The sequence below is a fragment of the Prunus avium genome, chromosome 7, assembly GCF_965620075.1.
Source record: "Prunus avium chromosome 7, drPruAviu1.hap1.1, whole genome shotgun sequence".
NCBI classification, from domain to species: domain Eukaryota; kingdom Viridiplantae; phylum Streptophyta; class Magnoliopsida; order Rosales; family Rosaceae; genus Prunus; species Prunus avium.
Window position 1 is genome coordinate 27,955,819 of NC_142290.1, and position 103,108 is coordinate 28,058,926.

At 37.3% G+C, this 103,108-nt stretch overlaps 8 protein-coding genes and 1 pseudogene across 14 annotated transcripts; 5 read left to right on the plus strand and 4 right to left on the minus strand.

Moving 5' to 3' along the window:
- Positions 1–3,388: 3,388 nt before the first annotated feature.
- LOC110754987 (downstream neighbor of Son) lies at positions 3,389–9,827 on the plus strand. Of its 2 annotated transcripts, XM_088256047.1 has the most exons (16): positions 3,389–3,631; positions 3,766–3,814; positions 3,915–4,067; positions 4,394–4,461; positions 4,571–4,700; positions 4,799–4,887; positions 4,974–5,124; positions 5,203–5,393; positions 6,099–6,313; positions 6,418–6,516; positions 6,927–7,048; positions 7,311–7,412; positions 7,870–7,979; positions 8,123–8,210; positions 8,626–8,825; positions 9,389–9,827. In XM_088256047.1, the coding sequence occupies exons 3-16, from the start codon at positions 3,957–3,959 to the stop codon at positions 9,615–9,617; spliced, it is 1,905 nt and encodes a 634-aa protein (XP_088112173.1). In that variant the 5' UTR covers positions 3,389–3,631; positions 3,766–3,814; positions 3,915–3,956; the 3' UTR covers positions 9,618–9,827. The 2 variants fall into 2 exon arrangements, with proteins under 2 accessions (XP_088112173.1, XP_088112171.1); XM_088256045.1 differs by lacking the exon at positions 3,766–3,814.
- Positions 9,828–10,554: 727 nt separating this feature from the next.
- Positions 10,555–13,168, minus strand: LOC110754973 (transferring glycosyl group transferase). Its single transcript, XM_021956107.2, has 2 exons — positions 11,757–13,168; positions 10,555–10,951 (listed from the first exon to the last, which is right to left on the minus strand). The coding sequence occupies exons 1-2, from the start codon at positions 13,073–13,075 to the stop codon at positions 10,711–10,713; spliced, it is 1,560 nt and encodes a 519-aa protein (XP_021811799.2). The 5' UTR covers positions 13,076–13,168; the 3' UTR covers positions 10,555–10,710.
- Positions 13,169–15,132: 1,964 nt separating this feature from the next.
- On the minus strand, positions 15,133–18,615 carry LOC110754986 (myosin-binding protein (Protein of unknown function, DUF593)). 2 transcript variants are annotated; one of them, XM_088244449.1, is made up of 4 exons: positions 18,135–18,615; positions 16,186–17,721; positions 15,967–16,013; positions 15,133–15,565 (listed from the first exon to the last, which is right to left on the minus strand). In XM_088244449.1, the coding sequence occupies exons 2-4, from the start codon at positions 17,575–17,577 to the stop codon at positions 15,466–15,468; spliced, it is 1,539 nt and encodes a 512-aa protein (XP_088100575.1). In that variant the 5' UTR covers positions 17,578–17,721; positions 18,135–18,615; the 3' UTR covers positions 15,133–15,465. The 2 variants fall into 2 exon arrangements, with proteins under 2 accessions (XP_088100575.1, XP_088100574.1); XM_088244448.1 differs by having other exon boundaries at positions 16,186–17,779.
- A 6,699-nt stretch (positions 18,616–25,314) lies between these two features.
- On the minus strand, positions 25,315–27,232 carry LOC148293278 (uncharacterized; annotated as a pseudogene).
- Positions 27,233–42,980: 15,748 nt separating this feature from the next.
- Positions 42,981–44,621, plus strand: LOC110754976 (uncharacterized). 2 transcript variants are annotated; one of them, XM_021956112.2, is made up of 3 exons: positions 42,981–43,311; positions 43,436–43,601; positions 44,283–44,621. In XM_021956112.2, exons 1-3 carry the CDS (start codon positions 43,149–43,151, stop codon positions 44,296–44,298), a joined length of 345 nt encoding a protein of 114 aa, XP_021811804.2. In that variant the 5' UTR covers positions 42,981–43,148; the 3' UTR covers positions 44,299–44,621. The 2 variants fall into 2 exon arrangements, with proteins under 2 accessions (XP_021811804.2, XP_021811803.2); XM_021956111.2 differs by lacking the exon at positions 44,283–44,621 and having other exon boundaries at positions 42,984–43,311; positions 43,436–44,223.
- An 11,678-nt stretch (positions 44,622–56,299) lies between these two features.
- Positions 56,300–57,977, plus strand: LOC110754989 (uncharacterized). Its single transcript, XM_021956128.2, has one exon. The coding sequence runs from the start codon at positions 56,987–56,989 to the stop codon at positions 57,497–57,499; it is 513 nt and encodes a 170-aa protein (XP_021811820.1). The 5' UTR covers positions 56,300–56,986; the 3' UTR covers positions 57,500–57,977.
- A 9,992-nt stretch (positions 57,978–67,969) lies between these two features.
- Positions 67,970–70,425, minus strand: LOC148293279 (uncharacterized). The gene is made up of 2 exons (XM_088256146.1): positions 68,342–70,425; positions 67,970–68,245 (listed from the first exon to the last, which is right to left on the minus strand). The coding sequence occupies exons 1-2, from the start codon at positions 68,657–68,659 to the stop codon at positions 67,970–67,972; spliced, it is 594 nt and encodes a 197-aa protein (XP_088112272.1). The 5' UTR covers positions 68,660–70,425.
- A 10,943-nt stretch (positions 70,426–81,368) lies between these two features.
- LOC110754982 (E3 ubiquitin-protein ligase RHF2A-like) lies at positions 81,369–87,975 on the plus strand. Of its 4 annotated transcripts, XM_088244268.1 has the most exons (10): positions 82,476–82,968; positions 83,356–83,446; positions 85,077–85,214; positions 85,345–85,391; positions 86,011–86,073; positions 86,151–86,256; positions 86,448–86,830; positions 86,937–87,044; positions 87,161–87,530; positions 87,681–87,975. In XM_088244268.1, the coding sequence occupies exons 2-9, from the start codon at positions 83,432–83,434 to the stop codon at positions 87,474–87,476; spliced, it is 1,176 nt and encodes a 391-aa protein (XP_088100394.1). In that variant the 5' UTR covers positions 82,476–82,968; positions 83,356–83,431; the 3' UTR covers positions 87,477–87,530; positions 87,681–87,975. The 4 variants fall into 4 exon arrangements, with proteins under 4 accessions (XP_088100396.1, XP_088100394.1, XP_088100395.1 ...); XM_088244270.1 differs by lacking the exons at positions 82,476–82,968; positions 83,356–83,446 and adding an exon at positions 81,369–81,472; XM_088244269.1 differs by lacking the exon at positions 83,356–83,446 and having other exon boundaries at positions 82,478–82,968.
- A 3,218-nt stretch (positions 87,976–91,193) lies between these two features.
- Positions 91,194–94,712, plus strand: LOC110754977 (fasciclin-like arabinogalactan protein 17). Its single transcript, XM_021956113.2, has 2 exons — positions 91,194–92,719; positions 94,239–94,712. Exons 1-2 carry the CDS (start codon positions 91,354–91,356, stop codon positions 94,310–94,312), a joined length of 1,440 nt encoding a protein of 479 aa, XP_021811805.2. The 5' UTR covers positions 91,194–91,353; the 3' UTR covers positions 94,313–94,712.
- Positions 94,713–103,108: the final 8,396 nt, after the last annotated feature.

Sequence of the window (103,108 nt, forward strand, 5' to 3'; positions counted from 1 at the left end):
CTTTTTTTTGGAAAATGTAAAGACTAAAATACCCTTAAAATGGATGGAAAATTAGATGGTGTTAAAGTCAGATGACAAATCATGGATTTTGGAAAACAAAGGTGACATTTCTCTTCAATTTTTCTTTAAGGTGACAAATTGAAACTAATGTATAAGTTCAGGTAACATTTCTACAAAAATCCCTTATAATTTGAAAATTTTCTTCTAGGGTCCGTTTGATGATGGATATAGATAACATTGTAGGTGTTTATATATATATATATATATATATATATATATATATATATATTTTACTACTACAATATATGTATGCAAGATTTGAATAAAAAAGAAAAACAAGTGCTTTCCAATTACTTATTTCATTTAGTCATTTCAAATCGATTCTAAATGTACTACATCAATAGTAAACAAAAGATCAATGGGTCAATATACTACTTTAGTATATTAAGACTAAAATGTAACTTGCTTCTATATATATCATGTTTGTTTCTTTTCTCATATATTCTAGAATATGATTTGTGTTGTATCATTCCTCCCTCACTCGGTCACTCCCCTGGTCCCTCTCTTCGTTCTTTCCAGAAGACGTCTCTGATTTAGTAAACCCTGATGATTTATTTATACCAGAAAACTAAGATGAGACACCATAAGAAGATCAAAATTCTGAAGGCCAAAGAAATAAATATATATAAAAAACTGCACGCCAAGGAGAAAAGTACACCAATAAATGACTTTGACGACCTTGACTGAGTTTGTCACACCTGACCCTACTTTTGAATATTTGTTCAAAATATAAAAATATATTAAAGAAGCAAAATTCTTGGTTTCTCTCGTCCCTGGAGAGACAGCCGGCAAACGATACTGAATAAATAATCACCAAATATTTTATCACAAGAAAGACCAATTCAAATTCTAATGGAAAAAAACAGCTGAAAAGTCAACAAATAATTGGCCTTTTCACAACCAACATCACTATATAAATGTCTGCAACTCTTTTCAGGTTTTCACTACTCACTAACTCAATAATATTTCAGAAATATCATAAATAATTAAGGAAATAGAGATGATGAGTTGTAGCAACATGATGAGAAGGCATTTGGAGTTGCAGGGTCCAAGGCCTAATCCTCTTGTGGTGAGCAAGAATTCAAAGCAGGAGATGAAGAAGAAGAAGAAGCAGCAGCCGATTTCGTCAAATCCAGTTATAGTTTATCTGATTTCACCAAAGGTTATTCATGTGCAGCCTCAAGAGTTTATGGATCTCGTGCAACGGCTTACCGGAAATAATAATAATAATAATAATAATCAAGGTTAAATTAGTTGGCCATGGATGCTAGGTTAAGAAATTTGCTTTGCTTTCTGAGTTCTAGGTCTTGCTCTTTCTTCCAAGTGTGCTTATTGTTTGATCAGCCATGAAGAAGATCACTTCAGTGAGAACCGACAGAAGCTCAACATAGATTACTTCTTGCATATAGATATTTTACACTACAGCTTTTGACTTTGATGAATATATATACCATCTTTTTTATATTATTTATATGTTTTCGTATTGTGAATTTGCAGTATAAATTGATGAGGTTGATTCTTGTTTGAATGTTATTCGAGCTCGGCGGATTTTGAAAACCGTTTCTTCCTTCCAATCCAGCCCAGAATATTTGGAATGCCATACGCTTGAAAAAAGACCATATTCTATTATAGAAAACTGATAAATTTCTTATATATGGTAGCTAATACAGCATGCAATGCAAGTCATCCCACCATGCATCTTTAAATTAGGCTAGATTGAGCAAAAATTTGAGTAAATAACAGACTAACACATGGTGTTATGTATTTAGCATTACTCAACTACTCCCCAAATAATTACAAAACCCTATTTGCTACTGAAAATAACTTACAACACAAAAGCCCAAAGGCAACCAACACCTCATCTATCAGAATTAAAAGCATACGAATAGGGAGAGTTTGGCCCCAAATATGACAATTCTAAATGAAATGACTCAAATATGTTAAAAGCATCAGCAATAAAGTTAGACCATTTGAAATATGTCAAAACGACGACAAATGAACTTGATATCTAGAATAATTATCCGTATTCGCTGAGCAATGGAACAAACCCCAATAAACAATTGATTTGAGTTTGGAATCCCCTTCCACCAAAAGTTGTTCAATGCCTTTAGCATTACACAGTGAACCATCCCGTATAGCAAAAGTTTCAACACCTATGACATGTGTACTAATTCATTATCCGGTGAGGATGAATTGAATTAAAAAGGAGTTGGATTGAAGAGGAGTCAAAATCTGGATTCTATTGAAGTTGTTTACTAAACTATTTTGAATCAGGGTATATGAGGATACAATAAGTAGAAAACTATGAATTCCTGATGGGTTGGTTCTCTATGAGTCGAAATAGGAAATACCACATCCCACCCAAGAGTCAAATTCCTTCAAAATCAGGAGTTGAATTCTTGATTTTGTGTGGACTCCACTTATATCTTCATTCCTTGATGTAAAATAAATACATGAGTAATCCGTAATCAGAGTCCAATTCCTTATTTTGATTATAACACACCACTAAAACATTAAAATATCCTAAATTGAAAGCATGCGCCACATTAGAATTTGACAATTAATCTCTAATACATAACCCGAAGCAGACAATGAAGAATCTTTAACATGGTCATTAAAACTCATATTGACAAACGGATGCTTTGGGAGGAAGCCACCTGATTGGAATTAGGCCCGCCATTAGAGCTCCCCAAAACTGACGTTGATGTACAAGAATTAGGACATTAAAACTCAGCACACATTTGTTGATGCAGTAATTGTCAAAAAATTTGTTAAGCAAAAATTGCTTGTTTCAATTTATTTGGTCCAAACAAAAAAAGAAGAAGCTCATTTTCATAAACTAATTAAAAGATTTAGGATTTGCCTTGAGAGGGAAGTTATTGTTTAAGAATGTAAAGTTTCACCTTAGAAATTTGAGTGAATAAATTACAATTTATAATAAGTGGTTTCACTCTTAATAATACCAAAGCCTATAAAACACCACACCTACTAGTCTTTGTAGATGGTTAAGTTGGAGACAATATCGGTGTTGCTAGTAGTAAACCACTGACCCGTCTCTTTAAAATTTAACATTTATTTTCATACTCTATATAATATACCCAGTTTAGGACTCTAGAGAGTAAAGGCAGTAACATTTTCCAAGGAAATTTTAAAAGAAAGAGACTTTGGAAGTTTGAGATTCTATTCATTTGGATTGTGACTTCTGACCGTTACAGCACGAGGGAGATAAACGGTCATTAACGTCCGTGAGTTGACGGCGTCACCTTCAGGAGGGAAATTCCAAATTGTTCAAACAAAATTTGTCAAATCTCTTAACTTTGCCGCATTTTCCCACCCTTTTCTCTCTCTCTCTCTCTCTCTCTCTCTCTCTCTCTCTCTCTCTCTCTCTTCTCTTCTCTTCTCTTCTCTTCTCTTCTCTTCTCTCTGCCCCTTTGGTTTGCCCTAGTATCTGGGATTTGATTTTTGGGACAAATCGATCGAAACAATAGAGATTGATCTCGTTCGAGGCTACGCTGCACTGAGAGCTCTTCTTCGTCAATGCTTTTGCTCTGGAGATCTCTTCTTCACTGAGGTTAGACGCTCTGGTTCTAAAATTGCAAGATTTTGACGCAATATATGCTAATTAGTCGATTAGGGTTCATTTCGTATATGATGGTAATCAATTTGGGCTATCTGGAATTTGAATCGGATTGCTTACATATACAGATTAACTGCTGAATTGGTGAACGAATCGTAAAAGTCGTTTCTTTTTTTGGTAAATTTCTGTTAGTTTAATCTTTGTTGTAATAGCTAGGTGGGACTTTGAAGGGTTTTGTTGCCTTTGCTTATTGAATCGATGCTCTAACCATATGTAGGACCTGAAACGACCTTTTGTCAATCGTGTTTGAGACCAAGATATGGCGAAGGTTGCTCCACCTGGTTCTCTACCTTCCACTTCTATGAAGATTGGTGGTGGGACTTTGAAGGCTGGTGCAACAGTGAAAAGAAAGACACCATCTGAACTGAGAGTAAGTTGTTGAACTATTGGGCTTATTTTTCTCCATGTCTTGTTGTGTTATTTTGCTTGCCAAAATCTCCCCTCCCAGGGCTTCACATTAAGTGGGATTCGCTACCGCACTGGGTTATGGACAGGCGATTCAGTTTACGATACATTCTGTTAAAGACTTAGTGCTATATGTAGTTATTGTACGGCGATATATCTGCTTATTACAAAGAAAAGATTATGTATAGATTAGTACTCATTTTTATTGATGTGTACTTTCAAGAAGCTTTGCGTATAATTCTACAGGCGATGTAGTTAAGAAGGTTTTCATTTATAATGTGTGCATGACAGGGAGAGCAGCGGATGAACGCAATGGAGATTAGTGATGAATCTCCAGCTCCTTTGCTTGGTTCCACAAGGTTAATTTCTCTACTTCTTTTTTAGTTTAGTTTTGTAAATCACCAACATGTGTTCCTTTTGTTTTTTTCTTGGTCTCATTACTGACGTGTCTTCTTATTGTAACACTAGTGAGGTGGAAAATGGGCTTAAGAAACCAGAACTGTTCAGGAATCCTAGATACACTGACATTCGTATGGATGAAGTGTATGCTGCAAAAAAATCTAGGTTCAGGACTCTTTCTGGAAAAGAGAATGCTAAGGTTTGCACATAATCATAAATACCTTTTCCCCTCTTATTTTACTATTAAAATTTAACTGTTGTTGGGCTTATGCAAAACTACCCTATCATTGTGCTTAGGGAAGTATTTCAGTGGAGCAACCTAGCAGCCTGAAGAATGTTTCTGTGGTCTCAAGTTTGGTTTCCAAGAGAAAACACCAAAATTTCAGGTATGTCTTTCAGTACTATGCTACATAATTAACGACAAACAGGCCATCCTTATTTCTTATCAATTCTATCTTGTTTCTCCAAACAGTCCAGAGAATGTAGCTTCTGATAAAAACACTGAAAATGGTATGGCGCAAGCTTTTCAAACAATTGGAAAGTGTAGTCAAAGTACTTTCCGTAGTGTTACTGAGCTTTCATCAGGCGGTGACAGATTGTCTGGTTTTGCAGCTGTCGATGTGGTAAACTTAGTAGAATTTCCTTTTAACTACATAATCTCAAAGAATTTTTTGTTAACGATTCTGCACTTATTTTACCAGGATAAAGCGTTAAAAGGAATGGCTGCCCATGAATCCTCAGTCACCACTGGTTTACCTGCTTATTCTTTTGAAAGATGCCGGGATCTTACATCAACTGGTTCAGGCAACTTTTGCTTACCTGGTGCAAAGGTTCCTCTGGATTTTACTTTAAAAACAAGTATGCGGGTGGTGTCCTCTTCCCCAGTGAATTGGTTAGTATACAGCTAAAGCTGCTATAACAATTTCTTTAGATTCCACAAACAAATTGCCGATATAGTTGGAAATTGACTTGTTTCATTCCTGATGGTTATCTTGAGTTTGTATCTCTGTGTTCTAAATTTTTTTATTTATATATAGTTGCTAAGAAAAAAGGTCCTTAAAAAAACAGTTTGTTTAGTTTCAAGTACTTAAAGACAGGATTGCTACTTTTGCATTCTTTTGGTTTGTTAATCCATCCCAATGCCTAGTTAATTACTTGTGCGCATGCATAAAACCGTCAACCAAGATAATCTGTTATGCAGGTTCAATAAACTTGAAGACTGGATCAAAATAAGTGACGAAAAATATGAATTATTAGCAGATATTGGCTAGGTGTTGATGTCTTAGTCAAATCATCAGTTTATGCTTGTGAATGGATTATATGAAAATACTATAATTTTAAACCTGTGCCCAGATGCAAGTACCATATTATTTCTATCCATACATTAGTTTTTCATTAGTAAAGTAGTAATATATATATATGGACAGTGCAGACATGAGAAAACTAGTCATTTCATTTTGTTTAGAGGGTGTCTCTTGCACATTCTATTCACCTGCTACACCCATTTTGTGCTAATGCATTGCTTATTTCCATTAGTTTTTCATTGGTCATAGTTGGCAGGATGTTTGTAATTAGTTCATTCATTTTGCATTTTCAGGATTCATAGGTCAGTAACGTGTGGAGCCTACACTACTATGCCTTATCTCAAGTTCCAGTCTAATTCTTATGAGGATCAAAATAGGAGCCACAGCTCAGGGCTCACATCAACTTCCCAAGTCATTAGTTCTAAACTTCTACATTCATGGGTTTACCCTCAATCTACCCTACCACCTTCTCTTATACAAGTGTTGACCTCATCAACAGCTGAGGGAGGTGCGCCAAATAATATTTTTTTTTGCAAACTGTTTTGATTTTTCCCCTTTCTTTATTTTCCTGAAATTGTCTTATTATCAGTAGTTTTACTTTTACTTTTGCAGCGGAAATGGAATTCTTAAGAAAACGACAGGTAGCGTGGGAGGACTCATTTCAAAGTCTTTACTACATGCTTCGCAATGGGATCTGTAATATCTTTTACGGTAATTACCTATGCCCATATATTGTGTTTTTTCAAGCCACTTTTATGTGTGTTTATATATGTATTACTCTTTGAACTCTCTTAATTTATTATTTATTGATGTACAATTGTTCCTCTATTGCAAGGCTCCTAGCCTTCTTCTAAGAGTGGGGATACAATTAATGAATCATGCCTTATGTAACATACAAGGATTAATTTCTCCCCATTTTTCAGTCTGTGCTAAATCTTTTTTTATGTTAGCTTTTGCATATAAGTATAAATCATCATACACAAAACAAGAATGTCTTATTTCATTGATTTAGCTTCGAGAAGGCATAAACTTTACTTTGTGGAGTCTTATGCCCTAAACCCTCTTTATTTTTTCCATATGAACTCCACACTGATTTCTGTTTTCGTTTACAAATCTTATAGTGTGTACTCCATATTTTGTGGTGATGTTCACTGGTTCTGATGTCGCTGGTGGCTCAAAACGCTTCAACAATGCTTATATCTCACAGTCAACAGGAGCCTTGAGATCATTGTTAAGAGAGCATGTAAGTTGCAAGTATTATTATTATTTTTTTAGAAGTGTACTCATCTTAATTGTATAAATGTTCGCAGTTCTCTTGTTATTTTTGCCTTTTTGTTCTTTAAATGTTATGTTTCAGGCTGATGATGGTCCTTGTACTGTTGTGTGTAACCTTGTCTTTGTTGTCTGTTTTTTGTGTATCAGCTGAGTATGGACCTTGTACTGCTTTCTTTGTCCATTTTTTTCTATGTGTCTTACGTTTTTTCACTGTACAATATTGGCATCAGGATGTTTGTTTCTCTATGCCTCTTTGCCGTTCTAAGGTAGAGCAAGTCGCTCAAGAAGTTCTTATTGAGCTCTCAGAGATGGAGAAGCAGAATTTCAGCCAGGTTAATATCTGTTTTTTCTTTCCCACATATCACTCTTTGTTCTTGTTTTGGTTATTTTATTTCAGGCCTGGTGAGGTCATGAAATACCTTTCTCTACTTTTTGTGGGATATGGTGAAGATTAGTTGCTTGATTGTTCTACTGAGTCACCTATACTGGGCAGCAGTTGGCTGTTCTTATCCACCACTTGATAATATAAAAACTTTCGATAGTTTCAGAGAACAATAAAAGAGTAGTCTGAGAGTCTTACACTATTTTTTTGGACAAACAGTCTTACACTTGATAATGAGGTTTGTATCATTCCACTATTATCTTTTTAAAGATATTGGTTGGAAAGGATGATCACGCATGCCAAACCATATGCATTTGTCACGTCTACTTGTGCCATTTCCAGGTTAACATGTTTTAAAGATCCTTTATCTGCTTAACTTATTTGTGCCTCCATTGCAAATTTTGCAGACTCGGCGCTCAAGTTCCTTGTCTGATATAGATAATACTCCGGAATCATTGCTTGTTTTCAGTGGCAATACGAATGTACATGGTCTGTTCGATATTTTGTTAAATTATAGGTATGTAATTGTAAAAAGATAACTCTGTTGTAACCTCAGCCACTTGGTTTTCAAATTCCATGTATCTGGCTAAACTGATTAAACACTTATTTGGTATGTATTATCTTCTCATTTGATCTTGCTTTCTTCTGTTTACAATTCAGATCTTTCTTGACTGTCTTGATGGGAATAGATGTTCCTGTATTATATTCACCTGTGCCATTTCAGAATGCTGCAATTTCTTCTCCAGAGGTAGGTGTGAAAATGTTTGTGGTTCCTTAATAACATTAATTGTTATGCCACGGAGACTGTAGCATACTAAGTCAGCATGTCTTGTTGCCGTAAAACAGCATACTAAGTCGGCATGTCTTGTTGCCATAAAACTGAATTCTATATCTGTTTGAGTATGTGCTTTTGGGTGGAGCTTCATGCTTGCCACTGCCAATGCTATTAGTAACTATTAGAGTCAAGGCATGATTTATAGCCTTCACCGTATCATAGATAATGACTTACTGGGCCTATGTTTTTACCTAATAGAGATCCCAGACCTGTGCAGAGAACAATTCCCCCCGTTTTGTCATGAATATGCTAACTTGCCTTTTCATTATGTTGAATTTTCTCTGAAATATATATAAATGGAATTTTTTATTCTAACCTTGTTTTGCAGGTTAAATGCATGGAATTGAAAAGACCGGACCATATTGTTGCTCCCAATAAAGGATCCATCATTAATGATGATGGATCCATTAAAAGCTCATCAGCTGGTCTCTGCTCAAGTGTTGAAATTAAGGACGCATATCTTCCACCATGGATCATTTGCAGCCTATGTGCCATAATGGGCTCTGAAGGGAAAAGCTTTGAGGCGAGGTAAACATTAGCATAATTTTCGTTTCATATGAACCCTTGCATTCATGCTGAAAAGTCTTCAGGTTTTTCTATGATTTAGCGTACCAAGTCATGAATACCCAAAATCTAAGGCCAAGTGAAATAATGAATTTTGGTATTATCTTTAGATGATCTGTTGTGTTGAGCGGCTTGAGCCTATCCTCCAATCTGGAGTGTAGTTATTCATTTGCTATGAATGTACTAATGGACATCAAGTTACTTGAATAATTACAGTACAATTCAAATTGGTATGCTACGATTTGAACTGCACTAGTCTGCATTTTTCATAAAGAGACAATAAAATTACAAAGAGGTAAGATAGTGGACAAGAAGACCAATGCAGATAGCAAAATGAAAGAAATGAAAGACAGATAAAAGCATGCCACTCCTCAAAATAAAGCTAATTCACTGCGCCTTGCCAAGCTAATACACCAGTCTGCATTCGTTCACATTATTTACCAGTCTGAATTTAGAGATTTTCTTTGTTTTAAGTAGTCTGAATTTGGAGCTTACCCGTGGCTTTACTTGATTTTGGTTGTTTCCAGTTTTATGAATGAACCTACCTCAATCGGTTTGAATGTTGCTATAGAAGCAGTTCCTGAGAAATCTGATTGTCAAGATGCGGCAGCTGAAGACTTGCAAGAAAGCACCTATGCATTTGGTATTCCAGAAGCCACTGTTACTCCTTACTTGCGCATGGGATTATTAGAAACTTTGAAGTTCTCAAATGGTTCTTATTCAGGTTCTCTTTCTCCGGCTTTAGAAGCTGACTAGAAATACAATAATTTGTTTTCACAATGTTTCTGGCTGATTTCATTATTTAATCCTAACTAATTGTATCTGCTTTGATTTGGTCTATTCTAATTTTGGATGGCCTTGTTTTGCTTCTGTAAGATTTGTTTTACCAATTAAATTGTGCTACATGAATCCTAGAAATATGGCAATACATGCTGCATGATTAATGGTTTTATTGACAAAGAATTATCAGAAAATGTACTATAATCTACGCTCTTGGTATGCAGCTGCAACTTCATATGCATTGACAAACTTACAACCATATCGTAATTGTGCTGAAAAAGTTTCAACTCAAGACGATTGTCCAAAAAAAGTTTCAAAAGTTTTTGGTTGTTGCAGTGGATGCTAAGTACATTACAAGATTTTATGACCTTGAAGAGAAATTCTTCTTGTACTAGAAAGTTGGTCACGTGACCAGCATTAAGGGGCTGTATACAACTTTTGCATGCAAGAATTTGCGAACAAGGTTATGTTGTTAAGGTTTCCATTTGAAACTACGTAAGAGAGGGAAGGGGTTCAAAGCTGAGGGGCAACTCCTTTTGTGTAGCCTGTTACTCAAAGTTAGACAACAAAAAAAGCCTGTTACACAAAAACACCTGTTGAAACTTTCAACATGAGTAACCCTGAGAGTGCCAATATGTAAATGCTCCTGAAAAGGCCGGGCAAGAATCGATCTTTATGATTCATGGTTCGATGGTGAGTAATCTTGTGTTCCAGCTTAGGATAGAGGTATTAGGCTTTCGTTATGTTGAGCTGAGTTTGTTCAAGTTTATGAGTTTCCTACTCTAGTCAGGGCCAGGCAAGTGCCTAGTGAACCTAATACTCGAAAAATGGGAACAAAAAATTGGTAGAAGCTCATTACCTACGAGTTTGAACTCAATTTTCCCCCATTCCTATGAGATGCACTAAAACAGGAGAAAGAAAAACACTTAATGCCATTATATGGTAAAAAATGATAGAAATACAACAATGTCTAATGAATCAAATTAGTGTCAAAATTGTTGTTCTTTTCCTCTCATTTTGCTGGAGGCAAGATTAGTTCCAGTTTGCTCAGTCTTGTGGTCCCTTTCCTCTAGAAAGAGAACTTGAAAGCACCGGCCTTCGAATCTGTAACTGAATCCCAGAAGGAGGGTTTTTTCTGTTGGGCCTTCTTCTCTTCTGCCTTCTGCGTAAGATGACCAATAGTACCAGGAAAAGAAGCCTCAATAGCACTTTTAAACTTATCATACAAATTCACCCGATCTCTCGTTCCAGATACAAGAGTGCTGGCATTTGGTCTCTTAAGAAAATCCAAGACATTCAACAAATTTCTCCTGCAAAACATAAAAACCAGGTAAGTTTAACCGTAAACCTTTCTTTGTTCCAAAACAGTGGATTTTATGAATGGGGAATGCACTGCACATCCTCATCCTGCCATATGAAGTTGAAGAAATATAACATTAATTTTTTTTGCATGCTATGCTATTTGGGTTCTTTTTGGAGTTTCATTTTAATCTAGAGCTGTAAACATCTTACTACGTGTTTTGATTTTTTGATAAAAAAAATTCTACTTTCTCCCATATCCTTGAATTCAAATACCTACACCACACAATACATCTGTTATCTAACATCCAACTTCCTCACTGAGCGAATATTTTACAAAATAACAAAAATGCTAAAGTAGCTGAACTTCTTAATTTCTTAGAAATGTCAGTTCAAGGATATACACAACCCTTACAATCCACTGGCTTTCCTTCAGGCCTATTAAAAAGATACATCTCTCAATTTGGAAATCCAATCTTTACTTGACCAAAGATGCCTCTTCTTCAAGCATCTTTTTATAAACTATCTGTTTTGATTTTTCAAATATCACTAGTGGATGCTTGAGATTACACCTAAACTTCGGCTAAATTCGCCCATATTTTCCTATGGCTTTTTGAAAACAGTGTTATTTCCAATTTGCTCTTTTAATACGTAGTAGCACTAATCATCAAAATAGGGCTCAGAAGGCCATATTAACATTATTTGACCAACTTATAGGATTAGTTATATACTACCAGTTTACGATTCTTACAAGAAATGCAACAGAAAATATGAGAATTTTCAGATTAAAAAGCATAACTTACAGAAAATCCATACCTGCTAACATAATTCTGTGTAATGGCAACTGATTCCTCCAAGTTGATCACCAAATGCCACCATCCCTGAGGTACAAAAATCACCTCCCCCGCCTTACAAATGCACTCGATAGGCTTCCTTTTCCAAGTCTTTGTTGCACCATAAAAGTTCATGAACCATTCAATTATTGAAACAGGACATGCCACCTCAGCACCATCTGGACTGGGATGCACCCCTGGAGGAACCACATCAGGAGGAAACAATACCCACTTCTTTGACCCCTTGATCACCGCATTCCAAGCTGAAGTCGAATTAGGATCAATGTGGAACGAGGAACCTGATCCAGCTGGTCCAATTATAATCCATCTGTAATCTGGCCTCTCACTTCCCAGCACACCAAATAAGTCCTCCCTAAAATAGACTGGAACTTCATACTCTGAACCCAATATTGCAACCTTTTCTCCAAATTTTGGGTCAAATAGATACAGTGGCCTCTCTTCCCTGGCCTGATCAGCATACCTAAAATACTCCCCAAGTTTCATCTCCACTGGCCCAACCGAAAATTCTACATCACCACACACCTGAACCAAATAATCTCTATCCCACTTCTCCAATGCAACCCAATTATCCATACACCCTTCCAACAGCACCGGCTTATTTGGTTCCTCAAAATCAGAAATGAATTCCTCAACCGAAATGCCCCTTCTTCGGATTATATTATCTCTTTGAAGCCATTCAGGTTTCATTTCGAGATTGGCACAGAGCCAACTCTGAAAGAGATAGTCAGAATAAAAGTCTCTCACTCTCAAACCCGAAACACAGATATTAGACACATCAAATGAAGGGTAATGAGCAGCAATGTAAGTAGATTTCCAAGAGCCATTATACAAAAGTCTACCCTTTAGATTATCCAACACAAGATTCCTCCAAAGGGGCTCATGGTTTGCAAAGACATAGAAAGATTTGCTCACAGAGGCCAAAACCCCCAAATGGGCCCCACCCAAAAACCCCAAAACCTCAAGAACAAGCTCATCTGTTAGGGTTTGGAGATTACCTAAGCCAGTGTTCCTTGAGTTGACAGAGCCTGGGCTGAGGTAGAGATTGCCCAGTGGTTGAACCCCATGTGATTGTGATGGGGCCGAGGCTTTGAGATTAAAACCTTCCTCAACATCATCACCATCTTCTTCTTCCTCTATATCTTCTTCTTGCTGGTATTTTTCTGAAATGGGGTTTTGTTTTGTAGAAAAACTGTTGCTTCTTTTGCTGTTTTTGCTTTTCTTATTCTTATTTTTCCTTATGGTTTTGGTCCTTCTGGACAACAAGGTTTTGCAGCTAAGCATTGGAGAGGGTTTTGCGGCGCTGCTGAAACAGAAGAATGCCTGAGCGATGGGGCAGGGTTTAGAGTGGCGCAGTTAGAAACACGCTTCTTTAGGATTCGTCTCGGAGTGCTTCTAGAAGGGCTAAAAGCGTTTTCTAACAACAAAAAACACTCAACGTTTGGCAGAAAATTTTAGAAACACTTTTGGGCCATAGAAGCGCTTTTTGGAGAAGCATCTGCCATGTGCTTCTTTAGGAAGCACTCCCACGTGCTTTTCCATGAAGCACTTCAATTTTTTATGAAAATTTCAACGACTTTATAATAAAAGCACTTATAAGCAGAAGTACTTCCTAAATAAGCAGTTCCAAACGAGCACTTAGTGTCCGCACAAACGATTTTCATGACATGAAAACCTTTTTTATTTATTTTAAAGCTGATTTTCTCTCCTCTTTTATCTCTATTTTGCTTTTTAATATTTTTTAATTAATTTTATATTCTTTTATTCTTTTATTTTTTTTTCTTTTCTATTTTACCCTTATCCTACATTAATGTTTTGATAACTAAAATTAAGAAAAATTAACATTAAATAAAATTAAATCAGAGCGTCTTCTACTCCTTCTTCGTGTCTTTCCATCACCTCCGACGACAGAACTCAGCCACCATCTCCGACAAACTTGTGTTGTCTCCAGGGAATACCCAAATTCCAGCATATGAATCTATATGAATTATTTTCTGTCTTTTATGGATCATGCTTTCCCAATTTCTGTAAGAACCCATTAATCATGCCTCCTAATTGGAAAAAAGCAAAGTCTTTGCATACTCTTCTTTGCAGCAAAACATGCAATCCACAAAACCACTTTTGACAGAATGAAGGAAACCTTCAGGAATTAATCCCCAAACTCAAGCTAGACGATCAATTTGGAAATGTCGTCCACATATAAATTTATATTTTCCTGGAAAATATTTACAAAAAAAAAAAAAGGAGCTCTTATGATACGTGTTCACTAAAGGAGTAGAAGACGCTCTCACTTTTGTTTTTGTTTTTGTTTTTTTTCAATGTTAATTTTTCTTAATTTTAGTTATCAAAACATTAATGTAGGGTAAGGGTAGAATAGGAAAGATAAATAATAAAAAAGAACAAAATTAATTAAAAAGTATTAAAAATAAAATAAAATGGAGTGTAAATAGAGAAAAAGGAAGTAGAAAATCATATCTCTCTTTTTTTTTTGGCAAGTTATTTACACGGACTGGATTTTTTACCAAACAACAAGTGGTCAAGAAAAATATGGATAAAAATGAATGAATTTACCCAACACCACACACAGACAGAGGCCTGGAATGTTTAATTAATTTGGGAGTTGGTATTAGGCTCTTTCGTAGTTTAGCCATTTAGGCAGGAGACAACAAAGTACAGTCAGTTATGAGTAATTTCTGAGCATTCCAAACTATCATACATCTGAAAATTAAATTTAGAGCTCTGATGGCCCGGAATATATTGATGATGTAAATTTACGTCTCGCCCGAAAAGTGTAAAAAAATTCATAAAAATGGGTTTACGTCTTGACATCACCAGAAGTAATATACAAGGTAATGTGCCACCCACGGCCATGCGATCCTCAAAAGAATATTAGTACCAGGATTGGCAGGCACATCAGTTCCTCTGTCCCACAACCTTTTTCAATATGGGTTTTATTTTATATTTTGTGCAATATAAAACCCAGGTAAATAATGGGAAGAATAATGGGAAAATAAAAAATAAAAAAAGAATTTGCAAACTACAATTCACCTTTGTTTTTTTGGCCAACTAGAATTAACAGTTGAGAAAGACAATATAAATGGACCTATCAAACCAGCATTATTAGTTCTTATCCTCAAAAACAAAAAACCAGCATTATTAGAAAGTAAAGGAATTTGTGAAAGCCCCTGTGTGGTGGACCAAAAGCATCCACCAATGCTTTAACCAACAACTTTGCTTTCAGAGAGGAGAAAAAAGAAAGAGGGATAGAGAGGGCCACAATACAGTCCAAGAGAAACAAGATTTAAAATCCCCTTTTGGGGTAAACCTGCATAAGCTAGGGCTGAAAGAATAGGCCTTGCATATTTGAATTGGAAATCAATCATACAAGCATCTGCAATGTACAGGAGAGGACAGTCAAATGACACATAGCTTGAGCTGAAGAATTCCTAAGACTCGTATGAGCAAGCATGCCCAAACTGTATCCAGAAACCGGTCACTCAAACCCCCGAAAAAAAAAAATTGAATCAAAAGAACACTCTGCACAAATACCCAAATTCAGCAACAACCAAACCAGGAAAAGAATACAAAATCTACTCGCACAAGTGTGATTAAATGCTCTTGGCGTATCATGAGCGCATATCCTTCATATGGATACTGATGTTTGCTAACTGGTTTCACACTTGTGTGCTTGTAAGACATCTCCACTGCCTTGCATGGGGACCGTTGTCTAGAAGCATAAGCAAACCCACGTTGGCTGATAGCCCAAACATATACCTGAAATTAGATTCAAACCAATGCAAGACATTATAACAGGATTAATTGCACTTGATCAATCAACAAAGCAAAAAAGTTCCAGAGTGCTTTGGGAGGCAGAGTTTTTGCTCTCAAGGCTAAAAGATCTATTGCTAGATACTACAACACTATTCTCACCAAAAAAAATAAATTGCTCCAAAGATGTCATCATAGTTAAGAGCACTGCAATTTTTAAATTTCAAATATATTTCTATATAGGTTCAATTTCCAGAGTGCTGTAACGGGTGCTTGATGCTTAGATGGTTAACAAATCCATTGTTTTTCATTTGATCTTTAAAACAAATATATAAATTAGATTGTGTCAGTTATAAGACAAGATAAACTACTGATTTATATCTATTATGATGTTGTGAACTACTTACTTGCTTCGACGCGCTCTTCTTCTCCAGAAAACAAAGGACTTGATCCACTGAACACAGAGATGAAACAAAAACAAGTGTTAATTAAGCATAATGGTCCATGAAAATGATAATTTTGATAGCACTCTCTGGCTTAAAAAAATAAAAAATAAAGAATAATCAACCATGTAGCACTATTGGAAAAATTATATCTCATTTGCCAACAAAAGAATCCAAAATTACCTTAAAAACTGACATGAAGGAGGAACTCCCAACAACAGATGGCTTCTTTACAGTCATTTGTTTCTCCGCTGACATGTCTTTACACAAATGTTGAGCTATTTCTTTAAGTAATACCAGTTGAGCTTTGTCAGTCCGCATCGAAAGCATTGCCTGCCTCATCGACTCCCTGTCAGCCTCAAGTGCCTGAAGCCTCATATAGAGCTTCATGATATCAGGATCCTCAAAATCAGGCTGATTAAGTGATCCCCTTGGAGCAGTTACGTAATCTCCAACTCCAGCTTTGGCTTCTGTAAAACCATTGTAAGGTGCTCCATTATGGATAGAGTCAATGGTATAAACTCTGTCACTCATGTCATCTCCAACTTCTGATGCGTTATCTAGCTTTCTCGTATTTGGGTAGTCCTCTGACTGTGAGACATAATCCACCTTCTTCAAGCTGCTGTTATACCTAGGAGATTCAGCACCAAAATCTGAACCAGCTTCTCTAACCGTATACATGGGTGAATCACTTGAAAGTCTCCCGGAATGTCTTGACCGCCTAGGAGAATAACCAACCACCACCTTTTCAAAAATGTTCTTGGAACCCGAAAAATCCCCATCCAGCTGATTGCTGCTCGGACACCTCTCCATCTGAGAGAGCCTGTTTTCCAGATTTCTCAAATGATCTCTCCCACGAGGGGTCTCACCAAATGCATATTTCTCAATATCTGTAACATCATCATCCTCCTCCAATGGACCTTGAGTCTCATTTAGCTTGCATTTCAAAGGTGGATACTCATATGTGGGCGTGGTGGGGAGTTCATACTGCGCTTCAAAATCACCCACACTCTGGATACGGCTAAACCCACCCTTCTCACCCTCTGCCTCAGACTCTGTGAGCCCATAACTCATCATTCTATGCTTATAGGCCTGCACTTCACATGTGAGTGCCTGAATTGCTTGCTCTCTCTTATACAACAAATCTTCCAGTGCCAAAAGCTCTTGCTGGTCATGTGCCATCTTCTCCTCAACAAAACACTTGAATTGCCGGGCCTCCATCTGTATTTCCGCCTTCTCCCTCTGCAACCTCAATATCATTGACATAGCCTCATTCGCAGCCGATGATGAAGCATTCCTCTCCTCGTCCAGTTCAGTATACAAATCTTGTATCGTATTCTGCTGGCTACTAAGAGTCTCACGTAGTGCAACACATTCGTTCTCCATTTGGACTCGTGCATTATAATAAATTTCAAGCCCAGGTATAAAGAAACGGTTACCATCTTCATACTCGCTATACTTTCTCTTTACCGAACGGAGCCAAGTCCCTGAAGAAACGCTCATAACCGAAGAACTGCACTCGCAATTAGAACACTTCAACACCTGCCTCGAAGATGGAAATCCTTCCGAATCCATGAAGCAATATGCATTCAAAATTCAACCAATTCAAGATCAAGCGACGATAATTCGACTATTCACACAAATCAACCATCTAACGCTCACATTCGCTCCCAAATCCTCTCTTTGAATCCAAGACCTTTAATGCATTTCCCTCCTTCCCTGCACTCCGACCATCAGCTATTGTTCCTCTCAGATCAACAATTCACACGTAAAACTCCTAAAACAGCAAATTTATAACAAATTAAACCTAAAAGTGCAAAATAAAATTTAAAAAAAATTAAGAAATTCTCTGCTCTGATTCAAAACGATAAATATTACCAAAAATGAATAACTACAAAACAAGCATGTATACAAAATTACAGTTTCCCTTAAAATTGCGGAAACATGGTAGGGTAAAGTTACCTATTGGAGTATTGAGGAAATTGAAGATTTTGAATAAACAAACTTTCCCGGAAAATAATCCAGGAAACGAAATTCCATTGAAAAAAACAGAAACACCGATAGACGGGGAGGGAGAGAGAGAGAGAGAGAGAGAGAGAGAGAGAGAGAGAGAGGGAGAGGGGGAGATTTACCTCGAAAGAGCTTGAAGAACAAAAAACCGTAGAAAGTCGTGGAGAGCAGGAGTTGCAGGCCAAATTTTCCCGGAAAAAAGCTTTTCCCGGAGAAAATATAGGATCTGAAGAGAAAACAAAAGAAAAGAAAAAAAAAACCCAAAGAAGAAAAAAGACGACGACCAAACCGGGCCGAGCTGGAAAAAAATGATTCCGCCCCGCGTTCTCGTGAAAAAGTTTAGAAATCGCGGGGCCGTTTGGAGGGAAAGAAAATCGAAGAGAAAGAGAGAGAAAATTATGCAAACCCTAGATTTTTTGTTTATTAAAATTCTTCGGCCCCTTTTTTCTTTTGTTTTTTTTTTTTTCTCGTCTCAAATTTCGTGATTTCGTTGGGAAAGAGAAAGAGACGGACGGTTGAATTTGGATTTTTGGGTGTCTCGCGTTTTTCAGTGGAGAGAGGGACCTTCTTGTTGGGAGGGAGCTTTGTCCAAAACCTCTCCAACTAATTACCGTGGCTTTTGAAACTATATATAATTACTAAATAAATATACTGTTTTTTTAATATATAAAAAATCTCGATTTACTATTCTTTGCCAAATGCACGTAAACACACGAAGATAACACGTTTAAAACTCAATAATTAGTACTAATAACTGCTAATGAGTGATTATGAGTTGTTTTTCTTGTGGATTTTCGAGGGCTTATACTTTATCCAATTCACAGAAAAGCTCTCTGATCATATCATTTTGAGTAATTATTTTAAGATATTACACTTGGTTTTACTAAATATGTGTGTGAATTGTGATAATACCTTTTGTCTAAACCCTACAAAACTCGATAATTAGTAACAACGAGATCTAACTTAGTAGAAAAAAGCTAATTACTTGTTATAAGGCATTTGATTACGACTTTAACCCTATCTAATGTACAGAAAAATATCCTATTAAGTTGATGCGAACTTGTGATTCATTATTTGAGAGATACATACTTAATTTCGAAATTCAAAATAACTTGCATATGCGGTTATATACATAAATAATCACAAAAAATATGATCTTTCTTGGGTTAGGATTATGAGACAAATATATTTATAAATAGTTACTTTCAATCAATGGCTTAAAAACCCAATTTCATTATGCTACATAATTATTTCCCAATGATGTTGGAAAGTAAACGAACTGGGATTAGTTATTTTTAGAAAGATGATTTGAGCCCCCGAAAAAGAAAAAAAAAAAAGAAAAAAAAGAAGAGAAAGGCAAAAGACTACACCTAAGATTTTCTGGAAAAGGCAAAAGACTCATTAGACATAAGAAAACCCACCCATGAATACAATCATGGGTGCCTTTATTTTGAACCCAAAACCCAACCCGTGTTTTTGTGTCAACGAACGAACTTCCCATTATACCCTTATCTTCAACAAATCCATTACATCTCCCCTCTTTCCTTCTCTCCCCCTTTCTTCTTTTGTCTTTTCCTCAGTTTTGCTAAACCTTTTTTTTTATATGTTTTATAAATGTTTTAATTATTATTTTTATATAAAAAACTGAAAGTTGAAGATAAGGGTAAAATGGGAAGTCCAATGACAAAAAAATTGGGTTGGCTGCTGTACTTGCGAACTTTTTGGGTCCAAATTCAAATAAAGACCCCCATTACACATCAATCAAGTTTAGGTCCACTAGAACATCCCCGGGCCCATGCCTTTCTATTTGGTAAGATTTTTAATTTATTTTATTTTGATAATTATTATGCCATTGGCGCCAAATCATTAAATTTCATAATGAAAGTCACTTCAGCTTCTTTTTTTCCTTGGAACTAAATCTAATTACAGCTCCATAGTCAAAATGACAACAAATTTTATCACCCATAATAAGATTAGTCAAAATGACAATAAATTGGTGAAAGATCTATAGCTTCTTGCAACTACTCCGAACTTAATATTTTATCACTTGCAGACTCATAATCACTTATCTTGCACTCGAAATTTAAATATTTTATCACTTTAAAATACGTGTAAAGGGTGTATGATGATCATTTAGAGTATCTCCAAGGAAGATGTTAAATTAAACTTGGTATTTTTAACATGTAGAAAAAGAAGCTGAGACTCACTCCAACCGAAATGTTAAATCATACGTGGAATAACATTTCTTTCTCTTGCTGTTATTTTTGGTTGTTTGACCTTGTGATATTATTTCATTATTTTATTATTATTATTTAATTAATGTGCCTAGATCGTTGTAAATCAATAAACAATATGTAATAAAATAATATTTTAATTTGACATATCGGGTGGAATGTAAAACTATATGTCAAATTGCCACATAAGATATCAAATTCAAATTTAATGTTTGATATTTGACCTCAAATTCAAATTGCCTTAGAGAATCTCCAAGGGAGATGTCAAATGCAAAATGTTAAATTTGAATTTGATGGCTTATGTGGCAATTTGACACTTTGGAAAAAATTTAACTCCACCCGAAATGCCAAATATCATATTATTTTATTATATTTTTGAAAACAAATGGGGCCTATATGATGCATAAAGTTTTAAAAGAAAGTAAATGATGGTGGGGTTCATGACTTAAAAAATATTAAAATAATATTTGACGTTGTTAATGCCCAAAAAAATCCGGAGTTGGGCTCAAATAAATTCTCGGCCTAGTGCGACACCTTATTAAGAAGAGACCTAGTTTAGAGCATGCAAAATTCGTCATGCACGCTTGCACGAACTACGATCCACGTGCCATGTCAAATAAATATGCAATCCATCATGCTAAGAATTGAAATGAGCCTATAAAAGGCACTGGCTCTACAAGCCCAGGCTAATTATCCCGTCAAACATTATATCCATTTTCAAAGATGATAAATTCAAGCACGCCAATCGACATGCCATGCCAAGCGGAAAATCATTATTTTACACCTAGCCACGCTACAAACTTAAGTGGGCCTAAGCCACGCAAATGCCCGGGGCTTGCTGAGTGGGTTGTGGCATGAATGGTAACACGCTTTCATGAGGCCAATTGATGAGCCGAGAAATGGAAGTTTGGGCTGCTTGGGAGCCCCAAAACTCGAGCCCATTTCCTGAGCCCAAATATGTGGGTAAGCATAAATGAGAGAAATAGGTAGCCCACTACTTCAGAAAATTGGCCCATCATCTTAATAAAAAATAGCCCTTGGCCCATTCCCTTAGTAGGCTTATCCATCACCTTAGGAAGGCCCATGCAATCAAGAAAAATATCTATAAGTCTCCAACACATGGCTGGAGACAAATACAATGACAAAAGCCAAAGTTGCCCATATATGTGGACTGCTAGGAGACTCTAGCACGTGAGCAAAGCAAACCTCAAGGTAGATCGTTCAAAAAACCAAAGGATATTAGCGCGTGCAGGAGAAGAGGCATCCTTCAGACCAACGCTGCTATCTATTTCCTTCCCTTACCAGCTCTTGCCATAAAATAGGGGAGGAAAGAATGAGAAGTGATAACCAGAGATGGGAGATTACTGCTGGAATGGATGTGGGAAGATTTTGAGCTCCCAAAAACCTTGTCTCTGTGTCTTTGGACAGAGGAGGATTTCACAAAATAGGATGAGTCAAAGGGGGAGAAGAGAAATGAAAGGGAAGACTTGGCAAAATTAGAGAGAACCCATTAGGGTTTCTTGGGAAGAAAGAGCTTCTAGCGGCTATAAAAGGGGGGTATCCTCTACCCATTATCTCAACCCACATCAAAAGAGCAAGCATTATCTCTCATCCCTGAAGCCCTGCAATTTCGTGCTCCATTCCTCCATCTCCTCCCATTTTATCTTCTGGCAAGCTATTTCAAAGTCTGACACAGCTTTCGTCAGACTGCTGGAAAATCACTCAACACACCCATTGTCTTTCCCTTCTCTCTCTCCCCTCAACTAATTCTCTCGAAATTCCTTCTCCCCTTACCTTAAACCCTTGTTTCTCATAGGAAATCACATTCCTCTCTCTCTTTAATGCTAACTCATGACTGCTTTGCTTCCATGCCACAAGCCCCTCATGAAAAGCTAAGTATTTATCTGTAAGTGACTGTAGTTTTGTTGGTGAAGGTAACCAATGTACTTCTTAAGGCTCAACTACCCTTCCGAATCATTCTTGGGGTCTGATTCTTGAACTCAGACTCAGGGGCAATTTCACACATTTGGCTTTTTACAGCAGCCCAAGCCCGTCAATAGCTGCTGGAACGAAAAAGCCCATACATACATTAATATTTTTGATATGTTATTTTTGACATATCTCTTTCAGCCTTTAAATCCATTTAGGATTTAACTACTCGGTTGGAGCAACTTTAACCTTCAATTTTTGTCATTTTATGTCCATGTGGCAATTTGACATATCGGTTAGAGATGCTCTTAGAGCATCCACAATGGTTGTTTAATAGTTCAATTTATTGAACTATTTTGGCATCTATTGAATTGAACTATAGTTTAACTTACAATGGTACAGTTTAATAGATTTAGATCAATAGTTATATCTTCTTACATGTCTTTTTTACATACTCAAATAAAATTGATAAATTTAATAACACTAAAAATTGTAACATTTAAATATTCTAAAAAAGATCTTTAAAAAGATACCAATTTTGAATATATTTAAAATATATATTAATTGATGTATTTTTTCTATTGCATTGAACTACCATAGCAGATGCTCTTAAGAGCATCTCTAGTGGGGGGGGTTGTATAATGAGTTATATGTTAAATATACACCATTTGTGATCGGAATCACCTGCAATAGGAAAATGTAAATGATTGTAAATTTGCATCCTACTGTTCACAACAGTAAGACGGAAATTTAGATGCACATGTGCATTCTTTTTTACATCTTGTAGGGGCTTTTTTCGTTCCAGCAGCTTGACGAATGGGCTTGGGCTGCTGTAAAGAGCAAATGGCTGGAATCGCCCCTTGTGTCTGAGTTCGAGAATCAAACCCCAAGTGTGCTTGGAAAGGGTAGCAGAGCCTTAGGAAACACCCTGGTTATCTTCACCAACAAAAAAGACAATTGCTTGCAGATAAATATTTAGGCTTGGCATGAGAAGCTTGTGGCATGGGAGTTGAGCATTCGTGAGTTTAGCATGAGAGAGAGAAGGCTTGGGTTTCCTATGAGAAACATAGGCTCGAAGTAAGGGGGGGAGAGAGTTTTTGGGAGGATTTGTTGAGGAGAGAGAGGAAGAGGAACGGGTGGCTTGAGCAAGTTTCCGGCAGCTTGACGAAAGTTCTGTCAAGTACTGGAACAGTTCTGCCAAGAGGGAAAATGGGGAAGAAGGATGAATACTGCACGAAATTGCTAGGTTTTGAAGATGAGAGGGAAGCTTGCTCTCTAGATATGTGTTATGAGAGAGAGAGAGAGAGAGAGAGAGAGAGAGAGAGAGAGAGAGCGAGGAAGAAGATGAAAGCATGGGTGGTTTTAGCATATTTCCAGCAGCTTGACGAAAGCTTCGTCAAGCTCCTGGGCGATTTGACAGAAGAGAAAATGGGAAGCAATGGAAGAACAAGGCTTGAAATCGGAGGGTTCCAGAGATGAGAGATGATGCTTGCTCTCTCTGGATGTGGGTTTTGAGAGAGAGAAAGGAGGAAGATGGAAGAATAAAGCATGAAATTGAAGGATTCCAGAGGGGATGCTTGCCTTCGATCGGTTTGTTGTTGTGTTTTGTTGGGAAGAAAGTGGCTCCTTTTATAGGCGTTGAAAACCTTAATTTTGTCAAGCCACCCTTTCCCCTTTTCCTCATTTTCTTCCATTTACTCTTGTTTGGTGAAATTTCCCTAGCCTGAACCCATATGCACGCAGCTTTTTGGAGTTCCAAGGTCCTCAGGCAGCTGGACTTCTCCATGTGGGTGAGGAGCCGCCCACTTATGTTTCTTGTTTTCTCACCAAAGCTTGAAGAGGAAAGAATGGGTAAAGATGCTGGCCAAAAGGTGATTCCATCAGCACATGGTTTTGCTTGGTTTTAGTGGTTTGGCTTTGATATGGTTTTAAGAAAGATGCTGGATATTTCCACGATGTTGGATATAAGACGTTGGGCTGTTTTGTTTCCAGCAGCTTGTGAGTTTGCTCAAGCAGCTGGAAGTTTTAGCTGATGTGAGATTTCTTCAAGTGTTGTGGGCCTTTTCTTAAGGTGATGGGCTATTGGGTTTTTCTCTCATGCTTACCCATATGTTTGGGCTCAAGGAATGGGCTTGAGTTTTGGTGCTCCCAAGTAGCCCAAAACTTCCACTCCTTGGACCATCAATGGGCCTCGTGAATACTCGTAACCATCCATACCACAACCCGCTCAGCAAGCCCCATGCGTTCGCATGGCTTGAGCCCACTTAAGCTTGTAGCGTGGCGTGTTGCTTATTTGCTTGGCGTGGCATGTGTGCAAGCACATATGACGAACTTTCGCGTGCCCAAATCGGGTTTCTTCTCGATAAGGTATAGCATTGGGCCGAGATTATATTTGGGCCCAGCCTTGGATTTTTTGGGCCTCAACACATCTCTTGCAGGTGGGGCCTACATGAGAAAATGTGAGAAAAGGTGGACAAAAGTGAGCAAAAAGGCTTAATGTAAACCCACTTGCCTAAGATGCGCAACTAGAGTAGTTGCTAGAAAAAAAACTTCATACTTAATTTGCAGCCACATAAAATAAAATAATTCATTGTTACTAATTACGCTTCTACAGTGAAACTCATAATTAATCAATTAATTAATAGGTAATATATATTTTTTAGTAGCTTGTTCTTCTGATAAATTTTCTGTGGATGAAATTATATCTTCTCCGAATTTAAATATTTTTAGGTATATTTGTTTCATAAAATAAAATAAACCTAACACACACAAAATTAATTTTTTAAAGTTAACAAAAAAAAATTTAACACAAAAACAAATTAAGACAAAAATAAAATAAAATTATGCATCTTCTCCATTGGAGCAAAAATCACATTTACAACCCCCGGAGGTGTAAAGGAGATGTAAAAGTGGCTTTACACCCCCCTCCACCCAACTGTGAATGCTATAAGAGCATCTCCAGTGAGGGGTTGTATAATGAGGTGTATGCTAAATATAGGGCTGTGCGGTCAGTGGCGGACGCAGGATTATGTCGCCATGGGGTCATAGTGTTAAGTTTCGAAATTTTGTAAAAAAGAAAATAACACTAAAAAACATAAAGATAGTACTTTCATTCATAATTTTTGGCAAAACAAACAAGCTACAATTGTCCACGACGAGTTTTCATGTTTTGAAAACGTTGCATTATAGCTTCGTTATCAATACAAGCAAAAATATCTCTTTCAATGTAAACAACCAAGCTATCGTTCAACCATTGATCTCCCATTCTGTTGCGAAGTGGATTTTTGATAATATTCATGGCCGAAAATGCTCTCTCAACTGAAGCAGTTGCAACTGGTAAAACCAAAGCTAATGTAATAAGCAAATACACATAAGGAAATATTTCATTCATCCCTTTCTCCACCATTTTTTCCGCAAGCATGCCAATCCCTTGCAATTCTGAAAAATCACTACTCGAACGCATATGAAGAACATAAACCCCAAGTTGATCTTCAAGCATCAATAAAGCTCCATCCGAAAAATCTTGAGGATAAAATTGAGCAAGACGAAGCTTTCGTTTGTTAAAAGCTACAAATGAATTGTTCGGACTCAAGCAAGCCAAACAAGTAAGCAACTCAGTATTTATCTCATTGAAACGATCATTTAATTCCACAAGTTGTCCATCAATGACATGAAGAACGAGCTCCACACGATAATGATGATTGTTTGTCTTGATTGGAGCATTACGCCGTGACCTCCTAGGAATTACATATTCCTCATCCATGTTAGGAACCATAGTATGATGTTTGTAACAAAACGAAGATGCTTAATCAACCAATTCATCAAACTCATTATTCCTCATAAATTGTAGATTTTCCTTGCATGTTTGAACTAAACACATTGCATTCACAATGTCTTGATCTTTCTTTTGCAATGCTTGAGACAAAGTATTTGTTATTCCCAATATAGCCTTCATAAAAAACAAGTGGAACACAAACTTAAAAGATTGTATTTCCCTCCATAACTTAAAGGCTTCACCCGAACTATCATTGGAGTTATCATCAACAATCATTTGAAGCACATTCACCACAGATGGAAACATACAAATGATACTAATCAATGTAGCATAATGTGAGTTCCATTGTGTATCACCTGCACGTTTGAGAGTAGTATCTTGATTCAACCCTCGCCCTGTTATAAGACAACCTTCAACAAAAGCTTTTACAAGCTCTTCTTGGTATTGTGCTCTAAGTGCATCACGACGCTTGCAAGATGCTCCAACAACATTAACCAAGCTATTAGCCGTTGTGAAAAAAGAAGCAACATCAATATTTTTCTTTGCCATGGAAACAAGAGCTAGTTGAAGTTGATGAGCAAAGCAATGAACATAAAATGCACAAGGTTGTTCTCTCAAAATCTTTGTTTTAAGGCCATTGAATTCACCTCTCATATTACTAGCTCCATCATAACCTTGTCCTCGTAGCTTAGAAAAGCTCAATCCCTCAAAAGAAAAGAATTCACCAATGGCTTTCTTCAATGCACTTGAAGTGGTGTCGGTAACATGTTGGACCCCCAAAAACCTTTCTATTATTTGTCCATTGTTGTTCACATAACGAACCACTATCGCCATTTGCTTCTTTATTGAAATATCACGTGCTTCATCCACCATTATTGAAAAATACCTATCTTTAATATCACTCATGATAAGACTAGTGCATTCTTTTGCACATGCATTGACAAGATCTTTTTGAATTGACGGAGCTATTAACTTGAGATTGCCCGGAGCATTTTCCAACACAACTGCCTTAACTTTTTCATCATGATCCACAAGGAATTGCAAGAGCTCCAAATAATTCCTTTTATTACTTGAAGTGGCACTTTCATCATGACCACGAAAAGAAAGGCCTTGTCGCAACAAATACCTTGTACACTTGAGTGATGCATTCAAGCAAGTGCGATAAGCCATACGAGCATCATCTGTTTGCTTGATCACAATTGTTTCAATGTGAGCTTGTTGATGCATCAGATTGTAAGCAGCTTCTCTAGCTTGGTTGTGAACACTGCGAACCGGTCCAACATGAATGCTAAACCTTTCTCTCCCCTTCTTCCAATTATTGAAGCCTACCCCAGAGAAGGCATCACCACCCACTTGATCAAAATTAGTTTTAAAGAGATAGCAATGGAGGCAAAATGCAGCATCTTTAGCTATGTTATACTCCAACCAATCAAACTCATCAAACCATTGAGCAATGAAACGTCTATTAATTCCTTACTGATTAGTTTGTGGGAATCTATGACCTTTAGGTTGACAAGGTCCCTTTTGAAGATATGCTCTTCGAATCTCATCTCGATGATTAGGACTATAATCTGTCATCGGTGTTCTTAGTCCAGGGTCTGCCTGAAGATTAGCCAATATCTCATCTAATTCAATAGGTCTTGCTCTTGCCCTTGAACTACCCGGATTAAACTCACTATCCATATGCACTTTTCTCTTAAAGTATCGTTCCATGATAATTTTTTCTACACATAAATTAATTAAATCCATCAATTATAAAGACTAACCTAATCCAAATAATAATATCAATCAATATAAACTCTACTAAAATATCCAAATAATAAAATCAATCAATATCAAAATATCAAACAAATTCTAATTCATAAAGAAAATCAATCAATTAATATAAATTCTAATCCAAATAAGAAAATAAATCAATATCATAACATACCACACCAATAAATTATAATTCATGAAAGATATATCAATTTCCTTAAAATTATCCAAAGCCCAAAATAATATATGTAAAATTATAACTTACTTGATTTGATGAGAAGCGATGGCAGCGGCGGCAAGAGGTGGTTGGCGACGGTGGCGGCGTGTAGTGGTTGGTGGTGGAGGTTGGGGGGATTAGTTAGGTTTTTAGAGGAGAGGGAATTTTGAAAAAAAAAATTAGGTTTTGGGATGAACTGAAATGCTGCTGCTGGGAATTAGAATCGGGTAGATAGGGGCTGCTGATGGCCCTTCTTTTTTTTATTTTTTTATTTTTTATTTTTTTAAACCTGGCTTCAAAACGATGTCATTTTGAACCAGGTTTTAAAAAAAAATTTAACACGCCTGGACCAAAACGGCGTCGTTTTGGCCAGGCGGTTTTTTAAAAAAAAGAACTCGCGCGCGTGCAAGGTATTTCGTCCTCTGCTGGGTATTTCGTCGAACACTTGGTGTGCGCCATGGGGTCGCACACCAGCCAGCCATGGGGTAGCACTAGGGCTGCAATTCGGCCGGATCGGATCGGAAACAGCCATTCCAATTTCCGTCCAAAATCTTTCGGAATACCTTAAACATTTCCGATTCCGATTCCGAAAAATTCCTGAATTTTTCGGAACTTTCCGATTCCGAAGTTTCAAATTCTTCAAAACAAATTCGTATAATATTGTTCCGATTCCGAAAAATTCCGAATTTTTTTGAAACTTTCCGATTCCGAAGTTTCAAATTCTTTAGAACAAATTCATATCAATATTATACGTAACTAACAAAAAAAAAAATATTAAGATCCCAATTAGGCTTTCTATCAAGAAGCCCAACTAGGCATTAATTAAGAAACCCAACTAGAGACTTCATAAATACTACTAAATAATGACCTGTCGAGCCCACTTAAGATTGTAGGCTGAACTTGAAGTCTATTCAAGTACTGAATTGGGGTAAAGATATTTATAAAGAAGAAAACATCTGAAGTCTATGTTTTCAATCGATGTGGGATTCCAACAACTCTCAGAAATGGGACTCCAACAACTCCAATAACTTTCATAGAAAAAGAACACCTATGCATCCAAAACCTATGGATGGTATATCAAAACCAACTATCCTTATTTTATGCGTTTTTGGTTTCAGTCTATGATCAAAGCCCTTCTCCGTCAAATGATCAAACAATCCAATCAAATTATATCCAAAACAATCAAATCTTCTCCTTCAAACATCATCATGCTCTGATCATATGAATGAAAATTTATTGATTCAAATGCTAAAGATGGATTCACATTCATCAATCAATTGATGCTCAAGTTATAGTCAAGTGACCATCACGTTGGTTTTAGATTCTTGTGGGCATGAACATGTGTAAAGAGTGTTATTGCTCTAGGCAATTGGAATACTACAATTATTAAGATTCACTTAACATACTTATCTTATGTGTTGTATTTCATGTATATATAAAATAATTTTATAATTAAAATTTTAAATGAAGATAGTTTACAATTTTAAAAATACATACATACATAGAATATAAAATATAATAGTATGATATGATACTCCCTACATTTACCATATTTGTAGTACGTTTGGATATAACAAGCACACATTATGCATATTTGCCAAATATATATTACTATGTTTAGTATATTACTATATATTACCCATAGTCTTAAAGTTATATACTACTATGTTTAGTATATTTTTTTGCCAAGCCTATGTTTAGTATGTATGAATATTTGTATGTGGGTACTAAAATATAACAAATAAGAAATGAAACATATATAAGACCTATAAACTAAAAATAATACAATTTTAATTAGAAACTCGGAATTTTTTGGAATCAAGTTGGAAAAATCGGATCGGAATGGGTTCGGAGAACTTTGGAATTTTTCGGATCGGAATTGCGGAATTTTCGGCATTTATCGGAAATATCGGATTCGGCATTTTCGGATATCGGATTTATCGGAGTCGGATTTTTTTGGAAATATTCGGATCGGAATCGGTCGGATTCGGATTTTCCAATCCAACTTACACCCCTAGGTAGCACCAGTCCTTCTTCACTACATTTCCCAGCTTCCATGGGGTCGCCTGACCCCATTTGTCCCTCTGTGCGTCCGCCCTTGTGTGCGGTTGGACCGAAAGTACCGCAAACCGTTGGTTACCGTCCGACTTTTACAACCGGTAAACCGAGATTGAACAAAAAGTCAACGCGGTTGCAATTAACCAACCGGACCGATCAGTACCAGTCACAGTTGCGGTGTCCCGAAATCAATTCCGTCGAATACCGCAATCGACCAAGTATATTAAAAATGAAAAAAAAAAAATTTGAAACTTCCTCTGCAACTTCCCACCCGCAACCCACCGTCTTTTTTTTTTTCTCTCCCACTCTCCCCCTGTTTTCTCCCCCAAGACCCAACCACCCTCATCCCCATAATAAGAGAGCGAGACAGAGGCAGAGCCTAGAGAGGGAGGCAAAGAGAGACGGAGACGGAGGAGAGAGAGCGAGAGTCAGAGACGGAGTCGAGAAAGAGAGAGAGAACGGCGATTGGATTAGATTTGATAAAGAAGAAGACGAAGAAGAAGAGGAATCATGGTTAGGTTCGAGGTTTGGAGTTCAAACCCTACGCTCTCCAACTTTTGCCAATTTTAGTTTCAGGCTTTAAAAAAAAAAGTTTTGGGCCGATATTCCTTCTTTTTTCAACTAAAAAAAGCCCCCTCTTGTAAACATAAAAAAGCCCCCCACCCATACTATTTTAGGCCCAAATCCATCACCTTACATAAACCCTAAATCACCCTAACCCTCTCTTTTGCTCCATCATCATCTTCTTCTTCTCTCTGGTTTCTTTGAGTTTTTTTTTCTTCATCAAATTCTTCTTCTCCTTTCTCCTCTGTCTTCCTCTCTCTCTCTCTCTCTCTCTCTCTCTCTCTCTCTCTCTCTCTCTCTCTCTCTCTCTCTCTCTCTCTCTCTCTGTGTTTGTGTTTGTGGTGGATGAATTGTGCGGTTCATCGCCGACATCGATTGCTGACGACGACACCGACCGATGCCAATACCCCCGCTAACCGGCCTTGTGCGGGTCGGCGGTGGTTCTGATTTTGGATATACCGTATGGTTTCGACCGGTATGCGGTTGCTTGACTTCAGTGCGGTTACCGCACCGAAAACGCCCGTAGTTAAATATACACCATTTGTGATTGAAATCACCTTCAATGGGCAGGTGTAAATGATTGTACATTTGCATCACAACTGTGAGATGCAAATTTAGATGCATATGTGCATCCTTTTTTACATCCCTTGCATATGGGATGTTCATGAGAAAAAGGTGAACAAAAGTGAGTAAAAAGGATGAATGTAAACCCACTTGCCTATGACGCGCAGCTAAAGTAGTTGCTAGACAAAACTTCATATATGGGGCTTGCGCTTATAGGATGTCATCTCCAACAGCTACATTGCAAAATGAAATGATGCAATTCTTTTCTCTCTTTTTTTTTTTTCAAAAATAGCTTGAATTCTTTTAGCCAACAACTTTAATTTAAAAAACAGCTTGAATTTTTCAAAAATGGATGATTTTGATGAAGTGATGGTAGAGAGAGGTTTGATATTTATAAGAAATCAATGATATATGATATGAGAATCAAAGGGTTGAGATGAAGGTAGGAGAATCCGATCCAACAATTGAAGATGAGATCAAATTCTATCATGTCGTATCTTGAATTGTGTGCAAATTAGAAACAATAATGGATGTTAATTGTTTGCAAAATCTTGATAAGATACCAACGGTTCAGATTAAATGTACTTTACAATCCAACGATTCTTTTTGAATGAAATCATATCTTCTATGAATTTAAATATTTTTAAGTCTATTTGTTTGAAAAAATAAAATAAACATAGCACACACAAAATTAATTTTATAAAGTTAACACAAAAATCAATTAAGATTTAAAAAAAATCAATTATACATCTTCTTTATTGGAACAAAAACCACATTTACAACTCCTGGAGGTGTAAAGGGGATGTAAAAGTGGCTTTACACCCCCCGAAAATACACCCCCTCACTGTGGTGGTCTAATGGCATAATATTAATGCATTTGCTGTATTTTTTCTATTTTTAATTAGCATGTGGATATCATGGTTAGCCTATTACAATTGCAATAGAGTTTCATCAAATAGCACCCTCGATTGTAATGAACCAAATTACACCATTACAAGTGAGATTTTACTGTTTTAGTACAATTTCATGCAATAAAATTACATTGATTCTAATAATTGTAGATACTCTTAGGATTGAGAGTATTGTAAGTCTGAATAGGATTATCCGAACCAAACACACACACACACACACACACACACACACACACACACACCTTGATCAGACATGACGGGCACAGGAAGTTTGCTGATCTGCATCTAGTTTTGTTTGGCAGTTGTTTGACAGACTTTCGACAGGCATTTGGTAGATGCTCGGCAGGTGTTCGACAGAATTACTTAGCGAGGAAATCTTCTCTGCTACTCGGCACCTTAACTCTCTCTAGATGGGGTGAGTTTTATTGAGTATTTGCCGATAGCACAGGGACTTCCTTTTATAGGCTAAGCTTAAGAATCCTCCTCAACAAAGACTTCTTAAGCTCTCCTTAAGCCATCATGATTTAGCCGTTCCAATCCACATGTAATTAGGAAACCTTTAGCACTTAGTATTGAACTAAAATAATCACTTATACTTAGTTTAAAAGTCTGATCATATATGTACTCCTAATTGGCATAAAACTAGTTAACCGTATATGATTAGAAGACCATCTTAGTGTTTGCTTTAGAATGCAAACCTTACATTCTCCCACTTGGTCAATTAATCACTAAAGAACTATGTCAATTACTGGAAGGCCTTGTGAAGCACATTTTGATCTTGTTTCCTTACCAAGCCACTGTCAACAACGAATTATGATAATGAGCCATCAAGACTGACCAAAGAAACTCTATGAAGTCTTTATAGCCACAATCAACATTCTCCATTGTCAAGATTGAAACTACAGAATAGTCATAGTTAATTGAAAGTGAAATGATCACTATGCTATTCTTTACAGTCCAACTTATAGGATTACTCAAGATCCTTTCTTTTGCTCTAGGCAAAATATCATTGTCATGAATGCATTACTTTAGCAGTTATCCTTAAGCTAGCAACAACTTTATTTACTGCTTACTGCATTCAAGTAACATATATATATATACTTAAACAAAATATATATTGTATTAAACCATACCAACATCCATCGAAATCAAACTTTAACTAATCAAGGAAATAACCACACTTGTCTTTAAACAGAAAACTTTTAAAATAACTAAAAGGAAACTGCTCCCACCGTTTTTAAGCATCGAAACTAGCCAATAGTCCCATACTAGTCACATGCCTTTTGAAAACACCATTTGGAAGCCCCTTGTTGAATGGATCTGCTATCATCAAATTTGTACCAAGGTGATCTAATGCAATGCTTCCATCACTGACCTTTTCTTTTATAGACAAGAACTTTAATGACAATGGCTTGCCCCCAATCGATTTCTTATTTCCTTTTGCAAACAAAACAGATGAGCTGTTGTCATTCCATATTTGAATAGGTCTTTCCAAAGTTCCTAAAATAGTCAAACTTATTAGAAAGTTCTTTAACCAAATTGCTTGACATGTAGCTTCATAACAAGCAATGAACTCAGCCTGCATAGTTGAAGTAGTTACAACAGACTACTTGACACTTTTCCAAGACACTACAGCTCCTCCAAACAGAAAAACAAAACCTGAAGTGGATTTCAAGTCATCTGCACATCCTGCAAAGTCAGCATCTGCATAACCCACCAATTCCAAACTGTCACTCCTTTTATAAATCAATTTAAAGTCTTTGGTTCTCTACAAGTATCTCGTTACTTTCTTCCCTACAACCCAATGAGCTTGTCCTGGATTCGACTGAAACCTTCCTAGAACACTTATAGGAAATGCTATATAAGGTCTTGTGCAGACTTGAGCATACATGAGACTGCGAACTAGAGAAGCATAGGGTTTATCTGACATCTCCAATTTCTCATGATCTATTTTAGGTGCTTGTTCTCGATTGAGTTTGTCCCCTTTTTTAATGGACACATCTCCTCCAGTACAGTCCATCATATTAAACCTTTTGAGTATTTTCTCAATGTACCCTTTTTGTGAGAGTCCTAGATAACCCATTTTCCTATCTCGACTGATTTCTATTCCAAGAACATATGATGCCTCTCCCAAGTCAGTCATTTCAAAATGTTTGGACAAAAAAACTTTAACATCATGCAACAATGTGAGATTACTACTTGCTAGAAGTATGTCATCCACATAGAGGATTAGTATCATGAAATGCCTCCCACTGACCTTGACATATATACATGAGTCTAGAATGTTTTCTTTAAAACCATAAGTCTTGATAACCTCATCAAATCTCATGTACCACTGTCTAGAGGCTTGTTTTAAGCCATATATCGATTTGTTCAGTTTGCAGACCATGTTTTCTTGTCCTTCTTGAACAAAACCCTCAGGTTGTTGCATATAAATCTCTTCTTTTAGATATCCATTTAAAAATGCAGTTTTGACATCCATTTGGCGAAGATGCAGGTCAAAATGTGCAACTAATGCCATGATCACTCTAAAAGAATCTTTAGTGGACAGTGGCGACAAAGTTTTAGTGTAGTCAATGCCTTCTTGTTGTGTGTACCCTTTAGCAACCAACCTAGCCTTATATCTGTCTATTGCACTCTTTGAGTCTCTTTTGGTCTTATAAACCCACTTGCAGCCTATTGGTTTACTTCCTTGAGGCAAAAACTTTAATTCCCAAACACCATTCTTTCTCATTGACTCTAATTCAGATTTCATTGCAACCAACCACCTTTCATTGTCTTCACTCATTATGGCTTGCTTAAAACTCTCAGGATCATCCTTTCCAAGTATGTCATTCTCAGATCCTTGCAAATATACATAGTAATCCAGCAATGCAGATCTCCTTGCTCTTTTTGACCTTCTCAACTCCATATCCTGCATATTTTGGTCTGTGCCTTGTATGTCATTGCTGTTTTGTGCAGGTGGATTTGTGTTTTGTGCCTGATTCGTGTCTTCTTCCATATTGTCAGGGTTTTTATAATTTGTGTCAACTGCGGGTATTATAACAATGCCTTTACTTGCCTTAGATCCAGCATTATTATCTATCTCCATTGATTCTTCATCAAAATCCAAAACTCTATCTTCTATTTTATCAGATTCATTTTCCATGAAAACTGCTCTTTGAGTCTCAACAAATCTTGAAGTGTTCTTTGGACAATAGAACCTATACCCTTTTGATCCTTTAGGATAGCCAATAAAATAGCAGCTCACAGTTCTTGAGTCTAGCTTCTTTTCCACAGGGTTGTAGAGTTTTGCCTCTGCTTTACAACCCCAAACCTTTAAGTGGTTTAAGCTTGGTTTCCTTTTATTCCAAATTTTGAAAGGGGTTTTGTTAACACTTTTTGTTGGAACTCTATTCAAGATATAGTTTGTAGTCTTCAAGGCTTCGCCCCACGGGAAAATAGATTGGTACAACACATCATGCTTCTTACCATGTCTTTTGAAGTCCTATTCCTTCTCTCAGAAACTCCATTTTGCTGAGGTGTACCTGGATTGGTATACTGAGCTATTATTCCTTCTTCTTGGAGATATCTTGCAAAAGGGCCTGGATTTCTTCCAGCTTCATCAAATCTGCCATGGTATTCTCCACCTCTATCTGATCGTACCACCTTTATTTTCAATTCCAGTTGCCTTTCTACTTCTGTTTTATAAACTTCAAACATATCTAATGCTTCAGACTTTTCTTTTATTAAGTAGACATGTCCAAATCTCAAGTGATCTTCTGTGAAAGTGATGAAGTACTTATAACCTTCATGTGTTGGATTTGGAAAAGGACCACAGATATATGTGTGAATGAATTCCAACAGATTTTCACTTCTTACTGCTCCTTTCTTTCTCAAGTTTGTCAATTTTCCTTTTATGCATTCAACACAGTTTTCATCCATGTCATTAAAGTCAATTGGTGGCAGCACTGATTCTTTACACAGGGAGTTCATTCTTTCTTTTGAAATATGGCCAAGTCTTTCATGCCAAAGTTTAAATGATATGGGATTCTTTTGTTTCGTATTTGCAACATTCATAACCACTTGAGGTGTTTTGCAGTTCAATTGAAACATATTTCCAACAAGAAAACCATTCCCAACTACTTCTTTATTATTGAAAATCGATAATCTAAATTCATCAAAACTTAAAGTAAGTTTTGATTTAACAAGTCTAGCAATTGAAATAAGGTTCCTTGTCATAGAAGGAACATAGACTACATCTACCAAATCTAAAACAAAACCAGAATCTAGTTGAATCCTAACTGCTCCAATGAACTCCACTTTGAACTTTGACTCCATTGCCTACGAAAACCTTCACCTCATCCTTGTTTGGCGGTCTCTTGGTTATGAGCCCCTGCAAAGAATTAGCAACATGTATTGAAGCACCATTATCTAACCACCAAGTGTCAGTTGAAACTTCAATCACATTTGATTCAAAACAAACCAAAATATTTTCATCCTTACCTTCATTCTTGCCTTTGGTTTTCTGTTTCTCAAACCACCTCTTGTACCTCTTGCAGTCCCTCTTCATATGTCCAAACTTTCTACAGAAAAAGCACTTTAGTCCAGTTGGTTTTCCCTCTTTTGCATTGGTACCTTCCTTGTCTTTCTTTTCTCCAAAACTTGCCTTTTTATCTTTGTTCTGTTTGCCAAGATAATCCTGCACCATGTTCACAGCTTTCTGACCCCTTTCCATGATTATATTGTTCTCTTCTTGAACACTTATTGTTATGAGATCATCTAGTGTCTAGCTTTCCTTTTGAGCCACATAAGAACTCTTGAGAGTTTCGAATTCCTTTGGCAGTGAATTCAAAGCAAAATGCACCATCATATCCTCATCTATAGTCATATTTAGTTCCTTTAGCTTGTGTGCAATGTCTGCCATATTCATTATGTGAGCTCTTACACAACCTCGCCCATCATACTTCATCTCAGTCAATTTGTTCAGCAAAGCATCTTTCTCTCCTATCTCAGATTCCTTAAACTTCTGACCAATGGCAGCAAGATAATCCTTGGCACTTTCTGATCTTGGAATGCTTCCTCTCAAAGAAGGTGTCATGGTTTTCAGCATAATCAGTGTAGCCATCCTGTTGGCTGATCGGTTCATAATTGTATATTATTTCTTACCCTTCTAGCTTATGATTTGGTTATGTTTTTGAGTTAAACTTGTGCTTTTAATCCTTTTTGTGTTTATCTTTCAGTTAATTGAGCTTTAGGTAACAATGATGGCTTTGGAGAACATAATTCATGCAATTCAAGCATGTTAAGGCCTAATTTGGATGAATTGATGAAGAGCTTAAAGACAAATTCATTATGGCTACAGCCCCCTGCCAGTCCAGTTCCGTAGGTCATATTGCAAGCTTTGTTTCAGCAACCTACATAGCTCGTATGAGGCCACATTCTTCATGAAGGTTGCTCCAATTGGTGTGTACTATAACATATCCAAAATTCAGCCCCATTGGATAAATCTGGAGTCCGTTACCTAGCAAACACAGAACCATGCTCAGGATGGATCTTATCAGCGCGGAAAATGAGTTAGCAATTTGTTTCGGCCTTAACTTCTTCCTCCGACCTTGGATTGGCCCAAATAACATATGGCTGGAAAGAAGACATTCTGAACTTCAATTTAGAGTGCTTAAAGTCCTAATTTGATTAAGAGAAGCCCAAGTTGTAAGCCCTTGAAGTTTCTGGTCATGCTGACCTCAGCATGTGCTGGTTGGATGCTTGGTCATGGTGAGCTAGGTATGAGCTATCATTTCTGGTTGGAAGCTTGGTCATGGTGACATGAAGATGAGCTAGGGCTGCTGGTGGGATTTATTGGTGAAGTGCATCAACCAATTCAAGATTTTCTAATACAAGTGCATCACCCATTTCAGATTTTCTAATACAAGTGCATCAACCATTTCAGATTTTATAATTCAAGTGTTGTATGCATTAGTCTTATTGAATTCTGATTTTCACTTCCCCTAGGCCTATAAATAGGGATGTTCTCTAAGCTTGTAAACACACCCCAAGGGGGGGAGCTCTCAAACACTTCTCTAGAGCTCCCTTCCCTTCTCTCCCTCAAATTCTCTTAGTTTCTCTTTCTAGTTTTCAATTGTTATAATGAGATCTTTGTGCTGAAATTTTCCTTTAAGTCTTTCCAAGTTCTACTTTAATTTTCATTGTTATGTAAATTCTTTTCTTTAGTTTCAAGTTTGATTAGTTTCCAAGTTTCAATTATGATTTTTGTTCTTATTCATTATGCTTATAAGTTAATATGCTAGTTTGAATGATTGATCACCATTTAGGCTTGCATGTTAGCTATCTTGGTTTGAATTAAGAGTAGACACCATACTTTAATTCGAATTGAACTATGAATAGGAAGAGTATGTATGGACATTCGACAACAGGGATTAGATACATGCTTGGTTGTTTAAATTGTTCTTCTATGCTTAATGGGTTCCTAATGCTTAATTTTAGGTTAGACAACAAATGATCAAATTAGGGAATTAGGAACACAAGGTTATGACCACACACCATGGCTTAATCATACATTAGCTAGAATCAATCCGTTAATCTAATTGAACTTGGGAACTTATCTGCTTGAGTTAGTTATTTTCTTTCTTCCTTGTTTTATTTATTTCCCTTCTTTTTCATTTCTGTTTTGTGTAGGGAAAATGAATTGAATCATTCAATCACCAATCCTCGTGGGATCGACCTCGCACTTACATACGCTATACTACCGAACGGCTCGTGCACTTGCGAGTATCACAAGTTGAGGATGCAGCTGAATCCATTTTGGTGCAGCTGAAATCCACACAACATTGGCCTTTTCCCACCTTTCATATTTCCTTTTGACATATGTAGTTGCATCTGCAGCAGGTTCCTTGATTACATCCCACTTTAGAGCTATGTCATAGTCCATCAATCCTAATGAAATTTCCAGTTCTTGTTTCCACTTTAGGTAGTTTGATCCAGTCAAGATTTCGATGGAGTTGTAACTTGAAGCACTCACTGTAATTTAAAGAAAACTTAAATAAAACCATCCCCAGAATCTTTAACTAAACATTATTGTCTTGCACCTGTAGGTCACAAGTCAAACATGTTCCAAAGTACTTAGAAAAACAGGTTTTGTATGAGCAGTCTTGAAACAAGAGACAACACCACATCTATAGATAGAAGAGTGTTCCTTGTTTGCTTACACAACCTGTTTTCTAAACTGTTCCATTACATTCATTCTCCTATGCACGATTCACGTCTGTGGACAGAGAATTGTACATGAGAGTTTGAGTGTAATGCAATTTTGATCAAAACTTTGAATGAGAATTCTCCTATACCAATTGAGTTGCTGTGGATCACTCAATTGATCCAAGATCCTCCCCAAACCTTGACCATCAGTCTTTCAAGCATGATTTAAGCAGAAAACTTTATGCTTATCTCATACCTTATCAAATAAGATATGCAATGTGTATCAATTGAAACATACATGCTATAATGACTAGTGTTTTCTCTAAACTGTGTCATGCTTCATAAAAAACCATATTTTAATCCTTTTATGTAAGTCGTGTCTTGTTTTATTTGTGATTAGGTTAAGAACATATAACCTAAAGCTTTGATACCACATGTAAGTCTGAATAGGATTATATGAACCAAACACACACATACACACACACCTTGATCAGACATGACGGGCACAGGAAGTTTGCTAATCTGCGTCTGGTTTTGTTTGGCAGTTGTTTGACAGGCTTTCGATAGGCGTTTGGCAGATGCTCGGCAAGTGTTCGATAGAATTACTCAGCGAGGAAATCTTCTCTGCTACTCGGCACCTTAACTCTCTCTAGATGGGGTGAGTATTTTATTGAGTATTTGCCGATAGCACAGGGACTTCCTTTTATAGGCTAAGCTTAAGAATCCTCCTTATCAAAGACTTCTTAAGCTCTCCTTAAGCCATCATGATTTAGCCGTTCCAATCCACATGTAATTAGGAAACCTTTAGCACTTAGTATTGAACTAAAATAATCACTTATACTTAGTCTAAAAATCTGATCATATATGTACTCCTAATTGGTATAGAACTAGTTAACCGTATATGATTAGAAGACCATCTTAGTGTTTGCTTTAGAATGCAAACCTTACAAGTATATCATTTCACTTTTTTAATCGATAGGAACTATCCACCGAATGGGTCGGTGCTCCTGCCCCAAAGACATACATGCTAACTTGAATTCACCTAAATCATAACCCGTAAAAAGTTGTGAACAATCATGATCACATAAAACATTAAAATCTTAAACTCAACAGGTATCATATGATTTGAATTCCACATAACACATGCAACACATGGGGATGAGTAACCACAGACAAACATTGCAATTTCCAAAGTCCCTAAATTCCCAAACCACACATTACCCAATCAATTTATGGAACGAAAACGATAATAAAACCCTAAAATGATCCAAAATAAGTGCATATCGTATCATATTTTGAATTGCACTGGTGCTTTGCTTGCTTGGTCACATTTTAAGCTTACGTGTGCAAACATACAGGTGCACTAAACCAAAGCACTACACGTAACACTCCTCCATCCAATTTCCCACGTGGCAAGTCAAAGGTGCCCATCACGACACGTATGAGATAAAAACCATACTCAAAAGTTCAAATCATATATTCAAAACCCTATCCACTTTCCCAGCTTCAAATATCTCTCTCTCTTTCCCTCCCTGCCTCTATAAATATGCCCATTTTTGTGGATCTCAAATGAGAGAGAGAGAGAGAGAGATAGGTTTAGAACACAGAAATGGGACTTAGAATTGTGTATGGGGTGCTGTTTCTGTCTTTCTCTTGCGCCTGCATCAAGCTCATCCACCTTATGCTTCACCCAGTATTCTACTACACCACCTGAGGATTGATGGGAAGCTAAGGCTCCACAAGGTCAAATGTTGACCAAAAACAAGAAGAAAAAAATGGGTTAGCTAGCCACAGAATCGGTATTTTGGTTTATTTTTATTCTTATATGTATAATTCAATAGGGTTTGTATTGTTTGTGGGTTACGAACGTTGTTGATGTGTGTGGTATTGATATTTGTATAAGTGAGGATTTAGTTTGATGTATTTTGGTGCCGACACGGTTTGATTGAAGTTCATTGTTTGTTTTATAGTCATGGGAACTGTTTGTTTTATGGACTTGTAATCGTAAATTTTCAATAATGTATTTATGATGTGGTGGCTTTCCTGGAATTTTTTCGATGGTGGTGGGTGGGTCATGAAGCTTTTCTTTGTTGGGCTAGAAATAGCATTCACGAGTCATGATGAGCCATGACGTTGGTGTTGCTTGGAGGATTGGACTCAGAAAAAGGAAAATAAATATCAAGCTCAAAAGAATGGGCTATAAGCATCTGTGGGGACACTTGAGTCTATAAAATCACTTTCCAAAAATTAGTGTTATAATGTAGGATAAGACTTTTTTATAATTCGGGTACGGGGATTCCCTGAAAGTTCTTATCGGGACGGAGATGGTATTATCATACCCTAAACTCTAAGAATAAATTTTATTCTTATATCATGTGAAATTGCAAAACAAACTAATTCTTGTATTTTGGTTGCTTGGTGAGAGTTTATTATGTCCACGTGTCAAACTGTGATATGAATATAAGTATTTTGACTATTTTCAAAACAATTAGAAAATGTTTACACTCAATTATTCATGGAATTGATATATAAAAAAGAATGTAATAAGTGTGAATAGAATAATAGGTGTATGGAAACATGTTACCGTAAACCAAAGTGTCAAACACATTCGATTGTCAATTAGATTTAGATTCCTGAACTGAATTTTTTCAAAGTTGAATAAAAGTTGTTTGGTTGAATTTAAAATTTGTATATTAACTTATTCTTGATCAAATCCATTGTTTATATCACTGGTTTTGACTATAATCATCGAGAACCACCTCAGAGTTCCTTGTATTATTTGGAAACCAGCTTCACTGGTGTGTTAAAATCCAAAATAATAATCATTGGCTTTGTTTAATCAAAATCGTTAGAGTAATATAATGGTTAAACATGTTGTCACATCAGCTACCTTAATATTAATATTTACATTACACATATTGTAAAATTAAGTTAAATTAACCGATGCGACAAACTAAATGAATGTAAATATAGAAACTCGGAATCCTATTTATTAAATTTCTGACTTCACCACCGTCAATTCTTAGAAAAGATCTTAAGATACGTGTTTCCTTCAAACATAATTCAAAAACAATCTAATTAGAATTTGTTTTTTTTGTTCTAATTCGATAGTTGACAACCAATAACCTACTTTATTTATTCGTTTCTTTTTGCTAAAAATAAAAAACTAAAGTATGTACAAGGCACAAGTACAACCATGTTGCATAATTCATACTTTCCCTCCATATACAATGAAACCCTTTGGCTCCCTTTTTGTTTTTTGTTTGCTCAAGCTAAAACAGAAGTTTGGTGAGAAAATAAGTTTTCTATTTCTAATATTTTTTTTTAAAGGAAAAAGAAACCAAAATAAACAAGACATCATCCTATTTTATTTTTATCGCGGATTTATTTTAAGATTTCGTACTTAATAAAGAAGTGAATCGTAGGATTTTCCTCGTCACCAAATTTATAAAAAGGAAAGAGAAATTGACCCGTAAGGCAACTCATTAAGTTAAAATGGGGCAGATTAGCGGTTAAACACCAAGAATCTAGATAAAGACAGCAGGTTTGTTACTTGTTTCCAATTAAAATTAGAGGCAGAGGATAATACAGGCAGAAATTAACACAATTAACAAAGAAAAAATTAATTAATTTAGTTTAGCCGTCTTTTTTTAACTGGGTTCAGATTTTTTTTTTAGTCACATTCCTTAACATGGTCAATGTCATGCTTTCTTGGAAACTTCGTCAATCTTAAACCCCCTTTTCACACTATATATTCATCTCACAACCACTTCATTCAACGCCAGTTTCTTTTTTTAATCTTTTGTTAGGATGCGTTTCTTGGGTTTTTTCCATGTTCTTATTGGTACAAAATGTTCTTGATAGTGTTTGATCCAAATTGAAACTTTTTTTTATTCTGAGAGAGAGAGAGAGAGAGAGAGAGAGAGAGAGAGAGAGAGATGGATAACTCTATTGGAGTTGGGTTCATGGCTGTTTTTGCTGTATCTGGAAGCGTGGTTCTTCTTGCCCATCAAGTCCACAAGCGCCTTCTCTCAGATTTCATGAAGAACATTGAATGTGAAATGGGAGGTTTGCTTGACCACCACAAAAAAATGGCTTCTGGTAAGTCTTTTCGTTTCATTTTTGCAGGAATAATTTAGCAATAGTCCTTGAACTTTGACCCGTCTTTTCTCGAAACTTCTAAAATTCGACAGTCTTTTTTTGTTTCAATTTTTCGGGGGATTAGGATCTGAGAAAATCCAAGGCAAGAAGTGTGTTAGATTTGCAGCAGATGTTGCGGAGCCATCATCAAACAACAAAGAGTACCGCAAGAGGCGCTTTGCACCAACAACGAAGAAGACCAAAGAGGGAAATGGAAATTATAAAATGGAGGACACCATGCCACTCAATAGGCAAGCTCTTTACAAAGGGATCATTGAATTTAAGTCCCTCAAGGGGGCGCATGTATATTGAGCTTAATTTTGTTTTTTTGTTTTTTGTTTTTCGTGTTCGTGTCGTGTTTGCATATTTTCTATTTGTGTATATTTAGGTGTTTGTTTCTTTTTTCTTTTCTTTTTTTAATTTTAACTTTTCCCCTTCCTAAAAGAAATAATGAGAGGTTTAAGAAAACTCCTACGGTTTTGCGCCTATATATTATTCATTTCATAACGACTCGTCACGTGTTATTTAAGCGACGAAAAGATTATGAGATGGAAGTATATATGCGGCACTGTAGTGAAGACTTCCTCAGAGGTTTAGCCGTCCATAGACTTAGCTCCATGGATTTGAAAAGTCTTGTAGGAAATTTGGGCATAGAAAGTAGTTTATTGTGAATAAAAGGGAATTTGGGTGTTCATTACCATTAGTTGACCAAAACCTTGGAATTATCAAAGGATAATTCCATCAAAGATTGACATGCACTGCATGACTCAGTCTTTGGTTGTATTTTTACTGTGTGTAATGTTTCTGTATCTTGTATAAAAAAAAATATATGGACATAAATAAAACAGTGCTCTGCCTGCAGGTTATTGTAAATTCTTTGTGCAGTGGTTTTGCAGCTTTTATATTTATATTTTTCTAATTTTGGTTAATAGGTTTTACAAACGATGAAGGGGAAACTCAAAGAAAATACATATTTGGAATGGGAAATTACATCAAAGGATCACATGCATTCACCTTACCAAAAGTTACATTTCTTGTAAGCTAAGAAGAAGAAAAAGAAGTTACCTTTCTGGAGAGGGGGGGAGGATAAATGTCTAGAGAATATGAATCTTTGTTATCTATCTTGAAATTTACTTATTTAGGTAGATCATTTTTCAATGAATCAATGTAGTAGAGGGGGTGAATATGCTATGACTATTTGTAATTTTTTTATTTTTTGGACAAAGCGATATTCTAAACTATTTTAATGTATGGTAAGGCGAATTGAACCCGGTGTAAGGAGGAGGGAGGCACACTGCCTTAGCTAATTGGCTAAACCTATGTTTGCAAATGTGACTAGTCTTCTTCTGCAGGTATTGTAAATTTTAATAAAAAAATATAAGTGTATTATTGAAAAAAAAGAAGAAGAATAAACCTTGATTTCTAATACTGATAATCCCTCTAGAAGTTAAACATGGGTTTCCCAATAAGTGCATCTTTTGCGGCTCTTAACAGGATCAAAAGTCCATACAGAGAAATACTATTTTCATTTGGGTTTGGATCCATGATCTTTGATCACATGTTTATGGGCCTTGTGAATATTACCCAACACTGCTTTTAGACTGCATACAACTTTGACATTTAGATGAGGATAAGTCTTGCCTTCTTTGTCATAGTTTCGTTTTTGGGGAGATTCTACAGTGAGGGGGATTTGGGTGAGGGGGTTGAAGGAGCGGTTCAATCCAACTATCCAATCATAAAATAAAGTTTAAGTCCAATATTTTTACCCTCGTCGGGATTGAACTCCTCACACAACCCTCTCATTATAGTATTTTTGTTGTTCTATGTGTAATTGTGTTTTTGGGCTTTGCCCCTAATTTTACCAACAACAAAAAAATTAACAATTAGTAAAATTATATAAATGTTGTATATGTAGTGAATGCCTTAAATTAACAATCACGTTTTCCTTTTAATAAAAGCGATAGTCTAAATTAGTCTTAAACTACTATAATCTAGAAGAAATGAGAAATGAACTTTTAGTTGTAAAAAAGTGGGCACACTTCCCTGTCCAAGTAGCATAATCCACATCCAATCGAAATAGAAGTAAAGCCAATTCCACTCATTTTTGGATTATCAGAAAAGTAGTAGAGCGACACAAACGAAGGTTAGGGTGGTCATATTGGGAGCTTATGGTGATTTGTTCCGAATAGAATTTAATTTATAAGTGATATTTTTTTTCAGACCTTCGCATTATCAACATGGCCGTGGGGTTGTCCAACAAATTAGGAAAAATGATATGAGTTAGTTAGGTTCGTTAGCTAACTTAAGCATCATCAGGTGTTGATTGATACTAACTCCAATTAGCCAGTATTCATTAACAAAGATTTTAACACAACATATGTGGTTATTAAGTAGTATATGGCCACTTGTTGTGACCCATGAATTTTTTAGCGAATGTGTAATTTTGAAAGGCTAAAAGCTTTATTAAAAGAAAAATTAACAACCAAATATCCTTCTAATTTAAACAATATCAATGTCATTCATAAGTCATAAAAAAAAAATAGCATTACAGATACGCTTTGAGAAAAAAAAAAACGCAGAATACTTCGGATTATTTTAATTCTTGTAATATGGAAAAAAAAAAACGCAGCCTTTATAAAGACTAGCCTCTCCGCACGCGCTTTCGCGCTTGCGAGAGACTTTTTTTAAAAAAATTTAAATTTTATTTTAGAATTAAAAAAGATAATGGGTAGTTGTTTTCCATAAAAATAGGATCCATTATCCGATTTTTCTTTTATTTTTAATTTTTTTTAAATAAGAAAAAGTGTGAATTTACCATATTATCCTCATTTAATTAATAATTCCAATTCTTAATGTTTGCATTAACCAAGGACATTTTCTGGTATTTTGAATGTTTCACCATTCTCTGCCTTTTGCTTTATATATATAGATAAATAATTCTCCAAGTCAAATTTAAATAAGGAGTTGTGCAATCAATGCAAGAGTTTCCTTCTTTTTTTTCTTTTTTTCTTAAAAAAAATCGTTGTTTAAAATGAAAAGAAAAATAAAGCTTGTCAAAAGCCCAAGAATTTAAAGCCATTGTTCTAAAGCCTTTTATCATTTATTAAGCAAGCCCTAGAATATACCCACGAAAGTCCTTGTTGAAGCCTACAAAACGAAAGTCCAGGTTTCGTTTTCTTTTCTTTTTTTCGTTTTTTTAAAGATTGGTTCAAAATGGTGTCGTTTTGGCCAGGATGTTTTAGAAAAAAATATGCGCGAAATGCGCTACGCTACTTTGAGGCAATTCGTTGAACACCTGGAGTGCATTACCCATCCTCAACAAAAGGGCAATATGTAGCACTTACAAAGGCTTTTCCGGCGAAGGGAGTAGCTGCACCTCCTTGTGCCTTAATAGTTCCGCCACTGTATATGGCTATCTTCACAATCACTTTTTTTTTCCTATCTACAATTGTAATTAATTAAATATTTATTAGTTATTTTATGAGATTGTTAAATTTTAGAGGGATAGACCCATAGCCCACTACTAGCAACATCAATATTGTACCCAACTCAACCATCTGTTTAGCACGTGTGAGATTTTATACAATAGGTCTCGATGATATTAGTAGTGAAATCATTCATTATATATTGTATTTTATTTAGTCACATTTCCGATGTGGGATTTATATTCTTCAACACATCTCTTCATGTGAGACCACTACATAGTGGGCCACACGTAGAGCAAAGTCCACATCGAATTCAAACATTCAAGCCCAACAAGTGAACACCACGTCTTGGGTAAAGGTAAACATTCAAGCCCAACATGTGAGCACCACGTACTGGGTAAGGGGTAAGAATAAAGGTCCAATAATTCAGGCTCAGTCAATAAACCCGCTCTGATACCATGTCAAATTTCAGAGAGATAGTTTAGTGGCCCATTACTAGCAACACAGATGTTGTCCCTAACTTAACCACCTATAGAGCCCAATATGTGTGGGGTTGTTATCACAAAAGGCCTCATGCAACCAATTCGCAACTCCACCTCTTTCAACAAGGATTTTCTGAAGCATTTCTAGGAGTCCTTGCCCCACTTATATCTAGGATTTTCTTGAGCCTTTGCTCCACTAGCCCACTCCATCTTTATCCATCGCTCTAGGAGTTTTTACTTGAGTCGCCTACACCTCGAACAAAGTGCATTTTAGCTGAACTTGACTCAAAGTTAAATTTCAAAAGGACATACCCTTGGCCCACTACTAGCAATATCGATATTGTCCCCAACTTAACCACATGTTTAGCATGTGTGAGATTTTACACAAAAGGCCTCGATGATATTAGTACTGGAACCATTCATTATATGTTGTATTTTATTTAGTCAAGTTCCGATGTGGGACTTATTTTCTTCAACAAAGATAACTAATTCTTTTCTGGATACATTCAACTAAGATAGATCCAAATCACCCGTTTTCTTTTTAAAAGGAAAAGCAATATAAATTTATTGAAAAAATTGTTTACCAAAATAAGAATTAGTTAGCTTAGCTTCTAGAAATGGTTAGCTATCTGTTATTAGCTAAGTCACATGGGTTTATCACATGTAGCCCACAGCTGTAATATTCATGTGAGTTAGTTACAAAGCTTACTTAGAGATTAAGCAAAACTCTACTGTATAAAAAGCATGAGTAGCTTCATATAATCTTTAATCTATGAGATTTCTCTTAATAACAATTCCGAGTTTACTCCTCTGGTTTTCTCTCAAGCATTCATATGTTCTTCTCTCTAATTTCTATAATGTTAGCATTCTGATCTTCTTTTTCATCCTCTCAACTTCTACTCTATGCAAAACCTAATTTCTAATCTTCTTCTTCATTTTTTCCCCAATTCTACTCTCTGCAAAACCTAATTTCTTCAATTGCAAATATGCAAAACCTATTTTCTTATCTTGTACCTCTACACAACCTTGTTTCTTCTTAAAGCTTTCAGCTATGGCATCTTCTCTAAAGGTTGATGGTCTCTTTGGTTTGATTAAAATTCGCCTGAAAGATGACAACTTCATGAAATGGCGGTATCAGATTGAATCAGTTCTTGAAGGACATGAGATCTTTGGTCACTTCGATGGCTCCGTTGTTCCTTCTCCCAAATTTGGCTTTGTGGACGAAGAAGCAGTAACTTCTGAGGTTACAGATGCCTACAAGAACTGGCTTAAGCTTGACAAAGCACTTCTTAGCCTTCTAATTGCGACTTTGTCTGATGATGCGATCGAGTATGTTATCGGCAGTAAAACCGCTTGCGATGCTTGGCTTAGTCTTACCGATTGATATGCTATTGTTTCTCGGGCTCGTCTCAATTTTCTCAAAACAGAGCTTAAGATTGCACAGAAAGGGGCGGATTCCGTTGAGAAGTTTCTGCTTCACCTTAAGCATGTGCGTGATTAGCTTGCGCTTGCTGGTGTGTCCATTTCTTATGATGATCTTATGATCTCAGTCTTGAACGGTTTACCTTCCGATTATGATATGATCAGAATCGTGCTTGTTGCTCGTGAGACACCTATTTCTCTCAAGGATTTTCGTACGCAGCTTTTTACTGCTGAACAGGCTGCTGAGTCGCGCCCTTCCTCTCTTCTTTCTCCTATGACTGCAATGCTTGGCCATAGTTCATCGGTGTCTCCAAATCTAAGGGCTGGTATTCTTCCTCCACCGTCTTCAGTTTCTGCTCCCTCTGGTTTTCAGGCTACCTCTTCTGTAGCCTATGATTCTTCTTCTTCGAATTTTGTTCGTGGGAGGTTTTCTAGTAATCGTCCTACCAATCGTGGTGGTTATTATGCTCCGAGGCCATCTAGTGGTTTTCCTAGGTCTGGTATCACACATGAATGTCAAATATGCTCTAAGCGTGGTCATATTGTTGTGAATTGCTTTTATCGCAACCCTTCTTCTACATCATCTCCTTCATCCTTTGTGGTGGATTGCCAGATTTGTGGCAAACGTAGCCATGGTGCTCTTGAGTGTTATCATCGCTCGAATTATGTCTATCAAGGCTCTTCTCCACCATCTACTCTCAATGCTATAACTGCTTAAGTCTCCTACGCTCCTGATACTATGTGGATTGCAGACAGTGGTGGTAGTCATCATATGGTGTCCAATGTCAATACTTTGGAGTCTACTCAGCCTTGTGCTTTTGAGAATCGAGTAACAGTTGGCAATGGGGAAGGTTTGCCTGTTACTCATATTGGTCATGCCTCCGTTTCTAGTTCCTCTACTATTTTACACATGTCTAATGTGTTTCATGTCCCTAAACTCACTGCTAATTTGATGCCTATGCATTAGCTTTGTAAGGAGAACAATTTCTCTATGATATTTGATCAGTTTGGGTTTGCTATATAGGACAAGGTCACCAAACAGGTGCTGCTCACAAGGAGGAGTCATAATGGCCTTTATCCGATTCCTGGTGTGGCTGCTTCCTCCTCACCTACTAATAAAGCTGCTACTAATTCAGTGGCTTATCTAGGACAAGAAGTCAAGTTCTCCTTATGGCACAGTAGGTTAGGTCATCCTACTAATAAAGTGGTTCATAGTATGCTTAAGTCTGCTAGCTTACCTCTCCTAGTATATTCTCACCCTCACATTTGTCAATATTGTTTGAGTGGTAAAATGCATAGTTCACCGTTTCCTACTCATCATAATAAAGTTGTAACTCCCTTTCATCGGATTCATAGTGATGTGTGGGGACCATCCCCTTGTAAATCTTTTCAAGGATATCGATATATTGTTACTTTCATTGATGAGTTTACTAGTTTCTCTTGGATCTATCCAATGTTTGCAAAATCATAGGTGTTCTCTCATTTCATGAAGTTTTATGCTTTTGTGGTGAATCAATTCTCGGCAGTTATTAAGTACTTTCAGAGTGATGAGGGAGGTGAATATGTTAGCAATCAGTTTCATGAGTTTTTTTTAGCTCAAGAGGCATCGTGCATCAATTTTCTTGTCCTTACAAACCTCAACAAAATGGTTTAGCCGAGAGGAAGAATAGACATCTAGTTGAGACTACAATTACTTTATTGTCAGAGGCTTATCTTCCTCAGCATTTTTGGTTTCATGCTATGTCTCACTCTATATATCTGATCAATCGCATGCCTAGCAAAGTTCTTGATCACAAGTCTCCTAATTTTCGGTTATTTCATCAACATCCTGATATTCAGCATTTAAGGATTTTTGGTATTGCTGTGTATCCATGTCTTAGATCCACCAATCAGAACAAGCTTCAAGCTCGAACTACATTATGTGTTTTCTTAGGCTATCTCATGGGATATAAAGGCATTCTTTGTTTCAACATGTCTACTGCCAAGTTGCTTGTGTCTCGGGATGTTGTTCATGATGAGAGCAAGGCGTCCCTGTTTTAGGCTCATCTTCATCTTCAATTGCATCAACCTCTAGTGCACCCATCTCTGTGGTTTTACCTATACTATCTCATGCAGATGATCCTCCTCCTTTGTTTGATTCTCCAGCTCCTCATTATGTTCCTATTGCCTCTGTGTCTTCTTCCTCAGGGCCAAGCACATCACCTTCTGTATCTGCTGTTCAGGATCAAGAGCCAATTCCCAATGTTCTGCCAGTTCTTACTAATCAACAATTGGACGTGTTGTTTCCTAGTCTTGATTCCTTTAGTGCTTCAGGTATCTCTCCTATTAATCACCATTCTATGCAAACCAAATCAAAATATGGTGTCATTCAAAGAAAAGATTTTACAGATTATGAATGTTATCACACTAGTTTACTTGCTCTGCCTGAACTGGATGAACCATCTAGTTACAAAGTTGCTCGGTATTCTCCTGAGTGGGTCACTGCTATGCAAGAGGAACTCTCAGCTTTGAATATCCAGGGTACTTGGACATTGGTTCCTCCTCCACCTGGTGTGAATATAGTCAGTAGCAAGTGGATTTACAAGGTGAAAAGAAATTCGGATATGAGTGTGTCTCGGTACAAAGCTCGACTAGTGGCACAAGGTTTTAGTCAAACTCAGGAATTCAATTATTCAAAAACCTTTAACCCTGCTGTTAGACACACAACTGTACAACTTATTCTTAGCTTAGCTGCTATGCATGGTTGGCAGTTACAACAATTGGATGTAAAGAACGCATTTTTACATGGAGATCTTGAGGAAGAAGTCTATATGAAGCAGCCTCAAGGTTTCAAAGATTCCACTCATCCTTAATATGTTTGCAAGTTCACAAATCTCTTTATGGATTAAAGCAATCCCCTAGGGCATGGAATGCCAAATTCATAGGATACCTACATGCCATTGGTTTCAAAGCTTCTCAATCTGATCCCAGCCTATTTGTTAAGATAGAAGGTTTCGAAATAGTTATTCTTTTGTTATACGTCGACAATATTATCCTTCTGGGTTCTAGTACAAGCCTTGTTCAAACTACAATTGAGGAGTTAAGTTTTGTATTTGACATGAAAGACATGAAGCAGTTAACATATTTCTTGGGCTTACAGATCTCTTATTTGAGTACAGGTTCAATTTTTTTTAGTCAACAAGGCCAGACTTAGCACATTCTGTGAATATCGTTTGCCAGTATATGACAAATCCTTCTCAGACTCATTTCTTATTGGTTAAGCGCATCCTGAGGTATATACAAGGTACTATGGATTATGGTATTACCTTCTCTCCTGGTGATATGCAACTTCATGCTTACAGTGATGCAGACTGGGCAGGAGATCCATCTACACGCAGATCTACAATTGGCTTTGTGGTTTTCATTGGTTCAAATCCAATGTCTTGGTAATCTAAGAAGCAATGGTCGATTTCCCGAAGCTCTACAGAAGTCGAGTATAGGGTTCTTGCCAATACAGCTACCGATATTGCTTGGTTTCAACATGTCTTGGCTGATTTACATGAGTATCTTCCTGAGCCTCCTTTGTTGTTCTGTGACAATCTTTCTGCCTTAGCTCTCAGTTCAAATCCTATGCAACATTCTCGGATAAAACATTTAGATATTGACTTTCATTTTATTAGAGAACGTATTCAACGCAGGGATATCATGGTGCAGTACATTCCTACTGAAGAGCAAATTGCGGATGTCTTTACCAAGGGTTTACATGGCCATGTGTTTGTTAAACATTGTATCAATCTCAGACTGGGTATCCCAGTTGAGATCGAGGGGGGATGTTTACCAAAATAAGATTAGTTAGCTTAGCTTCTAGAATTGGTTAGCTATCTGTTATTAGCTAAGTCACATAGGTCTATCACGTGTAGCCCACAGCTGTAATATTCATGTGAGTTAGTTACAGAGCTTACTTAGAGATTAAGCAAAACTGTACTGGAGAGCAAATTGCGGACGTCTTTACCAAGAGTTTACATGGCCATGTGTTTGTTAAACATTATATCAATCTCAAACTGGGTATCCCAGCTGAGATTGAGGGGGGATGTTTACCAAAATAAGAATTAGTTAGCTATTTGTTATTAGGTAAGTCACATGGGTCTGTCACATGTAGCCCACAGCTGTAACAGCTGTAATATTCATGTGAGTTAGTTACATAGCTTACTTAGAGATTAAGCAAAACTCTACTGTATAAAAAGTATGAGCAGCTTCATATAATCTTTAATCTATGAGATTTCTCTTAATAACAATTCTGAGTTTACTCCTCTGGTTTTCTCTCAAGCATTCATTTGTTCTTCTCTCTAATTTCTATAATGTTAGCAAAAATAAAGAACATGGTACAAAGCGACTAAAATAAAAAAAACGAAGAGGATTAGGCGATCATTTCTATATATAAGGAAGTGGTCATTAGACTAACGAGGTAGCCTAGTAGCGATTAAAGGGAACCCCAGTTGATGATAGAGAACTCTTTATCCCTTTCAAAGCCAATGCTCAAAACAGCTTAACTATTACAATCCTCAAAAAGTATATTAGAAAATAGAATCTAGAGATTCCTCATACCAGGATAAAAAAGTTTCGATGTGTAAAATTAAGTGTGCAACACGATGAGCCACTCCATTAGCATAACGACGAATATGAATCACCCCTTTTGGTGGGTCGATGTCAGCCTAATGAGACTTTGGTTATCTGGGTTATTTTTGTGTGTTTCTTCAATTTTTCCAAAAAAAAAAAAACCAAGGGATTATTTATTAGTTGATTATAAGTCAAAACTCTAGAATGATCTAATATCATGCCTCATCAACTCAATCAATCTTCCCGTTCTCTCTAAAAACAAATTAAAGAACACTTAGTTCACGGAACTCATATGACTCACCATCTGCACTGAAAATATATAATTAGTAAGCAAGTTACAGGGAGTGACACGATGTTGAGGCGGCTACAAGTTGTTTTATTTAAGTGGACACGTGGCCATTAAAATTTTTATTCAGACATGTGGCAGTAAATTGTTTGATCCTTGGAATTTAATATTTCTAATTGAAAAAATAATCCAGGTGCTGATTTGTGCATATATATACTCCGGTAATTTCACATAAGGTGGTATGAGAATATAGTATACAAATGTGGTTAGATATTTCCCGAATTGTATTTCACAATTAAATAAATAATTAATCAAGTTGGAAGGATAATAATGAAACTCTGGATGTTGTTATGTGACGCAATTGAATGATTAATTGCAAATTGAGTACAAATTTGGTTCATGTCAACCAAGAGACATACTTCTCGTGCAAGCTTTCAACCTTCTTAGCCTTCGTTTTGGATATGGATTTTTATTTGTATATTGATTGCTTCTAAACTTTTATATATTTTGCCTAATTTTTGGTCATGTATATAGATACGTGTATATATTCCAAATGCCACATAATTCTTCTTTCTTTCTTTTTTTTAGTCAGAAACCATTTTATTGAAAGTCATATGAGAAAAACTATGGGACAAAAGTATCGAATTTGAAACGAAAAAACCATCTCTAATTTATTTACTTATACTAGAAATTACTACCACAACCAAATAAAATTTACTTAAATCTCTTCCTCTTGAAGCAAAGATTATTATGCATACTCGACGAGTTGTGCCGAACATTCATAATAAGTTATATGACTCATTTTTGTGCATTGAACTCAATGTGTTCCTACGCGATAGGTCAAACTCAAGTGATAAATACTTTTAACTACTTGAGTTATTCTAAATTAATATAACCTACGAGAAAGGGAATTCGAACTTGTAATACGAGGAGACATACTTATTGCCTTAATCGACCGACTTAATCCAGATGATCTTAAATTCTTAATAAGGTTGATAGGACACCAACATGCCTAATTTCCACTCCTAAATTTCCTAATTATTTAGTGGATGGTGAATGGGATTTGAGTTGTTGTGTGACCAAACTTTGGGTCAAAGCTGTAAAAAAAGTTAAAAGAAAAGGAAAATTGGGCTACAGTGAAAACCAAAGCAGGTCACATCAGTACAGATAGACGAAAACGTGAGGGTCCTATTTCCCATCATAAACGGTTGAATTTCCACGTCCGAAAACAGCCCCGCAATTTCTCAGCTTGCTTTGTTTATTTCATTATTAAATAAAATAAATAATTAAATAAATGCCACGTGTTCGAATGAATGAGTCGTGACGGCAGATCATGGTGCGTTTTGGAGGACCCTTTCGTTGTTGGAGGATTGGGTTTTTAGAAGATCAATCAAAATCATACCAACAAAGCAACCTCATTACGAGATGTGTTTGGAACACGGAATCAAATGAAAATTTGAGAATTACCAAATTATGTGAATCATCATTCCTATTTTCACTTAAAATTTGAGTGGTTTCGCAGTTTCTAGTAGATTCCAGAGCTTACAAGAGTGACCTCTTGAGATCCCTTTTTATTTTGGTAGCTTTCATTGCGCCATCATGCATGCGTGTATTATAAAAAATTATAAAGTATCAAATTCACGATATACTAACATAACTTGATCCATGCATGTGCTATAGAACCTATAAAAAGTAATTTTATAGATACAACTTTTACTTTGGTATTAAAATTACCTTAATGTAGGCTACTAAAGAGTAATACTACTCATGCTATAAAATAAGGAAAATGTTAGGAAGATCAACTTTAGATACCAACTTGTGTACCATCTCTCTAATAGATCGTGAGACCCGTTGTATTGGTGGGCTCCACTTCTATTAGAGAGATTGTACACAAGTTGGTATCTAAAGTTGATCTCCCTATCATGACCCATAAAATAATATTACTCATTACGAGTAATACTACTTTTTACCATATTTGTAAATTGTATACCACATTCTCATACCACCTTATGTGGTAAATGAGGTGGACATCCAAATCAATTAAAATTAATTTAATATTTTCTTTTCTTTTATGATTTATTGACACTTTTTAATTAATGCGGCTGTCCACTTTATCTGCAATATAAAGTGGTATGAGAATGTGATATACAAATATAGTAAGAGTAGCATTACTCATTACATAAAAGGATGTCGGCTTTAAAAGATTGGACTCCCTACTTACGTACGTATGAAACCTATACTCTATTAAAACTAAGTTCTCTACCAATTGACGACTATCAAAAAGTTGTTGCCATCTTTCGAATTTCGTACAAAAATCACTATATTTCTCTAAAAATATTAAAATCAGGGACCATCACAACACTAGTACGTTTCAATCGATTGCTTATCATATCATATAAATCTTGTCAAAAAAATAAAACATTATATTAAGTTAAGATAAGAGAAATGATAAAAATTTATCATCCTACTCTAACATATTGTTTCTTTGCAAAAAAAGACAAAAACTATATTATAATTTATCTCTTTATTTGATTGCTATTTGACTCATATTTCTCTCCCCGAGTTGCCTCACTCTTTGTTTTGTCTTCTTAATCATTCCACTAATTAAATTAAATTAAATACCCAACTCTAATCTAATCTCTCTAAAAACTCTCTCTCTCTCTCTCTCTCTCTCTCTCTCTCTCTCATCCAACCTCTCATCCAACCTTTTTTTAATTTGTTGCAATTTTATAGGAGGTCAAAAAAAGCAAAGACACCATTTCCCACAAAATCAAATAAAGCAAGAGCCACTCCAAGAAAAGGCAATCAAAATAAAAATACCAAAACACCGAAGAAACTTCCACCACCGCAATACTCGTTTCCCCCAACTCCCTCACTCCATTCATTTTCGGCCTCCTTCCTATATCCAACCTCTGCCAACTCCATTGATAAGCTGCCTTTTGCCCTGTCACTCTCCTCCCAAGGCCAACCCATTTTCCCAAACACACACCCCACCCTCCTTCCTCCTTCGTCTTCATCATTTCTCTTTGATGGAGACTCCACTTTTTTTAATATTATTTTCCACTCTCTGACCTTCTGTATGGTAAAAGGGTCCCAGGTGATCCTAGAGCAAGGAATTTGAATTCCCTTTCAGATTCATCTTCTTCCTTGTTCAGGATCCGAGACCCTCTTAATTTCTTTTTAATTTTCATTTTGTTGGCAAAACCAAACACCAAAGATCAATCCTTTTTCCCTCTTTTTCATTTCATCTTAGAGATTCTGATTTTCTGCAAAGTTCTTTAGATTCCCAGTAATAAAAAAGCTCTGAAATCCCAGAAAATCGCCCAATCTCTAAGACCCAGATCAGAACCATTTTCTCCGTTTTCCCGATTTTGCATCGAGGCTAACACAACCCACCTCCCATTTTTTCCTCAAACTTTTCAACCATGTCACAATCCATAACCTCATCCCGGCAACTCTTTCTCCGGCAGGCCTCCTCCAACCGCCGGCAGCCGCTGCTCCGGACCCAAGTCTCCCACAGCACTGCTCGATTGGCGGAAGTCGCCGGCGGCACCGCCGCCGAGTGTGCCGCCGTGTGCTGCTGCTGCCCGTGTGGGCTCGTCAACCTCCTCGTCCTGGTGATCTACAAGGTGCCGGCGGGGATCTGCCGGCGCGTCCTGAAGAAGAAGCGGCGCAAGAGGCACGCCAAGAAGGGGCTTTTGCAGCCCAGGCATTGCAAGTGCACGTGCGGCTTCGACGGGTCGGAGCTCCAGTTCCACCAAGTGGGTTTCGATTGCGGGTTGGAGATCAACGACATGACGCATAAGGTCGCGGACGGCGAGTCGGTTGATGAGGATGTGCTGCAGCTCGAGAAGGAGATGTGGGACCGGTTTTACAGCACTGGTTTTTGGAGAAGCCCATCCCAGAGAGAACCCTCCAAGGTTCTCCCTGGTATATAATTTTAATATTTAATTATTTATCAACCACCGGAAATGACCAAAATACCCCCAAGTTTTAAACAACAACCAAAAAAAAAAAACTGAAGATTTGTTTTGTTTGGTTCAATTTTCACCTGGGAATTGAATTTCCCTTTCTTCCATATCTTTGATTTGATTGGCTGCAGGGTGGTGCATGTGTGTTTGTGTGTGTTCTTTGGTTTTGGTCTTGCCAAAGGTCAGGGATTTAATTTAATTTTAAAACTATTTAAAACTATTTGTAATTTCTGGTTAATCATGTAAATATTGGGGATGTGGAAATGGGTTTATTTTGATTTTCTGGGTGATGGAGAATTGGTCGTGTGGACATGCAAATCTCTCTGTATATTTTGTAAGAGTTGTTTTGACTTTGGGGGTTTTAAGTGGATCTTGTGGGCATTTAAAAAAGTAAAGAGTGTTGAAGGTTTCAAAGATTAATGGAATCAAATTCTTTGCCGGCCTCTTTCTGCAGTATTTATTCAACATATTTTCTAGATTATGTTTCTAATTTGTCTCTGCAAAAAGAAGGGAAAAAATGAATGGCTATGTGCATGAAACTCTGCCTTTAATTTTTTGCTGACTTTTCTGGTGGTTATGTGGCAAGGTGATGCATTTGAGGAACTAGTGTCTATAGTCTCAATATCAAATTAAATTTGATGTTTGACCATTAGTTTGGACACAGCCTAAATCCAGAGCTTTCCGGAATTTGTTTACGGTGAGTTGTTATTGACATTTCAAAATAATTATTTTGTTTATGCGCGATGATGACTATTTTGGAGTGTTAATAACAGCTTTTATCCGGAAAACTATGTAACGATTTGATTGCTTCTATGTAATGGGTTTGAATGTGAAGTTTTGATATTTCTTCATATCATGGTAGGTAAATATGATAGTAACCCTAAAATGCAGGATCAAGGAAAGGTCCTAGGTTTTGCCATATCTTTAGTGGCTTTCATCTAGAGTAGTCTAGAGTTGGTTGGATAATTCAAATGAAAAAACATGAGGATCCTGGTGGGGCCAATACGTATCTGGCTTTCTCTTGGATATGCAGATGGCTTTCTTTGCTATATCATGTTTCAAAATAACATTTTTCTTCTGATTTGTTGCTTCACCTTTTGACACAATTTGACTACATTTTTTAGGGTCAAATTCACACTCACCACAATAATAAAGAAATGTCTCGTATCACACTTCCCCTTGAATATTTTCTTCAATTTTACTAAAGTCAGTTGCCTACGTATATGTGAACAATTTTTCATCGTAGATGAATGTGAGTCTTATTTAGAGGTGTCAAACGGGACGGGCCGGCCCAGCACGGCACGAGCCCAGCCCGTTTAAATGAGGCACGGCACGGCACGAGCACGAATATTAGTGGGCCGTGCTCGGCACGGTACGAAAGCTTGGACCGGGCTGGGATTTAAAAAAAGGTCCAATGGATCGGGCCGGCCCGTGGCCCGAAATTAAATGGACTTGGCCCGAGCCCGCTTCAAGCACGGCACGAGCCCGAGCCCGCTTCAAGCACGGCCCGAGCCCGAGCCCGCTTCAATCCTCTATTGCATTTTTTTAAGACAAAAAAAAAAGTTGGGATAACAAATAAAAAATTGAGTAATGAAAATAAAATATAAAATAATAAAAACAAACTTGGAAGTTGGACTCGTTGAAAGTTGAAACTTGAAACACTCCAGCATTAATAATAACTTAACAAACAGAACCAACTTTGTTGGACTCTGGAGTCAGTTGAGGGTTGGAACTTGGAGAGGCGTGAGGCCATGCGTGAGGCCATGCGTGAATTTTCAGTAAACAAACCATCTGCAAATACTCTTCCTCTTGATTTCTGCATATTCTCATATCATAAATCTTTAGGAAATATCCCTAACTATATAAACCCCAAATCAGTGTTGGAAGATCCATATAGCATCATAAACCAAAACCTGTGTTGGAGGCATCTAAATAGCTTGCGAACCATCAGCACGAACCAATTCTCTAATTCTACAGAGTTGGATTTGCAAGGTAAGAGCTTTAACATATAGTTTCTATGTTTGGTTGCTCAAAATTTGTGAGAAACATTGATTGTAGGGTTTGATCTTGTTTTTATTTTTATTTTTAATTATTTAGGTGTTTGATTGATTAATGTTTTTAAATAGTTCATCATTCCTTGCTTCTAATTATATTTTTTATGTTTATAATATGAATTATGTAGTGGAAAAAAATTCAAGGGAAAAAAAAATTCAAATTAAATGGGTTGGTTCTTGGGCCCGAGTATGGCACGAGCACGGGCACGGCACGAGCACGAGCACGGGCACGGCACAAGCACGAGCACGGGCACGGCACGAGCCCGGCCCGGCCCGTTTCAATTTGGACATGGGCTTTGGGCCGGGCTGGGATTTATGATTTTACTAAATGGGCTGGCACGGCACGGCCCGCTAAGTTAACTGGGCCGGCCCGGCACGGCACGAAAATATTAAAAGCACGAGTTTAAATGGGACGGGCCGGCCCGGCACGGCCCGTTTGACACCTCTAGTCTTATTACGCATCAGCGGCCTAAATAGATAACTGTAAAATATGTCGAATTTGCGTCCGACTCACTCTTTTACCACAAATTTATTGTAATTCAAGTGATTAAGAGGATTTAACTCTACATTTGATGTCATAAGTTCGATACTTCTGAGGCGGTAGTGAGGGTTGTAAATGTTGAATTTTATGGTGGTGTGGGTAGCTAGGCATCAACTTCTGGTAAAAACTCTAGTCATCTTAGTGAGTGACTCGTGAACCAATTTTTACCCTTTTTCTCATCTTGTGGCCTGAGCAGAACCAAACCATAATAATAAAAACGAAAAAGAAATTTGAAGTCACTTTCCAGACTCTACACACATGATGTTGTGAAGTCAGGTGGTTCAGATCTGAATTTTGAATCAGTGTGCTAGTTGTGTGGGCGTGTAAACTGTCCCTTTTGTTCCCTATAAATTAGTGGCATTGGGACCCTACTTTTTGTCCCTGTTCTATAAAATAAAGGGTACCCTTCAAATTTAATGCCTGTCTCTCTCTCTCTCTCTCTCTCTGCCCTCCCTCCCAGTCATTTATTTATTTCATCCTATTTACCAATGTAAAAAAGGTAAAATCCCAGTTCCTATTTGTGCAGAAACTTTTGTTTTTGGTTCTCTCACACCGGACCAAAATTGCAGATGTACTTGGGGAAAAAGTACCAATAATCACACATGTGGACAAGTATAATTATCTATGTCCTTGTTCTTCATCCAACTAGAAAATTCCAAACCCAATTGAAGTGATATGGGATGGGTGTTCAAAGTACAGTATATAAATTTGTACAAAAAAAAAGAGTACAGTGTATAAATCATGATTTCAGTGTTACTTATTAGGTCTTCTTTTGCCTAAAATCCCAGAATTTGCATGTCTTTCTTCCTTTTTCATATTCAAACTACACTTTAGCATTTCTCGAAGTTAACATAAATTCCCAAATTGATACCTTTCATTTTCTACATTATATTCCAAAATGATTTTGATTTGGAAATTCCCCGGATGAAGCATTCTACAACTGACTTTTTTTTGTTGTTGTTCTTTTTCCCTACACAACTTTCTGTTTTCCAATAGCTTTAATCAGTTCTAAACTAGAGGTCATAAACAAGCTCAATTATGGCATTAGGGCGATGTCTGAGGAGTTTTTTCAATTTATATGAAGCGTTTTGCTCATCAACTATTTTGTCAGAAAAAAAGTTTTTCTAGGACGTCCAAAGGCGGACCTAAGCCTAGGCTGGAGTGCCTAGGGGAACATTTATAAAATATTAAACATGGTCTTATTATTATAGGTTTATTACTACTCAAATAAATATTAGCCCATTGCACCAAATAAATATAGCCCACACATGCATTGTTTTTCTTTTTTTTAATAAATTAATAATAGCCCAATCTGTAAATAATAGCTCAGTCCTCTATTTAAAATAAGCCCACTCCTGAAGCATATAGGAAATAATAAACGTCAATCCAATCCAAACCTATATAAATTTGATTAAAAGCATATGTCACGCTAAGGCTCTACCAACTTGAGCTATTCTAATCATACTGATATTGGGCTACACCCACATAGAGCAAACATCAAAAAATTTATTCTAGCCACCCAAAACGCCATATTTGAACCTTGAGAGTCTAGAGGAAATAGCTCTCCTCCTCTAAAAAATTGTACCAACCTATCTTGAGTGGGTTCTTCAATTTTGGTAAGTTTTCCTATTTTTTATTTACTTATAAATATATTCAATTTCCAATTTTAATTGATGTTGTTAAGTTTTTATGATTTAGGGTTTGAGTGAAAACTTTTGGAGATTGTTGATATATGTTTTACTTTTGCAACTTGAAGTATTAATTAGCATATATGATATTTGGTGTCTAGTATTTTTGGGGAATCAACTTATTGTATTATTGTTGATGAAGCAAAAGATGCATCTAATAGAGAGCAAATGGCCATTGTTTTAAGATTTGTTGAGGAGGATGGTTTTGTACAAGAATCTTTTTTTGAGATTGTTTGGTATTTATTTATATTTTGTACTTCTTTGTGTTATATTTGCTCGTAATGTGGCTTTGTTTGATTTATAAAATTTTATTTACATTTTTGTTTCAAGAGAAAAAAGGCTTATAATATATCTCCTCTATACAAAATAAAAAAAAATTAGCCTACCCCTATAAAAATTCCTGGATCCGCCATTGAGGACGTCCTAAGTTCGACTATCCTCTCCTTTCAATATCGCTTGTATTAATGTTCTCTTCAAAGCATCTAGAAAACACTAAAAACGTTTTTTCTAATCCTAAAGACCGGTTACACCTATTCAACCGAACTTTATGGAAAATCATACTTTCCCTTTTGGCATGCCAAGTTTATCCCATTATATATATGGTCATTGATAGACTAGTACAAGAACGGTCAAGCTACCATAAACAAACTCATTAATTTGGTGGGGTTCTCTTAGAGGATTTGGTTCCCTTGACTGTATAGTACTTGGCTTTTCTATTATTGATAACAAATTGTAACTAACATCATGATAGTTGCCTTTTTCTTCTAAATTTTTACTATTGCTAACTAATAATAGGCAGAGGTTACAAGAGGAGTAGCATCTCCCTCCTAAGCTTTGTCCTTATGTTAGTAAAATTTTCTGATATGTAAAAAGAAGGGAAATATTTCCGGATTGTAACATAGTCACATATATTTTTTGGTTGAATTAATGAACATGTCATTACGTACAAAACATAGATTACAAGAAGTCCAATATAAAGTAAGAAAAAGAAAAACAAAGGCTCAACAAAAAGATAAAATAAAATAAAATAAAAACCCAACTCCAAGTACAAAATACAAGCCCAAAACAACAAACAACCCAACAAATACATAAATCCTAGAATCATATCCTACAAACAATAAGTCGCCACTGCCGCCATCAGAAGAAGAAGGTCTAAAGGAACCAACAAATGAGATTTGCATTCAGTAGAGCATGGGTTTGGGGGAGCAACCCACCAATAGTCATCTTACTCAAGCGATTAAAGCAGGGGTCAAAATTGACCCATAAGTTACAAAGCCCACATCTCCATAGCAAAAGCTCAAATATGAGGAGTTGTAGGGGATAAGCATCTGCAACGAGTCATTAGACGATCAAGAAAATCACAGGGAAAGAGGAGGATTTTAGGGTTTCAGATCTCATGGGAGGGGGAGAGGAAGGAACTGATGTGTGGGTGAGGGGAGGAGAGGAGAAGGAGGTGAGAGAGGTGTGATGAATGAAGTGAAGTGGGAGAGGATATGCAGATGTAATAAGGAAGGATATATGGGCCAAAATCTGGAAAATCAAATAGTTATGAACAAACAAGAACAACAAAATAGAATCTCACATAAGAGAGAGATACGTACTTTTAACATAATCACATATTGTTATCGATCTATTATGTTATAACTCATATACATCTTTTTAATATTATATTAAACTCGTCATCTACTCATATTTTAACATATATAACATTAAATAACAATAGTGTTTATAACACAATCATCTTACAATAATTTCTCCACAAATATATGCCAAAAGATCATTAGGGTTTGGCCTATTTTGATTATCTAGAAGAGTCTTTGTTCTTGATCAATAAAGTTTCTTAGGTCGTCTTTGTGCTTAGGCATAAGTGTAGCATAAGGGGTCAAGGAGAGACAAGGACCCTTGGGCAGCATAAGTGTACTTAGAAAAGATGTAAGATGCTCAAAAATAGAAAGCTACACAAGAAAAATGTTAGAAACATTTATTTTGGTTGTTGGGTTTGATGTACAACTGGTTTTAAAATTTAATATCATTCTTTTTATTTATTTATTTATCATATTGGATAAATATTATTTTAGTTACCTGCAGAATCACTTTGCCCGCATAAAAAAAAAAAAAAGAATCACTTTTGCTTGCTAGTTTATCTATCTATATATATAAAGCAAAAAGTAGAGAATGGTGAAACATTCAAAATACCAGAAACTGCTCTTGGTTAATTCAAACATTAAGAATTGAAATTATTAATTAAATGAGCATAATATGGTAAATTTACATTGTTTCATATTAAAAAAAAAATATATCAGATAATAGGTCATACTTTTATGGAACATAACTACCCATGTTATTTTTTCTTAATTCTAAAAATAAAATAGAAAAAAAAAAAAAAAAAAACCAATTGGCACATGTGTATGGGCTAGTCCAATATAACCTTGGATAATCATGTTGGATAATCACTATAATTAGAAATTTATCCAATATGACATGATCTTCCTGACATGTTACAGTAATTGCTTAGAACACTGTTGTGTCGATACAGCTGCACCAAAATGGATTCAGCTGCATCCTCAACTTGTGATACTCGCAAGTGCACGAGCCGTTTGGTAGTATAGCATATGTAAGTGCGAGGTCGATCCCACGAGGATTGGTGATTGAATGATCCAATTCATTTTCCCTACACAAAACAGAAATGAAAAAGAAAGGAAATAAATAAAACAAGGAAGACAGAAAATAACTAACTCAAGTAGATAAGTTCCCAAGTTCAATTAGATTAATGGATTGATTCTAGCTAATGTATGATTAAGCCATGGTGTGTGGTCATAACCTTGTGTTCCTAATTCCCTAATTTGATCATTTGTTGTCTAACCTAAAATTAAGCATTAGGAACCTATTAAGCATAGAAGAACAATTTAAACAACCAAGCATGTATCTAATCCCTGTTGTCGAATGTCCATACATACTCTTCCTATTCATAGTTTAATTCGAATTAAAGCATGGTGTATACTCTTAATTCAAACCAAGATAGCTAACATGCAAGCCTAAATGGTGATCAATCATTCAAACTAGCATATTAACTTATAAGCATAATGAATAAGAACAAAAATCATAATTGAAACTTGAAAACTAATCAAACTTGAAACTAAAGAAAAGAATTTACATAACAATGAAAATTAAGTAGAACTTGGAAAAACTTAAGGAGAATTTCAGCACAAATATTTCATTACTACAATTGAAAACTAGAAAATGAAACTAAGAGAATTTGAGGGAGAGAAGGGAAGGGAGCTCTAGAGAAGTGTTTGAGAGCTCCCCCCCTTGGGGTGTGTTTACAAGCTTGGGAAACCTCACTATATATAGGCCTAAGGAAGCTGAAAATCTGAATTAAGTATGGCTAATGCATACAACACTTGTTTTATAAAATCTGAAATGGTTGATGCACTTCACTAATGCATACAACACTTCCATTATAAAATCTGAAATGGTTGATGCACTTCACTAATAAATCCCACCAGCAGCCCTAGCTCATCTTCATGTCACCATGACCAAGCTTCCAACCAGAAATAATAGCTCATCCTGAGGTCAGCATGACCAGCAACTTCAAGGGCTTACGAATTGGGCTTCCCTTAAGCAAATTAAGACTTTAAGCACTCAAACTTGAAGTTCAGAATGTCTTCTTTCCAGCCATATATCATTTGGGCCAATCCAAGGTCGGAGGAGGAAGTTAAGGCCAAAACAAATTGCTAACTCATTTTGCGCGCTGATAAAATCCATCCTGAGCATGGCTCTGTGTTTGCTAGGTAACAGACTCCATATTTATCCAATGGGGCTGAATTTTGGATATGTTATATTACACACCCATTGGAACAACTTTCATGAAGAATGTGGCCTCATCCGAGCTATGTAGGTTGCTGAAACAAAGCTTGCAATATGACCTACGAAACTGAGCTGGCAGGGGACTGTAGCCAAAATTGAGTTTGTCTTTAAGCTCTTCATCCATTCATCCAAATTAGGCCCTAACATGCATGGATTGCATGAATTATGCTCTCTAAAGCCATCATTATTACCTAAAGCTCAATGAACTGAAAGATAAACACAAAAAAGATTAAAAGCACAAGTTTAACTCAAAAACATAACCAAATCATAAGCTAGAAGGGTACAAAATGATATACAATTATGAACCGATCAAACACCATAAAAGGCCAAACAAAATCTTTATGTTTTTTGTTCATCTAAATAATTATCATAATTCAAAGTTCAAATTTTAAAAAGCTCTACAAATCAACTAACTTTTTTTATTTTTATAATTCATAGTTCAAAGTTGGAATTCATTCAAACTTAACCTTAACTTTCTTATATATATATATATATGAGACCTTTTCAGTTTACCTATATATATGAGACCTTTTCAGTTTATTGGATACCAATGAAATGCCTCATTATCTTACTGAGCACCATTGTCGTAGGAAATTCTTGGAAGGGGATTTAGTTTTTAATTAAATATTAATTTTTAAATATTATTTATTTTCAAGAATGTTATATTTTCAAAAAAAAAATTATTATTATTATTATTGTTTTAAGTCAAATATTATATTAATTGAATTGAAGAGATTGATGGGGCATAAAAATATTAAAAATAGCAAATAAGGTTTTTCAAATTCCACATGAGTTAACAAATATCAATTTCAAAAATTTTAGGGCTAATGACAAAAGACACCCTACTGGTTTATGGTCATTCTCAAATTGGGCCACAGGGTATCAATTTTATCAATTTACACCCTTATATTTTCAATTTGGTCCAATTTCATCCTTCCATTAATTTGACCAGACGGTCAATCGTTAAATGCTGATGTGGCACTCGTGGGACCCACCCCACCTGCGGATTGACCATTCCGCGCATGCCAATTGAACGGTACTTTTGGGTTTCGACAATTCAAAAAAAAAGAAAAAAAAGAAAGAAAATCGCTCCCAAATTGGGCACGCGTTGCAAAGCAAGAGATCGAAGACAAAGCCCCAAAGATGTCGTTCGTCCTCAACCTATGTTTAACCTAAATCCAAAATCTCCATAGCTCAGAGCTCATATCTACGATTTCGAAGAAGTGAGCCGCCCAAAAGGTTTATTGAAGTGTACTGGCTCCTTAACCTAGAAACGAAGGAGAAATGGAGCATAAGGCGATGGTGTGTTGTTGTGGTAAGAATGCGAGAATCCTAACGTCGTGGACAATTTCGAATCCTGGGAGGCGATTCGCTGTGTGTGCAAAGGTAAAAAGCTGGATTTGATGCAAAATATTATAATTTGAATTGTAGCATGTGCAAATATGAATTTACAGAGTGGGTTTTGTGCAGGGTAGAGGAGGTTGTGATTTGTGGGTTTGGTATGATATGGAAATGTGTGAAAGGTCTAAAGTTGTGATTCCGGGGTTGCTAAAATCGGGGGATAAGTTGGAGAATTCACTAGCAAAGGCAAGACGCAGAGAGAAGGTTCTTTGGGCAGCATTGGTGGTGTCGTGGATGCTTATTGCAATGTTGTTTGTTGGAGGGAATGGTGGATCAGATGGATTGAAGCTGAAGACTTAGAAATTGGCATGAAATGGGGTGTTTTAGGGATGCACTGTGCTTTTGGTATGGGAAGTATTGTGCTTGTGGTGTAATGTAGTGTGCTTTTGGTTAGGGTCTGCACTGTGCCTTTGGTCTGGAAAGCACTGTGCATTTGGTATGGAAAGCACTGTGCTTTTGGTTATGTAATGGGAATGAACATTTTGGCTATGTAATGGGAATGAGCATGATGACTATTTAATCTGCATACAATGTGACATTTTGGTAATGCAATAATATGTACAAAATGGACCTGTTCTTTCCAACAACACGTTTCTACAAAATATGAACAAATTCATTTCCACTTGCAGCATAACAACAAAATAGGCCACAGAATAACATTTACAACCTTCCAAAAAAACAGAACCTATCTTACAAAATATCTCCCATGGACAATCTTCCCAAAATAAGGCAACTTATCTTCCAAAATAACATTATAACTTAACCCAACCAGCTAATAAAGGTAAAACTGTCTTCTGATAACAAAATAACCTAACCTAACCAAACCAGCTAATAGAAGTCTGTGATTTCCCACCATTAAAAGAAAGACAAGTGTGCAAGACCATCATCATTCCTTGCTCAAGTCTGATGCTACCACAACCATAGGTCGTTTCCTCAATAAATAAGAATTGGCAGTTGAAGCTTCAGTTGATGCAGGAGGGGCATATCCACTTGCAAGAGGGACAGATGTTGAGGATGGAGCAGTTGAATCAGTTGGTGGTACATTTGAACTTCCAGCTGCAGTGGTGGCCTTTCTCTTCCATTTTCCTTTATGCACAAATCTTGCAGGCTTAGCTCGCCTTGTTGTTGCATTGGGACCAGCTTCACTTGTTTGAGTAGTTTGCTAGGATGAGGCAAAAAATAATAAACTGTTAGTTGCATCATATTCCAAACACATAAAAATTTATAAAATTAACAAATGTTCAGCCTTAATGTTTACCTCAGTCTTCCTCTTTTTTATTTTTGTTTTGGGGGGGAGATTCCTATGACAAGTCCTTTTGTTGTGGCCCTTTCTTCCACATTGGCCACACCTCAGTGAATCTTGAACTTTTGTAACAACAGTGGCCTTCTTGCTTGACTCACCTACTTCCTTCCTTCTAGCCTTTCTTGGCCTTCCAGGTTGTTTGGAGTATGAAGGAGGCACACATGGTGGCATATTAGTTCTATCCCACAACTCCATCCCATTCATAGGTAGTATGAGGTTTTCATATGCCTTGAAATATGTCTCAGTGTGATAACATGCATCCACAAAATCCATTACGTTCAGGCCCCCATTGTAATTTATAGCTGCCACTCCATGAACACAAGGCCAACCAGTCAAATCCCATTCTCTGCAAGAACATGTCCTCAAATCCAAGTCCACAATATACTATGAAATCCCACCACTGCCAACTTGAAATTTTCCTCCACCTGACCACATAGTGACACAACCACCTACTTTTGCCTTATTTATCTCTACCTTCTTAAAAATCTTGGGGCAAATTGTCTTTGTCCAATTCTTCATTTTGTCCCTTTTGCCTTGTATCCTCCTCATCAACTTACACCTAACTATCTCAAGCATGGTCAATATTGGCTTATCTCTGCATGCCAATATGAATGAGTTGAAGGACTCACACATATTGTTTAAAAGCATATCACACTTCACATGAGTGCTGAAGTGTGATCGAGACTAATGTCTGGGAGGTTTTCCTGGTTTTGTCAGCCAATCATAAGCATCCTTATCAAGGTTTTTCAGCTCTTCCATCTGTCTTGCAAAGTGTGGAATAGTTGTTGCTTTTGCAACGCCCCAGAATTTGTCAGACAAAGCTTTCTCTTTGAATTGTAATCTGAAGTTGGTGAACAAATGTCTTGCACAGAACCTGTGGTCACTGTTAGGAACTACTTGCTCAAAAGCTGGTAATAATCCTTTTTGCTAACTGATATGAAAGTGTATCCAAACTAGTTAACAATCCCTACATCCTTTACCAGCAATTCTAGAAACCAAACCCATGAGTCCTTGCACTCAGACTCAACCACTTCATACGCAATCACCCATGTTTCATTATTAGCATCTATACCAACTACTGCTAAAAATTGCCCTCCATATGCACCCTTCAAGAAGCAGCCATCCAATCCAATAATGGGTTTGCATCCAGCAATAAACCCTGCTTTACATGCCCCTAGACACACATATAACCTTTGAAACACTGGATGACCCAATTGTTCATTGAAATCACATTGAACTTTGGTTGTTGTTCCTGGATTGGTCTTCCTTAACTCTTCACAATAATCCCAAATTCTGGAGTATTGTTCTATGTATATTCCCTTAATCTGCCTCAATGCCCTCTCTTTTGCCCTATAAACTTATTGCCTAGAAACTCTAGTGTTATAATCCTTCTCCACAGTCTCCATGAATGAGCTAACTGGCCAACTTGGATTGGTCTTCAATGTTTCCATATATTTGGCACTGAGCCAACTAGACTTGACACTGGGGTTCTCCCAAACAATACCACAACTGTGTTCACCCTCATATTTCTTAACCTGCAGGGTCTTCTCATGTTGCATTTTGGAAGCATATATCTCCCACGGACAATCTGGATCTGCACAAATTGCCTTTAGCTTGAAAGCCTCACTTCGCACAAATACAACATCCCTATTCATCTTTATAAAATGTTCTCTGACAGCCGATCTAAAAACTTTACAATCATTGAATTTCAACCCAACCTCAAACTGTGGATCTCCCATGTCAGTTGCCAGATTGAACTCTGGCCATCTATCCGTCATTGGAGTCTCATCATCAGAGTCATATATAGGTTGCACATTATCAGAATCATACTCCTCTGAATCCAGTTCAACATCTGCACCCCAATCCCAAGATTCAACCCCAGCATTTGTTGACTCTGGCTGTTTTCCTTTTGCCCCATCTCCAACCTACTCAGTTTGTTTGTCAACCCATTCATCAAAATCGACATCATCATCATCATCATTATCATCACAACTGAAGTTAGGGTCTACAAAATCAGAGTCAATACTGTCTGCTGACTCCTCTTCATCACAGACTGTGGTCCTTTTCCTTGCTTTTCTTGTCTTCATTGGATGACATCTTGATAACTTGCTCTTTTCTACAGTTGCTTCAACAACCTCATTCTCAACTAGTCCCTCAGTTACTGTATTGGACCTTTGGTCTTCTTTATCACGTGTCATCTTTACATTTTTTCACCTCCTTTTTCCAAAATCTCTTACCCTCCTTTTCCCAAAAATAGAACTGATTTTACTTTTCCCTTTGTCTACAGGGGCAGAAGAGTCCCTCTCAACAGCTTTTTCTTTGTCTGTTTGCACTGCAGAAGATTCCCTCTCTACTGCTTTTTCTTTGCCTTTTTCAGAAACAATATGTCTTGCAGAAGATTCCCTTGCATTTTGCGTACCCCTACCACTTTGTTCCCCATTTGGTTCTTCATTGAGCTCTTCTATCACAACACTTGTTTTTTTTTTTTCCCTGTTGTTTCCATTGTCTGCATTTCCCACCAACAGGAACAATAGCCACATAATTGTCATCAAGCTCCTCAATCACAACTCCTCTGTTAGGCACAATTTCAGCTTCTAAATCAACAAACAGATTTGATCCTGATTGACTATAAAACCAACCCTCATTACTATCAACCCCATGATGTAGGAAGATGTCTATTAGCCTAGTCTCTGGTACAAATACAAGCATGTCTATGACATCTTGATCATCATTAAGCTTTGTTAGGCCACCATTACTATAGGTAGGGATACTATTATCACGACCCGACTCCCCTAGTACGATATTGTCTGCTTTGGGCCCCCCTCTTTGCCCTCACGGTTTTGTTTCTGGGAGCTCACGAACAACTTCCCAGTGGGTTACCCATCCTTAGATTGCTCTGGGGTCACCCATCCTGGGATTGCTATAGCCCCCAACTCGCTTAACTTTGGAGTTCCTATGACTCTGAAGCCAGTGAGCTCCCAAAAGGCCTCGTGCTAGATGGAGGCGGGCATGTACATATAAGGCACATCACCCCCTCTCCGTTGGTTGATGTGGGATCTTACAACTATACCAGTAACTAATCACCCCATCATAGCCTAACTCCCTTACCATATTGTCTATCTCAATCATTGACATTCTATCCTTGTCACAATAATCAAACCAAGCTACACTGCCAGAAGCATAACAGTTACCACAGATTTGACCACCATGGTACGTTCGAATAGAAAACAATTCAGGATCACCTACATATTACATGTCCCAAACATGGGTTATTTTCAATTAAAACACAACACAAAACACAATATTCAAACATTACACAAAAACCAAAACACAGTTTTCAATTATTTTCACCCTAAACCCATTGTAGAAAAGGCTAAGTTTTTATTAAACAACCCTTTTCACACCCTTCCACCTAACACTTTTGCCTTATTAAAGGCAAACACTTTGACCTTATTAAAGGCAGACATTGCCAGCACATGCTTAGCTTGAAGGACCACCTATATTCGAAATCTGCAAAAGGACCACCTATTTTCGACAAAATCTTTCATACTTCTCCCACTATTCTTGGAAGCATATAAAACACAACATTCAAACCACAATATCCCTATACGACCTCTAACCCATTCACCACAGATATCCCAAATCGCAAAAATTTAAACCAACTTACCGTACGAGGGATGCAGAGCGCCTGGAGCCCTAAAATCCCAACTCATTTCTTCTCACTTCTTCGAAATCGTAGATCTGAGCTCTGAGTTATGGAGATTTTGGATTTAGGTTAAACAGAGGTTGAGGACGAATGACGTCTTTGGGGCTTTGTCTTCGATCTCTTGCTTTGCAACGTGTGCCTAATTTGGCCTCGATATTTTATTTTTTTTTGAATTGTCGAAAACCAAAAGTACCTTTCAACTGGCATGCGCGGAATGGTCAATCCGCATGTGGGGTGGGTCCCACAGGTGCCACATCAGCATTTAACGATTGACTGTCTGGTCAAATTAATGGAATGATGAAATTGGACCAAATTGAAAACATAAGGGTGTAAATTGATAAAATTGATACCTTGGGGCCCAATTTGAGAATGACCATAAACCAGCAGGGTGTCTTTTGTTATTAGCCCAAAATTTTATTAACTACTATTGTCGGGGATTCTCTTAGTGGAAAATGTGCATGTCTTTCTTTATTGAGTAATGCTATTTGGACACACAACGTTGACACACTTAGTGACACCCACTGATGTGTCAATGTATCATTTGCTCTTCTTTTCTCCTCGTTTTCTGTTCAGCGAATAATACATTGACACATCAGCGAGTGTCAACTAAGTGTGTCAATATTGTGTGTCCAAATAGCATTACTCTTCTTTATTATTATTATTTTTCTTTTCATTTTCAAACTACACTTTAGCATTTTCCAAAGTTAACATCAATTCCCAAATTTGACACCTTTCATTTTCTTTCGTTTTCTACATTATATTCCCAAAATGATTTTTTCTTCATCTAGTGGACCAGAAAACGTTATTTTGTACCCAAAGTGGCCCATTGAAAACAATAGGCTTCTTGTGTGATCATTCGGCCTCATCCACACAAATCCAGAACACCAAAATTGATTGGTTTTCTCTGTCAGTCTGTGAGCTTAAAAACTCTGTTAAAATTATGCATGTTTTTCAAAATTAAATTATGGGTTAACTATAGGAAAAGCAATAAGCAATGTGCTTTAAAAAAAAAAGGATTTTGATTTGGAAATTCTCCAGATGAAGCATTCTACCACTGACTTTTTTTGTTGTTCTTCTTTTTCCCTATACAGCTTTCTGTTTTCCCTGCTCTATTAACTAACAGTAATAACAACTCGAACGTCTTGTTCACCAAAACAAAAACAAAATAAAATTCCAAGAGCTTTAACTAGTTCTAAACTAGAGGTCATAAACAAGCTCAATTATGGCATTAGGGCAATGTTTGAGAGTTCTTCTATATGAAGCGCTTTGCTCATCAACTATTTTGTCAGAAAAAAAGTTTTACTAGGTCCTAAGTTCAATTATCCCCTTCTTCAATATCGCTTGTATTAATATTCTTTGGAAAGCATCTAGGTACTTCACTAGAAAACGTTTTTTTTTATAATCCTAAAAACCGCTTTCACCTATTCAACCGAATTTTATGGAAAATTATACTTTCAACTATGAGAAATCCTTTTTGGCATGCCAAGTTTATCCCATTATATGGTCATTGATAGCCTAGTACAAGAATGGTAAAGCTGCCATAAACAAACTCATTAATTTGGTGGGGTTCTCTTAGAGGATTTGGTTCCCTTGACTGTATAGTACGTGGCTTTTCTATTATTGATAACAAATTGTAACCAACATCATGATAGTTGCCTTTCTCTTCTAAATTTTTACTATTACTAACTAATATTAGGTAGAGGTTACAGGAGGCCTCCTAAGTTTTGTCCTCATGTTAGTAAAATGTTCTAATATGTAAAAAGAAGGGAAATATTTCCGGATCGTAACATAGTCATGTATTTTTTTTTATCGAAAGAATGAACATGTCATTATCAAACAGAGATTACAAAAAGCCTAATACAAAGTCATAAAAAGAAAAATAAGGGCTAAAAAAATAATTAAAAAAATAAAAGCACAAGTCCAAGTACAAAATACAAGCCCAAAACAACAAACAAACTAAAAAAATACATAAACCCTAGAATCATATTCTACAAACAATAAGTCGCCACTGTCGCCATAGAAGAAGGTCCAGAGGAACCAACAAATGGGATTTGCATTATGTAGGGCATGTTAGACGTGTAGAGATGTCTAACCCATTAAAGTGTGGTCTTATAATCATCAAAGGATTCTAAGACTTGATATCAATTAGGAGTTCAAATACAACTAAACCTGCAGCTCTATTAAAGTTAGTGTTCTAAGGCTAATATAAGAGCTAGAAGGATTCCTATCTTAATTGTGGATTAGAAGTTATAAACCTAATGCAATAAGGACTTCTTAAGAGTTTCTTGATGGGCAAGACTCTTAGGAAGATGCATATAAATACAAGTGCCCCTGCTCAACCGATCAAGCCAACCCACACAAAAGAATTCACCCCATCTAGAATGAGTGTATGAAGGGATCGGATTGAGGAGAAGAGCTCTTGTGTATATTCTTGATATTTCAACAGTCTCTACGACATACAAAAGATATGTGTTCTACTTATGTGCAGTCAATAAAGTTTACATGTGGTATCAGAGCCTAGGCTGCATGTCTTAGAACCAAAAGTTATCTCCCATCTTTTCTACCAAAGCCGTTGGATATTTTTGATTAATTCAAAAAGCTAATGGTGTACAACCTTCCCTCTAGTCTTAGATTATAAGGACCCGTCTCCACCACCTCCCTCTGAAACCCCAGCTTCTGATTCTCAAACCTCTCCCAAAATCACTAGACATCTATCGATAATGGTAATTCAAACGACGGCATCAAGATGCTTGCTCTCAGACCCGATATCCAAAAGCCGCAGGCCTAGGAAGAGGAAGTCGCGTTCGGCGGACGTTGAGCAGAAACCATTGATTCAGTTATCAGTTTTCATGGGAGGTGTTGAGTTTGATCCAGAAATTCAAGTTCTGAATAATAGGCAACAGAGCATGAAGCTTAACACTGCTTTCAGACCCTTGAAAAGGTAAAGTCGCCTATATTGTTTATTTTCGTTCAGCTCTAAAGATTATTAGATCCTAAACTTTTGGCCAAATATCCCTAGAAATTAGGAAACGAAACATAATGGGACAAATTAGCATAAAGGCTGCTTGCACCTTGCTTTGGGAGAGTCAATCAATCATGGATATAGTTGGCATGCATATTTTCATATATGGCATATCAGATCTTATTAAAAGAATTGGCACTTTGGATGCATGCTTATTTTCTTATGAATTAATATAAGTAATTTTATTCCAGCACTAAGCTAAATGCATTAGATCTCATTCAAGTTGACATGTTTTCACTAAGGCTGATGTCGGAAAACATGGAATCATAATCAAGAGCACTTGTGCCTGGCTTGCAATCTGGCTAGAGAGAGATAGAATAATTGCATGTTTTAGAACCTAAAAGCAATTTAACCAAGCATGTTAACAAAGTCTTAATTTTTGAAACGACACATAATTTTTTTTTTCAATAATCTGAGTTCAAAGTTTACTAGTATGTGTCTATTTTCACTCTTCTATTAATATAGATCTGTTAAGCATATGTTTCAGATATAAGGCTTTTATCATCCATGCTTGAAAGCTTCACGATCAAGAATCCAAGAAATCTTGGATCAACCAAGCAAGCTACAGCGGTTTGGTTGATTAAAGAATCTCGGATTCAAGAAAGATGATCGAGAAATCTTGCACAATGGACCATCGTAATCTTGATTGCCTTCTGTCCACAGATGTTGGTTAATCGTGGTTATGGTGATTCATTGTGGTGTGGTGCAAAATATGGGATATATGAATTAAACAGTGATTGCTTTCAATCCACAGATGTGAGAAATCATCCTGTGAAAGAAATTCATATATCAAATATTTTGGTGATCACTATAACATGTTCAATTTTCAGCCCACAGGCGTAAATTGATAATGTACAGATTATTTGGGGACAGTTTATCCATGCATATTCATGGTGGAGTGATGCAAAAGACAACATTTGTGAATTAATAGGAATTTCTCTCTATCCACAGATGTGAGGATTTAACCTATGAAAGGAATTCATATATGAACTCTTTTGGTGATCACTAAAAACATGTTTGATTCTCAACCCACAGGTGTGAATCAATAATGTACAGATATTTAAGCACTATGGGACAGCTTATTCAGATATGTTTGTGTTTTAAAAACTTTTCGGAATGTCACAATGAACCTTAACTCCATTAGGCGCATATACGGTTTTGTTTTGTTATATGGATTGTAACATGATACGTGTCCTATTTATCGGTTTTTGATAAATCTCACGTTGCTTGAGTTGCTGATAATAATTTATTAATAGTGATCTTAAATAGTCATAAAAGTTGTTTTCATGACTCAAGGAAAGATAATTTTGGTTGATCACATAAAGGGAAACGTGAGCTATTTTGGAATTTTCTTGCTTGGCTATATTGTTTGTTTATGTATGAACATATTTGAGACTTGGTTGCCTTTTGTATGCATTTAAGTGAATGTTTTGTAGCATCAATGCAACTTCACATGTAAAAGGATTGATCCGTAGGTGATTTGGATTAAACCATGTATAGTTGGACTAATCCACATGTCTAAAAGTATTAATTCGTATTTGATGGATTGAATCATGTAAATTTGGATTAATCCATAAGGTTGTGTTCATCATAAAATAAATTGGCTGTTTTGTGAGGTCATGCAATATGAAGTTTAGATCATGTTTAAGGATATTGTATTACTGTTATTTCTTAATTGAATGAGTTGCGTGGATCAAATTGCACTTCTAATTAAGGCTCACTAATTTTGTGTTAAATAAAAAGTGGCACATTGCAATATATAAGATACTCAAGGTACATACGAACGATCTTTTGATTGCTCAAAGTGTTTAAACTTGATAAAGTGATATTTTATATTTTACCTTTGTGATATGTATTAATTGTTTTGCACCTACATGGAACTTAATGTTGAATGTTTAGAATGCATAAGGATAACTAAATTCTGAGGTGTATACGGTATATTGTTAGCATTCATAATTCTATAGTTAACTAATTTTTCAGTTTTGAACTATGCTGCTATGATGTCTATTTACATAATGTTGTAGTACGAATTAATTTGTGATAAAATTAGGCGATAAGGATCATTTTCTAAGCTTTCTTTAGACGCTGAATTCATGAAAATATATTGAGAATTGATTTTTTGGTGAATTTATAAAGTTGAAACAGATCCACAGGAATTTTCCTGACAGTTTCTGCATTATGTATAAAGATTGTTGAATATGACTCACCTAAAGATCTTGAAATAACCTGAATTTTTGATATGTTAAGCATATACGTGTCCTCATGAATTCTGCAAAGTTTCGTGATTATTGGATGTATATTTTATTTGTGATAATTTTATTAGTGATCTGTGTTCAGGAAAAGTATGTGCTGACAGATTTTCTGAGTAACTTTGTAGATCAATTCTAGTCCTTCTAATTAGCTATAAATGACTCTATATTTTTTAAGTATGAAGATTAATGTCTCTAGTTTGTTTCCATGAAATTTGATGCTAATCCGACTTATAAATTAATTGTGGTAAATTCTCAAGTAATCACATGTCATTGCTGGAAATTTCTTGACAGTTTGTGCATTTAGGCTTATACTGTGAAGTACATTAGGAGCACGCCTTGAAAGTTCTTTTACACCATTTTGTCACAGTTTTTCTAATCATAAGGTTATTGTTGCACTATATATTGAAGTAGCAAAGTAGTGAGTGTTTTGCCCAAGTGGGAGAAGTGATGTAAAGTTTTGGGCTTCACACTCAAGACCTTATATCTTGTATTTTGATAAAGCTCATAAAGTTTTTGGGACATACTTGGAACTGTTTTCTGGTTGTTACACATTGAAGTTTTACATCTTAAGTGTTGGTTTTATGCATCTAAATATTTTCATTACCAATTTTTTGGATACCTGGCTGTTTCGTTTTTGGCTACTAAAAGTTCTTACCTTGCTTACACTTTTTATTATGCATTGGTTAAAGAAAATTTAATTGATATTTAAAGTACAAAGTGAATAAAGTTTAATGCATTCATTACAGTTTGGTTATTTCTCAAACTAAGTCCAATATGCATGACATGTTATATGTTTTTCAAGAAATGTGTTAGTAAAGTGCTATTTTGAGAAATAAATTGAAGGAATTAAAGTTGAGGCCTAATCCTGAGGAAACAATTTCAGTGAAAATACTATGATTTGTTCTATGCTCTTTTCTTGATACATTTTTGGTGCAAAATGTTTGATGAGGGGGAGCATTCAATGATCCTCTTTATTGCATACATTTAGCTTTGACTGTTTATGATTAATCACTTAATGTTCCAGTTTTTCATTAAGGGTTTTAAGGCTAATACGAACAAAGATTGTTTGGATGTGTTAATTGTTATTGTTAATTCATATTTTCAGTTAACAGTGGTTAATCAATGACTTTTACCTTTCATTGAATTTATGATTACTAATAAGCATTAAGGTTTTTGTTTCAAGCTTTTAAGGTGGAAGGTAAATGAAAGGAAATTGCATTGGTTGATTGATTTTCTGTATGAGGTTATTCCCAAAAGTATTAATGGGAAATTTGATTCAATTATGGTTATGCCGTCAAGTTTTGATATTTAGAATTAGTGGGAGCTGAGTTTTATTCCACTTAATTTCGTTATTTTCTTGGAGACAATTCAGTTATTTTGTTTACTACTGTTTGGTTCAATTCTTTTAATAAATTATGTGACTTCAGTTTTATATTTATTATTCTTGACAAATGAATCCAGTTACATGTCATCATGCAGTATAGCTAGCTACAGTCACTGCATAAGACATGAATTCATACCAGAGTCATTAAGGAGAGATCTTGGTAATCTCTAAAGGGAGGGCGTATGAATGAAAGTGACCTTTGTAAACACAAATTAAGTTTGGTCATGATCATTCTGCATTCTAGTCTTGACGGAAGTCTCATGTGATCTTGAGAGCTTGTATGTGTAATTGTAAAGACCTTGAAATATAGAAATGTTCAATAAGTCTTGATAGTTCCATGCATGTTCTTTTGATTGACAGTGACTTGATTAGGAATTATAGTTGAATTGAATTCCATAGGCCTTACAGTAATTGATATTGAGTTCTTGATGATCATTAGACCAAGTGGGAGAATGTTAGACGTGTAGAGATGTCTAACCCATTAAAGTGTGGTCTTATAATCATCAAAGGATTCTAAGACTTGATATCAATTAGGAGTTCAAATACAACTAAACCTGCAGCTCTATTAAAGTTAGTGTTCTAAGGCTAATATAAGAGCTAGAAGGATTCCTATCTTAATTGTGGATTAGAAGTTATAAACCTAATGCAATAAGGACTTCTTAAGAGTTTCTTGATGGGCAAGACTCTTAGGAAGATGCATATAAATACAAGTGCCCCTGCTCAACCGATCAAGCCAACCCACACAAAAGAATTCACCCCATCTAGAATGAGTGTATGAAGGGATCGGATTGAGGAGAAGAGCTCTTGTGTATATTCTTGATATTTCAACAGTCTCTACGACATACAAAAGATATGTGTTCTACTTATGTGCAGTCAATAAAGTTTACATTGAGTGAGCAAGCCACCAATAGTCATCTTACTCAGGCGATCAAAGTGGGGGTCAAAATTGACCCATAAGTTACAAAGCCCACACTTCCATAGCAAAAGCGAGGATGGGTTGTAGGGGAGAAGCATTTGCATCAAGTCATTAGACGACCAAGAAAATCATAGGAAAAGAGAAAGATTTTAGCGTTTCCGATCTCATGGGAGGGGGGAGAGGAAGGAACTGATGTGTGGGTGATGGAGGAGAGGAGAAAGAGAAGGATGTGAGAGAGGTGAGATGGATGAAGTGAAGTGGGAGAAGAGATGCATATGGAATAAGGAAGGATATATGAGCCAAAAGTTGGAAAAGCAAACAACCATGAACAACAAGAACAACAAAAAAAATACTCTCACAAGGAGAAAGGAAACTCTCACATAGGAGAGAGATACTTACTTTTAACATAATAACATAGTTTTATCGATCTATTATGTTATAAAACATATACATCTTTTTAATACTGTACTCGGCATCTACTCATATTTTAACATATGTATCAGTAACATTACATAACAATAGTGTTTACAACACAGTCATCTTACAATAATTTCTCCACAAATATATGCCAAAAGATCATTAGGGTTTGGCCTATTTTGATTATCTAGAAGAGTTTTTGTTATTGTTCAATAAAATTTCTTAGATCGTCTTTGTGGATGCTAATAAGGGGTCAAGGAGAGACAAGGACTAGTCCGGAGAGTCACTTAAAAGCGTGCAGCATAAGTGTACTTGAAAAAGATGTAAGATGCTCAAAAAATAGAAAGGTGCACATGAGCGTGCTTTTTTCTGCTAACCAAAACCATCAGTTTTCTTTATTGTAATTATGGTAAAGATGATACAAAACTACAACAACGTCATGGATGAGCATATATCAATTATTTTCCTCATACCAACCAACCATCAAGTATGCATTTGGCCATCATGTTCTAGATAATTAGAGGACTTTTTTTTATAAATTTTTATGAGATTTCTTTTTGTTTTTTGTTTATATGCCTTTGTGAACGGAACTTGATTACCTTTAAGGCTAGGTCTGTATTTAAAATCTAAACAAAAGAATCAGCACAATACTTGATTGTAAAAGACCCATAAAGATAAGATCCAAAGGGTGTGAAGTGAATCAAAGGATGAGCCGAGACTGTTGACTCTTTGAGGCCTCCCCTGTCTGTTCTGTTCTGTGATGTCGTGGTTGTGGGTTTGCTCTGTTTTCCAACGAACAACAGAAGACAAAACAAATAAAGGAAAAAACCCAAAAGTGGGAAGGCACACAAATGGGTTATATTTTTATATAGAAAATTAGTTGCATAATCTTATTATTTTAGCATATAATTAGGTGAAATGAATGTGTTATTGAAACATAGTGGCAATGTTATTTGCCAGATGTGTCGGTATCAATAAATCGGTTAACAAGTTGGTGCATGTAGCGTTAGTATATATTCATTTGAAAATGTTGAAGCACTTTCCGTAATTTAATGAAACTGTTGTGCTTTTGGTGAAAACACAGCAATATAAACCAGAATTTTCTCGAGACAAAAACTAACAGAGGCCAAAAACAAAACACACCCATAATTAAAGGTAAGGGAGGAGGTGGACATGTAGTATTTGTGCACCATTAATTCAACTATATATCTTCCTCCTCATTTTCTCTTCTCTTTTTTGACCATTAATCATTGTGCACCATTGAATTCTAGGCTGCCATGAATCTGTAGCAGGGTTCTCTGGTTGGGAAATTCAGAGCTCGATCTGCTGCATTTCATGGCCGTTCTTCTCTGAATTTCTGGGCTACCATCTCTAATCCCCTCAATGGAGGTAAACCCATCAATCTTTTATTTGGAATTTGATTAAAGTTTTTTTTTTTTTCTTTGTGGGATTGAAATTTTATTGTTTTCATTTGTGTTTTGGCTTTGATTTGATTATTTAAGATCATTTTTTTCATCTGGGTTATGTAAGAATATGCAAATGGACGAATGGATATAATGGATGGATGAATATGAATATGAATTTGAATGATGATATTTATGCACTTGATGTAAAATGTTATGCTGTGTGGAGGAGTTTTGATATGAAATTGGTTGTGAGTTAGAAGTAATGATTTTCCAAAATTCTCATGTTATTCATGAGAATTTGTTAGCCTTGGCCTTCGACTGCAAGTCTGATAAGAGCATCCATAATGGTTAGAATCAATGCAATTTTATTATATGATATTGAACTAAAACAGTAAAATATCACTTGTAATGGTGTGATTTAGTTCATTGCAATAGATGCAATTGTAATAGAGGGTGCTCTGTGATGAACCCTCTATTGCAATTGCAATAGGCTAACCATGGGACCTGCATGCCAATAAAAAGTAGAAAAATTACAGCAATTAATGCATTATGTTGTCAAGAGTATCTGTAATGGTTGTTCAATAGTTCAATACAATAGAAAAACTACAATAATTTTTTATTTTTTTTACAAATATATTCAAAATTTGTCTTTTTTTAAAGATCTTTTTTAGAATATTTCAATAATACAATTTTTAATGTTATTAAATTTATTCCTTTTATTTTATTTGAGTATGTAAAAAAACATGTAAGTAAATATAACTATTGATCTGAAGCTATTGAATTGTACCATTGTAAATAAAATTGGAGTTCAATTCAATAGATGCCAAAAAAGATCAATTTGAACTATTGCATTGAATTATTGAACAATCATTGCGGATGCTCTAAAGAGTAACCGATAAACTGAGTCAAACCGAGTTGAAAAAAACTGTGTTGACTACAAAAGTTAACTGAGGTTCGAAAACTGAACAGGACCGAACCGATTGGTTGCTGCACCTGTTCTATTCTTGGAATAGAACCGGCCGCACGCAACCAAAACCAGTTACAATTTCCTTCCAACGCTAGGGTTGGTTGTCCCCAGCATCTCTCTCCTGTACCGTCCACGCTCTCTCTCCTCTACCTTTCCGTCTTCTCATCTGTGTGTCTCTCTCCTCCCTCCTCCTCTCTGGGTTGTCTCTCTCCTCCCTCCTTCCTATCTATCTATCTATCTGTCTGTCTGTCTCTCTGTCTCTCTCTCTGTCTCTCTGTCTCTGTCTCTCCCCACGCTCGTCACGGTGCTGGTGGCTCTTGGGTCTTTCGTTGTCGGCGGTCTTCCACTACAGAACACGAAATTTGGCCTTCCACTGGAGAACACGAAATTTGGCCTTCCACCGGAGAACACGAAATTTGGCCTTCCACCGGAGAACACGATGCTTCTCTGAATTTCATGGCCGTTCTTCTCTGAATTTCTTGACTACCCATCTCCAATCCCCTTAAATGGAGGTAAACCCATCAATTTTTTTTTCATTTGGAATTTGATTAAAGTTTTGATTTTGTTTTCATGTAGGATTGAAACTTGATGTTTTTCAAGTATGTTGTTGCTTTGATTTCAGTGTTCAGATTTCTTTCTTTCTTTTTCACCCGGTAAGCATATGTACTTGACGTAAAATGTTATACTGTCTGAAGGAGTTTTAATATGAAATTGGTTCTGAGTTAGAAATGATGGTAATTGCCATAGGAAGTTTTTCTGCTGGTGGGCACAAAGCTAAAAGCTTGCTTTAATTTACGTACTAAACTACCACGTGGATGTGTTAGAGTTTGTTTAATTTGTGAAATATCTACAGGCAATTTGTAATGTTTTCCTACTCTTTTGGAGTTACTTTGGTGCAGGACCTCCCAGAGCTGTTGTTAATCTCTGATACAGCTGTAAAAGATATAGTTTAGCTGTTTGAATTCTGCACCCTACATGAGACATTTGAAGGTTTCTGAAATATATATAAACCTTCACCTATCAGTTCAATTTCTTTGAGAAAAAAAATCACTTTTCTATCAAAAAGAAAAAAAGGGAAGAAAGAAAATAAGTGATTTTGATTTGTGATGTTGATAATACAGTTTGTGAACTTCTCCAATCTCAAGGTTTCAGAGAATATAATTTGTCATTTTAAGAAATGTTACCTTTTTAGATTTATCTCTTGAATGTGTTGTTTTCAACATATAGGAAAAAGAACTATTGGAAGGCTAGAAAGGAGGTGGTTATAGTGGTAAGCTAAGAAATGATACCTAAAAAATTAACGGTGGATGTGGTTCCATATAGAGCTACATAGCGTAAGCCTTGAGAGTTCGTGTCACCAGCTTCAGATAGTTGGTTAAGGTTCACTGAGCTGGGGTTTATAATTTTGGCTATTCATGAGAATTTGTTAGCTTAGAGCATCCCCAAGGGAAGAGGCAAAAGAGTAGGCAAACCTCATTTGCCTTTCCACATCAGCATTTTCATGCACCAAGGGAAGAGGCAAATGGGTAGGTGAAATATACCTACTCTCCCCAACAAGGCAATATTGCCTACTCCAAAGTGAAGAGGTATTTTGGACCCCATTGCTTTTTATAATAAAATACCGTCTCCACTCTCTCACCTACTTTCTATAAAATATAATAGTAAATGTAAAGATAAAAATAAATAATGTAATAATGGTTTGTAGGCTTGCATTGCCTAGTCCCTTGGAGTGACCAACTTTTTTCATGAGGCAAATGGGTAGGCAACATGCCACCTAGGTTGTTATAGTACAATTTTGCCTATTTCATTTGCCTCTTCCCTTGGAGATGCTCTTAGCATTCGGCTGTAAGTCTGTTAGTTAGGGGTGGGCACTGGAACCGAAGAACCGGTAAACCTAGTCAAATTTTTTTTTTTTTTAAAAAACTGTGTTGACTAAAAAAGTCAACTAATTCTGTTTGGTTTCTGCACCAGTTCTGTACTGTTGGAATAGAACTGGTCGCGTTTTTTTTCATTTTGAACATCTCTCAGCCTCTCTTTTGTATCTCTCCCTCTCCTCATCTGTCCACGCTCTCTCTCTCTCTCTCCACGCAAGTCACAGTGCTGATGGCTCTTGGATCTTTCGTTGTCAGTGGCCTTCCACTGGAGAACACAGTGCTGGTGTCTTAGTCATGGTTGTACTTCTTGTATATGGTTTATTTATTGTTTAGTTGATATGAAAATGGAGTAGAGAAAGGGTTCAGGAAAGTTTGGTATTGAAACATGGTTTAGTTTTTGTTTGGTTACTGAGAAAATCAAGGAAAAGTTTAGATTAAATTCATTTTGTTGACTCAACTCTTCTTGAAGCCCAAAGAAACAAAAAATAATAATTGGACTCAGATTTTTTGTTCATAATTGAACTGAATCATATAGATTTTTCGGTTTCGGTTCTAGGTGAAAACCAGACCAAACCGGATCGTGCCCACCCCTACTGTTACTTATGTTACTTCTCATAAGTTTAGGACTGAGATTGATCAACACTTTGAGAATGGATGCTTACTGTGTTTGGGGTTTACTTATGCTGCTTTTCATGAACCCGGTACTCTACTGGTCAATATTGATATTGTATTTTGTGTGTCAAAAGGTTCCAGATATGGAGGCAAAGAAGACTGAAAGTCATATGATATCAGCTGCTGCATTTGTGGAAGGGGGAATACAAGAGGCCTGTGCTGAGGCCTGCAGCATATGCCTTGAGGAGTTTTGTGAAAGTGATCCTTCAGTGGTAACATATCAGACGATACATTCCCCTTTTTTTTTTCCTGCTCATGCATGAGAATCTTACACATTGTCTTAATGTGTTTATATTATTATATAGATGTACCTTCAATTCCATTTTGTGCCTTGCCTTGCAGGTGACTACTTGCAAGCATGAGTTTCACCTCCACTGCATCCTTGAATGGTATTACCATACTAAATTTCGAAATATTTAATCATTCTTTATTTTTCTGTTAAGTAATTATATTTTATAATAAAAATCAATTATCATTTTAATTTTATTGATTTGTAATTAATCTTTTATTTACACTTATTTAAGCTAGTATGTTGCTGACTTCCATGGGAGGCCAGAGTTTTCCACCAAGCAGTAATTTTTTTTTTTATGGTTTGCACCACAATTTGATTTATGGGCGGCACTGGCAATTGCGCCACTCTTTATTAAAGGGGTCCAGTGACTTAGCTGATAAATTTAAAGTAGGGACTTCTTGAAGATATTATTTTGGATTTCATCTGCTTATGAGAGATCCACTTAATTGTTTTTTTTTTCTGTTTACTTTACAGTCTTTCTTGGTTTTATGAGAACGTCCGTGTTTCAACCTTTTAGTTTTTTAGTACTCTCTCCCTCTCCCCAAACACACATGTTCACACACTTTTTCCACATGCATTTACAAAGAATCCTTAGTTCATCAATAACTTTTTAAATTTGGAGTAAATTATCTGCACAGTTCTGTTCACTTTATAATGTTATTTGGGAAAAGGCACAATGCTCTTAAAATCTAACAAGGTTATACATATACATATAGGTGCCAGAGAAGCTCTCAGTGCCCCATGTGTTGGCAGGCCATTAGCTTGAAGGATCCTTGCAGGTTCGTTTTGCCATTATTTAATTTTACATGTGTCGTAATTATTTACCTGGAGTTAACTCTGATGCATATTTTGGCAGTCAAGAGTTACTTGAGGCAGTTGAACGGGAGAGGAGCTTTAGGAATACATCAAGAAATGCAACTATATTTCATCATCCCACCCTTGGCGATTTTGAATTTCAGCATGTCTAACATCTATCTTTCATCTCCTTTTTCGACCAAAAAAAGAAAAAATTCTTGGGTTCTTTAAAACACTGCAAGGCCTGGATCAAATGTTGGCTCTCCAAAAAAAAAAAAAAAGAATTGAAGAAATTAAAACTATAAATTTTAAGATTTTGCGATCATGTTATTTAATGTGTTTATGCAATGCAATGCAGTTACCTGTGGGTACTAACAATGCTGAACTTGAAGAGCGTATAATCCAGCACTTGGCAGCCGCTGCTTCCATGGGAAGGGCCCACCACAATGGTAGAAGGGAAGGCCAGAGGAGCCGGTCATCTGCTCGTGGCCATCCACACTTCTCGGTGTTTTCTACTCATCCTAGTGCATCTCCTCTTGGTCCTGTTTCGGCCCCAGGAGGGGACAGTGAACCTGCTGAAATAACTGTAGCAAGTCCATCTACCCCACTTGCATCAGATGGGGATGAATCATCACGAAGGAGTGCTCAATTTCCTTCTGTTCAGACTGATGGAATTTCTCCCTCAGCATCTGGGTCTGTACGCATGCACAGAAATCGTCAAGGACTTTCCCCCAGTCACTGGTAGTAATCATTTTCTTATGTTGCATTTGTGTGATTGTGCAGATCAGTTTTGTGGTATGCACTGGTGTGCTAGGTATTTTTATGACTATTTAGTATCTTTTTGTAGGAACTCTACTAGTCAATCCTCTCCATTGAATCAGGACCGAGCAGGACCATCAGACCTTCAGTCCATTTCAGAGTCTCTGAAATCTAAGTTTAATTCCATGTCAATGAGGTATGGTACATGATGTAACCACTCTTCTATTTTGGACATCATCTGACTAGCTTAATCTGTGTGTATCTGTGCGTACCTGTAGATTTGCTCTTTTACCATTTTCAATTGCTGTAAAGGTACAAGGAGTCTTTTTCAAGGAGTACAAGAGGATGGAAGGATAGGCTATTCTCACGTAGCACTTCTATGTCAGAACTCAGTTCTGAAGTTCGTAGAGAGGTCAATGCTGGAATCGCCACTGTATCACGTATGATGGAACGCCTTGAAACCAAAGATAATAGTAGAGCCCCCGAGGCTTCTGTAGCAAATCATACGGCAGATGGTTCTGCTGCAGATCAGAGCAACCCAAACAGTGCAGAGATTCATGGAGAAAACCGTTTGAGTGACAACAATAGGCCTGGTACTACTTGTCCCGCAGGTTCTGCTTCAAATTGATCTGTTATTATTTGTTTCAGCAATGCATCTGTCGTCAGCATTTCATAATTTAAGGTGAGTAGTGATGTTGGTTTCAATTTTTATTATTCTGTTATCAAAGTAAACCACTCCATCAACTTTTCATGGGACCTTAAATCGATGAAGCGGTATTTAGTGTTTGAAATTTCGAATCTTTTTGCTTGATTTACTTTTACACCTTTTCAGGTTGATCCAAGTTAGCCATTTCACGGGACATGGCATGCTGAGGATGAGATGCTTTGCGCTTCAGGCCGGAGTTTTAAGTATTTGAGTATGTGAAATTATCGTGATTGTGGTCTGAATTCAAATAAAGAAGAGGTCTTGTCAGAAGAGCTTCCATCTGGACAGACATTTATAAATGGGTATATTTATGTGAATATGTTTATATGTAACCTTAAACATGTCTGAATGCTCTTGTAATGGCACTGATTTATTATGGATACTGAGGAGGAGAAATGTAATGGAAGCCTTTCTGAGTGTACTTCCCGGTAGATATCAATCGGGCACTGAAATTTCAGTTAACACTCGTATCAGGACCAGCGATTTGCCATTGAACATTTAGGATAAACTTAACAAAAAATTATCTGAGATTTTTTTGCTTTCCCTCTCTAAATAAAACTAAAATCTACACAACCCTTTGGTTAAGGTACGAAAATGCTTTTTATGTTCTCCTATTGAATTGGAGTCATGTTCTCTTGTTAAATTGTGAATCGGGCAACTACTCAACTTGATCACATCGTTTAGCAGCATAAGTACCAACTACTAAAAAAGGTGTAAATTCAGCATTAGCATTTTCCTACTCATGTCTCATATTAGTTCCTACCCTCCCTGTCCTGGGCTTTAAGAAGCTGTGAGTGGTCTTAAGCTATACAACATATCCCAGATGATAGTCAAATTAAAATTCTCAAATATGGAACAAAAGGGCTTTTTGGCTTTGCTTCAGTGTGTCCTAGTTTCGCTTTGGAAATGCCATATGTTTCTTTTTAGTGAAAAATTTCATTTCATGAAGAGATATTTTATACAAGTGTTATTGGGGAGGGGAGATTTGAACACAAGATCTTAAGTGCATGAAGAAAATATCAAAACATGTTACACATAGAAGACAGCTAAAGGCTGAAACCAAGAATCAAGAGTAGTGATGTGGTCAGTTGTCCACACGAGTATGAGTGATTCTTGATCGATGGTGCTTTGAGGTTGCTCATGTGCGCGCAAGCGACTGAACTAATTCCAATCTGAAATGGAAGCCATGAAATCTGTTGTTTTTGTGTTACCAAATGTGGTAAACTGATGCAATTTGACCATTACTTAATTCACCAAAAACGGCACAATAAAACAGTTTCAATGTCCCATTCCTACACCATACTCAGACAATGTCAAATGGAAATCACATATTGTGTTTCTTCTTCATTTTCTTATTAAAATGATTATTCGGACCAAGAAATTTCATTTTCATTCTTCATTTCTCAGTTTTCGTTATCATTATAAAGGCACAATTGTCACTTTTTCACATGGAAATTTAGATGAAAACTTATTCCTAAAGTAAAGGGGAGGGATATAACCCTAATGACAACTCCACTGGCCCCTTCTTTTTGCTAAATCTTTAAGCCTCGTAAATATTTTTATTTTTATTTTACTTTACCTCCAAAATACTAAATTAATTATATATAAAAAAACACACATCAAAAGTTGGTGTATCGTTTTCCAACTGTGTGTTGAACAGTAATTGGTAAATATAAAGAGGACGTTCTAGAAAAGCATGAAAAAGTCCGGGCATACATACAATAATTAACCAAATAGTAATCTTGTTTGATAACTTTCATGCTTCAAAAAGGTTGAAGGTTCTTTTCTAATTCCATTTGTCTTGTCTCTTCATAATTTGCAAAATTCAATTGTTGCTATTAATTTCGTATATTTAACTCAAAATTAGTATAATTTATCAAAATGAAAGTTCGTATCAGAGTCGTTCTTATTTGCTGATCACATGATCGATTATTAAAATAACATCATACTAAATATAGACAACATAATATAATCATTAAACCTTTCGAACAACCATGTTTGGAGACCATTTAACCTAAACCACATTTCACATTATTTTTACCAAAATAATAAAAATCTTTTTGTTTTTGTTTTGCTTTTTTACCAATGTAGTTTCTAAAGTTCACGAGGGATTGTCACAACAAGTAGTTAAACATTAAATTCCAAATAATTTGAGCACACCGAAAAATGAGGAACCCTAAATAGATACACTAAATGTTATGTGCGTTGTGCTGTATTGGGTTTATGTGGACACTGGAATTTTGGGAGGGCTGAGGCTGACAAGCAATCTGCCAGTGGACAAAACGTCGCCGTCCTGGAATTTAATAAGGAGGGAAAGTGAGCTCACGCGTTGCATTCGCGCTTTAGGGGTGACGTAAGGAGGTTGGGGTTTTGTAGCTTAGCGTAGAACTGAGGGCATTGTATGTGATTTTTGTTCTTTGTTCGTACTTTCGTAGGAAAGGGCAAAAAAGAAAGACACCGACAGCTTGCCATGAAGCCTTTTGAGCCTTTTGAGCCTTTTAAGCTAAAACAGCTGCCCCCTTCGGCTTCACCTTTTGCACCAACTCACACGCACTTGACTCCAACTTATACCAACTCTTTCTCGATTAAGCACTCTCTAATTACCCCTCAAACAACCCTTAACCAAAACATTATAAATGAGAGGGAAAGAGAGAGTATGGATGTAATAAGAGGGTGGAATTGCAATTACTCTTTCATATTCGTTTCGGTAGTTATGTGACGAGAAATTATTGTATGATACCAGAATATGATCAATTATTGAATACATTTTTGTTTTGTGTGTGGAGAAAAACTTCATGATATAAAGCAAATATGTGTAGGGTATACATTTATTAGATTGTAAGTTAGGTACAATAACTGATATATAAACATTTAAATTGAAAATGACTCCGAAATTGGTTGGCATTTTCATTGAGCTTCATACAATTTTTCAAAAAGAGACTTTGATGGTGCTTAGCCACATACAACGATGATTAATTGATACGGAAAAAAAGAAGAAGAAATTTTTGTTTTTGTATTTAAATACTTTTTATTTTTTAAAGAAGATTTTTTTTCTCAAGGGTTGTTGTTTTATTAGAAAATGAGTAAGAAGAAAAGAAAAACGTAAAGATGAAAATTGAAGTTGAATACAATGCAACGTGATTAAAAGATAATAGGTTTATTCGTATATATATATATGGACAAACAAAAGCGTTTATTTCTTAAAGTTGCCACGCAAGCAAACAGGGCCTAGCTATAATGCATCAACCGACACAGTGAAAACTAAAATCCACAAAGAAAAAAACAATAGCCCGCCAAATGGCTCCACTATTTTGACAACTACCCCACATCTTTCTTCCCCAACATTTTCTATAAATAACATTAATTAGATCAAAAGACAACAAAAACAAAACAAAAAAATAAAAGAAGAAAAGAACATTTTCTTCTGTAACATAATAAAAAATGGCGCGGCTTCAGCTTCAGCTTCAGGCTCAGTTTCACAGAAGAAGAAGAAGAAGAACAAGTATCTGAAGCCAAGCCTAAGCCTGCCACTCTCTCTCTGTAAGCAGGTGGCTAGTAGAGAGAGAGAGAGAGGAAGTCGCCGTGTGGTCCCCACCTCCAGCCTGTCGCAAAATTAACTCGTCTCTCGCTCACCTTTTTCTAAGCCTTTAATCCCACACAAGTCTCTCCCAACCCTCTCTTCTTCTTCTTCTTGTGTGTCTCCGCATTCTTCCTCTCTTCATTTGCTTCCACCGTCTCAAAACCCCACTTCGCCAGAAAAAGCAAAGTAAAAACGCAGCCCAAAGCTGAACTGAGCACCATGGATTCTCAGATCTATGGTCGCTCCATCTTCTTCCTCATCGTCTTCGCCATTGCTTCTCTCTCCACTTCCACGCTCGCCGCATTGCCCAACAACCCACAACCCAAATCTCACTCTCCAACAACATCATCATCATCTACGAAAGCGGCGGCAGCCACAACGACAGCGCAGATCAACTCCAATTCCGTCCTCGTCGCCCTCCTCGACTCGCATTACACTGAGCTCGCTGAGCTCGTCGAGAAGGCCCTCCTACTCCAGACCCTCGAGGAGGCCGTGGGCAAGCACAACATCACCATCTTCGCCCCGAAAAATGAGGCTCTCGAGCGCCAGCTGGACCCCGAATTCAAGCGCTTCCTGCTCGAACCCGGCAACCTCAAGTCCCTCCAAACCCTCCTCATGTTCCACATTATCCCCAACCGCATCGGCTCCACCCAGTGGCCTCATCCCGGGTCGGGTCGCCACCACCAGACCCTCTGCAGCAGCCACGAGCACCTCCACCTGGCCACCCACAAAAATAACAGCCGCAAATCGGTCAATTCGGCCCAGATCATCCGACCCGACGACGTTACCCGACCCGACGGCGTCATCCACGGTATTGAGCGCCTCCTGATCCCGCGTTCCGTCGAGGACGACTTCAACCGGAGGCGGAATCTCCGTACCATATCCGCCATTCTACCCGAGGGAGCACCCGAGGTCGACCCGAGAACCCACCGCCTGAAAAAACCAGCACCGGTTCCAGCCGGGGCTCCGCCAGTTCTACCCGTTTACGACGCTCTAGCTCCCGGCCCGTCTCTAGCTCCGGCTCCGGCTCCTGGTCCCGGCGGGCCCCACCACCACTTCGACGGCGAGAGCCAGGTGAAGGACTTCATCCACACTCTGCTGCACTACGGCGGGTACAACGAGATGGCCGATATTCTGGTCAATTTGACTTCTCTAGCGACCGAGATGGGCCGATTAGTTTCAGAGGGCTACGTGTTGACGGTGCTTGCTCCGAACGATGAGGCCATGGCCAAGCTGACGACCGACCAGTTGAGCGAACCGGGGGCGCCGGAGCAGATTGTGTACTACCACATCATACCGGAGTATCAGACGGAGGAGAGCATGTACAACTCGGTGAGAAGATTCGGGAAGGTACGGTACGATACGCTGAGGCTGCCGCATAAGGTGGTGGCGCAGGAGGCCGATGGTTCGGTGAAATTCGGTCAGGGCGATGTTTCGGCGTACTTGTTTGACCCCGATATTTATACGGACGGGAGGATTTCGGTGCAGGGGATTGATGGGGTTCTGTTTCCGTTTGAGGAGGAGGAGGTCAAGGCCGAGAAGAAAACGGCGGCTGTTGTTAAGGTTGCTGCTAAGCCCAGGAGAGGTATGTTCATTTATTTTTATTTTATTTTATTTATCTTTCTCTGCATTAATATTTTGTTCTTGTTTTTGACTAATTGCTTGAATTTGGTGTTTTTTTATTTGATGTGCTGACTAATTTTGAGTGATTTACTGTTGATTGATGTTCATGGTGGAGACTGGAGTGGGTTGAATTTTGAGTATCCGTTTACAAATTGGGCATTGAATTTTGAGTGCTAAATGCTAAATGCACTCGAGTTCATGTGTTGGGGAAGTTTACCCTTTTCAGTTATTTTCTTAACACTCTGCCCTTTTTCCCTCCCTATATAGCAGCTAAGAACCCTAAGTCAGATCACACTCCCATCCTCCATTGTTGATATTCTGGTTTTCGAAGCTTTTAGTGGACCTCCCATAATCCAGGAGAGTTTTTTGTGTTGTTATTTTTGGGCAAATTGATTGAATTGGTGTTTGTTATCTGTTATGCTGATATTGATTGATTGAGTAATTAGGTTTGTAAATGTTTCTGAGATGCTAAAATTTGGACCGACAGGTAAATGGGTTAATTAGGGTGGTGAAAATGCATTTATTTTTAGGCTAGATTAGGATTGATGTTCATGGTGGAGTGGGTTGAGTTCACAAATGGGCTGGTATTGCTTAGGGGCAATTTATTCCCACTGTCACAAATGATTAGGATGATGATGTGATCATTGATTGATTAATTGGGGTTTATATGGTCTGTCACTAAGTTGTAGGCAGCATAGGCATATCCTAGAAAGAGAGCCAACTACCCTAAATAAGTTTCTAGCATTGAGAATATTGAACAGTAGATTATCGTGAGACTCACATCAATCAACGATTATTAATCACCTATATATAATATAAATACGTACAGACAACAAGAAATACAGTATTTGTTGTAAGAGCTAGAAATGAGTCGTGACCGAGAATATTTACCCGTGCATATGAGGTTCTAAGTTCGGCATAATAGCATATTAATATATTCCTAGGGTTGTATTTAGGAGGAGGGGAAGGTTGGGAATAGTGTTAGGCTGCAAAGTGTCGGTGCAAAGCCAAATTGATGTCACGGATTTTGTTATGAGGAGAAAGTAAAGAGGGTCCCAGTCCCCCTCACACAGCATAGGTAGTGTGATTCCAAATCATATGAAAAATGTAATGGGTCTTAGTCCATGTGACACCACTCTGAGATGCCAAGCAATCAAGCCTGGCTTTGCCCAGCTGGTGACCCATTTGTTATTATGACCCACCACAAAATTTGATGCCACCAAACACAGCCTGTCCCTAATTAATTCCATGCTCTTAATTTAAAAGTCAGCTGGCCTCACTAGCTGACCCTCATTATTCTTTTCTTTTAAAAAAATATTTAATTTTTTTGTTTTTTTAATATTATTTTTTTTATTGAAATTTTATGCTTGCCCAAGTGGTTCCTTTTTTATATTATTTTATGTGCATGTGATGTATAGACAGATGGCTTGTTCTGCGGTTGACTAAGTGCTTTTTCTCATTCACCTGATTGTGCTTAACAGGAAAGTTGATGGAAGTAGCTTGTAGAATGCTTGGAGCTTTTGGACATGATTCTCACTTCTCTACTTGTCAATGAAGAAAATGCTCTCTCTCTCTCTCTCTCTCTCTCTCCCCCAATGAAACCCAAAAAAAAAAAAATGAAATGAAAAAAAAAGAGGAAAAAAAAAATATTTTCACTGTAAACAGTTATTGATAATGGTAAATACAGTTCCCTTCTCTGCGTTCATTGTAATTTGTTTCAAACACGTTTGTTTTTGGGTAAACAGAGTTTTGTTTAAATCATATATATGCAGTGTTAGGATCACGAGTCTCTGCATTTATATTATAATGAATGAATGAATGTATAAACAGAGGGAGCGTTTGGTTTGCAGGATTTCTTTTGATTCAACGAAAAGAGTCTTCCACCCTCTTGATTTGTTATCAAAACTGTAATTAGCACGGCATATTCATTTTTTTAATAATTATTTTTTCTTTAATGCTTTGGTTGCCCTTTCTCTTCTGTGACATTGCTTGTGAATCAAATTTCAACATGATGTTTGCTTGCGGTGCAACCAAGCAAAATTCTCGTGCTCTTTTGGGATCGCCACGTGTCACCGTGCGAATCGGTCTAAAACTAGGCTGAGTAGAAAATAGGCATGAAAGGCATGCATATAGAATATGACTTATAATTTGAACTTGTGTTATAAGGAAAGCAACAACCTAGGTGTTTTAGGTTTTGTTCTGCTTTCTTTTTGGGATATGAAGGACATTTTTTAGAGCAATTAAGGAACAAGATATGATAATAATGAAAGTATTATTGTGCAATTAAGTAACCAAGCAAGCGATAATTGAGTTGCTGAAATGGATTAATCACTGAGATATGATAATGACATAGGAGCAAACCTAGAGTATTTGTAGAAAAAAACTGATTGTCTGGTTGGGGATAAAATTGGTTGCCCTCTGGATTCATCCTGTTTCCTAATTTGGTATTCTTCCAAAATCATGTCATGAGGATTTTTCCAATATAACTCCTTTGAGTGGAATTCTTACTCAACCCTTACCATAAATACATACCATTCAAACTGCGGTTGAAGTTGTGGCTTTTGAGCTACATGAACGAATAATTATTTGGTGTATCTGATATACGAGGTTGAACTTTTTGATCAAGGAAAGATGAAGATTAGAACTCCCGACCTCTTCAAATACGGAAGAAAAATACTACTGAACAAAGAACTAGTTAATATTAGGTCGAACTTTACTCAAATCAAATGTTTTCTCTTCGTGAAATTATCATGCACTTCAAAATTAGCTTCGGATACAATTTCATTCACAAATGCATAAAAGAATGCATGCAATTGTTTTGAAAGTGAAATCAAATCAAATCTACCATTATTTTTGTTGCCCAAAATTCTTGAAAGCAAAAATAAACAAATAAAGCTTCTGTAACTTATATGAATGTAGACCTTGTTGACACCATAACTGACCAAGCAACTAGAAGACTAGAAGGAACTCTAAGCAAAGCAAGAGGAGTCCCACATCGGAAAACAACAAGAAGTGAAGGCTCCCTCTCACCTATAAAAGCATACCACTCTCCACTTAAGAGAGGATCCGAAACTGAGCTGGGTTCCCTCTTCAGGACTCTCCTATTAGTCTGGCCTCCGAGTCCTGGGTCTCCAGACCCGGGGACTTGACCCCTGGGCTCCAGACTCCAAACTTTGTACCTTAGACCCTAGGCCTTCTTCCATTTATCTTTGGGTCTAATCCCCTTGTACAAATGTAAACAATATCATAATGAGAACATCTTCTCTGTGGACGTAGCCCATTCATTAAGGGTGAACCACATATATCTTGTCTTTTGTATATTCATAAACTGGCTAAGTCCTCACATACACGCAGAAGGTCCAAACCTTCACTCATCATCCATCACACCTCATCACTAAGTTGGACTCAATCTTGGCCCAACCATTTTGAGCATCAACAGTTTGGCGCCGTCTGTGGGAATTGACACAAAAGGCTTCTGTCGTTCTTCCCTTCTCCAGTGCTCTTCGGCACCCATACAATCAACATCACCTAGGCTGCCGTTAGGCAAGGCCTTACTGGAGCCACCTTGAATGCCAGGGCAACAAATTGCAGAAGACAATATTTTAAGAAAAAGCCAATCAGTGTGGCTATACTTTGCATGGCTTGCAGGGCCAACCCAACATCTCAGTTCAAAGTACCGACCGACACTTCTTTGAAGAGTAAAAATATGGGGACTTGAGCTTGTCCCACAAGCTCCATCATTCAGCGTGCGCTGCCTTCGGCACCCCACCATACCCTTGCCGAACGGCAAGAGCCGTGCAGAAGGAAAAATGGTCACGATACCCTTGCTTGGCTGACCCAGGTTCTTTACAACAGTACAAGAGACCCCAGCCTTAGCTCCGAAGGTCTATCAGTCGGAGCTTGTCGAACGAACTTGAGTCTTCTCCTCGCAAAAACCCTTGCAGCCATCTATCTATCTTTCAAAAGCTCTTGCCAAAGACACCCCAGCTCTTGCAAAAGCATTTGAAACCTCACGGCACCAATTGAAGCCAAGAGAAATCGCGAACGCCTTGAAGGACCAGCTAAAAACTTTGCCCACACTTCAGAAGGATCGAAAGGCTCCAATCACTTCCTTGCCGTCAGTCAAGGACCCAGACCCTAGACGGTCCTAGATTGGATGAACCCCCATCCACGAACAAATGCTGAACGGCACCACGGACCCAGCTCCAACTCGATGCAAAAACTAGGCACCTAGACCCACTCCTCGCCGAAGACAGATCAGCCCCTCACCAAAATACCTGCGAATATCTCTTGCCGATCGGCACCTCCTCCGAGCTGAACCACGGACCCAGCTCCGAGCTTCCACCAAAAAAAATAAATAAATAAATATTTTAGATCCTAGCTTCCTTGCCGAACGGCAAGGAGCATGCAGAAGGTGAAGGAGTGACTTACCAATTTTTGGCTGACCCAGCCCCTCAAGCTAAAAGGTGACTGCAGGTCTTAAGCTAATAGGGGACTTGCACCTCCTCTCCCCAAACCCTGGCCCTTATCTCCAATCTTTGGACTCCCTTACCGAAGGTATAAAGACCCTAGCTATAAAAGCACAAGGGCCCAGCTACAAAAAGGCTCCAGCTACGTTTCAAAAACGGAAGGACCCAGCCTCTAAAAATCTGAATCTACCCTCAAAACCCTAGCCACCACCTGGGTCAAGGAGGCTTGCTGAAGCCCAGCTTTGGAACCCGGCCCCAAGGCCATTGCTCAAGCCCAACATCGCATAGAACTCCATTGCTGAAGTTTCAAACACACCTCCGCGCCACCTTGGCCTTTCTACTAAACGAACACTCGGACCCCCATGGACCCAGCTCGTAAAGTGCTCCCCAAGACACCCTCGCCAAATCTGGAAGCCCCCAGCCCCCGCTGAAGCCCAGCTCCACAGAGCACAAACCCCAGGCCTTCGCCAAAGCCCAGCTCATGAGGCCCACCAACCAAGAACTTGGAAACTTGCGAGATCAAGCCCCTCATTCTTCTCGCCGAAGGACAAGCCCTTGCCGAAGCTTTGAAGGCCCAGCTCCAAGGACATGCCACAAGCTCAAATGTCCACAAGGTACCCAAATTCTTTAAATAATAATAAAAATTGTACATATGCATTCCTTCCCTTCGGCACCCTCGTGCCCGAGCCACATCGCCTTGCGACATGCAAGCTTGGCACCTTCGGCACCCCATGCCCTCTGGCATTATTGCGACATGCAAGTCTTATGCCTTCGGCATCCTCATGCCCAGCTACTTCCTCTTGCGACATGCAAGCTTAGCACCTTCGGCACCCCATGCCCTCCGGCATTATTGCGACAAGCAAGTCTTATGCCTTCGGCACCCTCGTGCCTAGCCACTTCCTCTTGCGACATGCAAGCTTGGCACCTTCGGCACCCCATGCCCTCCGGCATTTTATATTGCGACAAGCAAGTCTCATGCCTTCGGCACCCTCGTGCCTAGCCACTTCCTCTTGCGACATGCAAGCTTGGCACCTTCGGCACCCCATGCCCTTCGGCATTTTATATTGCGACATGCAAGTCTTGTGCCTTCGGCATCCTCGTGCCTAGCTCTTCCCCTTGCCACATGCAAGCTTGTTTCGCCTTCGGCACCCCCGTGCCTAGGCCCACCTTTGGCACCTCCATGCTTTGCAACATCCAAGCTTTGGCATCCCTTTGCCTAAGCTCACCTTCGGCACCCCTTTGCCTAAGCCCACCTTTGGCACCCCTGTGCCTAAGCTCACCCTCGGCGCCCCCATGCCTAAGCTCACCTTCGGCACCCCCGTGCCTAGGCACATTGCCTTGCCACATGCAAGCTTTGTGTCACCTTTGGCATCTCATTTGCCTTCGGCACCCTCGTGCCTAGCTTCACCTTCGGCACCCCTTTGCCTAAGCCCACCTTTGGCACCCCCGTGCCTAAGCCCACCTTTGGCACCCCCGTGCCTAAGCCCACCTTTGGCACCCCCGTGCCTAAGCTCACCTTCGGCGCCCCCATGCCTAAGCTCACCTTCGGCACCCCCGTGCCTAGGCACAATGCCTTGTGACATGCGAGCTTGTGCGTTTGGCAAACCACTCTGCCTTCGGCACCCTTCTGCCTTTAGCATCCTCTTTGCCTTCGGCACCCCCGTGCCTAAACCCATCTCTTGCAACATGCCTTCAGCACCCCCCATGCCTAAGCCCACATTCGGCACCCCGAGCCTAGGAACATTACCTTGCAACATGCAAAGCTTTGTATCGCCTTCGCCATCCCAACTCCAAAATTATGTCAGTATCCAAGGGACCTAGCCCCCTTCCGAAGGCTCAGCTCCGAAACAAACTCCTAAGGCCAAGCTGAGTACTTAGGCCTAGCCCTTGCCTAGCCCTATCTTGAGCAAAACAGGCTCAATAAAAGCCATAGATGGCCCTTACTGATCGGCACCTTGGTCCCCCGCCTAGCCCAACACTCAGGCCTAGCCAAATCTGCAGCTTAGCTCCTTGCGAAGCCTAGCCTCCTTCCAAATTCCAAAACTCCCAGCCTCTGGACACTCATGCCAGCCCAAACTATAACTAGACTCCTTGCCAAAACCCTTGCGGCCCAGCCCTTGCTAAATGCCCAGGCTAAACCCACATGACCCGGCTCTTCCTAAAATGCCCGGCTCTCCTGTTGAAACATTAAGAGGCCAGCTCTTGATGTTGGCCCCAATTCCATGCCGAAGCCTCAAAAGCCAAGCCCGTGTGGGACTCTATTTTTCTCTCCACGCTCCCTACCGTTCGGCAAGGAAGCTAAACCCTCAAGCTTTGCTCCCTTACCGAAGCAAATGGCTGACCCAGCCACCAACAAAAAAAAAAAAAAAAAAAAAAAAAAAAAAAATTTGCACCTGCCGAACGGTAGGCAGCATGCAGAAGGAAATTGGGGGGAGGTGCCTACTTGGCTGACTTAGCCACAAATAAAAAAAAAAAATAAAATAAATAAAAAAAAAAAAAAAAAATTTTTGCACCTGCCGAACGGTAGGCAGCATGCAGAAGGAAATTGGGGGGAGGTGCCTACTTGGCTGACTTAGCCACAAAAAAAAAAAAAAAAAAAAAAAAAAAAAAAAAAAATTTGCACCTGCCGAACGGTAGGCAGCATGCAGAAGGAAATTGGGGGGAGGTGCCTACTTGGCTGACTTAGCCACAAAAAAAAAAAAAAAAAAAAAAAAAAAAAAAAAAAAAAAAAAAAAAAAAATTTTGCACCTGCCGAACGGTAGGCAGCATGCAGAAGGAAATTGGGGGGAGGTGCCTACTTGGCTGACTTAGCCACAAAAAAAAAAAAAAAAAAAAAAAAAAAAAAATTTTTTGCACCTGCCGAACGGTAGGCAGCATGCAGAAGGAAATTGGGGGGAGGTGCCTACTTGGCTGACCTAGCCACAAAAAAAAAAAAAAAAAAAAAAAAGAGAAATTTTTATTTTTATTTTTTGAGACTTGCAAACCACTTCAGTTTTTGTTGCAACTTCTCTCCCTCCAAAGTCCTTCTTACCCGGGGACTTGGGGGACTGGGGATAGTGCACTATACAACTTGGAAGACAAACTACGGTGTTGCTCGGCCAGTGCACTTAAAATTACAAATCCCCAAGCAAGAAGTATCTTCTTACTCGCGAACTTGGGGGACTACTGTTGACACCATAACTGACCAAGCAACTAGAAGACTAGAAGGAACTCTAAGCAAAGCAAGAGGAGTCCCACATCGGAAAACAACAAGAAGTGAAGGCTCCCTCTCACCTATAAAAGCATACCACTCTCCACTTAAGAGAGGATCCGAAACTGAGCTGGGTTCCCTCTTCAGGACTCTCCTATTAGTCTGGCCTCCGAGTCCTGGGTCTCCAGACCCGGGGACTTGACCCCTGGGCTCCAGACTCCAAACTTTGTACCTTAGACCCTAGGCCTTCTTCCATTTATCTTTGGGTCTAATCCCCTTGTACAAATGTAAACAATATCATAATGAGAACATCTTCTCTGTGGACGTAGCCCATTCATTAAGGGTGAACCACATATATCTTGTCTTTTGTATATTCATAAACTGGCTAAGTCCTCACATACACGCAGAAGGTCCAAACCTTCACTCATCATCCATCACACCTCATCACTAAGTTGGACTCAATCTTGGCCCAACCATTTTGAGCATCAACAGACCTCAACTTGCTTTGGCATCAATTCAGAAATAAAAAATAGTTGAGATTGAGTTGGTAGTTGCAGGAGGATTCAATATAGACTGAACAAGTTGGTTGGTGGTCTTTCATGGTATGATTAGTTGGTATTCATTGTCACTCTGTAATAAAATGAGAAAGAAAAAACAACAGATTGTGGTCAATTATTGGTTGTTGTTTAATTAAATAAAAGAAAACGCTTCTTCCTGCATGCTCATCTATTAATTATAATCATAACAATCTTCTTTTTGTTTCTTCTAATCAAGCTTAAGGGACATAAAAAAAAACTGATTATGAAAAAAGGAATAAATATTAGCCACCTACACAGAGCCTTAACTGTAGCAAGATCCTTTAGAAGTGGAGTGATCACTGATTAGAACCCACGTGGAACATGTATTGTTTGCCTTTTATTTTAAAAAAAATAAAGCAAAGTTTTATATACCATTCAACTCGTGCCCATGAAGAAAATAAAAAAAAAAGAATGAAAAAAGTGGAAGCTTAAAGTCTACCTAAATAAAAGATAAAGAAACCCAAAATTTTACCAGTGTTAAGTTATTTTCTGTGTAATAAAAATGGGCTTTGCACCAAGAAATTCAACCCTTTTAGCATCATTGATCGGTGACGGCTACCAACTCATATTGTTTAAGACTATGTGCTAGTAGGACCCTTTCAAAGCTAGGTGCCATTTTTGTTTTCTTTCTTTTTCTTTGGGGAATTAATTGAGAGACCATATTTTCATTGAAATGGAATTTGTTGTTCATTTTCATGCTACATATTCTGTACTTTTTCTCTTTCTATCCGATTCTTTCTTATTCCTTTTACGTAATGCTGTATGGTAATTGAGATCATCATTTACAAATCACGTGTAAAAGTTAATATTTTATGTACTTTTTCTCTCTCTACATTATTATTTTTTATTCTTTATGCGTACTGCTGTATGATAATCGAGATCGTTCAATTCGACATAATCATTTAAAAATTATGTGTAAAAAATCAACTAAAGCATCGTTTAGCTATTTGAATAACAATGTTATGATTCAATATCCACCAAAACACAGAGTCAATTACCTAATTTGAAACTAAACAATTTTCGAATTTGGTTGATCTTTTGCAAAAATAATTTTTGAAGGGATCTAAAAGATAGACAGTTCTTATTACCAGACTACGCAACATTATGAGAACGAAATAAAAGAAAATAGAAGTATAAAGAAGAAAGTTCCTCATACTTAATTATTAAATAAATAAATAAAGCAGTCAGGGCTAGGAGAAGATGGACTGGGCTAAAATTATGTGGGAGTAAGTAGGACCCCTTGGCAACAGTGATAGCTAGAGATGGCCCTGGCTAAAAGCTTAAAAGTTGAAACGTCTTATTTTGACATTTGGCATAACCCAAGGCTTGGGTTATAATGCAACATGGCTTTTCGTGTGTGTTAAAACTTAAAAAGGGACAAAGAATTTACAAAGGATTGATGTTACAGATTTAGACCTTATTGGAAGCTTAAGCTTGATTCGGTTTTTTTTTTTTAAATTAAAAAAAATTTCATGTGCTTCGTAATGTTTATGCTTGGCGTGGTGTTGCATCCAATTCAAAGTGTTTGTGCTTGAAATTATGAAGACCCAATTACCACTCCAAAAAACGAGACGGTGTGAAAAGTTCAGCACTGCAATGAAGAAAAACCGAACTTTTTTAAATATGTGAGATGTGACCGTAGCTTCATTTTTTTCCACACAAAAATGTGCGTGCTTCACTCGCTTTGACCTCAAATGTGTGTGCCTATGGTCAAAGAAGAAGAAAACATGTACACTATCTGACATAAGTTTCAATTACAAGCCTTGTTTTCATGGGGCAGGTTTTGGACAAAACTTACATTTCTCTCACAAACCAGGCAACATGCTTTCTCACTGGCACTTAAATTCCCAAATCTTTTTTTTTTGGTCAGAATAAAATTCCCCAGATCTTTTCTCAAAACTTGACAAGCTGTGCCAGCAGTGGGAATGAGGAATCTTCTTTTATCCAGGTCTGCTTTGTTTGGGGTCAAAGCAAAGCTTATTCCCTAACCACTGGTTTAGCATATATAAGTACCAAGAATCATGAAGAAAATATTATTAAGATTCTAATTGGCAACTACATGGAACATGTTGTGGGAAAAACCCTAATGTAAAATGTGGCAATTTGGAGTTTTT

Excerpts from the sequence above, each read along its gene's own strand:
- LOC110754976 (XM_021956111.2), top strand. The coding sequence starts at position 43,149 with ATGGATAACTCTATTGGAGTTGGGTTCATGGCTGTTTTTGCTGTATCT. Across the intron at positions 43,312-43,435 it reads CCACAAAAAAATGGCTTCTG|GATCTGAGAAAATCCAAGGC; the intron begins GTAAGTCTTTTC and ends TCGGGGGATTAG.
- LOC110754973 (XM_021956107.2), bottom strand. The coding sequence starts at position 13,075 with ATGCTTAGCTGCAAAACCTTGTTGTCCAGAAGGACCAAAACCATAAGG. Across the intron at positions 10,952-11,756 it reads ACACAGAATTATGTTAGCAG|GAGAAATTTGTTGAATGTCT; the intron begins GTATGGATTTTC and ends TATGTTTTGCAG.
- LOC110754986 (XM_088244449.1), bottom strand. The coding sequence starts at position 17,577 with ATGGATTCGGAAGGATTTCCATCTTCGAGGCAGGTGTTGAAGTGTTCT. Across the intron at positions 16,014-16,185 it reads CCTTCATGTCAGTTTTTAAG|TGGATCAAGTCCTTTGTTTT; the intron begins GTAATTTTGGAT and ends CTCTGTGTTCAG. Across the intron at positions 15,566-15,966 it reads AGAAGAGCGCGTCGAAGCAA|GTATATGTTTGGGCTATCAG; the intron begins GTAAGTAGTTCA and ends ATCTAATTTCAG.
- LOC110754982 (XM_088244268.1), top strand. Across the intron at positions 85,392-86,010 it reads CTCCACTGCATCCTTGAATG|GTGCCAGAGAAGCTCTCAGT; the intron begins GTATTACCATAC and ends ATATACATATAG. Across the intron at positions 87,045-87,160 it reads TTTAATTCCATGTCAATGAG|GTACAAGGAGTCTTTTTCAA; the intron begins GTATGGTACATG and ends ATTGCTGTAAAG.
- LOC110754977 (XM_021956113.2), top strand. The coding sequence starts at position 91,354 with ATGGATTCTCAGATCTATGGTCGCTCCATCTTCTTCCTCATCGTCTTC. Across the intron at positions 92,720-94,238 it reads TGCTGCTAAGCCCAGGAGAG|GAAAGTTGATGGAAGTAGCT; the intron begins GTATGTTCATTT and ends TGTGCTTAACAG.
- LOC148293279 (XM_088256146.1), bottom strand. The coding sequence starts at position 68,659 with ATGGATTTTGTGGATGCATGTTATCACACTGAGACATATTTCAAGGCA. Across the intron at positions 68,246-68,341 it reads TAAAAAAGAGGAAGACTGAG|CAAACTACTCAAACAAGTGA; the intron begins GTAAACATTAAG and ends GCCTCATCCTAG.
- LOC110754987 (XM_088256047.1), top strand. The coding sequence starts at position 3,957 with ATGGCGAAGGTTGCTCCACCTGGTTCTCTACCTTCCACTTCTATGAAG. Across the intron at positions 6,517-6,926 it reads GATCTGTAATATCTTTTACG|TGTGTACTCCATATTTTGTG; the intron begins GTAATTACCTAT and ends CAAATCTTATAG. Across the intron at positions 7,980-8,122 it reads GATATTTTGTTAAATTATAG|ATCTTTCTTGACTGTCTTGA; the intron begins GTATGTAATTGT and ends TTTACAATTCAG.
- LOC110754989 (XM_021956128.2), top strand. The coding sequence starts at position 56,987 with ATGTCACAATCCATAACCTCATCCCGGCAACTCTTTCTCCGGCAGGCC.